Here is a 144,179-nt window from a genome sequence, read left to right as displayed (position 1 = left end):
GGGGGGGATTGATGCAGCGACAAATGAAGGCGATAAAGAGGGACTAAGAAAACGAGAGACTAAAAGACAGAGCGTGAAGAGATGTAGAGAGAGGGAAAGAGAGACACTTATGTTGGTCTGTTTTGATCTGTGGGTTCAGAGGGCCAGCGAGCAGACCGCCCTGCCTGATTACACACACAAATCTCTCGTCTTCGTGCGCATGGGGTCACTCTACCGTCTGCTCCGGGTCAGACATCATCTAATATGTCTGAGAGCACCCCCTCTCCCCACCTCACCCCTCACCTCCCCCGGAAGACTTGATTAGTCCCATTTCAGCGGAGAGAGAGAGAGAGAGGGGGGGGGGGGGGGGGGGGGTCGAGGGAGGGAAAGCTAATGCAGGGATGTCACCATCCAGGATGAATGGAGAGGGGGGGCGGCTTGACGGAGAGGATGGCAGATAATGAGGCCAAATGGAGTTTAGTGGCTTCTCTCCCAGTTTAGATTAGCTGGAGAAACACAGGGAGATGGGTGGACGTACTCTAGATGGATGTATGGCAGGGTGTCCTCTGACTCCCCCCCACAACCACCACCCCCACCCACCCACTCCCCCTTCTGCAAGTAACCTTTGAACCTTCATTATGGGGGGGGGGGGGTCCTCAATCTAGTTTACGAGCCTTGGGACGCCACGGGAAAGGCTGTACAGTTGTGGCTCTCTAATCTCTAATCGTACTCTAATTGTCCTGTAGCGTTGCCTCAAGTGGAGAGGCATCGGGCGGAAGGACATTACTTTGGGTGGGGCTGCCTGAGTTAATGGCTAGTGAGCAGAGTCCCACACTCACAGCTTATTTTCCCAGGGTATTACTGTGTCTGTTCTTGCTCTCGCTCACACACACACACACTCACATGCTTGCACGCACACACACACACACACACACACACACACACACACACACACACACACACACACTCACACTCACACACACATTCACTCACACACACACGCATACACACACGTACACACACACAAACCCACACACAGCCTGTGAACTTCTTGTAAACCCTACTCTGACACTATAGCATGATCGGCTGTCATTAGGGTGTCGTTATGTGTTCGTTGTGCCATAAACGCCTCTGTTATCTAGCTGTGTCGGACTTAATCGATTCTCAGCTCAGTACCGAGATGAGATAGGGAGAGTGCAGAAGTGCAGAATTAGAAAACACTTCGGCTCGAGTCTGCAGGGAAAACTAGGACGTTGAGCTCTACCTCGTTTACATTCATTGAGCCGTATCTTTTCTTCTTAGAATAATGACGACATCTGTCATTTCTTTCGTTGTAGGATGATGGTAAAGCAGACCGGTTGAGAGGAGAGAAGTCATGGCCCAGCCCAGGTCTCAGTCTCTACGTGAACCTCCAAACTTTGAATGCTTTGAACCAAATCTAGGGTCAGCTTACCCTCCCCCAATCCTAACGGCAAACTGACTCGCTAGTTAAGTGCCAACTTCATCCTACTTTGAACAATAGACAGGTCAGACACCGTACTCTGACCTCTAGATCCTGACTCCAGAGGGCACAAGGCCATTAAGGCCTGTAGTTTGTAATTAGTCACTCATTGGGGTGGTAACCCGGCTGGATGGGGCGTTAACGCTATGACCTCCAGCACTGGGCCTTTTTCCCCGTGCAGCAGACAGGCCAGTTAGCAACTATGGTCTCATTATTTGGTTGAAGCTCCTGTAAGCTGTGGGAAGTAAATTAGAGCAATAGAGATATAAAGTACAGTAGCTCCACTAGTTATTATTCTCCAGTAAAGTCAACTGGCTTTAAATAAATCAAATCAAATCAAATTGTATTTGTCACATACACATGGTTAGCAGATGTTAATGCGAGTGTGGCGAAATGCTTGTGCTTCTAGTTCCGACAATGCAGTAATAACCAACAAGTAATCTAGCTAACAATTCCAAAACTACTACCTTATAGACACAAGTGTATGGGGATAAAGAATATGTACATAAAGATATATGACTGAGTGATGGTACAGTCATATATCTTTAGCTCATTGGTGGTGTTTATCAGGACTACTATTAAGGTTCTCCTACGCATGTACACACACACGCAAACACGGAATATATTCTCTGCTTAATCACTGTTATCCCCCTGTGCTTGAGTTTCCTAGGAGATGGGGCCTTGGCAACACATAGCAATACATGAACAATAAGGAAAACAAAGTGGTGCTGTTTTTACAGCCATGTGTATCCAGCAAACAACTTCACATGGACTTCAGCAGTACATTTCTTGGTATCGCCCCAGACTTACTGCATGATAGCCCGACAAGCAGTGTGTGAATTACGTGAGGGGTGCTTTGGGGGAGGGGGGTTTCTCTAATTGAACCATTCTCCTATTTGTTTTAATAGCACGTTTGTACTGCTACAGTGGTAAATATGAAAATAAAAGATGACGCCAAATGAAACGAACACCCCCACCTCCCTGTCACGGTTTTAAGGCCAGTGAAAGTCGATTGGGGTTTATTTTTTAGGCCTCTCTCTCTCTCTCTCTCTCTCTCTCTCTCTCTCTCTCTCCCTGTCTCTCTGCCTCGCTCTGTCTTGAACTTTTGCTAGCGAACTTGCAACATTGTATCGACTGGGTCCAACCCACGAGCAAACCTGCAACATGATCAACTTTGGTCCCAGCAGGCTAGTGGATCTTACATAATAGTTTCACAGTTGATGAGCTCCGCACAGACAGAGCTGTCTTTGCGTCCTGTATTTCAGCCTCTTCTCAGGTGTCCCGGCTTGTCTTTTGACAACAACAAAAAAGGTACATTTGTCACCAAGATGCGTCAATTCATTCACAAGAGTGTGGTACTAATGACATATCCCGAATGTCATAAAACGTTCTCTCGGAGGATTTAAGCTATGAGTAGTGGTATTTCAAACCCCCACACTCCAATTTACTGAAAGACGTTAAACATATGGTATAGGAATTTCAATGAACAACGTGGGACTTTAAAGAGCACCACTGGAAGTGTCAAGAAGTGAACGACTTAAGCGTTCCGTTTCCTCTTCTCCCTGAAATAAACCCTAACTTCACTCCTCTCCTCCCCCACTCCTCCCCCTCTCTCCCTCATGCAGATCCACCATGTTCCCTGCTAACCTCTTGGTCCTGATGGTCCTGCTGCTACCTCAAGCCTCGTCTGGTCGCCAGGGCGGAGCCACCGAGCCAGATGGTAGTGTGTCGTCGTTGTTATCGTCATCACCAACCCCCCTGGACCCTAGCCTGGCCCAGACCATCCAGAACCTGCTGCTGAGCCGCCTGGGCCTGCAGTCCCATCCCAACCCCCGGCCAGGTGCCCCCGTCCCACAGTACATAGTGGACCTCTATCGCTTCCACTCCCAGCAGTACCACCTAGTCCAGGATCCACACTTCAGCTACCCCAGCCAGCATGTCCAGGACGCCAACACAGTGCGCAGCTTCCACCACACAGGTAACATTACACATGTGGTCTGGGCCCAATATCCCCAAAGCGTCTGAGATTAGTTTAGCCTTTAAGATCATAATGAATAAGATCATATGGATAGATCCTGGATCAGCACTCCTAATCTGAGGCTCTGTGTGGATAGTTTGCAACGCTGTTCTACCTTGTCCTGCCACTGATTGGGATCAGTTCCACAACACGTTTTTTAATGGACACTGTTCTACACATCCCATTTGTAGTTTCAGTCCGGGTTAGATGGCATTGATGGCGACAGGGCTGTGATACCCAGTCTGTTTCTGTTATGACTCCACCTTGGCAGTCAGTAGGCTCCAAAGTCAGACCCTCTATTTTCCATTTGATAACGTGGATGTTTCCATAACAGTCACAAGCTAACCAGCAACAAGTGGAGGTCCTATTCTGATGCTAGTGTGTGCAATGAAAAGCTTATCTAGCTGTTTATGGCACTGAATGTGTCTGACATTTAAAGTTAAGGGTTGACAGGTCAATTTACCTTGTATTCGACATTGTGAGATTACAATGTTTGATATAGGAAATCCTACAAGAGAGACCTCCATGGAACCGCAGAGAACATCAGTTTTGTTTTACAAATTGAACCTTCTTCTCTGAACTATCTTAACCCCTCCCTCCCTCCCTCCCTCCCCTCCCTCCCTCCCTCCCTCCCTCCCTCCCTCCCTCCCTCCCTCCCTCCCTCCCTCCCTCCCTCCCTCCCTCCCTCCCTCTCTCAGAGTCTACCAGTCCCTCACTCCCCCTTGAAAAGAGGCAGACCACCGCGAGCAACAACAGGGTCCCCATCTCCTTCAACGTGTCGTCCATCCCCCAGGATGAGCGTGTGGTGTCTGCAGAGCTTCGTTTCTTCCGGGGTGGTGGGGCCAGCCCGGGCCCTGGGGCCCACAGGGTCAGCCTGTTCCTCTCTGGAAGCCCTGGGGACTCTGAGTCTGAGCCCACTCTGCTGGAGTCACGGGTCCTCACACGGGCCCCCAACACCAAGCCAGCTGTCTCCTGGGAGGCATTCAGCCTCAGCACCGAACTCTTTCTGGGGGCCCACGCTCAGACTGGGAGCCTTTCCTTCCTCCTGGAGGTGACCCCTCTGGGTAACACCACCCTCCTCACCCCCCCTGACCATGATGCTCTACCACCTTCCACTGGGGAGGAAGGACGAAGAGTGGGACACCTGAGGGTGCGCAGATCTCTGGGACAGGACGAACACAGCTGGGCACGAGAGAGACCCCTGCTGGTTACTTACAGCCATGACGGGCGTGGGGAGGCACTAGCCGCCCATGTCCGGAGAACCTCTGGCACTGCCCAGAGGATGAGGGGGAGGAAGGGGGCCAGAGAAAGGGGCAGGAGTAGCAGCAGCAACCGGGGAAGGGACAGAAACAAGGACAGGGAGAGGGACAATGACCGGAGTGCCAGCCCTGGCTGGGGCAGTAGCTGGGACGAGGGTGGAAGAGTGAAGCGTAATGGTGGCCGCGCAGCAAAGCTGAAGCGTCTGTCCCGCACCCGCTGCCGCCGCCACCCACTCTACGTGGACTTCAAAGACGTGGGCTGGAACAAGTGGATCGTGGCGCCTAGCGGCTACGACGCCTTCTTCTGCCTGGGGGAGTGTCGCTTCCCGCTCGCCGACCACATGAACTCATCCAGCCACGCCATGGTGCAGACGCTGGTGAACTCGGTGAACGGAGCCGTGCCGCGGGCCTGCTGCGTGCCCACCGCCCTCAGCCCCATCGCCATGCTCTACCTGGACCCACAGGACCGCGTGGTGCTCAAAAACTACCAGGACATGGTGGTGGAGGGCTGTGGATGCCGGTGACGGGAAACAAAAGAGAGGGAGGGAGGAGAGAGATGGAAGGAGAGATTGATGGCGTAAAGACAGAGGGCAAGGACAGAACCCAGCCCAGCAGGACCACGTGAAACAAGAGGACCTGGATCTTGTGGCGGAGGGATGCAAATACTAGGACTAGCGGGGGGCCGGAGAGATGGATGAGGCAGGAAGAGAAGAGACGGGAATGTAGAACCCAATCCAGCAGGAACAAGTGCTTTCTAAGAAGTGCATGGTGTCGGAGGGCCACAGCTGTCGGTAGTGGAAATAAAGAGGAGTAGAAAGAGCGGAGAAGAAAGAGAGAGGGAGAGAGATGGAAAGAGAGAGAGAGAGAGAGAGAGAGGAAAAACAGAGACAGAGGAGCCCCCTTAGGACACAGTGCAGTGCTTCAGAAGTACCACACAGTGAGAGTATGAAGAGAAGACAGAGGGAACGATGGAGAGGGAGAGAAATAACGAAGCAGTCTTCCACATCCCGGTAGGGGAAGAGGATGCTGCTGACAGGAGAAGAGGGGAGAACGACAGCCAGGAGTAGAGGAGAAGAGAATCCTCCCATTAGCCCCACCTCCTCTCCTTCAATAGCACTCCACTCGCTGACAGCCCTGTGCTTGTTCAGTGCTCCCTCGCCAGCCCTCTACGTGTCTGTAACGTGTCTGTGTCTGTGTCTATCCGTGCTTAGTGTGTCGCTCACCTCCTTCCAGCATCAATCTGTAAAGGAGACGCACTCAATCAGTGGAGTGGAAGGGGACTGGCAAGAGATGAAGATATCAGTGCCAGAGTATACTATCTGTACGGTTGGACATCAATAGTGGCTTATAGTACAGAGACAGCTGTCATGTGGCCCATATGAGGAGGATGATACATATAGCCTTTGCATCAGTTGACACCATCCTCAAACTAACTCGGCTAACTTGTCTGGGCCAACGGACAGCTACTGACCTCTCATCAAGAGAGATGTTGACGGACACTCCTCGCAGACTGAATAGATATGGATTTTTCGCAGACAGACAGACATGAATCTTCCCGTCATGAGATATATATTTTTTAAACCACAACAATAATACAGAGGAATTATTATGCTATTGTTTGAATGTACTACTATCATTATTATTTAAAGATAACTTTTTGTTGTACATTTCCTTTGCAGAGATGAAGAAAATTCAGAAAACCGTTGTCATCAAAGTAATTCCATTAAATGGTAAATCTAACTTAACGAGTCACATTAGGTATTTAAATAGCAACCACATATGGTGTATTTAACCTTGAAAATATTTAAGATATCTGCTCTCTACAAAGCCACATGTACAGTACAGTAATACACCTAAAACCTGCGGCCCTTATAGTAGCTTTGGTACAGCAAGTTATGGTGGCTTTTGGTGCACTATACATACAAAAACACAGTGTTGTAATGATGCAGTCATAAGCTCAAGACATGCCACGTATCAAGGCTCTGTGTATTGTATTCTACTGAATCGTGTAACAAGAACACAATGTCATCGTCGAACACAGATGTCTTTGCTGGAGGTGTGCATGTTTTTTTTTAAAGAACGGCTAATGTTAAAGCAGTTGATTTCCAGTGCCTTTTGGACGAGGGCTTTGCAGGTGTTCTCCTGTTATGAGTTGAACATTTTGAGTATCTTTCCAGCATTTTGCTTTTCCCTCTATTTAAATGGAAGCATTTAAACAACAGTCTGTAAAATGTTTGACATTGTCTGAAAACGTGATGAAACCTGTAATAAACAGACCGAGCAGCACCTCTGTCACATGATTGGGTTTTGAAAATCAACCACATTTCCTTGTTCCTCCTCTGCTAGTGTTCTGAGGACCTATTGCTCTGAGTCTATGCACAAAGACAAGGGGAGAGCAGAGGGGGACTGTGAAATCCTTTCATTGGTCAGAATCCCTTTCAATCACAAATTGCCTCTAGATAGACATTTGAGCCAAGGAAGGAAGCCAGTGGTCCCTTGATGTACCCAGAACAAACCAGATTTGGCTGTAGGCCTCGAGTACCTATATAGTCCCAATGAGACACACATCCCTGTGATAGAAGGGCATGAGGAGAAGGCTATTCATGGGGCAGATCCACATCCCTTACTGGCAAAACCACTGCACCACCTTGTCAATTCACACCCGGCCTGTGATGCAGCCCACATGTGTTTCTGATCGCCAGATGTTACACAGAGAGCTACTGCGCCTCTGAGCTCGCAGCAGTCAGTGTGCTCGGCAACGGGTCATTCCTCACGTCGTGAATGTGGGGGTCAAACCAACTCAACAGCTTTCTCGATCCCACATTCCTGTGTGTTGAAAGGAACTACCCTCCCCTCCTCCAGATGGATCGGCTCACTGCTTGTGAAGTATTGGGAGGTGAACAGTGTGAAACCCACAGCCGCTTTGCTCCATCCCGGGGAGGGGCGACCCTCCTCCCCTCCTGTCAGAGGCTGGACGTGGTCCAGAGCTCACTGGCTGCAGCTGGAGCTGTCCAGATTCTTCTTACATATTGCCTCTCACCAGCTGTCAACAGCAGCACACTGCCAACGGGGCTCCTGTGTGTGCGCGTGCGTGCATCTGTCTGTCTGCATGCGTGCGAGAGAGCATTAATGTGTTTGTGTGTGTAGATGTGTGTTTAGGTAAGTAGTGAAAACTATCTCATAAAATACACACAGCATGAGTCAGCCATGCACTGGCAGGAGGATAACCTTTGCTCCACAGAGGGTCTGTATCCTCCCTAACCCCTCCTTTTGCCCTAACTCCCCTCTCCCCTCTAAGCCACTCTTCCCCCCAACCCATCCCTCACACATCTTCTCTCACCACCCAACCCATCCTTCACCCCCTGACCCATTCCTCATCCCACCCTCCCCTCTCCCCCCTCTCAGCCCATTCCCCTATCACCCGTCTCACCCCTAGCCAAGACTACTCACTCCCTCCCTTGCCCCCTGCCTCTACCTAACCCATCCCTCAACCCTTCCATTTTCTCTCACCCCCCATAACCCCTCCCTCACCCCAAACCTTCCTCTCTCCCAGGTGCTGGATTATGACTGTGGTTCAGGGTATCAGGTGGGTGGAGCAGGTCTGGGCAGTGGAGACAGGATATGGCCAGTTTATTTTGTCAGGTGTGTAGGCTCTGTGAGCCTGGGTAGCAATGGCCTTGACCCAGTCAACTCCGTGGAACACCTTCCCTCAGCCCTAAATCACACGCTACTGGGGGCTTCCAAACCCACCCGGCCCACAGAGACAGGGCCCCGGGGCCGCACCTCCAACCAGGTGCCTGGATGTATCTGCGATGGACCCCAGATAGACAGGGGAGTACACATTTCTCACATTACATAGCCCTCTTTCTGACATACAGAAGATAGCCACATTCAGTGAAAAGTTTGCGAGAACAGCTTTACAGGAACCGAGCCACGTTCAAGAGGCCCAGTGCAGTTCCAGCCACAAATGCCTGTTCAGATAGTACGGTTGTGATTATAACCTCGGTTATGGAACTCAAAGTCTGTGCTACGTGCAGATGGAATTTTAATTGGAATATTCAGTAGTGTTAGAGTATTAGCAGAATGCTCATGTGATCCAGGGACTAGGGATAGGCCCAGAGGTGCCTCCATGTTGGAGTGTGGAGTTCATGGAAATGAACTCCGTCTCCGTCAACATGCCAATCCAACCAGCCACACAGGCAGGGCCAAGGTAAGCCCAGAACAGAGCAGGCCCCATCCCTGGTATGCCCTACTAACTGACTGGCTTCTCCCCATTCACCCTGTAATACGGGAATAACTCCCACCACCGCCAGTTCACCTGTACAGCCCACCCACTGTCCATATCCGCCCAACCACACACACTTGCTCACACACACACACACACACACACACACACAAATTACCATGTTGGAAATTGCAACGTGCCAACCTAGGCTGGGAATCAATCCGAGCGCATTTTGTCGGCAATGCACATTTTAAAGGCAGTGTTCCCACGTTCGCGGAAAGCACATGCACGGTAAACGTTGCATATGTCAGCTCAATCTGAAATAACCTTTAAATGGCTCATTATCCAAATCCACAATTGGATTGAATCCCGGCCCTAGACTTGCCACGTTTAGGACCACAAGGCCCAAAGCATGGTTCAGCGTCAGAACCAGTGGACTGACTAGTCTGGCTACAGGATATGGTGACCTTATCAAGCAAAAAGCTCTGGGTGTAAGGGTTGTCGCCGGTGGAAGAAGAAGAGGACCAAAGCGCAGCGTGGTTAGTGTTCATCTTTTTAATAAACAATTGAACACTTCAAAAAAATACAAAACAACAACATGACAACTGAAACAGTTATATCTGGTGCAGACACAAAGACTGAAAATAACCACCCACAAAACACAAAGGAAAACAGGCTACCTAAATATGGTTCTCAATCAGGGACAACGCTAGACAGCTGCCTCTGATTGAGAACCATATCAGGCCAAACACAGAAATAGAAAATATAGAAAAACTAACATAGACTGCCCACCCCAACTCACACCCTGACCATACTAAATAAAGACAAAACAAAGGAATAAAGGTCAGAATGTGACACTGGGCTTGAGTTATATTTCAAATAGCCCAAAATATGCTTCAGACTAGTTTAAAACTCTGTAGTGGGATAACATCAGGGATGTAGGTAAGAGCAGTACATGCTCCAAAATGATGTATGTGTTCCAGGTCTTTGAGGTCATTGTGATTTCAATAAAACTCACAACAGCAGTTCAGTGTGGTCACAAACGTGCAATATATGTCTCAGCTTCAAAGGTTTCCATGTACTATAACAGACACGGTTTTCAATCATGGATCCCCCCACGTGTACAATATATGATACATATTGTCATAAGATAAAACCTCCATAGCAGCTGTGGTAAAAGCCTCCCCAGTTAGCACATTTGGTTCCTTGGAAGTTGTGGGAACGTACGTTTTTGGTTTCCCATTGGTTCTGGGAACGAAGCCATAAGTTTCCTACACGGTAAAACTGAACGTTTTTTAAATGTTCTGAGAACGGACGTGAAAATGTCAGGTTGCTGTGAGGTTCTGAGAGCATTTTACTCTGTTTCCTCAAAAGTTTTCCTGGGAGGTTTTATTAACGTTCTGAGAACAGAAATGATAGGTGATTTGAAGGTAATTAAATAACGTTATGAGAACATGTTTCAGTAAGACTTTTAATAACACTGCTAGTTTAGGTTAACTGTTTTAAACTCCAAGCAGAGATAGGACACATGGAAATATTAATTTGCTTAGGCAATAATCATGCAAACACATTTATTTTTTATTGTGGCACAGTGACATTGAGATTCAAACCTTCTGTTCTCTATCCATGTAATTAGTCCACTGCACCATCAGGATGGAGCTAGAATAACATGTTTTTTGTTTTTTTTTACGTATACAAAGCTGTTCATTTTAGTCTATTCAAACAGACCACATTTCAAAGGAAACAAGCACTCTTAAAGAGCAGGTTTGACCAATTAGTGGGCATGACCAATACACCTGAACTCACTTAGCAAGATAGAGGATTTTGTTCAAGCTGAGAACAGAATGTATACGTTTTTAAATAGGCCGTGGTTACGGATACAGAGTTTTTGCCCACGCCCGCCCCCTCCCGCACATTGGGAAACCTATTTCTGAGCATATGTTATTTTCAGCACACATTTGTTTTTCTAACGTAGCTTCTGCTCACACTCCCCCTCCCTTCAGGTGTCGCGCTTTACACTTCCGCTCTACTATAAGCATTGCGATGCTTTGTCATTAGCGTTGTGTCATTGTGACCTTCGACCTGGTATACAGTGTTGTTTTGAGAGCAGAGAGGAGCATCTTTATTTTCCCCTACTGTTCTGTACAATATTCTTCGATTATGTGTAAGTACAATAGCTTTGGTCCAGTTTTACGCAAGTACTCATTATCATTTTTGCTAGTGGTTGTAATAAATTATCCTGTAATTACACAAGTTTGCTTTTGTGTACATTTAGAACATAGGCAATCTAGCTAGCTAGCTAAAGTTCCTGCTAGCTAGTAGATTCTTGACTTCATAAATCTTAGTAAAATAACCCGTGGTGTATACTCGAGGCCATATGCAACCAAAATCAACTTTATTTCTCAGAATTTCAATTCAAAAGATAGAATGAACGTGCGCGTCAGCCATCAAAATTTGAACCGAGGCTATTTTTGAGCTTGGACGCGCCTTTTGGATGTGACGCAATGCGATTGCAACATGGGCAGAATAGTAGCTTTCATAGATTTTCAAGAAAGCATTCCCTCATTGTCTGATGGCTACACTGGGAGCCGATGGCTGCAGTGTAGCACAGCCTTTACTCACCCTCTGCCTGAACCATGATGATGATGCCTATGTCTCTACCTCATATTTCTGAACAGCTAAAATAAAAACCCTGCAGCAATTTCAACGAACCTTCCAAAACATAGACGTATATACAGTGCATTCAGAAAGTATTCAGACTCCTTCCCTTTTTCCACATTTTGTTACGTTACAGCCTTACTATAAAATGCATTAAATACATTTTTGTCCTCATCAATCTAAACACAATACCCCATAATGACAAAGCGAAAACAGGTTTATAGACATTTTTGAAGGATTGAGCTCAGGTGCATCCTGTTTCCATTGATCATCCTTGAGCTGTTTCTTCAACTTGATTAAAGTCCACCTATGGTAAATTCAATTGTTTGGACAAGATTTGGAAAGGCACACACCGGTCTATATAAGGTCCTATAGTTGATAGTGCATGTCAAACCAAAAACCAAGCAAAAACAGGATTGTGTCGAGGCACAGATCTGAGGAAGGGTACCAAAAATTTGTCTGCTACATTGAAAGTCCCCAAGAACATAGTAGCCTCCGTCATTCTTAAATGGATGAAGTTTGGAACCACCAAGACTCTTCCTAGAGCTGGCCGCCCAGCCAAACTGAGCAATCAGTGGAGAAGGGCCTTGGTCAAGGAAGTGACCAAGATCCCGATAGTTGCTCTGACAGAGCTCCTGAGTTCTTCTTTGGAGATGGGAGAACCTTCCAGAACAACAACAATCTCTGTAGCATTCCACCAATCAGGCCTTTATGGTAGAGTGGCCAGACGGAAGCCACTCCTCAGTAAATGGCACATGCCAGCCTGCTTGGAGTTGATCAAAAGGCACCTAAAGGACTCTCAGACCATGAGAAACAAGATTATCTGGTCTGATGAAACCAAGATTGAACTCTTTGGCCTGAATGCCAAGCATCACGTCTGAAGAAAACCAGGCACCATCCCTATGGTGAAGCATGGTGGTGCCAGCATCATGTTGTGGAGATGTTTTTCAGCACCAGGGACTGGGAGACTATTCAGGATCGAGGGAAAGATGAACGGAGCAAAGTACAGAGAGATCCTTGATGCAAACCTGCTTCAGAGCGCTCAGGACCTCAGACTGGGGAGAAGGTTAACCTTCCAACAGGACAACAACCCTAAGCACTGTAGGAGAAAATTCATGACTATGGGTGATTTTCCAGTATCTGGACTGTTCTCCCAGAAGTAGTGAGCAGAATCAACATAGTGTTAATTAATAGACATGTGTAAGCAGAATAAAGGCTGAGGCCAGGTTAATGAACAGAGCTGGATCAACATAGAGTTAATCACTAGACATGTAAAAACAGAAGTAAACAGAAAATGTATGCCTGTGCTGTTGTAGGCCTGAGGGAAGTCATTGCCTGGTCCTGTGACTGGCTTTAGGGCATGTAGTTGTATTGTACAGTATATGTATGTCTGTGCCATTACAGGCTTGGGGAGAGCCATTGTGTAGTCCTATGAGTATCATTACAGACACCTGTGTGTGTCTTATTTTTTGTATCATTGCTATGGATACGCCACCAATAGAATCTGTAAACAAGCAAGAATTGAGACAGAAAGATAATGGTGGCGAGAGGCCAAGAGGTGTTAATCATCTACATAGAGGGGAGTGACCATGTGTGTTATCTGAAGGTGGAACCCTATAAGGCCTGAGGTCTGTGGCAAGATAATTGAGTTGTTCCATGGAATTGCTTGGCTTTGTTACTTTTTGTAATAAAGTCTATTTGAATTCACAAGCTCCGGTATCTGAGAAATATTTGATTCAATATTTCCACGACAGCACACAGCCAAGACATTGCAGGAGTGGCTTCAGGACAAGTCTCTGAATGTCCTTGAGTGGCCAGCCAGAACCAGGACTTGAACCAGATCGAACATCTCTGGAGAGACCTGAAAATAGCTGTGCAGCGACGCTCCCCATCCAACCTGACAGAGCTTTGAGAGGAAGAATGGGAGAAACTCAATAAAATACAGATGTGCCAAGCTTGTAGCGTTATACCCAAGAAGTCTCGAGGCTGTAATCGCTGCCAAAGGTCCTTCAACAAAGTACTGAGTAAAGGGTCAGAATACTTATGTAAATGTGAGGTTTTTTTTTTTATACGTTTGCAAAATGTTCATTTATTTTTCTGCTTTGTCATTATGGGGTATTGTGTGTAGATTGATGAGGAAAAAAACTATATAATCAATTTTAGAATAAGGCTTTAACATAACAAAATGTAGAAAAGGTCAAGGGGTCTGAATGCTTACCGAATGCACTGAATTATGAAGGCTACAACCCTCTCTATCTGTCTGTTGTAACGGATATTGCAGTTGCACAAGCAGGACGCAGTTCCTACACTTTGGACACATTTTGTGTGTCTAAAAAACACTACTTGACTGTCTGACGACCTCCTGTGCAGCTTAGCCAATGTTTGCAATGATGAAAACAATTTAATTGAATCGCTAATTAGACCAAGTGTCTGTATCTTGATGCGTTCCACCTCTGGGCAGCCAAATGTTCTAGGCAGCCGATATCACGACTCAGGATATGACCCACATGCAGACACAGGAGACGGATGGTTCGGTTCTCAGAATATTTATTATAACAATGGGGCAGGCAAAAGGCCAGGTCGATCCAAGAGTCAAAGGTTTGTGATCCAAGAGTCAAAAAGGTACAGAACGGGCATCAGGGTCAGGGTCAGGGCAGCCAGAAAGGTCGGAACCGGGAACACTAGAAAACAAGAACTATAGAAACGAGAAACACGCTGTTAAGACCTGACAAAACAAGACGAACTAGCAACAGACAAACAGAACACACAAGTATAAATACACAGGGGATAACGGGGAAAAATAAGAGACACCTGGTGGAGGTTGAAGACCAGCACAAGACAGGTGAAACAGATCAGGGTGTGACAGCCCAGCCTGTATCAGGAAAAAAAGAGTCTGACAATGGGTTCGTTTTGCATCCCCCGGTGCCTTAGTTATGCGATATATACTGATATAATGGCGTGTAACTCACTAGCTAAGAAGAACATGAAATTGCTAGACTGCCTGTTTGTGTCACGCTTATGTTTGCAATACTGACAACAAAATTTGTATGGACATGCCGATAATGTATTTTGTGTAAAACATGTCAATAGTTGCATGTAGCCTACATCCCTCCGGAAAAAGACAGTTAAATCGGTTTTATGCTTACTGAGTTATTGAATGCAATAGTTTGAACAGTTTTGTGTACAACATGAAGTTTGTAGGCTACACCAGTGACCAGACAAAGTCTATCGGGGTGAGAGGAGCAGCAGTAGAGCACTCAGCACAGTAGCTATGTAGGCAGAGAAGTGGGCACTCAGCTACATAAATGTAACAATGACGCTGGGAGACGGGAAGCAAGTGCAGGTAGTGAGTTTAATAATAAACGTAACGGAGAACAAGACAGGAGTGTAGCGAACAACATTAACACTGCCTAGGGAATTAGACTTAAGAGAGTGCCAGATATAGGGGAGGTAATGAGAGAGGAAATGGAGTCCAGGTGAGCCTAATCATGAGGAGCAGGTGCGCACAATGATAGTTGCCCGGCCAGCGATGTCCAATGCTGGAGGGGATGAGTGGGAGTAGACCTGACAGTAAAAATATTATTTTGCAGAAATATCCATATTTTTTTGCCTTTTTTGCCTTAAATACAATTTTTAGAACGTTCTTTGAACGTTACTGTTTTCCTGTGTTGATTATTGAAAGTGTTCTTAATGTTCTGAGAACATGACTTTAAATAGAACCATGAGGAAACCTGTAGAAAACATTATGCTGAAGTCCTGAAATTCTCACAGAAGAATGTTGTTTCTTAATGTTCTCTGTGCGTTTTGAGAACATGACTTTAAATAGAACCATGAGGGAACCTGTAGAAAACGTTGAATTATTGAAATTCCTACAGAAGAACGTTGTTTCCTAATGTTCTCAGAACTATTTGAGAACATTCCCAAGTTCAAACCAGCTGTAGAACTTTCCTAGAACATTACCGAAATTGAAATGAAATGTAACCATGTTTGAACTTCAGGAAACGTTCTGTTAAAGGAATGAAATACCAAGAAAATAACATTATTTTGTCAAGTTCCTTCAATGTGCTGAGATGGTTCCAAAGTCAAGTAACTATCCCTCACCATTCCCAGAAAATTGTAGAAAGATTGTATGCAAAATAACCATACGATAACCATGCTCTCACCAAGCTCTTAGAAACATATGGTTCTCAGAACGTCATGTGCTAACTGAATACAGTTTGCTGAGTTGATGGTTGGTTTGGAACACATAAAACAGATTGCCAGGGTTTCGGGTTTCGAAGATGGACCCATTCTGGAAGGAACAACAAAACCTGGATGAGTGAGAGGGTCGCAGAACGAGGCAGGGGCTGCGGCATGTCAAACCTTCAGGCTGACCGGAAGCCAGCCTGTAATAAAGCTGGGAAGGCTGACCCCAATCCCCATCCTGAAGCAGACCGGAGCACCAGGGGTGCTGGGGTGGGAGTCACAGGTGATGTGATTGGTATGTGGGGGCTGGGGTCGTTTTATGGAATTGGGGGGGGGGGTGATGGTGTGTGTAAATGGAGATTATGGCGGTTTGTTTGGGGGGTGAGTTAGGACCAGCTGGTGGTTTTTGTTCGTGCTTGCATCTCTGTATCCCGTTTATTCCTGGAATCCCTATCGCAGTCTTAAATCAGAGTCCTCGCCATGGAAATTCAAGGCTGGATAACGACTTAGGGGTGAGAGAAAAACAATCCCCACCCTCCGGCCCGCCATGCTCCCGTTCCCCCTCCGTTTTGCCCTCAGTCCCCCACACCCGGATTAAAAAATGATGTTTTTACAGGTGTCTCACGATGCAGATGCTGTCCCTGCTCAACTGGAAATCACATTCGTCCATCCCCTCCATCTCGCCTCTCCATATTCTCCCCTCTGCCGACTTTTGCTTTGCTGTCAACACTGGAGTTGAGAGGAGGGAAGTGATCTTCCCTGAGTGTTGCTTTAATGAGCAACTTGTTGACAATAAAGGCAGTGTTTGGAATCCTGTCGTCACCTAAACTCCTCACCTCCTCATCCCTTCAACCCCCCACCCATCTAGACCAGACTATCGTCTCTCTATGGGACAGCCCCCTTAATAATGACTTGATCCTCTTCTAACCCTGACTCCCAGAAAGAGGGGCTTCAGACGAGCCACATTGACACCCTCCTCATCTCTTCTAACTGACTGATTCAACTATCTGCCATATTCAGCTTTCACCTTGATCTGGCCCTACAAACTGACCAAACAATGTCATAAAAATATCCATCAACAACTGCCTAGTGGGACCACATCCAAGGAGAGAGGGTGCTATGGAGAGGGAGGGAAAGGAGACAGACAGACAGAGATAGATAGAAATAGCGAGGCAGAGAAAGGGAAAGGGAAAGAGGGAGCGAGAGAGAGAGAGAGAGAGAGAGAGAGAGAGGAGCCGGTGGAGGACAGCTGTTGGTCTGTTTACTTGCAGGATGTCACTCTTCTCCAGATGTTCTGAAGCCCAGAGAGGAAAGGGAGTGTTGGGGGGAGGGGGGTGTTTGTGGATCATTGCCAGGATAGAATCATCATTCAATGCACTACGTGGCCAGGTACTGAGGGTCAACAGTAGGACTGGCCAGCCCCAGGTGCCCCGGTCTGTGGCAAACATATTTCAAATAGTCAGAGCCCAGCAACACAACAACCAAACAAAGCTTCTCTGTGCAGCTGCTCCTCTTGATGAATTCACTGCTGTGTATGTTTTTATATGCCTACATATGATAGATGTCATTGTGTTGCATATCGAATCTGTCTGCAGTACTGTACAATTAATGCGTCATAGGATACTCCACTCCCACTTACTTTTATACACTTCATTGGCCTCTTACTTCATTGATATTACTTGTGGACGTTTCTGATAGTACTTCTTTGTTTCTCCTCTTGCATGTCTGGGGTGATACAGGTTAAACCACAGGGTTGAGGTTTGCAGTCACATTAGGAGAGTACATTTCTTGAACATGTACATCCGTTGAGTCGGGGGGAGCTGTGACTATATTTCAATGTGGCTACTGTACTACACAGAATACTCTTCCTCCCTGGCAAGAGATTGAAGGAAGGATGAAAGGGAGAATTGTGGCGAGGAAAGGAGAAAAGGGGAAGGAAGGGAGAGACGGGGGGAGAGAGGGAGTCGGTAGTCAAAATTCAAAGTATGCCCTTAAACATATCCAATATTTTACTATGCGATGGCAATACGATCCCCTTGGTTCTTTACTGGGAGCAAAATTGTAACATTTTGATCGTCAGAATATGGGTAAACGAGACAAGGATAAGCTGAATAAAACAACTGCTTGAGTAAAAAAATGGAGTTCATCGAATGTGATGAATGGTCACCAGGGGTGACATAACCAAACAAGAAACACTTCTTCCTTTTTTTAAGGTGGCTTTGTGTTTTGCCAGAGTAGGGATCTTTTTTTTTATCTCCTTTTTTTCAGGCAAATCTCCCTCATTGCATTAGCACATGTGTCTAAGCCTGAGAACAAGGCCGATAACAGGCGCATGAATAACTGCAGGCGATCTCTGAGCAGTACATGGTGCTCCTGAGGAACATTAACATGGGCTTCAGCCCATCCCGAGTTAAAAAGGAAGAGAAGGATGAAAAAAGGAGGGAAGGGAGAGGGGAGGGGGAAAAGGCCTGGCATAGAGATTAGATTAGTACTTTAAAAACATCTGTGAATTCGTCCGGCCCAAGCTACCGCTTCCCGACAGATCTGGGCCCGATCGTGCATTCTCTTCCTCCGCCCGCCCACCCTCCCTCCATCCTCCCCCCTCCACCGCCCTCATCCCCCTCTGTTGTGGTTTGTCTGTTCTGTTTTTCACTGTGAGTGTGTTTGTTGCTTTTTACGACTCTCGCCCTCCTTCGGTCATTCATCTCAAAGCAGCGAATGTTAAATTGGGTACAGCTTATATAAAACAAATGTGTACAGAGCATAGAGCACACAATGGTTGGATGTGTTTAGTGCCTCTTGTCACCGTATAAGCCAGCGTTTCCCAACCTAGGGGTTGCGGGAGAAACTGGGGGGGAAAATGGGTGCTTGGTTCATAGAACCAGGGTTACGTGAGCCACTAAATTGGGTTGTAATAAGAGTGTTTCTTTCCTAGAAATTTGTCTCTCACTTTTGAATGGTTTATGCTACAAAATATTATGACCGCATTCCTGAAAAATAAGACTCCCAGGAACACTGTTTCCCTTAGAAACCCTAGAACAGAGTGTAAAGAACCAGCCAGTGATAGACTGGTGAAAGAAGAACGTGATGTTCTTTTCTACACAGAAGATCATACACAATTATTGCCTGATGATCTTCCATTAAGTTTTCCTGAATTTCAAACCGTACTTCCTCTGATTTAAATACTATTATATGATTTTAAAAGTTAGTATCGGTCGTTGTTCACATAACTTTTTTTTTATATGATGGGGTCGAGATTTTTTTTAAATATATCATAAACTGGTCACGGGACAGAAAAGTTTGGGAACCCCTGATATACGACTTTGTGTGACACTACATACTCATGGCATAGCCCAATAATGTACAATTTACTACTTCAAGCGTAGCCCTAATAATAAGTATAATTTTTTATTTTTACACAACACCAAGCCCATCACTAACCACCCCCTCCCATGAAGGGGACCGGACTTGTCGAGTGTCACATTATTACCATACAGTTCCGAAGGCTCGCCTCATGGAGTGTTACAACATCAACACTCCCACCTCTCTCCGGGGCAGTGATGGAAGTCCAGAGACCTAAGGCATGATAATGTTATGTTATGCTAAACACCCTCTCCAGCACCATCTATCCTGGTGAGAGAAGGTGGGAAGGATAACACCCCCCCCCCCCCCCCCCCCCCCCCCAACCAAGGGAAGGCGTGGGCGTGGGCCTGGTTTGGAGCGACCTACGCCATTCCTTTCCCTTTAATTACGACCTCGCTTCCGGCACCACTGAGCTGCAACTCCAAAGGTAGGAAGGGTTGGTACGGCATGAAGACAAAGCAAAACCCCTCCCTGGATGCCCAGACCCGGTCTCCACGCCAAACTAGTTATTGTAAATGCAGTGTACCGTATCCTCGCTGGCCAGTAGACTCAGTTTGCTAGCTACTGCTGTACTTGGAAATGCAGCACTCTCTCTCTCTCTCTTCCTTTCTCCTTCCTCCACGGACTGAAGACTCAACAACAAGGAGATGGATGACTGACATGTCAAGCATTGTTTCACCCCAAGATCTGGTGATGCCTGTGGATGCAGATCGACTGATCTGATGGTCCCGAGGGGCAGTTGGTAAGAGCATGGCACTTGCAATGCCAAGGTTTTGGGTTTGATTCCCACAGGGGACCAGTACTAATGAAAATGTCTACACTCACCACTGTAAGTCGCTCTGGATAAGAGTGTCTGCTAAATGACTCAAATGTAAATGTGGTGACAGAAAATGCAAATGTCATATGGTACCGCCATGTGTCAAATACAAATCTCTTTCCAACCACATTTTACTATCGGAGACATGTATGGGAAAGATCCTCTGTCAACACACCAATCACATGGTCTCTGCTTTCCGGGAACTTAGCGTGAACCACGTTCAGGTGTATAGCCGACTAGCCCCCGTGTTCTCACGTGGGTGATTCAGACTCAGAGCTCAACTGGGGAGAAAGAGAAAGAGAGGAAACCCCATTACTTCAGCGTGCGCTTCATCCAAAACGCTCACTGGCTATGGACAAAGTCTCCTTTAACAATGAGAGTTATAACAGCGTGCCATGACCAGATTGTCCTTATTTCACAGTCACCTGGCACAGAGCTCGATGAAAACATTATTACAACGGTTTCCGTTTAATATGTGACTGTATTGTGTTTCATTGCATAGGGAAAACGATTGTGGTTGATTATGGCAAGAGAACACCAAAACATCCACCCTCAATCACTTTTTCCCTCCGCTCTCCATACCAAGGAGGAAGTGACATTGTCAACATGGCGATGACTGGTTCTTAAACTACACATTTCCTGGCTGCTACTAGGGCCAGACACGATCCAAAATGTCAGCCTGACTCTGGACCGACACCAGACCAGCACTCAAAAAACGTAAGGCCCTGCAAAACTGCAATTGAGCAATTAACACCCGTTTTCATCCATCGATCCCTCCCTCCTTCCTGTTTTGGCCTGAGCAACAGCACAGTCAGATAAATCACAAATCTGTTCGTCACCAGAAGGAGAACAACAAGTCTAGACCAGGTATTCCCAAAATGGGGTACGCACAACGCTGTCGGGGGTACGCCCAAAAAAATGCGATTCACATTTTTTTAAAATATATAAAAAATTGTCTTTTGTTTTAATTTTCAACAGTCCAATTATATATTTCCGAAGGGGCTATACATTTGGGTGAGGTTTTTTTCTTGCCTAAAATAAATCCATCTAGTGTTCAGCGAAATAACAACACAATGTCAAATACAGGTAGCCTAGTCAAATAATTAACACCCAATCACATGAACCATTAACCTCTCTCGCGGGAAGTCCACTAACGGTCCATATGTGCCAAATGTAGCTGCTGCTCATTCCGTTTGCTCGAAAATTTATAAATGGTTCAAAACAAGTAAGGCCCTCGTCCTTAGAGACACATACCAGCAGTACTACACCTGCACCTGTCGACGACACAAGTTGTTCTGCTTCCACAAGCACACCCAATGCCAGCATCAGTGATTCTAAATTTGTTGTTAGACCAGCTAGCATGGATACTGACAGTTGTAAATCTGATGCGTCATTGTATGATTTTTTTTTGTATGCAAATGACCTCAAGCTTATGGACAATGTCAAATGTGATATAGCAAAGCAACTGAGTGAGTTGGGTGCGCAATTACGCAGGTACTTTCCCGAAACGGACGACACAAACAACTGGATTCGTTATCCCTTTCATTCCCTGCCTCCAGTCCACTTACCGATATCTGAACATGAGAGCCTCATCGAAATTGCAACAAGCGGTTCTGTGAAAATGTAATTTTATCAGAAGCCACTGCCAGATTTCTGGATTGGGCGGCGCTCAGAGTGTCCTGCCTTGACAAATTGCACTGTTAAGACACAGACGCCCTTTGCAAGCAAGTACCTACAGTATGTGAGAGTGGATTCTCGGCACTCATTAGCATGAAAACTAAATACAGGCACAGACTGTGTGTGGAAAATTATTTAAGACTGAGACTCTCTCCAATACAACCCAACATTGCAGAGTTACAGTTGAAGTCGGAAGTTTACATACACTTAGGTTGGAGTCATTAAAACATGTTTTTCAACCACTCCACAAATGTCTTGTTAACAAACTATAGTTTGTCATTTTTCCAACAAGTCATTTTTCCAACAATTGTTTACAGACAGATAATTTCACTTAGAATTCCCTCTATCACAATTCCAGTGGGTCAGAGGTTTACATACACTAAGTTGACTGTGCCTTTAAACAGCTTGGAAAATTCCAGAAAATGATGTCATGGTTTTAGAAGCTTCTGATGGGCTAATTGATTGAGTCAATTGGAGGTGTACCTGTGGATGTATTTCAAGGCCTACCTTCAAACTCAGTGCCTCTTTGCTTGACATCATGGGAAAATCAAAAGAAATCAGTCAAGACATCAGAAAATAATTGTAGACCTCCACAAGTCTGGTTCATCCTAGGGAGCAATTTACAAACGCCACGTTCATCTGTACAAACAATAGTACGCAAGTATAAACACCATGGGACCACGCAGCCGTCATACTGTTCAGGAAGGAGACGCGTTCTGTCTCCTAGAGATGAACGTACTTTGGTGCAAAAGGTGCAAATCAATCCCAAAACAATAGCAAGGACTTTGTGAAGATGCTGGAGGAAATAGGTACAAAGTATCTATATCCACAGTAAAACGAGCCCTATATCGACATAACCTGAAAGGCCGCTCAGCAAGGAAGAAGCCACTGCTCCAAAACCGCCATAAAATAGCCAGACTACGGTTTGCAACTGCACATGGGGACAAAGATCTTACTTTTTGGAGAAATGTCCTCTGGTCTGATGAAACAACAATAGAACTGTTTGGCCATAATGACCATTGTTAGTTATGGTTGGAGGAAAAAGGGGGAGGCTTGCAAGCCGAAGAACACCATCCCAACTGTGAAGCACAGGGGTGGCAGCATCATGTTGTGGGGATGCTTTGCTGCAGGAGGGACTGGTGCACTTCACAAAATAGATGGAATCTTGAGGGGGGAAAATGATGTGGATATATTGAAGCAACATCTCAAGACATCAGTCAGGAAGTTTAAGCTTCGTTGCAAATGGGTCTTCCAAATGGACAATGACCCCAAGCATACTTCCAAAGTTGTGGCAAAATGGCTTAAGGACAACAAAGTCAAGGTATTGGAGTGGCCATCACAAAGCCCTGACCCCATATAAAATTTGTGGGCAGAACTGAAAAAGTGTGTTCGAGCAAGGAGGCCTACAAACCTGACTCAGTTACACCAGCTCTGTCAGGAGGAATGGGCCAAAATTCACCCAACTTATTGTGGGAAGCTTGTGGAAGGCTACCTGAAACGTTTGACCCAAGTTAAACAATTTAAAGGAAATTCTAATTCTAATTGAGTGTATGTAAACTTCTGACCCAGTGGGAATGTGATGAAAGAAATAAAATCTGAAACAAATCATTCTCTCTACTATTATTGTGACATTTTCACATTCTTAAATAAAGTGGTGATCCTAACTGACCTAAGACAGAGAATTTTTACTTGGATTAAATGTCAGGAATTGTGAAAAACTGAGTTTAAATGTATTTGGCTAAGGTGTATGTAAACTTCTGACTTCAACTGTATGTGCTTCCTTCAAGCACACCCTTCTCATTAACCTGTGGTGAGTTATTCACAATTTTCGATGAACAACTAAGGTTTTATATGGTTAAATAAAGAGAAAATTATTGATTATTATTATATTATTATTTGTGCCCTAGGCCTATAAGAGCTCTTTGTCACTTCCCACAAGCTGGGTTGTAATAAAAACTCACACTCATTCATATGTTTAATACATGTATTGTATAGTGTGTGTGTGTGTGGCAGGCTTTAAATGATGCCAAAAAACAACATTTGAGAGTGAGCTGACCCTGGTGCTAGAGGGGGTATGCTAGAGGGGGTATGCGGGAAGGCAGAGGAGAGGAGGTTATGGGAGGGGAGATGAGCGGAGAGGAGAGGAGGTAAAGGGAGAAGGGAAGAGGAGGAAGCGTACAAGTAAATGTTTGGGGATGTGAAAGTACCAGTACCTCTCTTTTCTCTATGTGATGGCAGACAGGGAGGTTGAGTGAAAACAATCGACCACAGAACCAAATCAGTTCCACAGACGTCCATGTCGCCCATTTCCCTCCTCTCTCCCTTCGTCTGCCCATCGCCTGTTCTGGACCACCTCTGAGAGTCTGGGCTCTTCCTCAACAGAGATTTGTGGTCGCCTTAATGTCCGGTTTTCTTGTCTGTTTGTGGCTTTGTGGCGTCAGTGTGTAAATCTATTACAAATCTGAGACCACAGAAGATTTACGTAAGTAATAATAAATCTAAATCTCCGTTTTCATATTTTTATAACAGTATTTTTGTAGCAATGCAGCAGTAGCGTTGATGGATAAAAACATATGGAACGACCGTGATTGGCAGCACAACGGTGGTACGTGGCTGGTTCAAATCTTATTTGACCCTTTCTATTTGATTCCTGTCCGAGGAATCATACCTTACAAATTCTCGGAAATATCCAGCTGTGAAATAGACCAATATGTCTAGCATGTTAGAGGTGAGCCATAGAAGATGTTCTGGTGACAAGGGGATAGTGTCTGTAAGAAGGAAGAGGTTAGCACAACAACTTTTCCCTGACAGAATCCCAAGGCCACTAATGCTAAATTAACAGTGACCTGTATGGATGGGGACTCACTTTCTCACTTCCCTGACCCTATTCTCACTTCCTGACCCTATTCTCTAGCTGGGAATAGGGTAGGAAGAAAACGGGGATTGGGACTGGAACAGGATGGGAAGGGACACAGTGCCAGGTCTGCTTCTCAGGGAAGTGAGAACGCTGGGAACAGGAAACCCTTCAGAGCACATCACAGTCAGACGGAAATGAATATTTAAATGGAGTGTGTGTGTGTGTGTGTGTGTGTGTGTGTGTGTGTGTGTGTGTGTGTGTGTGTGTGTGTGTGTGTGTGTGTGTGTGTGTGTGTGTGTGTGTGTGTGTGGAGGGACAGGGGAGGCAGGACACTAGAGAAATCTCTACACAAGAAAAATGATTGAGGGATAGAGACATGGGGTGTGAAGGAGAGATGCAACGAGTTATGGATAGAGAGAGAAAGGGAGAGATGGAAAAAACAGATGGTGGAATAAAAGGCAAGAGCGGACGGAGGCTTAGCACAGGTGGGATGGACGGATGGGTGGCTGGATGGATTGCAGTGCTGGAAAACCTCCCACTCTTCCTCTCCCTCTTTTTCTTCTAATGACGTGGCAGTGGAGTCGAAGCCCATCTCTGTTCCTGTCAGTCCCCACACACAGGTGCTCAGTGACAGATCAAATCCTCCTTTGATTTTATATCTCCCAGGGCCCGCCCTGTATTTTCATAATGTTTAAAGAGAAAAGCGTTTTGATTGGGAAACCGGGTGGACATATGGTAGCCATCAAAGCTGGCTTAAAGCTGGGCGACGCTACTAAGTTCACATAGAAATGTGAGTTACAGATCTTTCATTCTCATTGAAACCAAGTCTAAGAAGCAGTAGATCTGTTCTATGTGCACTTTTTTATGCTTCATGTTTTTCTGTTTAGTTTTTGCATCTTTTACTTTCGGTTTTGTACGCCAGCTTCAAACAGCTGGAAAATACATTTCACAGCTGTTTAGATGGTACAATGACTCTCCACACTATACTTGCTTGTTTTGTCAGATAAACTGAAATTAGGCAAATTATTAGAATATTAGCAACCAGGAAAGGTTGGAGCGATGTCTGCATAGTGCACCTTGAAGACCTGAGAGGGCTAGCATCACTAACGCCCCTGTACCCACCCCTATGCTAACCTGCCTGACTGAGGCTTCCTCTCTCCAGACTCCCCTAAAACAAAAGAGATCCAGAAATAGGTTCCAAAGGAAAGACCAACTCTGGAGACAGAGCACGCATACAGATATTACATTCCCAGAACGAGACTGGTCCTATTTTCCTATTTTCCAGGATGGAGGAATACTAAACGAACACACAGAAGTCCTACAACAAAAGTAGTCCCAGTTTAACATGATGACTTTCAGAACTACTGTACTTCCACAGACAGACAGAGTTGAGGGAAGCAGCAGAGCATCCCCAGTAAGAGAAAACCTCTGCCAGAGACAGCAATCTTAATCAAAGCAGAGTCACACAAGAGTAGTGTAAAAAAAATGTTTAAAGAAACGGTATAGGCCAGCATAAATGTCAAACTAGTCCATCCTGGTCTATGCTGGTCAGTGCTGGTTGGATACTGGTCAAGTTGGTCTGACCAGCATGGTCTAGCTGGTTATGCTGGTTGACCAGCATGGTCTAGCTGGTTAGGCTGGCCGTCTAGCTGGGCACAGACGGTATACGGGTGACTAGTTTATGCTGGTGACCAGCTTGTGCTGGTATGCTGGTGACCAAGCTGGTCAATGCTGGTCCAGCATGGTCAAGCTGGTCAATGCTGGTCCAGCATGGTCAAGCTGGTCTGCAAAACCACACCCATCATATTTCCCATCATGCTCTATTGAAGTTCGATTTTTTTAATATATGTTCTTTGTTGTGTTTTTGCATGTACATTGATTGATTAACACATTTTATGCTACACGAAGATAAATAGTATACATTTTTCATTCTAGCTGGTACGCTGGTCACCAGTGTCCAAAACACAGCGAAGGCTGGTCATCAGCATAACCAGCCCTAACCACCAGCCTATGCTGGTCTATGCTGTTTTTTTTCCAGCAGGGAAAGCTCGGTGTATCTCATTCCTCCACTATATTTCATTTTCATTCATGCTCTGTGAGCGTCCGTGTGTTTCTCCAGTTCTGTTGAACATCCCAGTGGTGCGTTGAAAGGACTGCCCACTGGTCACACACTGGTTGAATCAACGTCGTTTCCACGTCATTTCAATTGAATAGACATTGAATCATATGGCCTGGATCTGTGTGTGTGCAGTGTGCACACATGTATAAGTGTGTTTTTTATGTGTAAGCATTCATGTGTGTATTTGTCTATTTGCATGTTAACGTTCATGTGTGTGAATATTTGTGTGTTTATGTGCAAGCGTACATGTGAGTTTATTTGTGTGTGTGTGTGTGTGTGTGTGTGTGTGTGTGCTTGCGTGCATGTGTAAACAACTATGTATTTTAGTCTGTAGTATGCGGATGTGCATGGTCTGAGTTTATTATTAACAGTTTACAGTAGACAGTTTACAGTGTGTTTGTGTACATAGAGGTCATAGATTAAGTTGCATCCCCCGGTCAGCAAGGATTTAAGTATCATTTCTGTAACTTTCTCCATCTCTGGTTGCCCCTAATTCTCTCTTTATTTGATGCCTTGGTACAAAGCGATACAATTCATTTTTCATATCTGGTATCTGGTGTACCCATGTACAATTTTGGTCAGGCTATTAGGTTTGAAGTTCGGCCCTAGTTGAAATCAAATCACAAGTCCATTTATACAGTCTCCACACACTTTACAATAAAAAAACAAGTTTAAAATACTGAGAAACAGACATAGAGACATTACATTGACACAAAAAAACACGAAGGAAAATAGACAATATGAATGTGGGGGGCAAGACAGTACAGGGGCAAATCATTGGGTGCAGTGCAGTAAAACAGTAAACATCGGGGACATTAGTTGTTTATCATGTTTAGTGGGAGGGAGGACAGCTCCACCCGGTGAAAGAAGCCATGGTAAACCAATCATTAGCAGCCAGGCTCCATTATCCCTTCGGGGACGTGGGAGAAGGGGACCAGTGGAAGGGCCCGCAGGACCAAGTGTCCTTGAGAGACACAGGCTCCACTGTGGGTTGCCATAAAGACTATCCATGGATATTGTTGTCAGTGACTCATCGGCCAAACTGTGGAAATTGTAATTGGGTCATTACCACCAATTACAGGCAAGTAGGACTCATTATCTGTTTTGTCGTAATGGTTACTACATTATTATCCCTATTGTCTGTGAATCCGTGAAATACTGTCGGTTGTAGAAAATTGTCCATGATGAAAGCCATTGCCAACGATACTCTAAAATGTGTAGAGGTTTGGTCATTTTCGGGGAGGGTTATTCCCTTTTAGCTACACCGTGGAGACCCTTGATTCCACAAGCAGCCATTCCTTGCGTGTGTGAAACAGATCAGAGATTGACTTTTGGATTTGGTTTATTTAGAAGATTGATTCCTTCCTCGGGACCCAGGGCCGACCTCCCCCAGTCCTCGCCTGACATCTCCATAAAGCAGAGGAGAGGAAAAAGGCATGAGTCAAAGTAACAACGCAATCCTCCTAGTCGCCACGTTCCAGGATTTATGACCAACCAGTGGGAGAGGCCCCCCTGACTGACTCCCATCCATGGAAGTTCTGCACTCGAGCAGGTCACGCTCCCGTTCCCTGCACTGCACCTGTGTAAGCCACAGCTACACACCTAAGGCCGGCAGGTGGCTGTTTGTGATGACAGGTGTTGTACCCAGATATGCTGACGCCATTGGCTCCTATTGTTGATGAATTTCAAAATTGGATGGTTTAAAGAAATTATGCAAAAGAGGTGGCAACAAGACAAGTCTCTCAGCTGATTTGTTGATATACTGTAAATTGAGACATTTTGTGACTAAACTTAACAAAAAGAAGAAGAAATTATATTCCAAATCAAGATCAATGACTTAAAACACAATGGAAAAAGACTTTGGAGTACCTTAAATTATAACATGGGAAGAAAACCTAATTAATCTCCATCGTTCATTGAAGATGCAGGTCCTGTTGATATTGATCATAAATTGTTATTGAAGAAACTCGCTAGTTATGGCTTTACATTGCCTGTTAACCCTCGCAAGTCTGCCGGCCCTGACGGCATCCCAAGCCGCGTCCTCAGAGCATGCTTCAAGATGTCTACTATTGTTTATGAAGAAAGCGAAGGTAACTGAACTAAATGAACTACTTCACCCCATAGCACTCACTTCTGTCATCATGAATTTCTTTGAGAGGCTAGTTAAGGATCTTATCACCTCCACCTTACCCAACACCCTAGACCCACTACAATTAGCATACCGCCCCAACAGATCCATGGATGATGCAATCGCCATAGCAGTGCACACTATCCCGTAGCTGCGGGAAGTAGGGCTGCTGAGGGGGCTGCAGCACCTCCAGATAAATAACAATAAAAAACATGTAGGGGGAAAAACTTTTGCCCACCAAATTAGTGCACTGGTCCTTTATTACTCCTGTACGAACGGAGCAGAGCAAAATAGTCATCAGCAGAGCAAGGAGAAATGCCCCACCAATTGAAGTGGATTTATCAAATGACATCAATGAGGGATAATCACCTGGTCTGTCTATGTCATGGAAAGAACAGGTGTTCCTACTGTTTTGTGCACTCAGTGTGCATATATAGGTACTGACATAGGTACAGTACACTGGATGTGCAAAACATTATGCTCTTTCCATGACATAGACTGACCAGGTGAATCCAGATGAAAGCTATGATCCCGTATTGGTGTCACTTGTTAAATCCACTTCAATCAGCGTAGATGAAGGGGAGGAGACAGGTTATAAAATGAGATGTGGAGTGTGTATGTGTGCAACTCAATATTAGGAAAGTGTTCCTAGTGTTTGGTATACTCAGTGTACAGTGCATTCTGAAAGTATTCACACCCCTTCCCCTTTTCCACATTTTGTTACGGCCTTATTCTAAAATCGATTAATTCATTGTTTTCCCTCAGGAACCTACAGACAATACCCCATAATAACAAAGTGAAAAATATTTTTTGAAATGTTTGCAAATGTATTAAAAATAAAAACTGAAATGCCTTATTTACATAAGTATTCAGACTCTTTGCTAAGAGATTCGAAATTGAGCTCAGGTTCATCCTGTTTCCATTGATCATCTCTACCTGTGGTAAATTTAATTGATTGGATTATTATTATTCGACCATGCTGGTCATTTATGAACATTTGAACATCTTGGCCATGTTCTGTTATAATCTCCACCCCGCACAGCCAGAAGAGGACTGGCCACCCCACATAGCCTGGTTCCTCTCTAGGTTTCTTCCTAGGTTTTGGCCTTTCTAGGGAGTTTTTCCTAGCCACCGTGCTTCTACACCTGCATTGCTTGCTGTTTGGGGTTTTAGGCTGGGTTTCTGTACAGCACTTTGAGATATCAGCTGATGTACGAAGGGCTATATAAATCAATTTGACTTGATTTGATTTGATTTTGGACATGATTTGGAAAGGCACACATCTGTCTATATAAGGGTCCATAGATGACCGTGCATGTCAGAGCAAAAACCAAGTCATGAGGTCGAAGGAATTGTCCGTACAGCTCAGAGACAGAATTGTGTCGAGGCACAGATCTGGGGAAGGGTACCAAAAAATGTCTGCAACACTAAAGGTCCCCAAGAACACAGTGTCCTCCATCATTCTTAAATGGAAGAAGTTTGGAAACACCAAGAGCCTTCCTAGAGCTGGCCGCCCGGCCAAACTGAGCAATCGGGGAGAAGGTCCTTGGTCAGGGAGGTGACCAAGAACCCGATGGTCACTCTGACAGAGCTCCAGAGTTCCTCTGTGTAGATGGGATAACCTTCCAGAAGGACAACCATCTCTGCAGCACTCCACCAATCAGGCCTTTATGGTAGAGTGGCCAGATGGACTCTCAGACCATGAGAAACAAGATTCTCTGGTTTGATTAAACAAGATTGAAGTCTTTGGCCTGAATGCCAAGCGTCACATCTGGAGGAAACCAGGCACCATCACTACAGTAAAGCATGGTGGTGGCAGTATCATTCCTTAGGGATGTTTTTCAGCGGCAGGGACTGGGAGACTAGTCAGAATCGAGGGAACAATGAACGTAGCAAGGTATAGAGCGATCCATCATGAAAACCTGCTCCAGAGCACTCTGGACCTCAGGCCTGAGTGCTTCCAACAGGAAAATGACCCAAAACAGACAGCCAAGGCAACACATGAGTGGCTTCAGGACAAGTCTGTGAAAGTCCTTGAGTGGCCAAGCCAGAGCCAGGACGTGAACCCGGTCGAACATCTCTGGAGAGACCTGAAAATAGCTGTGCAGAGACGCTCCTCATCCCACCTGACAGAGCTTGAGAGGATCTGCAGAGAAGAACGGGAGAAACTCCCCAAACACAGGTGTGCCAAGCTTGTAGCCCAAGAAGACTCGAGGCTGTAATCGCTGGCAAAGGCGCTTCAACAAAGTACTGAGTAAAGGGTCTGAATACTTATGTCTGAATACTTTTTTTGTTTTATGTTATTGTGTGGACCCCAGAAGAATAGCTGCTGCTTCGGGAAAAAGCTAATGGGGATCTGAATAAACCTGTTTTGGTCTGCTTGGAGGAAAATGCACGACTACTCCAATATGGTTTGCATGAGTATTCTTGTTACTCCTGACCTTTTGAACTTTCCAAATGTGAGATCAGACTTTTTCACTCTACGTCCCCTCGTCTCTTCTCCATCTTCCCTCCTCACTCGTCACACAGGTCACTGTGACCAGCTACTGTCACTAATAAATAGACCAGCTACTCTCACTAATAAATACAGAGAGCCTTCTGCCCTTATCCTGAGGATGACTGTCACAAGATGCAGACAAAACAAATGGCTGGTCCCAACCATGACATCTCAAATGATGAAAACCTAGATGGTGTGCAAATAAATTATGTTGGGATCTTCGCATAGTGTGATGGCTGGCTTCACTTTCCACACGCTCACTCACCTAACAGGAAGACCAGGCTGATCTGTAGCTTGCCACCTGTCTGTGGCAGCTAGTGAGTCCTCCCCTATCTCCCACTTGCCAAAAGAATGAGAGATTGAATAGAACCAGATCAAATCTGTCCAAGGGCAACCTATGGGAAAGTCTGAGGTTAATTTGTCTTCCCGCGGTGCAGCCATTGGCCTAATGCCATGTTTAAAGTGAATCTGAACTTTTACTCAAAACGTCCTCTCTCTCTCTCTCTTTATCTCTCTTTGTCCCTCTATCTTTCCCCTCTACCTTTTTTCTTTTAGAATTTAGGGAAGGGGGAAACGCACAGCGGATACAGTTGGTTTTCCTCAAACTGGGCAACCAGGAGATTGGCAGTGACAAAGCAAGCCATTAATGACTGCAGAGGAAATAGAGAAAGTCCAGAAATGACTTCAAAAAACAAGCTGCTTCAAGGGCTTCCAATTTGATGTTAAAATATTTACTTTTGTCCACCCGTGGGAGGTCTCGGTTTCCCGTCCTGCTCTGTCTCTGCGCGCCAGCGGTAAATGAAATCCTTGTTTGTTGCATTAATCTGCAATCCCAGACACATTAGAGCAGCCTGGTAACTGTTTTCAGTCCTCATGCAAACGCAGGGGGTCACGCACGTCATGTCAGATGGTGTTTATGTTTCGGAGACAAATCTAGTGAACTGTTCTAATGTGGGGTAATACACTGGCCTGACCATGTGGCCAGACCATGGTGATATTACCATAGCTCTGAAACTCTGTTTTAGACTCATTCATGTATATAGGCCTATTCCTTCAAAGTGAGGCATGCATCCATCACAAAGACAGAGGGATGTCCAATACTCGATATCTTGCATAGTAACAGACATTAGGCAATAATTCTCAGCACCTCTCCATTAGAGTTGTCTGTGTTGAGTTCAGTGCTTCACACTGGTAATGGTCCAGATGATGTGAGTCAATATGTTAAGCTCTAGGGGGGAGCTTGTGAAAGGCACTTCAGAAATGCATTCCATTATTAATAACCGATAGATGTAGTCCCCTGTCTCTCACTTATAAGTCGATCTGTGGACACCTTAGATCGTAATGGCTTATATTGAGCAATAGCCCTGGTTCCCATGGACACAGTAGTATATTTTTTTAGCCTGGGTGACACACTGTAGGATGTGAAATCTGAATCCACTTGAAGCTGGGATGTCCCTCCTACCATTTCATTCGCTCTTCCGACTGTCCATCAACTCCTGGCTGAACCCTACTTCACAGCCACTGTCAAAACACATGCCTTCAATCCTTACATCATAACGCAGCAGCTTCATCACTGTAGCACATTCAGAGATCGATTTACAGCCATTAATCTGAAATAATTCATAGATTTGAAACAAAAAACACTTTCTGTTTGTTATAGACGGACAATAATATGAGACGAAAGGCGAGTTCCTAGCGAGTTCAGGAAGCCAAGCTAGAGCTGTGTGACATTCACAGTGATGGGGGCAGATGCTTTGATCAAGAAAGGCCTTTACAAAATATGCAATATATTTTATAATTTTCTCTAAATACTGTATATTTTACAGCTATAAGGAAGGTGAAATCTTAGTTAGTTGTTTTATAATTTGATTATACTACATTTCAAGCATTATTCTTACAGTTTTTTTTTTTATAGGAAATTAAAAATATTTTAAATGTTTATATTTGTATCATATTTGTACTGTGTACTTGAGCTGGCAGCATCTGATTTGTGATTACACACACCATGAAAAAGGTCAATAAAGCCATGAGTGGAGTATGTGTCTGTAGTGTCCTAACGTATGAATTAATTAGGCTTCATATATCCACTTTCACCATAAAATGTTTCTTTCTTTTTCTTGGCATAAAAGCGCCCTGCTACTTACTGCCCTCTTGTGTGAGGATTGGTTAACACACAATCATTCTGCTGTCAGGGTGGTCAAAATAAAACTACTGGTATAATGTATTGTATTTCAAGATTAAGGAGAAAAGTTGGAACAAAATGCAGGAAATGTTTCACATACAGTTGTTGGTGTACCTTGACACGGTGTAAATATCTCAAGAATATGCACACCTGTCAATCAGGGTTGGATAGGTTACATTCTTCTGTAAATGTAATCCATTAGTTACTACTTACCTTTCCAAAATTGTAATTAGTAACGTAACTTCTGGATTACCCAAACTGAGTAACGTTATCTGATTCCATTAGTTACTACTTACCTTTCCAGATTGTAATCAGTAACATAACTTTTGGATTACCCAAACTCAGTAACATAATCTGATTACTTTTAGTTACTTTGGGATTACTTTCCCCCGAAGAGGCATGAGAAGACGACAAAGAAGATGCATCAAACGCATTTGTTGTGTCATCATAGCGCTCAGGTGGAACAAACTTAAACTTGCATATTTTTTTAATGCTGAGTTGAAAGGAGTCATAATGTATTTTTTCTGCATAATGAAGAACCCTACACTGGGCACACCACGTCATTTCAGTGTGGATAACTGGGTACCATTTGGTTGAGACATTGATCAATGACATTACAACCTATGTTCACCCACTCAAAAAGCAGCTAAAAGTTAGTTGAATTTCCAATGTGTTATCACTCTGCTTTCAACCATCTAAAAGCACAACCAAATTCCAATGGAAAAACCAATGTCTGATTTTTGGTTAATGCCTTTCAAGATGTTAGGCAGATTATTATATCAATTGTCGAGATTTCCACAAACCTGTTACAACCTATGCATTGCATGCTATCATGAACATGCACTCTTTATATGATTTACATACTGTAAGAATGCATTTTTAGTTTCAGTAACCTGAATGTGACCTCGATGTGTTACTCATTTTAAGGTTAGATGTTACATTAGTTTGTTTAAAGGTACAAATTCAACCTATTTTTATACAAGATTTGTCTATTTTACACAAGGTTTGTTATCACGATAACATAATGCTGTGTTTGAAATGTCACTCTCAAAACAACAGTTGATGACTTTTTTCAAATCCAATGTATTTTCTATGTGGATTCCACAGCACAATACACTGACCAATTACATTAAAACAATGCTGATTCAAACAGTTTGTGCCCAGTGGGTTAGAGGTCTTCATGGGTCCACCCGAACCTGAACACCCAAGACCTGAACCGTAGTAGTGGTGCGTGGGTAAAATTACTGGGGAAGCCAAGCCAGAGATAAAAGCCATATTAAAACCTAAGGGTTGTGATAATTGATTTGTTATGCCTTGACACAGTGATATATAGGCCTAAGGCTGAGACAATAAGAAGATCGTGGAAGAATAGATTTAACCACACCTTTGTTTCATCACAAATACGGATAGCAACCTCTGTCCTCTTGTCAAGTCCACAAAGCATTTTGCATGTAACAAACAATTACATGACCTACAGCGTGGTCAAGCAAGTTAACGTTTCTGACATTTTCGGACCACTAAACAACTATTGATTTAGAACCACGGAGAGTTAACACATGTCGGAAAGACAACAACAAGAGCTGCCTCCACTATTCCGACACCATTTCATCTTCAACATCATCCAATCACCTCTGCTTAGTCTAATACAGTGACAAGTAAAAGATGCCAAAAACAATTTAGTCCAATCAACGCAAGCTAAATATGATGTGGCTATCCATGGTTCTGTTTGTGTGTGTGTGTGTGTGTGTGTGCGCGCCGTTCATGCATGTAGAAAAACATGTTAACTCACCCTACTTGTAGAGAAATGGGAAAGCCATCCTAATTCATGTTGACAAAACGGTCATACAGTACATGCTTTTATTTTTGTTGTTGTCCTAGGCTGCCTGGCTAAAATGTTTGCTCGCTAGCCTAACTTCCTTTCATGGACAAAATTAACTAACATTAGCCTTCTACATCTAGCTACATATCTAGCTTCCATCCTCTCAGCCCAGGGTCACAACAATGTATGAATGTATGGATAGATCAGAATCATCGTTATAATCATTGACCAGTACAGAAAAATAAGTAAACCTACAAGTCCAAATCCCTATCTCCATCCATGACTAATTTAGGAAAGTGCCAATTGTGGCTAGCTAGCTAGCTACCGGAGGACAACAACACAAAGAGATGCAACAATTTAAGTTGTTTCTGTCAATGATCCAAACTGGTTTCCCTTGACACTTTGTTTTGGTGCACCAGGACCATTCACCATTGAGCTCACTCAGTTTAGCTAAATGCTGATAGGCTATTATTTGAACCTTTTTTTAAATCAAGGGAGCCAAAATGTTCGCTGGCTTCCCTTGCATTAAATGCTATGGGCGGCAACGATGTCATACTCTTTTTGACCAGACTGCATCAGATAGATGGCCTACACATACAGAGACAGAGGAGCGCTGTTTCGTACGCTTTCTCCGGTTAAAGACATCCAGCCTCTTGCGATTTGTAGGAAAATTATGAAACACAGAGAGACAAAAGATAAATATGTATATACAGTACCAGTCAAAAGTTTGGACACACCTACTCATTTGAAGGGTTTTCATTTATTTTTACTACTTTCTACATTGTAGAATAATAGTGAAGACATCAAAACTATGAAATAACACATATAGGATCATGTAGTAACCAAAAAAGTGTTAAACAAATAAATATATTTCAGATTTTAGATTCTTCAAAGTAGCCACCCTTTGCCTCGATGACAGCTTTGCACACTCTTGGCATTCTCTCAAACAGATTCATGAGGAATGCTTTTCCAACAATCTTGAAGGAGTTTCCACTTATATTGAGCACTTGGTGGCTGCTTCCTTCACTCTGCAGTCCAACTCATCCCAAACCATCTCAGTTGGGTTGAGGTTGGATGATTGTCGAGGCCAGGTCATCTGAGGCAGCACTCCATCACTCTCCTTCTTGGTCAAATAGCCCTTCCACAGCCTGGAGGTGTGTTTTGGGTCATTGTCCTGACCCAATAAGCACCAACCAGATGGGATGGCTTATCGCTGCAGAATGCTGTGGTAGCCATGCTAGTTAAGTGTGCCTTAAATTCTAAATAAATCACTTACAGTGTCACCAGCAAAGCACCCCCCCACACACCATCACACCTCCTCTTCCATCCTTCAAGGTAGGAACCACACATGCTGGGGATCATCCGTTTACCTACTCTGCGTCTCACAAAGACACGGCGGTTGGAACCAAAACTCTCAAATTTGGACTCATCAGACCAATGGACAGACTTCCACTGGTGTAATGTCCATTGCTTGTGTTTCTTGGACCAAGCAACTCTATTATTCTTATTGGTGTCCTTTAGTAGTGGTTTCTTTGCAGCAGTTTTACCATGAAGGACTGCTTCACGCAGTCTCCTCTAAACAGTTGATTTTGAGATGTCTGTTACTTGAACTCTGTGAAGCATTTATTTGGGCTGCAATATGAGGTGCAGTGAACTCTAATGAACTTATCCTGTGCAGCAGAGGTAACTCTGGGTCTTCCTTTCCTGTGGTGGTCCTCATGAGAGCTAGTTTCATCATAGCGATTGATGGTGTTTGCAACTGCACTTGAAGAAATGTGCAAAGTTCTTGAAATGTTCTGTATTGACTGACCTTCATGTCTTAAAGTAATGATGGACTGTCGTTTCTCTTTGTGAATTTGAACTGTTCTTGCCATAATATGAACTTGGTATTTTACCATATAGGGCTATCTTCTGTGTACCACCCTTACCTTGTCACAACACAACTGATTGGTTCAAACGAACTACGGAGGAAAGAAATTCCATGAATTAACTTTTAACAAGGCACACCTGTTAATTGAAATGCATTCCAGGTGATTACCTCATGAAGCTGATTGAGAGAATGCCAAGAATGTGCAAAGCTGTCATCAAGGAAAAGGGTGGCTACTAACATCTGAAATATATTTTGATTTGTTTTACACTTTTTTGGTTACTACATGGCAGCTTCAGCAAGTTCCATTACTTTGTTTGTACAGATCCTCATGTTGAGAGCATAGCAGGAGGTATACACAGTCTTGTGGCCTTAGAGCGTGCTTATGTTATTTGTTATATGTGTTATCTAAAATGTAGAAAATAGTAAAGAAAATCTCTTGAATGAGTAGGTGTTTCCAAACTTTTGAATGGTACTGTATATGTTTTCTTTTTACTTGCTACATTTTTTTGTGGAAGCTTTGTCTCCCCTGGCTTCCCTTGGGATCTATGAATACATGCCAATGCTGACCCGGTAACTGAGCGGGTCCTGGTCCAAAAATCTAACTTTTACATCAGGGTTGGGTCTTGTTTGATTGTCATTGGGTTTAGGGTCTATGTAACTACAGCTGATAGACCTGATTGTCGTCGGGTCCATTCGGAGTTCGGGTCTGATTGTTCTATGGTCAGTTTGACTCTGGGGCCATCTTCTTTTAATGATAGGTCCTTTTGAGTCTGGGTCTGATTGTCCTTGTGTCCATTCGGGTACGGGTCCAACTTTTAAGACCTGATAAGACCTCCACAATGGGTGGCTTAGGTTACATGCTTAGGTTCCGTGATTGCCATGGCACCGTGAGGTCGCCTAGGCAGAGAGCTCTGCAAAATATTTGACATATTTTCATTATTCGTTTATATTATGTATGTTTTTAATACCAAACATTTGAGGGTTGAACTGAAATATCTGGATGGTAAATGGAGTTTAAGTCATGTTTATTTGCTAGCTAGCTGGCCAATGGTATTTGAATGACACATCATTTCACCAGCTTTTTGTTCCACCTGTCCCGGCTCTGCGGGATGTGGACTGCAGTGTGAGAGGCTTGACTCATTGGAGACTGTTCCAGACTACTTTCAAGGTGTGGTGGTCTTTTCTGGCACTTTTACAGTCGCCGAAGCATCACCCAGCCTACCTGGTAATCCAGCCTACCTACAGTATGGAGGACGAGGAAACTACATGCCTGATGAAGAGTGCCAGGCCTGTCTACCCAGCTAACAATTCTAGGGAGACAGAACGTTTTTGTAATGTTACCCATAATGTTCCACAGATGTTTGAATGTCTAGTTTTTTTGTCTGTTAGGGGGACATTCTATATATTTTCGTAAAAACCTCCCAAAAACCTTTTTAGCATGTTTTGGTGTTAGAGTTAACATTCCCTAAATGTCAAAAATAACTTAACCAGAACATGGTTGCCATGTTCTCAGAATATCCACGACAGGTTTCACTGGAAAGTTGAAAGAACATTCCTGTGTCCAGTTTTCTGAGGGTTTGGTATTTTGCTATTTTATTAAAATCCCCCTTAGCTGTTGCGAAAGCAGCAGCTACTCTTCCTGGGGCCCACACAAAACATGAAACATGACATATTACAGAACATTAATAGACAAGAAAAGCTCAAGGACAGAATACATTTAAAAATGGCACACACAGCCTACATATCAATATGTACTGTACACACAAAACATTGAGGTCAAATTGGAGAGAGATGTTGTGCCGCGAGGTGTTGCTTTATCTGTTTTTTGAAACCAGGTTTGCGGCTCATTTGAGCAATATGAGATGGAAGGAAGTTCCATGCAATATTGGCTCTATATATTACTGTACACTTTCTTTAATTTGTTCTAGATTTGGGGACTGTGAAAAGACCCCTGGTGGCATGTCTGGTGGGGTAAGTATCTGTGTCAGAGCTGTTTGTAAGTTGACTATGTAAACTATTTGGAATTTTCAACACATGAATGTTTCTCATTAAAAGAAGTGATGCAGTCAGTGTCTCCTCAACTCTTAGCCAAGACAGACTGGCATGCATAAGTTTTTTGTGTGTATGGAACATTTTGGGGATATTTTATTTCAGCTCATGAAACCAACACTTTTTTTTGTTCCATGTGTATTTATATTCCCTAACTCTGACATGGCTCATTCTGATATTTCTTAATGTATTTGCTTCCATTCAGACAAGAGCATTAGTGAGGTCAGGCACTGATGTTGGGTGGTTAGGCCTGGCTCACAGTCGGCGTTCCAATTCATCCCAAAGATGTTAGATGGGGTTGAGGTCAGGGCTCTGTGCATGCCAGTCAAGTTCTTCCACACCGATCTCAACAAAACATTTCTGTATGGACCTCAATTTGTGCACGGGTGCATTTTCATGCTGAAACAGGAAAGGGCCCTCCCCAAACTGTTGCCACAAAGATGAAAGCACAGAATCGTCTAAAATGTCATTGTCTGCTGTAGCATTAAGATTTCCCTTTACTGGAACTAAGGGGCCTATTCCGAACCATGAAATACATCCCCAGACCATTATTCCTCTTTCACCAAACTTTACAGTTGGCACTATGCATTGGGGCAGGTAGTGTTTTCCTGGCATCTGCCAAACCAAGACTGAGCACGCCCCCATTCTCATCAACGGAACTGTAGTGGAGAAGGTTGAGAGCTTCAAGGTCCTGTGTGTCGACATCACCAACAAACTATCACGGTCCAAACACACCAAGACAGTGGTGAAGAGGGCAAGACAACGCCTATTCCACCTCAGGAGACTTAAAAGATTTGGCATGGGTCCTCAGATCCTCAAAAAGTTCTACAGCTGCACCATCGAGAGCATCCTGTGGTTGCATCACTGGTATGGCAACTGCTCGGCCTCCAACCGCAAGGCACAACAGAGGGTAGTGCATACGGCCCAGTCATCACTGGGGCCAATCTTCCTGCCATCCAGGACCTCTATACTAAGCGGTGTTAGAGGAAGGCCCAGCAAATTTCCAAGGACTCCAGCCACCCTAGTCATAGACTGTTCTCTCTGCTACTGCATGGCAAGCGGTACCGGAGTACCAAGTCTAGGTCAAAAGGCTTCTTAACAGCTTCTACCCCTCAAGCCATAAGACTCTTGAACAGTTTCTCAAATGGCTACCCGGATTATTTGTATTGTCCCCACCCCACCCCACATTTGTACACTGCTGCTACTCTCTGTTTATTATCCATGCATAGTCACTTTACCTCTACCTTCATGTACTTATTACCTCAATTACCTCGACTAACCGGTGTTCCCTCACGTTGACTCTGTACCGGAACCCACTGTATATAGCCTCACTACTGTTATTTTATTGTTGCTCCTTAATTATTTGTTAGATTTCTATTTTTCTTTTTTTCTTAGAACTGCATTGTTGGTTAAGGGCTTGTAAGTCAGCATTTCACTGTAAGGTGAAATGTTGTATGTTGTATTCGGCACATGCGACATATAACATTTGGTTTGATCTGATTTGGTGAAGCGTGATTCATCACTACAGAGAATGCGTTTCCACTGCTCGAGAGTCCAATGGCGGCGAGCTTTACAGCACTCCAGCCAACGCTTTGGTATTGCGTATGGTGATTTTAGGATTGTGTGCTGTTGCTTGGCCATGGAAACCTATTTCACGAAGCTCCCAACGAACAGTTATTGTGCTGGCGTTGTTTCAAATCTGGTATTTTTTCCATAATTGGTCTTTTGACCAATCAGATTAGCTCTGAAAAAGATCTAATATGAAAAGATCTTATGTGATTGGTCAAAATATCAATTAATAGAAAAAAATGCAGAACTGAGCTGCCTGTGTAATCACAGATGTGTGGATTTTAAGAAGACAGTGTAGAGATGCTCAGCTATTTAAAATGATTAAGTACTAATAATGTACAAGGTAGTGGAAATCTGGTCATAATTCATTGTCAAGGCGCAGCGTGGTGTGCGTACATTCTAATTTATTAAAATAATGAACATTGAACAAACGAACAAAACGAGCGAACCGTGAAGCTAATATGAATAGTGCAGACAGGCAACTAAACATAGAACAAGAACCCACAAACACCAAAGGGAAATGGCTACCGAAATATGATCCCCAATCAGAGACAACGATAAACAGCTGCCTCTGATTGGGAACCATATCAGGCCACCATAAACATAAACATACAAATACCTAGACAATACAAAACCCCCTAGACAATACAAAAACTAGTGTATCCACCCTAGCTTGACAGTACCCCCCCCCCAAAGGTGCGGACTCCCGGCCGCAAACCTGAACCTATAGGGGAGGGTCTGGGTGGGCATCTACCCTTGGTGGAGGCTCTGGTTCTGGATGCCCCCCCCTTTACGCTGATCCCTCCGTAGAATCCCTCCTGATCCCTCCACGGTCTGTAGAACCAGACCGTGGATCATCGCCGGAGGTCCCGGACTGGGGATAGTCGCCGGAGGCCCCGGACTGGGGATAGTCGCCGGAGGCCCCGGACTGGGGATAGTCGCCGGAGGCCCCGGACTGGGGATAGTCGCCGGAGGCCCCGGACTGGAGATCGTCACCGGAGGCTCCGGACTGGGTATTGTCGCCTGAGGCTCTGGACTGGGGATCGCCGTTGGAGGTTCCGGACTGTGGCCCGTCGTTGGAGGTTCCGGACTATGAAACGTCGTCGGAAGCTCCGGACTGGGAACTGTCGCTGAAAGCTCTGGACTGGGAACTGTCGCCGAAAGCTCTGGACTGTGGAGGCGCGCTGGAGACCTGATGCGTGGTGCCGGTACTGGTGGTACCGGGCTGAAGACACGCATCTCAGAGCTAGTGCGGGGAGGAGCTACAGGACGTACGGACTGTGGAGGCGCACCGGAAGCCTGATGCGTGGTGTTGGCACTGATGGTACCGGGCTGGTGACACACACCTCAGGGCGAATGCGGGGAGCAGGCACAGGACGTACTGGACTGTGGAGGCGCACTGGAGATCTGGAGCATAGAGCTGGCACAATGCGTCCTGGCTGGATGCTCACTTGAGCCCGGCAAGTGCGGAGCGCTGGCACAGGACGCACTGGGCTGTGCAGACGCACAGGAGACACAGTGCGCACTTGCCGGCACAGGATATCCTGGTCCAGGGAGGTGTACTGGAGATCAGGCGCACTGAGCCGGCACCATCCGTCCTGGCTGGATGCCCATTCTAGCCCGGCAAATGCGAGGAGCTGGAATAGAGCGCACCGGGCTATGAATGCGAACTGGAAACAGACAGGCAACTAAACATAGAACAGGAACCCACAAACACCAAAGGGAAATGGCTACCTAAATATGATCCCCTAGTCACACCCTGAGTGTGTGACTAGGGTGGATACGCTAGTTTTTTCTAGGGGGTTTTGTATTGTCCAGGGGTTTTGTATTGTCTATGGTTTTTGTATGTCTAGGGGTTTTGTAGGTCTAGGTATTTGTATGTTTATGGTGGCCTGATATGGTTCCCAATCAGAGGCAGCTGTTAATTGTTGTCTCTGATTGGGGATCATATTTAGGTAGCCATTTCCATTTGGTGTTTGTGGGTTCTTGTTCTATGTTTAGTTGCCTGTCTGCACTATTCATATTAGCTTCACGTTACGTTTGTTTTGTGTGACTAGGGTGGAAAATATAAAGAAAACAGATATCTCAGGGTGTGACATTCATGCTCAAGGGGTAATCCTACAGATTTCCATCTTTCAATGAGAAACTGATTTTAATTTGATCAGTTAGGGGTATTGTACCTTGTTGCCATATAACAACATTAACATATATTGCTTAGAATGTCTGAGTAATGTGAGTACCCTAGCAGGTCTCAAACCCAGGCCACTAGCACCAATAACAGATGCCCTAACCACTGTCCCAATAAGGGATATCTGTAGGGAATGTGCTTATCAGGCCAGCATAGTAAGGGCCTGTCCTGAAGCAAACACCAACCCCTTTTCCCTAGGCACTTGTGTAGATCTGAAACAACTGGATAGGTGTAAGCAACAGGGTGAATGCGCATTGAAGTAAATCTCAGCTGTTAAAAGTACTCAATACAAATGTTTTATTGATCATGGTGATTCAGGATTAACATTAAAACAGGGTGAAATGCCCCACCAACATTAGACCACCATACAGAAAGCCTTAACATTGCTATAATAAGTAAATCACATCAATGATGAGAGAATAGTCAGATGAACTGCTAACTGATGCAGACATGGTGGCGTAGCAAAAATATTGGAATGCTGTGAACCTACGAAGTTGTGAGTTCAAATCCCAGGTGAAGACATACTGAATAATAATTACTGTATAAATGAACATTTCCAGTCATTCTTATCCAGAGTCATTTAGGTTTAAGAGCCTTGCTCAAGGGCATATTGACAGAATTTTCACCTAGTCAGCTCAGGGATTTGAACCAACAATCTTTCGGTGACTGGCCCAACACTCTTAACTGCTGGGCTACCTGCCACCCACAATGCAATCATGTATGTTAAGTAAGTCAATTGAAAACACTATGTTAAAAGTGCTGCGTTTGTCCCTAACCTTGGCAACAGACTGAGCACTATGAATGAATCAGGGTCTTGATGGGCTCTGCAACAGTAAGAAGGTGTGATGTGTAATGAAAACATCAGGTGACTAGTGTTCTGAGAACATTGGCAACCATGTCCTGCGTATGTGTAACAGTATAATTTTAAACCGTCCCCTCGCCCAATAACGGGCGCGAACTAGGGACCTTCTGCACACATCAACAACTGACACCTACGAAGCGTCGTTACCCATCGCTCCACAAAAGCCGCGGCCCTTGCAGAGCAAGGGGAACTACTACTTCAAGGTCTCAGAGCAAGTGACGTCACTGATTGAAACGCTATTTAGCGCCCACGCTAACTAAGCTAGCCGTTTCACATCCGTTACATATGTTTGGTGGGAAGTTAATGGAATATTCTCCTAACCCTCAGAAAATGTTATTGTCAGACAGCACATCAGCACACAAATATTTGTAGCATATATTGTGACAGTAAATATCTATGATTCAACTGATTATGTTTTTATGCGAAAGTACTTACATCAAATTACCAGCAAGGGGCATAATAATTTTTGCATTTTATAACGCTGCAAATAGAAATAGAATATAGGCACTAGAAGTGTTCTGTGTCAAACGTATTAGCGATCCTACGACCGTTCTATGTATTCAATTTCTATTTGCAGCGTCCTGCGACGTAACGTGTCCTGAACATGCCCCCCCCCCCCCCCCCCCCCCCCGGTCGTCACTAGTTACCCCAGCCACAGAGTAATACAACCTGTCTATTTCTACAATTTGTCTTCTTAAAATCTGATGTTAAACCTAACCCTAACCACACACCTTATGCCTATCCTTAAATTAGAACCAACAATATAATTTTGGTTTCAATGTTTTTGACATAACTTTGTGGCTGGGGTAACTAGTGGAAACACCATGCCCCTGGATATGCGATGACGTATGGACAACAAATAGTTGTTGGACTCGAGTAAGCTAACGTTACGTTAGCTAGCACAAGGACGAGGAGAGAAAACAGCGTCTTTGCATTCAAGTGCTTCTCGGGGAACGTCAATAAGCGGCATGTCTTTGTTTTAAAATAACAACCAAAAAGGAGATTATTGTTCAACAGTTAAATCATTTGGGTACGAGGACGAAACATGCTCCGGACTATGACGCTTGTTTTTCTCCTTGCCTAGTCGAGGATTGTGATGCGAGGTGCTCTGGTGAGACCACGAACGACATTCGGAAATTATTTTTCTTGAACTAGAATGATTGACTCAAAAACAAAGCATTTGGGGTTACCGAAAGGTGCATACAACTACACCGGTCTAGATGTCATTGTCGGGCAACTACTTTAGCTAGCTTCATGCACATGAAATAGTATTTTGCTAACGTAATGGAGGCACCGTGGGTACAGTTTTAGCTAGCTGGTCACCCAAAATATAGCTATAACGTTAGCTAGCTTCCACATCCACTTTTAGAGTGTGCTGACCAACAAAATACAGAATACTGTAACATAAAACGGCTATCCATGCACTTTGTCGATATCTATCGTGGTTACCTAGCGTTAAATTAGCTAGCCAAACAAGTATAAACTAGATTGAGACTAGCAGCAGAATACATTGTTTCTCGGTTAGGAGGATTTGTCACGGTCGTTTGACACGAGGTGTTGCCTTTATCTCTTGATAATTTCACAACAATTTACCGTTCCTGGACATGTGATATGGTCAATTTATCAAAGGTTTTCTGAAATTACAATTTCAGGCTATAAATATCCTGAACTGCAGGCACGCATCACGTGTCAAACCAGTCAAATTTGCTTGCTTGAAAGTTGTCAATAATGTGCGAAATTATCTCTTGAAATAGTTCTGTGTGTGGGCACAAATAGCTGTTTTGTCAATCAATTACGTTAACACTCAAAAGGCACTTATATTGTCATTGACAAAGTTGTAAGCATTCTTGATGAAAACATTTATTTGACAAATTATGTTAGCTATTGGAGGATCAAAGACCAACATTCAAAGGTTAGACTGACATCTACTCAAAGGCATCACTTTAAATATCTTGTGTCAAGTACAGAGTTCTCGAATCCAGTCAATTGCCAACACTGTCTTCCTGGAAATGAAAATATGAATGTCGAGGAGCAAGCTCTGGATTTGTGCAATGTCAAAATGAAGAATAATGTTGGTGACAATACTACCAATAACTCGGAAGAGATCATTCCCCGGCTTTCGGAACTGATGGATGGAGATTTGTGTAAACAAGGCATTGGCAACGAAGCCGCCAACACGTCCTCTCTAGCCAAGCTCACAGAAAACCCGCGAAGGGAGGACAACCACCGGTCAAAAGAGACACTAGAAATCGACGAAGTGAATGGGAATAAGAACAACAGCGTCCCAGATACCTCTGCAATAGTCAGTTCTGACTTTGACGTTTATCATGACGACCAACGCCAAGATGAGAGTATCAAGGATACAACGCCATTGTCCCTCATGTTTGCTATTGAGGAAGGGGATGATGGTGGGGATATGGACATTGGTGTGGATTTGAGTCTGGATGAAAGTGGCATGTTGGAGTCAGAACCTACAGACCAGGGACCATCCCTAGCAGAGGAGGCATCCTCAAGCAGTACCAATCCAGATTCATCGACTCCAGACGCTGTCACCGACAAGGAACCTGAGAAACCCTCAGAACAGGAGGACTCGCCACCTGTCACTGCCCCAGGAGAGGTCATCTCTCCAGCCCTGGATGAGGGGGATGATAAACACAAAAATGGCAAGAGGGTGACTTTTCCTTCAGATGAGGATATTGTCTCTGGAGCAGTGGAGCCCAAGGACCCTTGGAGACATGGTAATTTCTAACACTGTTTTCTAAGCTATATCTGCTTATGTTACTCATATATGTTTAGGCCTTGTATGTGTGGCGTCCTAAGCCTTGCTGTGACCTCAAGCTGGGGATGCCATACAGTGCAGACTGGTGCTCTTGAACTCTGACTGGCAAAGAGGGACACTGTCACGGTGTACCTTTCTGTTGTCCCTGGCCTAATAGAGGGTTTTGACGCTCACTAGACTTTGCACTTTTAGTGTTGGATTGTAGGGTTGGCGTGATACTCTGAAACATGAAGCAGATATAATTTATTGATGAAAACAGTCTTAATGTTAATAACAAACAGCATTATGTCGTCACCTAGAGTTACATTTGTTTATTTTGCAAGCTATAGCACCCACAGTTTGACAAAGTAGGTGTTTATAGGGCCATGGAGTTCAGTCTAATTTGGTGTTTTCTTCTGCCTTCCATAGCAACCATTAGACCCCAATCTGCAGTCACACACCATTGTCAATTTCATCCCCAGGCAATACATTTCAATTTGAGTCATTTAGTAGACGCTCTTGTCCAGAGCAACTTACGGTACTGAGTACCTAGGGCCTATACAATACCTAGGATTTATATAAATCTATCAGACTCCCTTGTCAAAATGAAGAATTTAATCATCTTACACAGATGGCTTGACATATGAGAATACAAGGTGGGTAATGGTTCCACATGGGCTTCTCCACCAGCTCAAAATGAAGTGAGTTCCCTTAGACGTCTCTGTGTGTCTTCTTCATGAGTCAGACCAGGCACTCCTTAAATACATGCCGTTTTAGTAGTGGGCACTGTTTATTTAGGGAAAACGCCTCAGTATTAGCCTGTGTTGTATGTGGCTTGTAGTGATATTCCTTACATCTGCTATGTGGATAGAGGTGTATTAATTCTGAATGGACAATTTGTCTTTCTGTTTTGCATACAGAACAAGTCAAGTGTTTGTATGCCTGTGGGCTTATTTTTATAAGGATGCTGCAGTTTCTCTTGATTGAGCATTTCCTGTAGGCACCCCAAGCACTTGCAGACCAGGTTCTTTAATGTAGGAGGGTCAGGTGTGGGTGGGGAGATTTCAGGGGATGCAAAAAAAGCAGCAAGGTTGACATACATTTTCAATCTCAATGTTCAATTGACTTGAAATGATCTGGTTAGCTTCATAGTACTTTAACACCAAAACAAACCTACTCCCACCAAAAACAAACCTACTCAGACAGTTGTGTCCAATGAGGGTCAAGTGGGTGACCTTTACCATGTCACTAACTGAACACAGTTCAGTTTGTTTTACATGAGTTCCCAGATAGGAATAGAAATACCCTAATTTGTGCAATTAGATTTCACATCAAAACAGGAATTATCTCGATGGGTATACGCATGGGAAAAATCCATGGCGACGTCTCCCCCCCGTTACATCACGGCAGCTCCTGAGGTTACGGACATGGTCGCCAAGAAGTTATCGGTTTCAAAGGTCCAGTGGCCGGAGAGGGAGGGTGCCAGGGACATCACATGATTCAAGATAACATTCTGCCATCTAGGGTAGATGCATGACTGATATCTTGATTAGTGTGTGCATTCCTATATTTCTGTCAATACAATACCATCAGTCATGTCAGTTACACCGCCAACAGTAAATAGGACAAAATGGTGGTAGGGCTGGGCGACATGGACAAAATATCACACCACGATGTCTTTGACATTTATGATGGTATTTATGTTTTTTAATAATAGTTGTAAATATGCTTTATGCGTAGTTCATGACCCTAGGTGGGCCTTTCTCCATTTATAGGGTTCAAGCCTACTCCAAGCAAAAATAATTTATCAATTTCTGCACTTCCTGCACTTTAATGATCATTTCCACGCTGTGCCACGAAGTATGATATGGGCAAACAATATAGGCCTAGTTAATTGGTGAACTATTGGAATCATGGAAATATAATAATTATTCTGATTCTATAGTGTTAGGTTCTAAATAAGCAGAGTAACACTCACGGACGACGAGTAAAGCTCAGACCAAGTTTATTCACCCACTGGACCATGCAGCTGCATAAGATATATTTACATATTTACACAAGCACTGGTATTTAAACTCCTCCTATGCGGAGTCTCCTCACAAATCTGGACAGCCAATACATATCTGTTGCTAGACAGGACTTTAGCGATGCCTGTTCTTTCTCACTTCATCTGACCTGACCTCTGCCTAAATTCCTCACTCTTCCCAAACTCACGGCTGTCCTGTTGACTTGTACCAGACTGTGGCCCTTCTCCTTTCCATAGGATGTCTAACAATAACATGCTCTGACAATGTAAGTGTTCTGCATTTCCGTCTCCCACAGTAACATGAATAAGGATATTTCAAGTTTAGAAGTGAGAACCCATCAATAGTTAGAATATAGTGGTCAGCATCTTGAATTAAACCCGGGAGGAATTATTGACAGGGTAAGAACGAATGTCTTGGTCAGTGTTTCCATGTGACCCTAATTAATGTTACATGACATGTTTTCTTACTTTGTGTAGCTAGCTAACATTCATGCTTTGCCTATTCCTCTCTAAGATAAGATACCGTTGTACAACCATGCTTATCTAGGCCCACACCAGCGCTGGTACCAGACAGTATTAGTTAGCTGCGTTTGCTCTGACTCTTGGAACATTTAGCAATCTAGCAAGCCAGCTAACTAGTGATTAGCAGTAGTGGCTATCACTATTTTTAGCAACACCTTGCAAAGAAAAGACAAATGAGCAGATAGTTTGCAGACCATAAGATACACAAACGTAATAGTGTATAGCAGTGGTTCCCAAACTTTTTATCGTCCTGTACCCCTTCAAACATTCAACCTCCAGCTAGCACCAGGGTCAGCGCACTCTCAAATGTTGTTTTTTTACAATATTTATTAAACACTAGAATGAGTGTGAGTATTTTTTTTCTATGGAAAGTTCCTCCGTAATTGCGCACCCAGCTCACTCGGATGCTTCACTATATCACATTTTACATTGTCCGTAAGCTTGAGTTCATTTGCACACAACAAATAATACATTGATGGAAAGACCTGTGTATTGTCCTTGTTAATGCAGGCAGAGAAGAGCTCCAACTTCTTAATCATAGCCCAAATTTTGTCCCGCATATTGAATATAGTTGCAGAGAGTCCCTGTAATCCTAGATTCTGATCATTCAGGCGAGAAAAAACATTACCCAGATAGGCCAGTCGTGTGAGAAACTCGTTATCATGCAAACAGTCGGACAAGTGAAAATGATGGTCAGTAAAGAGAACTTTAAGCTTGTCTCTCACTTTAAAAAAAAAAGTGTCAATTAAAAAAAAAGTGTCTATTTTGCCCCTTGATAACCAGCGCACTTTTCTGTATGTTGTAAAAGTGTTACATGGTCGCTGCCCATATTATTGCATAATGCAGAAAATACACAAGTTCAGTTTTCTTGCTTTAACAAAGTTAACAAAATGTCTTTCAAGCCGCCAGGCATTCCCTTGGCAGCAAGAGCCTCTCGGTAGATGCTGCAGTATACCCAAGTGGCGTCGGGAGCAACTGCTTGCACGTGTGTTACCATTCCACTATGTCTCCCTGTCATGGCTTTTGCTCCGTCAGTACAGATACCAACGCATCTTGACCACCAAAGTCCATTTGATGTCACAAAGCTGTCCAGTACTTTAAAAATATATTATATATATCCTTGTTTGCAGAAGAGGATGTCTTCCTTAATTGACTCCACATAAATGTAACGGACATATACCAGGAGTTGTGCCAGGCCCCGCCATGTCTGTTGACTCATCCAGCTGTAACAAATATAATTCACTGGCTTGTATGCGAAGCAGTAATTGTTTCAAAACATTTCCTGCCATGTCACTGATGCGTCGTGAAACAGTGTTGTTTGATGAAGGCATTGCCTCTAGCTTTTTTGACCTTTTCCCCCAGCATTGTCCCAGCCTTATCTGCAGCAGCAGGAAGAATGAACTCCTCCACAATAATATGGAGCTTGCCTGTCCTAGCCACTCGGTAGCTCACCATATAAGACGCTTCTAGCCCCTTCTTATTAATGGTATGTTGCTTTTATACATGTCTTACTACTCAAAAGTTGTATTAATTCTCGCTCAAAAAAACTCCTGTGGCTTATTTTTCAAATGGGCATGTTTCCTTTCAAAATGTTGTGAGAGAGTAACGGTCAATGTGATTGGATGTTTATTGTTTGACTAGGCTACCTTACCTGTATTTGACATTGTGTTGTTATTTTGCCTAACACTAAATGGTTTAATTTTATTTTTGGCAGTGAAACGAGGCTAAAAAATCTCACTCAAATGTATAGCCCCGTTGGAAAATCTAAATGGACGGTTTGAAAATGTGAATCACAGTTTTATTTGGTGTACCCGCGACGGCATTGCCTACCCAGCTTGGGAATAGCCGGTGTATAGAACCCTTGTGGAAAGTAGCACGCCACCAACATTGTTGCATGTTTATTTTTTAATGTAACTTTTTTTTTAAAACTAGGCAAGTCGGTTAAGAACAAATTCTTATTTACAATGACGGCCAAACCCTGACAACGCTGGGCCAATTGTGTGCCGCCCTGTGGGACTCCAAATCACGGCCGGCCAATCACAGCCTGGATTCAAACCAGGGTGTTTGTAGTCACACCTCTAGCACTGAGACGCAGTGCCTTAGACGGCTGTGCCACTCGGGAGCCCGTCGGTCTGACCATGCAGAGGGAACGGCAAGAAAGTGCTCGTTACTCCGTTGTCGAGCAACTGCTCTATCCTCGAGTGACAGAGGGCTTGGTGTGGTTAGTGGCATGCAACAGAGGGGGAGAGGTGACTGAAGTAGCAAATAGCGTAAACTATAGAAACTGACATTACACGCCAGAGCTGTGTATCACATTTAACAAACCAAACATTGAAATACCGTTATAGAAGGTAAAGTAAATACTCAAAGCTGTCAGTGCATCAATACCTGTATAGAGTCAAATACGGTATACCACCCAGCCCTAAGTGGTAGATATCTCGGGCCAATGTTAAATGAGTTTTAATCATGATGATAACCCGTCTATCGTAAGTGCTGCAGAAGACTGAGCGATGTTGTCTACTGATGTGTTACTCCCTCAACACGTTCATAATTTCCATTTTCACCATCTGAAACATCCAGATCTAGACATCCCAGGAAGTTTGAGGCATGGGCCTAGTATTCATAACAAGCGTGCAGTGTCCTCGATCCCCATCCAGTATCCTTGTCTGCCTTTCGTCTTTCCTTCCTCTTCTTTGATATTGCATGAAGGAATAGGCCTAGCCTAGATCTCTCTGTCTCTGTGCGTTTCTTGGTTCAGCTGTCTTTCCCAGGGTCATGTTCACTCATGGTGAAGTGTGTCTTGAGCGGGTGTGATGGGCAGTGACTGATCCAACCGTGGCCCAGGAAATGAAACGTATCTCCACCCCCCCCGAGCCTCTTCATGGTTCATTTGGACTCGATCATCGTCACCATGGCTCCGGCCTGGAGACTTCCTTGTCTCACAGGTCTAGGATCAGCTCTTCACTGCCCAAACCTCATCTAAGCAGTCAGGAGGAACAAACTTGGCCTCAAGTGCTTAGTGCTGCTCTCTCCACCTGGAGCAGACCCAGAGACGGGATGCTTCTCCATTTTATTCACACTGTGCTAGACTAGAGGTAGGCATAAGATGAATTCACTAGGTGTGAAATTTTAACATCAAAATCAATCAAATCAATCAAACTGTAGGCTCTTATTTCCATAGTGGTTTAGGCCTGTTTGTAGTAGTAGCTACAAGTCATGAAATTGTATAGCCTTTCTTTGTTGTCTCACATGCTGACATGTTCAGAATGGTCATAGTTTATGTGGCTTCTAGGATACAAGATGCCTTACGAGATGGTGTCTGTTTAGTTTCTGCGGCGCTTGTGGATAGATGTAGGTAGATGTCACGATGTAGTTTGCCATTGAAATTAGAGGTCGACCAATTAATCGGAATGGCTGATTGATTAGGGCCGATTTCAAGTTTTCATAACAATCGGAAATTGGTATTTTTGGGTGCCGATTTAAAAAATAAAATAAAAAATACTATTTAACTAGGCAAGTCAGTTAAGAACACATTCTTATTTTCAATGACGGCCTAGGAACGGTGGGTTAACTGCAGTGGTGGGCCGTCAGGGCCAGCAAAGCCTTCTCTGCTGGCCTAAACATCATCAGAATATACTTTTAAAAAATATATATTTTCCCACAAATATATATAAAATTATTCCCCAGAGAGTACTCTTCATTTCATAGCTTTCCTCTTGGTTGCACTGCTTCCAGCCCCAGGTTGAGATTTGGAGGGCTGGTCTTTATGTTAGATCTTTTATCCAATCATATTCAGCCATCATGTGTTGCCAGGGGTCTAAAATCTGCCCTCAGGCCTTCAGAATCAACAGTGCGGGCGCTTGTAGCTTAAAGTGTTACACAGGAGCCAGCTAGCAGGCGTAGTGCGTGCACGTCTTTTGATTGGATTACCAATATTGAGAGGCAGGTCTATGCAGAACTTTAGAACTAGGAATCTGAATTTGATAAACAAATACATTTGCGTACTACTAAGCTGTTTTTTCAACCCACAATGGCGGAAGGACGAGAAGATATCGATTTGGTCGAGGATATAATTATAACGCCATTCTCAAGACAAACTTTTCAAGAAAAGTTAGACATTGTAAGGAGAGGTCGCCCGACGCCGACGCTACAAAGCCTGTCACAGGCGGGAAAGGGGTTCGTTTGCCACTTTCAAAGTTCCAACTACGAGCGCTATCAATGGCTCACAGGCTCCGAGAAGCACTGCAATCTGTACTGCTGGGAATGCCTATTATTACAATTGAGCGAGAGAGGCGCAGGTTCAGTCAAATCTACGATGACACAGCGCACATCTCAAGTTCACCCAGCGCACGCAGAGGCCCTCGCACATACTACCAACAACTCCACAGCAATATTCTGGACAACATTCTTTGCCAGATACGAAACAGGTTTCAAGACCACGAAAAATGCATGTTTCGCTCCCTCCTGGACCCCCAGCACTTTCAGACCTACCGGGGGAGTTTTCCCGCAAACAGCCTTCTCCAGCTTACCAGAGAGTCACGGAACACTGTTCGACCTATCCAAGCTAAAAACAGAACTGACTGTAATGTATGCTATGACTGATTTTGAAGGGAAAAGTCCCTCTGATCTCCTTGATTTCCTTAAGCAGACATATCTGAATGAGGACATGGGGCAACTTTACACATTGGCATGTGTGACAGTGACTATCCCTGTGTCCACGGCTTCTGTCGAGCAGTCATTCTCGGCCTTAAAGCGAATGAAAACGTATTCCAGAAATGCTACTGGACAGACTCGGCTTTCAGCTTTAGCCTCCATGTCGATAGAAAAGGACTTATTGGTGGAACTAAAATGCACAGATAGACTGTACAACAGAGTCATTGAAGTCTTCTTGAGGAAAGAAAGGAGGATGGATTTTGTGTTCAAATAGTCAGTCTTTGGTGAGTAGGCATACAATGCAGTTTATTTTTTATTAAATGTGTATATGTTTCCCATTTTATTTCGTTAATATTAAATAGGCTATTTGCCATTTTATTTTGTTAATATATAGGCTATTTAATATTAACAAAATAAAATGGCAAAAGCCTATGTTTCAAATTATTTGTTTTCTTTCTTTTATTTTCAGTGAATAGTTGTCTTTATCATCACGGTGAAACTGCTTTGGGTGCGACGCAACGCCTGGTTATACTGCGTATCTGTCTAAATGTATAGTGTCCAGAGCCATGGCATCATACTGAGAGGTGGATTAATTCGTGTGGGACTGTGTAGGACCTCACTGAAGGCCCAGACCCACGGCACGCCACTGGTTAACTGCCTTGTTCAGGGGCAGAACGGGGCAGATTTTTTTTTTTCAGGGACAGATTTTCACCTTGTCAGCTCGGGGGATCCAATCTTGCAACCTTACAGTTAACTAGTCCAATGCTCTAACCACCTGCCTCTCATTGTACTCCACAAGGAGCCTGTCTGTTACGCGAATGCAGTAGAAGCCAGGGTAAGTTGCTAGCTAGCATTAAACTTATCTTATAAAAAACAATCAATCATAATCACTAGTTATAACTACACATGGTTGATGATATTACTCGTTTATCTACCATGTCCTGCGTTGCATCGATGCAATGCAGGGGGATGATTTAACAAAAGCGCATTTGCGATAAAAGCACAATCGTTGGACGACTGTGCCTAACCATAAACACCAATGCCTTCCTTAAAATCATATTAACCTCTTGAAGCTAGGGGGCACTATTTTTATGTTTGGAAAAACATAAAACTGTCAAAATATTGTCTGTGAGTATAACAGAACTGATATTGCAGGCGAAACCCTGAGGAAAATCCAATCAGGAAGTGCCTCTTATTTTGAAACCCTTCTGTTCCTATGCATGCCTATCCTCCATTTAAAGGGATATCAACCAGATTCCTTTTTCTCTGGCTTCCCTAAGGTGTCAACAGTCTTTAGACCTAGTTTCAGGCTTTTATTTTGAAAAATGAGCGTGAAAGATCACATTGCGTAAGTGGATAGGTGGGGGCTCTCAGAGGGAGTTTTGCTCTACAGAGTAAAGCCGCCATTGTTCCTCCCGCTGTTATTGAAAAACCTACACACTCGGTTGATATATTATCGAATATATATTTTAAAAACTACCTGAGGGATGATTATAAAAAACGTTTGACATGTTTCTGTGGACATTATGAAGACTATTTGGAATTTCCGTCTGCGTTGTCGTGACCGCTCTTTCCTGTGGATTTCTGAACATAATGCGACAAACAAACGTCGGTATTTTGGGTATAAAAATGATCTTTATGGAACAAAAGGAACATTTGTTGTGTAACTGGGAGTCTTGTGAGTGCAAACATCCGAAGATCATCAAAGGTAAACGGTTAATTTGATTGCTTTTCTGATTTTCATGACCAAGCTTCCTGATGCTAAGTGTACATAATGCTATGCTAGGCTATCGATAAACTTACACAAACGCTTGGATTGCTTTCGCTGTAAAGCATCATTTCAAAATCTGAGATGACCGGTGGATTAACAAAAGGCTAGCTGTGTTTTGCAATATTGCACTTGTGATTTAATGAATATGAATATTTTTTAGTAAAATTATTTGACTGTTGCGCTATGCTATTCAGCGGTTGCTGACAAATGATCCAGCGACAGGGATGGGTAACGTCAAGAAGTTAATGACCAAAGGCTCGTTATTCTGTGTGTTATTATGTTATAATTAAGTCTATGATGTATTATTATTTTTATTTTTTTACCTTTTATTTAACTAGGTAAGTCAGTTAAGAACAAATTCTTATTTTCAATGAGGAAAATAAGAATAAGGAAAAATAAGGAACAGTGGGTTAACTGCCTGTTCAGGGGCAGAAGACAGATTTGTACCTTGTCAGCTCGGGGGTTTGAACTTGCAACCTTCTGGTTACTAGTCCTATAAATACTATAACTACAACCTAAAACCTCTTACCTTGGAATATTGAAGTCTCATGTTAAAAGGAACCACCAACTTTCATATCTTCTCATGTTCTGAGCAAGGAACTCAAACGTTAGCTTTCTTAAATGGCACATATTGCACTTTTACTTCCCCAACACTTAGTTTTTGCATTATTTAAACCAAATTGAACATGTTTCATTATTTATTTGAGGCTAAATTGATTTTTATTGATGCATTATATTAAGTTAAAATAAGTGTTCATTCGGTATTGTTGTAATTGTCATTATTACAAAAAAAATAAAAAATCGGCCGATTTAATTGGAATCGGCTTTAAAAAAAAAAAATCATAATCGGTCAACCTCTAATTGAAATACACATCCACTGGGTGTTGTAGAGACTAGCCTCGATAATATTGAAGGGGATTTTTTAATCTGAACAAATTGATAGATGAAACTATTCCCTGCATAGTGTCACCCTGCAGTGAGATTGTACAAGGAGTCCTAGCCTCTTTTGTCCTGGAGCACTTCCCCAGTCCTGGCTGGGGATTGAATGTTGCATAATTTCCTCCAGATTCCTGAACTTCCCATCATGACTCTTAGCAGCTTTGCTTCCTCTCCTCCCTCCTTATTCCCCCTCCCTTTCCCTCTCTCATCCTTCCCCTTTCCCTCTCTCGTCCATCCTTTCTCCTTCTCTCGGGCATTCGTGGGAAAACCATGTGCTGACCCCTTACATCAGTGGTTCGTTCCCAACCTTTTTTGTTTACTGTACCACCAACTGAGTTTAGCTCTGCCCGGAGTACCCCTGACGTACCCCCTCAAGTGCATTAACATTTTTACTAGTAAGCCTACGGTCTCATTAGTCTTCTCAACTACCCCTGTGGTTAGGCCAAGTACCCCCAGGAATCCTAGTAACCCTGGTTGGGAACCAGTGCCTTACGTTATGCTAGAAGCATGTGGGCTATTGTTGGTTCTTCCATTGACGTATCATACAAATGAGATTAGTTTATATTTGTAAATATTCTGATTCTGTTAGCTACACTGTGTTTTGTTATAAGTGAAAGCAATTTTCCCCTGAAGAAAATAATAAATCGAATGCTGGATCTCATGTCAAAACAAAGAAGGCCCACTTGGAAATTGGCACCAGTAATGAACTGACCCTTGAAGTCTGATTATCCTCTTTAGTGACGTTAGGCTATGTGATGTGCCTCTGGACCAGAGTTGGACCTGACAGGCCTAAAAACTTTGTTGTTGAGCCTGGGCCAACGCTTTTACTTGGCTGCAGTTTGTAGTGTGTTTTGTGTACTGTTTGTACTGTCTGTCCTGCTCTGCCCCTGCAGCTTGAGGTCATGACATGAACCCTGCCCTTTTAACTGTGTATGTCTGAACTTCAGTCATGGATATTGGGACTGTAGCCAGTGTGCTCAGAGGCCACCATTTTGACCAGCGTGTTTACATGGGGTAGCTGCTCTCCTCCACTTATGAAAACAACGTACCTCTAGGTAGAGGTCGACCGATTAATCGGAATGGCTGATTTAATTAGGGCCGATTTCAAGTTTTCATAACAATCGGAAATCAGTATTTTTGGACACCCGATTTGGCCCCCCAAAAATTACACCTTTATTTAACTAGGCAAGTCCGTTAAGAACACATTCTTATTTTCAATGATGGCCTAGGAACGGTGGGTTAACTGCCTTGTTCAGGGGCAGAATGACAGATTTTTACCTTGTCAGCTCTGGGATTCAATCTTGCAACTCTACAGTTAACTAGTCCAACGCTCTAACCACCTGCCTCTCATTGCACTCCACGAGGAGCCTGCCTGCCTGTTATGCGAATGCAGTAAGAAGCCAAGGTAAGTTGCTAGCTAGCATTAAACTTATCTTATAAAAAACAATCGATCAATCATAATCACTAGTTAACTACACATGGTATTACTAGTTTATCTAGCGTGTCCTGCGTTGCATATAATTTATTATATATGCAACGCAGGGGGATGATTTAACAAAAGCGGATTTGTGAAAAAAGAACAATCGTTGAACGACTGTACCTAACCATAAACACCAATGCCTTTCTTAAAATCAATACACAGAAGTATATATTTTTAAACCTGCATATTTATCTAAAAGAAATCCAGGTTAGCAGGCAATATTAACCAGGTGAAATTGTGTCACTTCTCTTGCGTTTATTGCACACAGAGTCAGGGTATATGCAACAGTTTGGGCCGCCTGGCTCGTTGCGAACTAATTTGCCAGAATTTTACGTAATTATGACATAACATTGAAAGTTGTACAATGTAACAGGAATATTTAGACTTAGGGTTGCCACCCGTTAGATAAAATACAGAACGGTTCCGTAGTTCACTGAAATAATAAACATTGTGTTTTCGAAATGATAGTTTCCGGATTCGACCATATTAATGACCAAAGGCTCGTACTTCTGTGTGTTATTATGTTATAATTAAGTCTATGATTTGATATTTGATAGAGCAGTCTGACTGAACGGTGGTGGGCAGCAGCAGGCTCGTAAGCATTCATTCAAACAGCACTTTCGTGCGTTTTGCCAGCAGCTCTTCCCTGTGCTTCAAGCATTGAGCTGTTTATGACTTCAAGCCTATCAACTCCCGAGATTAGGCTGGTGTAACAGATGTGAAATGGCTAGCTAGTTAGCGGGGTGCGCTCTAATAGCGTTTCAATTGGTGACGTCACTCGCTCTGAGACTTGGAGTAGTTGTTCGAGGGTGGCTTTTGTGGAGCGATGGGTAACGATGCTTCGAGCGTGGCTGTTGTTGATGTGTTCCTGGTAAATAAAAAAAATCGGCCAATTAATTAATCGTTATCGTCTTTTTTGGTCCTCCAATAATCGGTATCGGCGTTGAAAAATCATAATCGGTCGACCTCTACCTCTAGGAGTTTGCCGTGTTTAAGCTGACAACCTTGTTATTGTCCCAAAAACTGTATTCTTCAGCCACCTCCGTTCAGCCACCTCCATTATTTTTACCTATTACATTTTTTTGTTGTTGCCTGAGGAGGACTAGCTTCCCACCTAAAACACTTATCACCCTTCTTATCTGTTTTAAACAGTGCTGGCCGGCGCTCGTCACAAAATGCCTGCTCACTTATAAATAGACAAGGTCCTGTGGCGAGCCAGTTCAGTTGTACTGTTTTAAGCCCATGATATCACAATCCCTCTGTGCCTGACAATGCCTCAGCTACAGCGTTGAGGCTCAGTGGCATCACAATTACCGTGAAGCCGTCTTTTAAATTGAAATGTCGCTTGTTGTCACCACAATTAATAACAGATCAACAAGTCACTAAGATGGAAGAAAAGGTTTCTCTTGCCGCCTCAGGAGGAGATGGCTCTTTATGACCTGTTATAATGACACATGTTAATTCACTTATAACGGATGTTATGAACTTTAAATTGATGTCAAATGCAACAGTTTGCCTGCGTCTGAAGGTGAAATCGCCCCATATGGGCACTTTCTCACTCGGGCAGTGAGAAAAACAGAAGTTTGTCCATTTCCCTAACATTAGTCTCTCCGTTAAGTGCCCTCTGTTAATTATTGACCAGCAGGCTAGCTCTGAATTAGCACGGAATCGTTTCATAATCACATTCCATGGAGCACTTGATTCCCTGCTATTGCTAGATTCACATCGCTACCAAATCCAGGACTGCTGACTTCTCAGGCCCCCCTCCAACTTTCTCCCTCCTGAGGCGTCATTGTGGTTGTGTTGGTTTCTTCTAGACAGCCTGGCCTGGACATTCTGTTCTTGTTTCTCACAGTCATGTGTCCCTGAGTGAGTGAGTGGGGCCAGACGTGGTCCAGGGGGAAAAGCAGCACTCAGAGATGGTCAGTCAGCTGCTGGCCTTGGATCAGCCCAAGGATGTCAGCCCAGGTGTGTGGGTGGGGGGGGGGGGGGGGGGTGTTAGAAGCTCATCTTCCTTATTGTTAAGATTGGATTAAAATAACCTAAACAAAATTATGTGTGTGTTGGGTGGGTTCCTACCCCGTATACCGGGGTATTTGGAAATAGCCACAATGTTTTTTTCAATACACGCGATACCGTTAGCTATTTAATACATTTTTATATTTGTTGCTTCTTTTTAAGTAAATACCTTCAGTTTACTTGTGCAATACGATGAAGCAGATCGTGTTCATTTCACCTGTCACATTATTTTACGTTATGAAGCTTACCGTATTTTGTAAATAGCACAATGGGGTAAAGTGGGAGCATGTGAGTCCAGCTGTTTATTGAAGGGTTGCGTTTTATATTGATTCAATTGAGTGATCAGGGACATGCAACTATAGTTTTCCTTCACAGAAAATGCATTATCGTAACACATTCGCCAGAAAATAGCTTCGTTTTCATCAGATGACAGCAGAAGTGCAATGAGTTTACAATGGAAAAACAAATATATTTTCCGCAGACCACGCGTAACCACGCCAGCACCGGATCTTCCACATCCGGCTTCTTCACTTGCAGCATTTTCTGAGACCAGCCACCCAGACAGCTGATGAAACTGGGTTTGCACAACCAAATAATTTTTGCAGAAACAGTCTCAGGAAAGCTCATCTGTGTGCTCGTCACCCTCACCAGGGTCTTGACCTGACTGCCGTTCGGTGTCGTAACCGCCTTCAGTGGGCAAAAGCTCACCTTTTGTGAGCCACGGGCGAACGGTTTGTTGTGAGCAGACTGCCCCATAGTGGCTGTGGGGTTACTGTATAGGCAGTCATAAGCTACGGCCAACGAACACAATTGCATTTCATCAATGGTCATTTGAATGCACGGAGATACCATGACGAGATCCTAAGGCCCATTGTCGTGCCACCATCACCTCATGTTTCAGCATAATAATGCACGGCCCCATGTCGCAAGGACCTGTACACAATTCCTGGAAGCTGAAAATGTCCCAATTTTTCCATGGCCTGCATACTCACCAGATGTCACCCATTGTGCATGTTTGGGATGCTCTGGATCGACGCGTATGACACTGTTTCAGTTCCCGCCGCTATCCAGCAACTTTGCACAGCTGTTGAAGAGGAGTGGGACAACATTCCACAGGCCACAATCAACAGCCTGATCAACTCTATGGGAAGGAGATGTGTCTCGCTGCATGAGGCAAATGGGGGTCACACCAGATACTAACTGGTTTTCTTGTCCACGCCCTTACCTTTTTTAAGGTTATCTGTGAACAGATGCATATCTGTATTCCCAGTCATGTGAAATCCACAGGGGCATAGTGCATAATTAATTTATTTAAATTGACAGATTTCTTTATATGAACTGTAACTCAATAAAATCTTAGAAATTGTTGCCTGTTGCAGCTTTTATATTTTTGTTCAGTGTACAGTTCCTATTGTTTGCCTTAAAAGTTAATATTGCATTTTACTGGAGAAATGTATGCTGGCTACACCAAGAAAAGTAGCTACACCGTCAGCTGTCTGCTGATGGAATGCCGTTAGTGAATTCTCATCCGAATGGAGAGGTGCAACTGAAGCACAGAGTTTGTCTGATGTCTAGCAGAAATTACAATAAGAAGCATTTTAGATCTGCATAAGATATTTCTTATGAGTTTTGTCTTTAAAAATAATGATAATAATTTTGCTGCGTGAAAAAAACTGTAGAATTCCGCATTAACGTGACCCCTAAAGTTAACTTGATAGTTTTATAAGTAAGTGGCAGAATTTAATAAGGTGACGGGGCATTGTGCTATCTTTCTGCAGTGTTTGAGAAGTCAATTCCCTTTTGCATTATTGCGTTATTTGTATCTTGATTTCCTCGTCTTCGAGCAGAGCAGACGGGCCCTTTGCCCAATCGACTCCAGACTCCACACAGACACAGCGTGTACACATGCTGCTCCAGAGCCAGTTCCTCCGTCATAAAGCATGAGTCAAAACTTTGTTCATTTGCACAATGTGTCTTGTTCACATTCACTTGTAAATGTCCTAACTCACCAAAAATGACATTCGGTAGCTCCTGCGTTTGGAAAGTATTCAGCCCCTTTTTCCACATTTTGTTACGTTACAGCCTTATTTTTTAAGCGGATTTTAAAATAAAAAAATCCTCATCAATCTACTCGCAGTACCCCATAATGACAGGTTTTTAGACATTTTTGCAAATTTATAAAAAAATCATCTGAAATACCTTATCTAAATAAGTATTCAGACCCTTTGCTATGAGACTTGAAATGAAGCTCAGGTGCATCTGGTTTCCATTGATCTTCCTTGATGTTTCTACAACTTGATTGTAGTCCATCTGTGGTAAATTCAATTGATTGGACATGATTTGTAAAGGCACACACCTGCCTATATAAGGTCCCACAGTTGACGGTGGATGTCAGAGCAAAAACCAAGCCGTAAGGTCGAAGGAATTGTCCGTAGAGCTCCAAGACAGGATTGTGTTGAGGAACTGATCTCGGGAAGGGTACCAAAACATGTCTGCAGCATTGAATGTCTACCTAGAGCTGGCCGCCCGGCCAAACTGAGCAATTGGGGGAGAGAGGCTTTGGTCAGGGAGATGACCAAGAATCTGATGGTTACTCTGAAAGAGCTCCAGAGTTCCTCTGTGGAGATGGGAGAACCTTTCAGAAGGTCTGAGGGAAACCTGGCACCATCCCTACGGTGAAGCATGGTGGTGGCAGCATCATGCTGTGGGGATGTTTTTCAGTGGCAGGGACTGGGTGACTAGTCAGGATTGAGGGAAATATGAACGGAGCAAAGTACAGAGAGATCCTTGATGAGAACCTGCTCAGGACCTCAGACTGGGGAGGAGATTCACCTTCCAACAGGACAACCACCCTAAGCACACAGCCAAGACAACGCAGTAGTGGCTTCGGGACAAGTCTCTTAAAGTCCTTGAGTGGCCCAGCCAGAGCGCGGACTTGAACCCAATCGAACATCTCTGGAGAGACCTGAAAATAGCTATGCAGCGACGCTCCCCATCCAACCTGACAGAGCTTGAGAGGATCTGCAGAGAAGAATGGGAGAATACAGGTGTGCTAAGCTTGTAGCATCATACCCAAGAAGACTCGAGGCTGTAATTGCTGCCAAAGGTGCTTCAACAAAGTACTGAGTAAAGAGTCTGTGATATTTCAGTTTTTTTATACATTTGCAAACAATTCAAAATGTCATTATTTGGTATTGTGTGTAGATTGAGGGGGGAAAAACAATACATTTTCGAATAAGGCTGCAATGTACATTTTTGGGGGATAAGGTCAAGGGGTCTGAATGCTTTCCGAATGCACTGTATGTATAGCTTCATGAGTTTGATTACCTGTCTTTGTAGTTAGTTTTTAGTTTTCACCCGTTAGCATATTTCGCTAGCAGCCTCATGGATTTTCGCTCTTACTTGCGTTCATTTTGTTAGCATTCTTGTAGTAGACGTCTAATGGGCTTTTTCCCTGTTTTTATGGCGCCCCCTTCTGTACTAAACGCCCCCGCTAATATCGTAAACCCTACGATGAGAGGACAATATGAAAATCTGGATAAACCCAACCCTAGTTTCTATTATGTAAAATTTACTTAACTACCTCAACAGGTGTTTCAGATGGATTCAGGTATCCATCCACCTATTTTTCCTCCTATGTGGAGCTGTAGGGGGCTCCCTGCTTTGTGAGATGTTTTTTGTCCACCCTGACCCTCCCCCAGCTGTAGGGCTGACCCCATTTAGTCGGTTGTTTGGCTGTTGGCCGACAAAGATTTTTTTTAGACGAGCAGTTGCAACTATATATATTTTGTAATGCACACGAGACCTCTCTCCTCTCTCTATCCTGTCTGGACTAATCCATTGCGACGACACACCACTATCACCAGTAGTACATTTACCGTTAATTCCTATAATTTCTAATCTACAGTGTTTGTTTGATTACAGTCATTTCTGTTAATGCATTCAATATTATTATTAGTCTTTTATTGTTCTCATTGTTTGAGGACCGCACAACGTAAATTGACGAGTTGTCAATTTATTCGTTGTCTTTTGTTTGTAGCCTCCTGTCAATCTTGAGTAAGGACGACAACTGATTATGCATAGAAGTAAGCCTAGGCTACCTGGCCTGCGCGCAAATATAGGCCAATAAATGTGCCCATTTGGGGATCTTGATAGTATTTCTGATTGAGAAGCTCCACGGTGGTGGTGAGTTAAGACAAAGTATGTTTTTCTTCACCTCAAACAGCAAGTAAACAAGTCTGTTTTTACATCATTGAGAATGGCAATAGTTCCTCAACATGGCCTATTTAAAAAATATTTCCAGCTCTCTTTTGATAACCACTAGGCGTAAAAGGGGGAATAAATGTCATGCTCTTATTCGGTGGAAACGTAATGAAATAGGCCTACCTGATTTACGTCTTATCCCTTGCGGAAATAGCCTACAGCTATGTCTGTCCAGAGCTCACTGGCATGGGAAACTGAGGGCTCAGAATATTTCATACATTGTTTGCTAGCACAAGTTTGCCAGGCCCAAGTAAATAGTTGATAGTGTTTCGGGTTCTTTGCAGACAGGCCATGCGTAGCCAATGTGATTTCTAGGATATATTTATTTTTATCAGGATATTTTCTACCTGTAGGCGGTAGTGTTTTGTATTTGTTGGCTTTTATGTAGGCTGTTTTTACATAGTTGCCAATGGCTATAGATGTTAGTTTTAGAATTTTGATTAACCTTAATGATTTTGAGATACGAAGACTTAATTATAAATTAAATGAAACTGTTCCACGAAAATGTACACATGAAAATCAGAACTGGCATGCAGATCAGTAGAAATGGTAAGATAAATTGGCACTCCAAATGGAAAAGGTTGCCGACCCCTAGCTTAACGGCAGAATCTGGAGGAGGATCGGGAACAGGTTATTTTTATTCTTCTGGTTAGGCTATCTTTATCTCTTGCTCACTCTTGTGTCTTTAAAAAATACATTTAAAAAATACATGTTTAAAAATGTTAAACAATAGATTGGTCGAAAAAACAGACGACTCTAGGTCGAACAAGATTTTGTTTAGTCGGGAACAGGCCTATCCAGCAGGCATCCATCCAGGCCACTGTCAATAGAGCTCTGCCTCGTAGCATAGGCCTTTCTCTCTTTCATGGACCATGCGTTCCTTGCCCCCTGTGACCAGTCAGCTGTCATGTGTGAATGACGCTGCTGCCACCCTGTGCAGCATGGTGGTGTGAAATGGCAGGGATGGGGACGGGGGAGCAGGGCGCTATTTAAGACTCTCAACACTCAGTTGTTAAGTAGGCTGTCAGGTCCAGTCCCGGCTCCGCTCGTCCAGAGGGCTCCCCTCATTCCACACAGTCAATGGCCTGTGACTGCTGACTGATTGCTTCACCAGGCCCAGTCCTCCTGTCGCTTCCCTCTGAACCCTACGCCCAGTCCTGGGGACCTCTCAACCCTTCAAAATGGCTGCTTTGCCATTTCTACTCCTCCTTGTCCCCTCAATGCGGGAGCCGATCGATACAGGTCACAGAATGAAATGGAGTGTCTATTGAAGAACCTGTGATGTTGCATGCCGCAGTGTTGCATGGATTTTCTTTGAGTGACAAGTGCAGTTCCTCATCAGGTGTGCATGGCTCTACACTTCCTCTCCTAGTCTCCTTTTCGTCTTTTGTCAACCTTGATCATTAAAGACCACCATGCCGGTTGGTATGGCGTAGCATGTCTGTGTCACCATGTCATCAACACCCTGAGTCACAGTCAGTGACCCTTCAGCCACAAATGATTAGCTCAGCTGACTTTCACTTTCCATCGTGCACTGACTATCAGTCATTCCATGATTTGTCTACCACGCTAATTTGTGTCGGTCATTGCAGAACGGTAATATTAATTGACATCCGAGATCAAAGTTATTTTTCAGAAGAGATGATTTACCACAGAACATCAAAAGTAATATGCTGTTATCGTCAAAGCAGCATTCAGTTGTTCCCCCTCGCTTTCTTTTCTCCTCCTCCCTCCCATTTGATTGAAAACAACGCTATCCTCTGAAGTCTCAGTCCTACATGCGGTCCGCAGATGACTCGGATGCTCTTGCTAGTGCAGACTGTGTTCATCTGTGGTAGCTTGGCTGAGTCAGGGACACCTGGACCCAGTCCTAGTCCCTTCACAGACACCGTGCCCAGCATAGAATGAGTAGAAGGGACATGGCTCTAAAAATCTACAGGGAATTTCACTGTCTGCTCAATAGAAAAGCATTGCTCCACGTGTAGAACACTGAGAATCAGCCCAATTCTTACAGGTGTTTGATCAACTAACATTCAAACATTGACACGGCCGGTCCACCTACCACAGAACATTGCTTTGAATCTACCAAATTTAATTCTATGGCACCCAGAGACTGTCCCTCTCAGCACTGATAAGTGTCTCCACACTCCCCTCTACGCTCCTCCCAGCCGCTGTGGTGAAAGGGGGAAAACGCAGAGGAGGAAGGACGGGAAGGGGTGATTGACACACAGGGAGAAATTTTGGTCAGACTGCACTTGGATTCATTTAGGATGCAGCTAGCTTGCGCAGTAAACCCTTCTGAATGAGTAGTCGCGTAGACGTATTCCAGAAATGCCATTTTCCCCTCTGTAAAAATATTCAGTGGGGAGCTTTAGGCTGTATCTATAGAGGTAAAAGGAGGCATTACTGTCAGCTTAAAGGTCAAATTTGTTTACAGCCTGATTTAGATGACCGCTACAGTGCCATCTGAAAGCATTCACACCCTTGATTTTTTTTAAAAGCCGGAATTAAAATAGATTTAAATTGAGGTTTTGTGTCAGTGGTCTACTCACACTACCCCCATAATTTCAAAGTGGAAATATTTTTTTAATGAAATGTTTACAAATTAATTAAAAATGAAAAGTTTAAATGTCTTCAGTCAAAGTATTCAGCCCTTTGTTATGGCAAGCCTAAATATGTTCAGGAGTCAAAATTAGCTTATGTCACATAAGTTGCATGGATTGTTGAATAACTACCTCATCACTGTACCCCACACATACAATTATCTGTAAGGTCCCTCAGTCGAGCAGGGAATTTCAAACACCGATTCAACCACAATACAAAGCGTTGTGTTTGGGGAAAATCCAACACATCACTGAGTGCCACTCTTCATATTGTCAAGCATAGTGGTGGCTGCGTCATAATATGGGTATGCTTGTCATTGGCAAAGACTAGGGAAAACCTGGTTGTCTGCTTTCCAACAGACACTCGGAGACAAATTCACCTTTCAGCAAGACCGTAACCTAAAACGCCACTGGAGTTGTTCCTGAGTGGCCGAGTAACAGTTTTGACTTAAATCGTCTTGAAAATCAATGGCAAGACTTGAAAATGGCTGTCCAGCAATGATCACCAATCAACTTAAGAGCTTTCATAGAATAATGTACAAATATTGTACAATCCAGGTGTGCAAAGCTCATGGAGGATTACCCAGAAACACTCACAGCTGTAATCCCTGCAAAAGGTGATTCTAACGTGTTGACTAGGGTGTATTTCATGTTCAGTAAATTTGCCAAAAATAAATGAAAACATGTTTACACTTTGTATTTATGCAGTATTGTGTGTAGATGGGTGAGAAATAATTTTTTATTTATTTATTTTGAATTCCGGCTGTAACACAATGTGGAATAAGTCAAGGGATATGAATACTTTCCGAAGGAACTAGGTTTACTGCAGAATATAAAATGACCACATAGACTGGCCCAGAGCCATGTACAGCGCATTTTGATAGTATTCAGACCCCTTGACCTTTTCAACATTTTTGTTACGTTACAGCCTTATTCTAAAATTGATGCGAAAAAAGTTTATTTAATCCATTTTAGAATTTGGCGGTAACGTAACAAAATGTCAAAAGTCAAGTGGTCTGAATAGTTTCCGAATGCACTGTATTCGGAAACTTCCCTGCTGGCCCTTCCCTGCTGCCCTACCAGGACCAGAAACACAATAGGGACGACGACTTCTCTGTTCAGGCCCCAGGAGAAGCGAGCGGGTTCTGCCTGTTTCACCAGATCTCACTTTAATGGCCTAATTGTTTGTCCTCTTCATATGTCAAGGATTATCCCTAGCTAAGGTGTGTGCGCGTCAGTGGATTGGCCTACTCATAAGGTAGCCCTTATAGGGCCTCCCGGGTGGCGCAGTGGTTAAGGGAGTGCCAGCTGCAGTGCCAGCTGTGCCCCTGGGTTCGCGCCCAGGCCGGGACCGGGAGGTCCGTGGGGCGACGCACAATTGGCCTAGCGTCGTCCGGGTTAGGGAGGGCTTGGTCAGTAGGGATGTCCTTGTCTCATCGCGCACCAGCGACTCCTGTGGCGGGCCGGGCGCAGTGCGCGCTAGCCAAGGTTGCCAGGTGCACGGTGTAGCCTCAGACACATTGGTGCGGCTGGCTTCCGGGTTGGATGCGCGCTGTGTTAATTAAGAAGCAGTGCGGCTGGTTGGGTTGTGTATCGTCTCTCCCAAGCCCGTACGGGAGTTGTAGCGATGAGACAAGATAGTAGCTACTACAACAATTGGATACCATGAAATTGGGGAGAAAAAAGGGATAAAAATTCAACAACAAAAAAACACACAAAAAAGGTAGCCCTTACAATATGATCGGATGGTTATGATTTGATTAGGATCCCCAGTAGCCAACGCCAATGGCGACGGCTTGTCTTACTGGGGTCCGACAAATAAACAGACAAAAATACTTTTCATCCATTTCAAACATGAACAGACATTTTAAATATAACATTTCATTTAAAGACAAATGTTGAGGTAGGTGGTGTTTGACCACTTGGGGTTTTACGTCAGTACAACATGACAAGCTATGTCCCATATTCGACACAGTATATTTGACTTTCAGCTTGACTTTTTGCTGTGTGCTTAATGTCTTCTCTTCAGTTGTGTTCAGAGGCCCGTTTTCCTGTGCTTGTTGAGGCCTAATCGTAAAGTAAAAGAAGAATGTTATGAGACTACTCTCCCTTTTGGCCTGTGCTTTCGTTCTAGTTCTCCCAACCTGGCTAGTTAGTGCAAAGGCAGTGGTGGAAAAAGTACCCAATTTTGTCATACTTGAGTAAAAGCTTAAGATACCTTTTTAATAGATACGGACTTAAGTGAAAGTAACCCAGTAAACTACTACTTGAGTAAAAGACTAAAAGTATTTGGTTTTAAATGTAAGTATCAAAAGTAAATATTATTGCTAAAATATACTTAAGTGTAAATAATTTCATTGTCCTTATATTAAGCAAACCAGACAGCATCATTTTCTTGTTTCAAAAAAGTATTTATGGATAGCCAGGGGCCCGCTCCAACATGGACATTGTTTACATCGTTTTCATTTACAAATGAAACGTGTTTAGGGAGTTTACCAGATCAGAGGCTATAGGGATGACCAGGGATGTTCTTTTGATAATTGTATAAATTAGACCATGTTATTGTCCTGCTAAGCATTTCAAAATGTACTGAGCACTTTTGTGTGTCAGGGAAAATGTATGGTGTAAACAGTACATACTTTTCTTTAGGAATGTAGTAAAGTCAAAGTCAAAGATATAAATAGTAAATTACAGATACCTCCAAAAACTACTTAAGTAGTACTTTCAAGTATTTTTACTGAATTGCTTTCCACCACGGTGCGACGGGATCAGGGCCAAGTGTCGAACGCTTTCTAGGCTAATTCTATGCCGCACCCTCGGTAGAAATGCCGCCTTCTACCCTCTTTCTCAGTGCCCTGCCTGTATTCCCTCCATTCTTCACCCCTGCCTCACTTCCACATCTGCTTACCCTCTGTTTTCCTCCTTCCCCCTGTTTTTCTCCCCCTGAATTCTGTGTATTGACTCGGGATGAAGACTTAACTAATCAAGATACTTTTGTGTGTATATATAGTGTATGTGGACACCCCTTCAAATGAGTGGATTCTGCTATTTCAGCCACGCCCGTTGCTGACCGGTGTATAAAATCGAGCACACAGCCATGCTATCTCCAGAGACGAGCATTGGCAGTAGAATGGCCTTACTGAAGAGCTCAGGGACTTTCAACGTGGCACAGTCATAGGATGCCACCTTTTCACCAAGTCCGTTTGTCAAATTTCTGTCCTGCTACAGCTGCCCAGTGTAAGTGCTGTTATTGTGAAGTGGAAACATGTAGGAGAAACAACAGCTCAGCTGCGAAGTGGTAGGCCACACAAGCTCACAGAACGGGACCACTGAAGCTCATAGCGTGCTTAAAACGTCTGTCCTCGGTTGCAACACTCACTACTGAGTTGTAGTGATTGCCTCTGGGAGCAACGTCAGCCCAATAACTGTCTGTCAGGAGCTTCATGAAATGGGTTTCCATGGCAAACAGCCTAAAATCATAATGCGCAATTCCAAATGTCTGATAGAGGGGTGTAAAGCTTGCCGCCATTGGACTCTGAATCTGGGTTTGGCGGATTCCAGGATAACGCTACCTGCCCGAATGCATAGTGCCAACTGTAAAGTTTGGTGTAGGAGGAATAATGGTCGGGGGCTGTTTTTTATGCTTGAGGCTATAGGCCCCTTATTTCCAGTGAAGGGAAATCTTAACGCTACAGCATACAATGACATTCTAAATGATTCTGTGCGTCCAACTTTGTGGCAACAGTTTTGGGAATGACTTTTTCCTGTTTCAGCATGACAATGCCCCCATGCACAAAGCGAGGTCCATACAGAAATGGTTTGTTGAGATCGGTGTGGAAGAACTGACATCAACCCCATTTGAACGCCTTTGGGATGAATTGGAACGCTGACTGCGAGCCAAACCTAATCGCCCAACATCAGTGTCCTACCTCACTAATGCTCTTGTGGCTGAATGGAAGCAAGTCCCTGCAGCAATGTTCCAACATCTAGTGGAAAGCCTTCCCAGAAGAGTAGAGGCTCTTATAGGGGGGGGGGGGGCTCCTTGTTAATACCCATGATGTTGGAATGAGATGTTCGACGAGCAGATGTCCACTTACTTTTGGTCATGTAGTGTTTTTTTGTTTTTTTCAAGATTATTCTTCCATTTTGAGTTTTTTTCGTGTAGATAAAAAATACATCCGTTTTAATCCAAATTCGTAACACGAGCTTCATAAACACAACCAAATTATTATTTTTGCAATAGCATATATGAAATTATTTAGACTGTTTTGAATGTTGACGTCCAAAATATGTCAATGGCTTGAAGGGGTCCCTCAAGGCCTTTCTCGTGTTAATTTACGTGTTGTAGGCCTATTGATTAGAATCAGCAAGCTAAGCTCACGAGCTGGGAGAGGAGGTTTGGCAGCAAAACTTGACGGTTTTATGAAGGCTGGCCAATACCTACAGTAGTGTTGTAATCGCATAGCAGCCCCAGAGACTGACTGTACAGGTTCTCTCATATCTTTTGTTCACGCCTCGCCTGGCCACCTCACCACCGAGGTGAATTCTGTCATTTAAAAAAAAAAACATGTATCCCAATCAGGGGCCGTCTGTTGATGAACAACGTTAGCTTGAGCTCATAAAATATGGTTCAATGGCTCAAATACCTGCATTTGTGGTGAACATTATAGGCTACATTATTCCTGATGGCATACATTTAAATAAGCCTAACTGCGTAACAAAGAAGAAAAATGAATAAGAATGCAAATGTCCTACTTTTTTTTGACAAATAATTTATTTTTCACAACAGCGCCAACAAATCCCACAGGTATTTTCTTTTATGGCCTTTGTGCAAACAGGTTATTAATGCCGGCTATAGGTAATCCTGTTTGGGTTGTGCCTGCTGCCTGCACATTTTTTTGTCTTTAAGGAGGGGTAAAATGGTGTATTTGGCACAGTTTGGCTTGTCCTCAGAGCTCAGACAGACAGCATCTCCCTTTTCAAGCTGTATGTTGGTTTTAGAAGTCTTGTTTAGCTCCAGGAATTGTGCAATACAGCTCACCCCCACCTTCTCCATACAGTCGGGTTTGTGCTGTAGGATTGGAGGATAGTACCGTCCTAATTGGAAATCAACTGTGTTTGACAGACATCGTTGACTGCAATGAATGGAAGCAAGTCCCCGCAGCAATGTTCCAACATCATCTAGTGGTGATGTTAGAACATATCATTTTTTAAAAGTTTTTTATTTTTTATTTTTTACACGATTGTTTAACCTATTTAAACTAGACTGGAACTGCCAGAGTTGGGCAGCAGGCAGCGCACAACAGGGCAGCTCACAGCTGGGCGACATGCCAAATGGCCTACCTATTTATTTTTCAATAAATATGTAGGTAGACTTAGTCTACTATTTTAATGCAATAAGTAGGCCTACAATATAGATTGTAGACAGCGGAGAGTGCCAAAATATGCATTTTCCCTTCTTGTCGCCATTTTATTTGATTGTTGACTTGTTGGTCGAAGCATATCTTTCATGATCAACATTCAAATGAATTTGGACGACCGTAAAAGAGTTTTATATCTCAGAAAGTTGTGTTTGTGAATAGGCCAAATAAAAACATGATATGGTAATAATGAGTGAAAACCAACAATTGCAAGATAGAAAAATCGAATGGAAGTTTAAACAAACGTGACAAGTTTCTGGCCTCCACCTGACCAATGTTTTAGGAAAATCCTTGCAAACCAAACAGCCAGAATTATAAGACTAGACTACTGTCAATAAAATGTGCAGTTAACGTTACTTGTACAAGTTAAACAGATGTGGATTTATTGTGGAAGTGTTTTATTCATATCCTTCAATTATGCAACCGGCATTACATAAGCTCTCACAGCAGCGCTTATGGGAACAAAAAATAAATGTTGCCTATTAAAAATACAAAATAAAACATTTTAAGCTACAAAATAAATAAAGTTAACAAAATATGTATGACAAACTTATTTTCACTAATTTATTTGGTTAAGACACAACAGAATATTCTAGCCTGGCTACATTTATTTTGAATAAGACGCATCTGTGAATAGAGGCTTTGAAAATGAAACCGAAAGTGCAATAAAGAACCATTTGGACTGTTTTTCTTGTCATTTTATATTAACCTACCTAAAGGTTTCTGGCAAGGAACACAAGAATGTTCACCTTTTTCTGTCTTTAATAGACTGCGGAGTGGGGTAACAATATTACCTGCTGTGAGGTCTACTGAAAACAAGTTCAGACGGAACGCTTTTCCCACAGATGTAGATGGTATTTGAGGGCGACGCTGGCCAAGAGCGGAGAGCGACTCTCATTCCCTCACTACCCTGCCAGTGGGTCATCATCTCCTACGATTCCATTTTAGTGTAACTTTGCTTAGCTCTCCCAAGAGACTGCCCAGTTACGTCTTCTATGGTTGACATGCACGCTCGATCTCAGTTGAAATTGTTCTTAATCACCACTGAAAGGGACTCGTATCACACTGTCGGCTTACAACGTTTGGTACCAAATCATCGTTCAAATTTATCGTTACCACATATCACCATATGATTGGTTTATTTATCTATTTGCCCACAAGAAAATACAATATTGGATAGACGATTTCCACATTGTAGTCTAATTATTTAGATTTTAATCGGTGGTTTCAGTGACAGGCTGCATTACAGATTGTTTACTGCGTTGCTAGGCAAGGACGATCTACCCCCCCCCCCCCCCACCAACGATGTTTGGACAGGTAGATGGGGTGACGTGTCATTCCAGGCATCAACCAACCCTATTGTGCTGCTGAAAGGTGAATTAGTGCTCCATGCTGTTTGCAGTAAAACTCTCAGATTACTGGGGGATGGGAGCAGCCCAGAATTTATGACCCTGTAGCTTTTATAGCACATCTTTACCTGCTGCTATTTACCTTGAGCAGTTTCCGGCCAGGGAAGCTGTGTGGTACACAGAGTGGCCCTGGCTCCTCAACAGAACACACTCTCCCACTCCTACTCCAGTGCCTTACTTGCTGAGAACTAGTTTTCTAGAGGACTGAGAATAGGTAACGAAGTGATGGTGTGTGTGTGTGTGAGGCGTGCTCTGAGAACCAGGGGAGTTTCTCCACCTCTGGGCTGTTGGAATGTGCTACCTTCCTGCGACTCACGTCTCTTTCCCCCCTCTGGAAAGAGTGTACACTCACTCCTGCTCGACGACAACCCTGCAAGCTAGGCCTAATGCTTTCCCAAGGACACGTTGTACACCTAAGCATGCACGCACACACACACACACAGAGCGTTGACAGGAGCTGACATGAGCCTCAGGGCTGTTGCAACAGGAGCCACAGGTAGAGCTGAACTGAAAGGGTTTGTGTGCAGGGTGTAATTGGGGTTAACAATTGAACATTAAAAAAAGCAGGTAGCAGTATTAAGTCTACATGAAAATGTTCACTGTCCTGACCATTTGGAGGATGTGTGATATGTCTTTGAATCTGCTGTAACAATGTTGGACACACACACACACGAGGAGGCTACACTTTGTAGAAGGAAAGCAAGCGATATGTTCTATGGTGAAGTTGAGTGTTTTGGGTGTGTTCTGTTTAAGGAATGGTCTTAATGTGAGGGAGAGGGATGGTGAAGGTGATTTCACAATCAGCTTCTGGATATTTGTTTTTGAAGGGAGATGCTCGATCTCCGTCAGTTTGAGGAGATCTCATAAGAGACACTGTATTGTGTTTTGGAGACGGGCGACTATTGAGCCAGGTGATTCTAATACAATACAGCCCCTCCTGGATCAACAGGTGTGTACACACACAGAGGTAGACAAGGCAAGCACACGCGCGTAGCCTACACTCTTTCTTTCTCACTCTGTCACACACACACAACGCACACACACTCACTCACCCTCTTTTCAGACGCATTTTGTTTTGACTGCTTTTTAAAGCCTTATCCCTCTGTCGTCTGCTCCGCCGTATCCAGATCAGTCCTGATATAGCACAGCCTGGGCCTAACAGTTGATGCCCTGAGCCTTTTTCTCAGTGTGTGAGTGAGTGGTAGGTGTGTTGCATAAGCAGCGCAGCTCTGGCTCTGTCTGTGTGCTTTCCAGGGCCCTTTTAGAGCAGCCTGCCAGGCTGTTGTTCATTCAGTCTGCGTCTGATGGCAGGCAGAGCAGAGCCTCATGATGCTGATCACTGGTTGGGCCTGTCTGGCCTGCAGGAGAGCTTTAGTTCTGCTTCTATCTGAAATGGACTATCTATTTTGAATGCATGCGTTCGAGGGAAAGCTTAACAACTGCACTACTAGGTGTCGAGAAACGTGCACACACACATAGTTGAAGTCGGCCGTTTACTTACACTTAAGTTGGGGTCATTAACTCGTTTTTCAACTACTCCACAAATTTCTTGTTAACAACCTGTAGTTTTGGCAAGTCGTTTAGGATATCTACTTTGCATGACACAAGTCATTTTTTCCAACAATTGTTTACAGATTATTTCACTTATAATTCACTGTATCACATTTCCAGTGTGTCAGAAGTTTACATACACAAGTTGACTGTGCCTTTAAACAGCTTGGAAAATTCCAGAAAATTGTCATGGCTTTATAAGCTTTTGATAGGCTAATTGACATAATTTGAGTCAATTGGAGGTGTACCTGTGGATATATTTCAAGGCCTACCTTCAAACTCAGTGCCTCTTTGCTTAACATCATGAAAAAATCAAAAGAAATCAGCCAAGACCTCAGAAAAAAATATTGTAGACCTCCAGAAGGTTCATCCTTGGGAGCAATTTCCAAATGCCGGAAGGTACCATGTTCATCTGTACAAACAATAGTAATCAAGTATAAACACCATGGCACCATGCAGCCGTCATATCGTTCAGATGTGTTCTGTCTGCTAGAGATGAATGTACTTTGGTGCGAAAAGTGCAAATCAATCCCAGAACAACAGCAAGGAGGCCTACAAACTTGACTCAGTTACACCAGCTCTGTCAGGAGGAATGGGCCAAACAATTTAAAGGCAATGCTACCAAATACTAATTGAGTGTATGTAAACTTCTGACCCAGTGGGAATGTGATGAAATAAATAAAAGTTAAAATAAATAATTCTCTCTACTATTATTCTGACATTTCACATTCTTAAAATATAGTGGTGATCCTAACTGACCTAAGACAGGACATTTTTACAAGGATTTAAATGTCAGGAATTGTGAAACTGAGTTTAAATTTATTTGGCTAAAGTGTATGTGAACTTCCGACTTCATCTGTGTGTGTGCGTGCGTATGTGTATATATATATATAAACACACACACATGCACACTTACCCCAGTGCCTGTGTTTCTATCTCTGTAACACACAGCGTTGATGTCTGATGGTGCTCCCTGGTCATGAGTTATTTGGGCTGTGATTTTGAGAATATGGAGACACGCCGAATAACATGTTTGCACACATCCGTGCTCTCTAAGCCTAACTGTGGGATGTCCCCTGGAGACTCATTGCTGTTGTTCGAGTGTCACTTGACCATGGAGGGGTTAGAATGACTGATAAAATCCTCAGGTTTCTTCAAAGCCACTAAGGACAAAGGGTTATCTGTGTGATGTGGATGCGTTTCAGAGGGCTTTGATGGGTGAAGATCCCAAGCTACAAAAATACCACGGCACCGCCCTGAATGTCTATGGTTGAACCATACTGTAAGGAGTCGAACCGCACGGAGTCTCTGTGCATTGAATTTCTTTCTTCAACGTTCACCGTCTTCAACAATCCTTAGCCTGGTCCCAGATCTGTTTGTGCTTTTGCGTGATCCATTGTCATTTGGCAAGCTGAACATGACAATTCCATTAGGAGTTGGCAGGAGAGCTAAACAAACTGGCACCTAGGCTAAGAGGATGACCGTCCTGCCACTCGGGAGCGGGACTAGAATGACAATGCGGGATTCAGATGAAGGGTGGGGAAGGAGAGCGGGAGGAAGGCAAGAGAGGGGACATTTTGTCTCACCTTAGCGTAAGTAGCCAAACTGCTGATGGCAGGACAAAATATCAGACCTTTGTCTTGTGTGCGCACACAGACTCGCAGCATATGCATATACTTGAGAGAGACACACACACCTGTCTCTTTGTCTGCACATCTCTCATTAGTCTATCTGAGCTGAAACAACGGGGCTGAATCTGCACCTCAGTCATCTGAGCAGTTAGCCCTGAGAGCGAGGGTCTAGGGTTTCAGTGGGTCTCTCACACACACATACGCGTGCGCGCTGGACTCTGTAGAAAGCTGCAGGACAGAGGCACCTCGGAGGGTCTCCACGGTGTGCCCCTCTCTCCACTGATGAGCCAGATGCAGTCTGAATACCTACCAGCCATTTATAGCGAGGGGATCCGGTTGGCTTCGTTTCCTGTCCATTAGCTAAGCAGATTGCAAATCCCATATACTTACTGTGTCTCAAAATACCACATGCTCTCCTTGTGTATGACTCACTCAGCCACCAAGGGAGATGTTTTTTTTAATGTGTGATATCGCTGAACGTTTTTGACAGATTTTCACTCGCCAGTTGCATGTGTGTTTTTGTATTTTTTATATAGAGGTGAGAAGGTAGCCAGGTGAATGTGAAAATGTTATGTCACCATGTTGTCAATCGTGCTGTGCTATAATGTCTGTGACGCAAACTGATGTCGTCAACAGGCCACCTTTTGAGTATCGACGTGTGTGTGTGTGTAATCATGTTGTCACCTTGTTGGTCTATCTCTCTCTTGTTTTTCAGCCCAGAATGTGACGGTGGATGAGATTCTCTCTGCCTACAGACAGGCCTGCGTGAAACTCAACTGTAAACCCATCCCCAAAGTGCTTAAACAGATGCAGGTAAACTTGAATGAAATACACTTACACACACACACACACACACACACACACAGAGATATAGAGCTCATATCCAAAGAAGAAACCCACTCAGGTTAGCCCGAACAAAATGTAGGCTTTTAATAGTTTGTGGATCCACAGTAACACACACACACACACACACACACTGACACATTCTCCATGCCACTATTTCAGTAGCCTAATAACAGCACTGAAACACTAGACTTAATTCATGCTTTCTTAGCTTTTAGTCTTGTCGTGGAGCTGGATTAAGCCTGTATCTGGACTTTTAAATCCCCAACACCATCACCACCTCATCAAAATCTGGTACCAGTGGAACCCTCTCTCACTCTGGCACCCAATCAAACACCACCTGACCTCAAACCACCCTGCTGGGGCAGCTCACTCACACCCACCGTGCGGATTGTCATGGAGCTAGCTGGGCTTTGCTGACAGCAGCAGGGGGATTTATGTGCTGTGTCTGTCTGGTTTGTTGATGTTTGTTGTTTTCCGTTTGCTCGGTCTTGTGCTCTAATCCCTAATAAAAAGTAGCTCCTGGGGTCTGATAGGGAATGCCTCGACTCCGTTTTCTTTTTTTAAATACCGGTGCTGTGTGTGTGTGTGTGTGTGTGTGTGTGTGTCCACACATTAACGCAAGAGTGGGCATTGTTTGTTTTTCTTTCAGTTGAAAGCCTGTTATGTAGACACTTTGTCTTGGCAACAGGTATGAATGGAGAAACCCGTGAAAGGCCTTTTTCACCTCAAGTGTCTGGGCAGAACAAGGGGAGGGCTCATGGCTGTTTGTACTGGGCTTATCGCTGTCGTTCTACGGTCCAGTAGTCTTCCTTTCCGTTCGCGTGAGAGGTCGACCAATGCCGCATTGATACCATGATGTTTGCTTGTGAAGAACGAGAGAGACAATGGACAAAAATGCAATCACAGATGGAATGGAAGGGCAGATGGAAATGAAGAGCCAGACCGAGGCACAGCCATAAGTAGCATAAGAGAGGGTGTGTGTGTGTGTGTGTGTGTCTCCTACTGTAAGTTGCCACGGTTTCCTGTCCAGCGACCACACACTCCAGCATGTCTCTGTCTGCTGTGCCGTGTCATTGGAAAGTTTGAGTGTTTGCGGAAGTGCTTGGTTAAATAAAGGTTCAATTTATTTATATATTTAAAAAAAAATATATTTACTCTTCAAGACCCACCCCAGAACTCTTTCTGCCCATCCACCTTCCCTTAACACACTCGCGCATACACTCACACATACACACAGACATTCTCAAACACACACCTTTGCACAGTACACACACGCATAAGCAGCCTACTGTTAACATTCTATCTGGTCAATAGCCTTCTGTTGGTGGTCAATACACACCCTGTTGCTTGCGTACAGAAGTATGGGCGTGTTTTTATTTTTTTAAATACCCACTGTAGCTTCCTGAAGTCTCCTGAGCAGGTTTGTCTTTCTCTGTTGTGTGTCTCGTCTTAGGAAGACAATGGGCGTCAGGGTGTGTGCGTGTGGGATGGCGGTTTAAATCCGCAGTTGTGTGAGGATGAGCTCATAGGGAAGAGTCAGAGGGTGAGTGACAGAAGGGGCCGGCAGCGGTATGGCGAGTGCAGCTACACGTGATCAAGTGTTGTCGTATTTGTCACATGCGCCGAATACAGCAGGTGTAGACCTTACCGTGAAATGCTTACTGACAAGCCCTTATCACTGTTGAATGTTTGTGGTTCGCAAACACACACACACACACACACACACACACACACGTACTGTGCAAACACACATGTTCTCGGTGGAAGAATTGCCTCCCTTTCCTTCTCTCTCAACCCCTTGTACTGTCTGTCGCCTGTCTACCCCTCCTGCACCTCTCTACCTCGCGCATTCCTCGCAAGAAAAACCTTGCTCAATCGGCCTCCTCTCTCTCTCTCTGTGTGTGTGTGTGTGTGTGACGGAGGCTCAGGGAATCTCCCGTCACCCCACTCAGGCGGCGTTTAGTCATTGGTGAGAGAGAGGGTGACATTGTGCACACTTGTGGAAAGACTCATCACTGTGCTAAGCTGGCCTTCTGCTCGTGCCTTAAATAAAGCCCGGGTAACTTTCCACTGTGGGGTTAGCAGCCAGTGAATACACCGTCGTCAGTGTGTTGGCTGCTGGTCTGCTCTGATCCACGGCCCGGTTTTTCTGCTTAGTCATCCTTGAAAGAAACGGCTGTATAAACATACCCGCCCCCCCAAAAAATGGCTGCCAAGAAAGATGTGTTTTGTTTTTTTCCCCCCCTTTTTAAATACACTTTTTATTTAGTGTGTACTGTGCACGTGGTGTCCGGCCAGGGGCCTACAGGTTACCTACATTAAGTGTGTGTGTGTGTGTGTGTTTAAGGGGCTCTAGCCTATTTCAGCATGTGTGTGTGGAATACCTGAGCCTCAGTAGCCCCAACCAGAGCCCCTGGGCTTAGACGCTTGGCAGCACTGTGTCACATTTCTGTCTCCGCTGCTCCCCGTCGGCACGAGGACATTCAATCTCCCCCTCTGTCACACACGCACAACTATAGATGTGTACGCACATGTGCACACACGCTCAAGAATACGCACACTCATAAGGCCACAGATGTTCACTTTAGCGTGCTCGTGACTCATTCAGGTGTATAGGACTACTCATTATTCAGGGACAGACATACCTGCGGCCACACAGTCCTATTGTATCCTATTGTGGAGGCCTGTGCAGTGCCGTATCGTGTTCCCTTTCCGTAGTTTCTCGCTCGCCCCTCTCAGAGAGACACACACGCGCACACACACAATCACCCCAGGTAGAAGAGTGGAGGACCTGCCAATCCCAGAACGCCACGGAGGGTCACACACCATCAGCCCCAGAAATTCGCTCACTCAGATGAATGTATCTGTACCTGAATGGGTGACACACACACACACACACTATGCAGTACCTCAGTGGGTCTTACACGCACTCTCACATACCTGAATAGGTCTGTCTTTCCTTTCACACTGTCACATTCACATGCATCTGCTGTAGGCTTCTGGCAACATGGTATATTGTGCTAATGGCTGTGTATTCTTCATGGCAAGTGACTAAACCAGCTGTAGTTTAAAGTACAATGACTTTTTAATTTTCTCCAGAAGGGTGTGTTTGCCTGGGCTGAAGTGTCTGTCAGTATCGCCTGCAGACAGTCAAAACCACCTGAAGGCTATAGGGCCAGGGGACTATTTACTTTGGTCTGTTTTTCTGCTGTCTGTAGTTTCTCACACTCTGTCTGGCTGGCTGGGCTGTATTCAGGTCCTAGCAGAGCTTCAGAGCCTTGATCCATTCTTAGCTATCTATCGCTGCTGATCTTGGACAGACTTAGCTGTATTTCTCATCTGCAATTTTTAAGTATTGACCGTAACCTACGAACGGATGGCCCTAATGTTGCTCTTGGTTGTGTAGATCACATACCCTGAAAATACACTTCGGTGTACTTTGCTTTTGATATGAGGAATTAAGTCTGTTTAGCTACTGTTATCAGCGGTGACTATCTGACAAGCAGCCCCCCCCCCCCCCCCCCCCCTTTGAATGCAGCGGCGTTATGACACTAACTGTGAATAGAATAGAATTGGTTGCTGTGGAGTGAGGACACTTGCGTCACGTAAACAGACTTGTGGGTCGTATAGAGATGTGATTGAGGGCAATACCCGCCACGGGCCTCTAACACACTGTAATCACAATGTGTCCAGCTCAGGTTTCATGGACCTGCTACATTTTAGATGGCACTATTTCCCTTTGATTTCGTGCATCTTATTGGCACAAAATGGTTGTCGTGCGTGCGTGTGTGTGTGTGTGTGTGTGTGTGTGTGTGTGTAACAACACACACACTGAGTTTGAACGGGAAGAGTCGACCTTTACCTATGTAGGGATCTGGGACGTTCAACAGATAAAATTCTGGATATTATTATTGGCCATCCTACTATGACACTGGTTCAGATAAGAGAAGAAATGCTTTGTCTGCTGTTTTCCTGTCTGTTCAGGCAGGTCTTGGCTTGATGTTGTACTCTGCTGACGCAAGAGCGGGCGCACACACACACACACACACACACACTTTAATCCCCATTGAGCAATCGTGTCCTGCCGACCTGTTCTTTGTATCAACGGTTTAGGTCTGTGTACACAGGAGTTGTTTTTTTTCTCCCTTTACGTGGGTTCATATTGGTCCCCTTTTTATGTGATGAAAGTCAAAGTCTGTCTCTATGGTGACATTGTCCTACTGTGTTGTCTCTCTGAGTGATTGGCTTTGTGTGTCTTACTGAGGGTTGTTCTGTTTCCCTGTGTTTTCTTAGGAGCTGAAAGACCTAACTCACCGAAATGAATGCTTGGACCTTAAAGGTAAGCGTATACTGAATACACACGCACCGCGTACAACAGACACGCGCGCACACAGGTCTGTCTTCAAGGCGTGACCTCTTGTGTCCCTCCAGGTGAGAAGCTGGACTATAAGGCGTGTGAGTCCTTGGAGGAGGTGTTCAAGCGGGTCCAGTTTAAAGTGGTGGATCTGGAGCAGACCAACCTGGATGAAGATGTACGTTTATCCACACCTCTCACTCTCCTTCCCCCTCTTCTCCCTTCCTGGTTTTCCCCTCTCATCTTCCCTTTAAACGTTTTTTACCCTCTTTCCTCTCTTCAACTCCTTTTCCTCGCTCTCATTATTTCCCTCCTCTTATTTCCCTGTCCTCTCCTTCCCCCTGTCTGTTTCCTGTCCCGCTCTCCTCTGGCAGGATGTGCAGTGTCTCCCAGGGTCGCGCGATTACTCTAAGAGCTCTGTGAATGTAAACACCATTAGATGGGGTTGGGTTGAGACACGGACAGACAGGCGGTCAGACGCAGACAGACCAGGCGGTCAGAACCGGAGCTCTGCTGTAGGCCAGAGGGACACAAACCGACGCTGCCTAGTCTGACCACTTCTTATTTCCTCAAACACACATTTTGTAGGCTTGGCTCCATGTGCTACTCAGTCAAGTGCTGTAAATGCACACACTTTTTGTCCATGCTTGCACAGACTATACTGTAGACCTATACGTGAGTGCACATTCATGCACGCGGAGAGGACGGTGCATGCCCCCATTTGCTATCCACATAAGCATGTTCATGCATGCAAAGATACACGACAGTACTAAACAAATACATTGTGGTATGAATGCAGGCGCACCCCCCCCCCCCCTCTCCCACACACTCACTGACTGCCCTGGAAATGTCACTGAACTGACTTGCTGAGCTCCCTCACACTCGCTCGTTAAAGACATTCTTTTTTTAGGGGCTCTTTTAGTGGCTCTCTCACAGAGTTTCTCCCCCCACCGCAGGTCATTATAGGGGAGAGACGGTCAAGTTTAGATGGGGACAGTGGGTTTGTCGGGCTGGCTGTCACTGGCCTGGATGTGGATGGCCCTACCTGGGCGACAGAGGGAACAGGAGCGAAGGAGTGGGTGAATGAGAGGCAGTGGTTGAGACAGAGCCATGGATCAGCCCAGTCTCTCTGTAGTGGGTTGTGTTACCCTTTTCCAGCTGCCTCACTTCATCAGGCTCTCTGTTAATGTGACTTACTGTAGCTACACCAGCCAGCCAGGGGCATCCGTCAGGACTTATTTGTTCAGTTTCTTTACTTTTGGACGGTCGTGGTTCTGGTCGGATAGAACCTGAGGTAACATCGTCTTAGCTCGACTGTTTTGTCTACTTATTTCATTCGAAGACCACGTTTTGTTTGATTTGCGTGAATTAATTCCAAAGGCACGGTATTATTTGCATGAATGATTCCACAGTTTCTAATGATTTCTGGAGGGTTGAGGAAAGGTTCCCTGTGCAGATTGTGCTGTCCTGGCCCCAGTCATGTGCTGATTCCTAGACTGAGGTCGGCATGCAGATTCTGCAGCCAGCCAGATACTTTCCCACCGGGCTCATGACTTGACTATTTCTGCTGTTTCAAGCAAATGGGGCCTCTGCCTGTGTGTGTAGATTCCCTTCTACTCACAATGATCGCCTGCTCATGAGTATGCTGGGTGTATGTTTCCTGGTTAAAATTCCCAGGCCTTTTGGAGTGTTGATGTCTGAGTAGTAGTGTCAGCTTCTACCATATAGGCCTATTTCTCTATTTTCCTTTGGTCCGTCTCTCGCACCAACCAACCAGTGGTCTCACCCTTGAGGCGGTTGGCCGTTTCCATAGTAGCGGAGGTTGTGCACAACACTGTCGGCCCTTCCTCCCATTTAAAACGTATGGCAACACTAGTAGGGAATATTTATCTTTCATGATCTTATCTTAGTAGTTGGGATGTAAGGCCAGTGTAAAGTGTGGCCTAACATTTGATCCTCCTCTGTCTCTCCTCTCTTCCTCCCAGGGTGCGTCCGCTCTCTTTGACATGATTGAGTACTATGAGTCGGCCACACACCTCAACATTTCCTTCAACAAGCACATCGGCACCCGCGGCTGGCAGGCCGCAGCCCACATGATGAGAAAGGTGAGAGGTCTTGACCTCTGGGCAGGGGGGTGGGGGGGGTTGTCGAGCGATGAATTAATGGCAAAATAGTACAGGAAGGCACCATTTTATTGTCCAATATTTAGACTTTTGGGGATTAAGGGTCAGGTGTTTAAATTGTGCAGTATTTAGCCATCATAATATGCTTGTGATGGGCGTTTTTTTAAAGGACAATGAGTAGAATCCAGCAGCATGTTTAGGGTATTGAATGCATTTTGATCGACTGGATTTGCAACGTAGTTTCATTAACACTAAACCCATGTGGGTTTAGAAAGACATCTCCTCTGGGTATGTGTGAGGATGAGACATGCCTGCGGTCTCCACTGAAGCACCCCCTGGGGCTGCAATCGGGCGCTCAGGCATGCAGGAGGTTTAGTGTACGTACACAAGTGTGCTTTTTGGCTTGTGTGTTTGTGTAGCAGATGGGGATATGTGAAACTCAGTCCTCAGCCCCTTGCGCAGTTAAAAGGCTTTTTTCAATAGCGTGACGGGTAGAGACGCTTCAGGAGGGAGGTCATGTGTTTGCAAGGCAGAGGTCCTGAGTTGCGAGGCCTCTTTGAGCCACATCACAGGGAAGCAGTACTCTCCAAGCAAGCCGCTTGACGTCCTTTGCGTTTGCAGTGGTACTATACATTCCTGGTTGTGTGTACAGGTGTGTCTGGATATGGCTATGCATCATCTCTAGGCTGGGCGTAGCACGTATTTGTTAGAGAATAATGTCTCTTTCCAGTGACAGCAAGGTGTAATGCTCTTAACTGGCGCTGTGACGTGAGTCATCACTATCAGAGCTCCGATTACAGATTACGGGAAGTTCCTGGATTATGGAAGAGAGGTCAGGTCACAGTTAAACCCAGTGGGGGGGGGGAGGGGTGTTCCCATTCCCAGGGATGCTGGGAGGATTATCCAATATATTTTCCAAAGACATCCTCTGTACAAGTCTGTTTGTGAGCACATAGGTGTTCAGATATAATAATTTGGTGGGCACTTATAATTGTCCTATTTCACAAATGTGTATTATGTGCAAATTTGAAATTTTTTTTTTTTTTTTTTGCATATCCCAACTCTCTCTGAGACACCCTTGGAGAATGGGGTCGTGGCCGGGGTCACGGCCAGCGCCCCCTGGAGGGCACATTGACATATTTTTTCCCACCATGTCATCTCGGGGAGTCGAACTAGCAACCTTTTGTTTACTGGCCCAATGCGCAAACCGCTAGACTACCTGCCGTCCATATTAGCCACAGCTGACAGTACGTGGGCTGCAGATCGCAGGCCTCCCGAAGGCACAAGCAAAACTGTGTCTGCCGTTATGGTTATTTATAAAATACATTTAACTAGAAATTTGATTTAAACATTACTGCATGTGTTTTCTGTCCCCAGACGAGCTCTCTGCAGTACCTGGACGCCCGCAACACACCCCTGCTGGATCACTCTGCCCCGTTTGTGGCGCGGGCGCTCCGCATCAGCGGCAGTCTTGCTGTGCTGCACCTAGAGAACGCTGGGCTCTCTGGACGACCACTGATGCTGCTGGGTAACGCTGCGGGAAGATGGGAGGCAGAGCGTCATCACTGTGTTAACCGAGAAGTTTTTGCCTCCATTTCCTCATCCTTCACTCATTTGCCTCTCCTTCCCTCTCTCATCTCTCCCTCTCTCCAGCCACGGCTCTGAAGATGAACATGAACCTACGGGAGCTGTACTTGGCTGATAACAAGCTGAACGGCCTGCAGGACTCTGCACAGCTGGGCAACCTGCTCAAGTTCAACTGCAACATCCAGATACTGGACCTCCGCAACAACCACATACTGGACTCTGGTAGGGATACAGCTCACTGCTATCATCTCGCTCTCTCTCTCACCTTCTCTATCACGTCATGACAACCTCATAAACCAGTGTTGAGTTTTCCGTCTTGCAGTCCAAAATACAAAATTAGTGCCTCTCCGTCTCTTGTTTCCTTGTAACAAATCATCTGGACACGTTTTAAAGAACGGAAGAACCGCATTCTCTAACCACAAATGTCATTTGAATCACAAACTAACACCAACCTCAGCCATTACCCCTAACCTCTTTCTCTCTACCTCTCCCTCTGTGTGGTGCGCAGGTCTGGCCTACGTCTGTGAAGGCCTGAAGGAACAGAGGAAAGGCCTGGTCACTCTGGTGCTCTGGAACAACCAGCTAACACACAACGGCATGGGCTACCTCGCAGCTGCACTGGTAAACACACACGCCACAAAATGAGATGCAGCCATGGGGTTGAGGAAACTGTGGTTTGCGTGTTCTCCCTGGACTCTGCTGATTTAAGCAGTCCTGTGTTTTTGTGTCTGGAGCCTGCCTCACATCTCTCCCACAGAAACTATGTATAAAACAGACAATGAATCCCTATGGGTTCCCTGTGGAACCATAGACATGCGTTGGCAGTTACATTGGACACCATTCTGTACATGAGGTTCATAATACTGCAAGTTGTACAGTTAATTGAACTCGCTCGGAAGAATCCCACTCGTATGGCTAATGTGACTGATGTCGAGTCAAGTTTTACTTCCAGTGATATCAGCAGCTGTGCAATGTAACTCCTTGGTGTGCCCTTTCCCTCCCACTGCTATCTCCCCCTTCCCAGCCTGTCTCGGCTCGTCCTATCAGGACAGAGAAGCTGGGTACAGGCCATTATCACTGATCCGGTTGCCAGGAGAACTGGGCCTAGCTTTGAAGGCCCAGTGCAGTCAACATTCCAAGATCGAAACGGCTGCACTGGGCCTGTCTTTTAGCACTGGGCCTTTTTTAGTTAAGCGTGGTGGTGACGTCTATATCCGGGCCTGTCGGTCAGTGGGAGGGTGGCTCATGCACATAGTAGTGGTGCTCCCAACAGTCCTTTTATCCTTCACATAGAGAATGATACTGTTTTGACCGCGTGGAGGACTTAGTCAGCAGGCCTGAGGGAAAGTGTTTTTAGGGCTGGGTGGATGATATTCTGAATATACTGTATATCACCCAACTAGAATGAAGCCTAGTCGGTGGACAGGTTTGGTACGACTGATACTTCCTTGTCATATCAAAATACAGAAATGAAATCGCAGCAGCTGCTCTTTAAGAACTGAGGAACCTAGAATGATGTCCCTTTTTAGATGTCCCTTTGTCGGGATGTTGAGGGGTGTTTGGAATACTGAGGCCTTCTGGGAATGTTGGCACATAGACACGAGATTCCGGGTCTTCAGAGAGGCCTGTCGGCTAGCGTTCCCATCACGGACTGGATCTAGTGGTGCAGAACACACGCTCTGGACATTCATCTAACGCTCATGCATCTAACGCTCATGCACGAGATCCCATGACTGCCTCCGCTACATTCTCATAATGGGATAGACATGTACATATAGGCACCACGTACAATACATTTGTTTTTACTAATATATATTATATATATATATTATATTTTTATATATATATATATATATGTGAATATATTTTATATAATATATATATATATATATATATATATATTAATATATTTTATATAATATATATTCATATATATATATATATATATATATATATATATATATATATATATATATATATATATATATATGTATTAATATTAATATGTATTATCTTCATTATATATATGTATATTAGTATCAGTTAAAATTTGGACACCTACTCATTCCGGGGTTTTTCTTTTATTTTGAAAATTTTCTACATTGTAGAATAATAGTGAAGACATCAAAACTATGAAATAACACATGGAATCATGTAGTAACCAAAGAAGTGTTTAAAAAAAATCTAAATATATTTTATGTAACCACCCTTTGCCTTGATGACAGCTTTGCACACTCTTGGCATTCTCTCAACCAGCTTCATGAGTTAGTCACCTGGAATGCATTTCAATTAACAGGTATGCCTTGTTAAACGTAAATTAGTGGAATTTCTTTCCTCAATGTGTTTGAGCCAATCAGTTGTCTTGTGACAAGGTAGTGGTGGTATACAGAAGATAGCCCTATTTGGTAAAAGACTAAGTCCATATTATGTCAAGAAAAGCTCAAAAAGCAAAGAGAAATGACAGTCCATCATTATTTTAAGACATGAAGGTCAGTCAATCCGGAATATGTCAAGAACTTCAAGTGTAGCCACAAAAAGCATCAAGCGCTCTCATGAGGACCACTACAGGAAAGGAAGACTCAGACTGACTTCTACTGCAGAGGATACGTTTATTAGAGTTACCAGCCTTAGAAATTGCAGCCCATATAAATGTATCACAGGGTTCAAGAAACAGACGCATCTCAACATCAACTGTTCAGAGGAGGCTGCTTGAATCAGGCCTTCATGGTTGAATTACTGCAAAGAAACCACTACTAAAGGACACCAATAAGAAGAAGAGACTTGCTTGGGCCAAGAAACACGAGCAATGGACATTAGACCGGTGGAAATCTGTCCTTTTGTCTGATGAATCCAAATTTGAGCATTTTGGTTCCAACCGCCGTGTCTTTGTGAGACGCAGAGAGTAGTTGAACGTTCCCACTGTGAAGCATAGAGGAGATGGTGTGGGGGTGCTTTGCTGGTGACACTGTCTGATTTATTTACAGCATTCTGCAGCGATACGCCATCCTGTCTGGTTTGGGCTTAGTGGGACTATCATTTGTTTTTCAACAGGACAATGACCCAACACACCTCCAGGCTGTATAAGGGCTATTTGACCAAGATGGAGAGTGATGGAGTGCTGCCTCAGATGACCTGGCCTCCGCAGTCACCTGACCTCAACCCAATTGAGATGGTTTGGGATGAGTTGGGGAGTGAAGGAAAAGCAGCCAACAAGTGCTCAGCATATGTGGGAACTCCTTCAAGAATGTTGGAAAATAATTGCAGGTGAAGCTGGTTGAGAGAATGCCAAAGCTGTGTGCAAAGCTGTCAAGGCAAAGGGTGGCTACTTTGAAGAATCTAACATTTAAAATATATTTTTATTTGTTTAGCACTTTTTGTGGTTATTCCGTGATTCCGTAATGTTGATGTCTTCACTACTACTATATGAATGAGTAGGTGTCCAAACTTTTGACTGGTACTATATATATAAACACACACACATACAATGCCTTCGGAAAGTATTCAGACCCGTCAACTTTTTCCACATTTTATTCTGAAATTAAATTGTTTTTTCCCCCCTCATCAATCTACACGCAATACCCCATAATGACAAAAGGAAAACAGATTTGGTGAAATATTTGCTAATTCATGAAAAATATTAAACTGAAATATTACATTTACGTAAGTATTCAGACCCTTTACTCAGTACTTTGTTAAAGCACTGTTGGAAGCTATTACAGCATCGAGACTTGGGCATGACGCTACAAGCTTGGCACACCTGTATTTGGGGGGTTTCTCCCATTCTTCTCTGCAGATACTCTCAAGCTATGTCGGGTTGGATGGGGAGCGTTGCTGCACAGATATTTTCAGGTGTTTTCAAAGATGTTTGATCAGGTTAAGTTCGGGCTCTGGCTGGGCCACTCAAGGACATTCAGAGACTTGTCCCAAAGCCACTCACTCCTGTGTTGTCTTGGCTGTGTGCTTAGGGTCGTTGTCCTGTTTGAAGGTGAACCTTCGCCCCAGTCTGATGTCCCGAGCGGTTTGGAGCAGGTTTTCATCAAGGAGCTCCGTTCATCTTTCCCTCGGTCCTAGTAGTCTTCCAGTCCCTGCCCCTGAAAAACATTCCCAAAGCATGATGTTGTCACCACCATGCTTCACCGTGGGGATGTTGCCAGGTTTCCTCCAGACGTGACGCTTGGCATTCAGGCAAAAGAGTTTGCTCTTGATTTCATCAGACCAGAGAATCTTGTTTCTCATGGTCTGAGAGTCCTTAAGGTGCCTTTTGGCAAACTCCAAGCGGGCTGTCGTGTGCCTTTTACTGAGGAGTGGATTCCGTCTGGCCACTCTACCATAAAGGCCCGATTGGTGAGTGCTGCATAGATGGGAGACTCTTCCAAAAGGACAACCATCTCCACAGAGGAACTCTGGAGCCATGTCAGAGTGACCATTGGGTTCTTGGTCACCTCCCTGACCAAGGCTGTTCTCCCGTGATTGCTCAGTTTGGATGGTCGGGTCTTGGTGGTTCCAAACTTCTTCCATTTAAGAAAGATGAAGGCCACTGTGTTCTTGGGGACCTTCAATGCTGCAAAATGTATTTTGTGGTACCCTTCCCCAGATCTGTGCCTCGACACAATCCTGTCTCGGAGCTCTACGGACAATTCCTTCAACCTCATGACTTGGTTTTTGCTCTGAAATGCACTGTCAACTGAGGGGCCTTATATAGACAGATGTGTGCCTTTCCAAATCATGTCCAATCAATTGAATTTACCACAGGTGGACTCCAAGTTGTATAAACATCTCAAGGATGATCAATGGAAACAGGATGCACCGGAGCTCAATTTCGAGTCTCATAGCAAAGGGTCTGAATACTTAAGTAAATAAGGTATTTCTGTTCATTTTTTTTTATACATTTGCAAAAAAATAGCTTTATCATTATAGGGTATTGTGTGTAGATATTTGTTTTTATTCAATACATTTTAAAAAATTGGCTGTAACGTAACAAAGTGTGGAAACAGGAAGGGTTTTGAATTCTTTCCGACTGCGCTGTGTACACATACATTTTCAAGGGAATGGATACAGCCCTCTGTTAGTAGTGTGTTGTACTTTGCATCATACGTCACAGTATATTTGCTGCCCCCTATCCTATGCTATGTGTAAAATCTGTTCCTCTCTCTCTCCCTCTTTAGCCATGTACCCAGAGTTTGGAGACCCTAAATCTGGGCCATAACTCTGTGGGGAACGAGGGGGTCCACAAGCTGAAGGACAGTCTGATTGCCAACCGCTCGGTGCTCCGGCTGGGCCTGGCGTCCACCAAGCTGTCTTGCGAGGGTGTGTGTGTGTCCTTATTTAGCTATTTACAGCTATGTAAAATAAAAACCTATGTCTATGTAAACAGAGCTGTTAGTGTGTGAAAGGGCATTGAGCTGAGCCCTGTACCACCACCTCTCCCCCTGTACCACCACCTCTCCCCCTGTACCACCACCTCTCCCCCTGTACCACCACCTCTCCCCCTGTACCACCACCTCTCCCCCTGTACTGTATGTCAGGTGCCGTGGCGGTGGCTGAGTTCATCGCCGAGAGCCCCCGGCTGCTGCGTCTGGACCTGAGGGAGAACGAGATCAAGACGGGGGGCCTCATGGCCCTCTCCCTGGCCCTCAAAGTCAACACCTCCCTCCTACGCCTCGACCTGGACCGAGAGCCCAAGAAAGAGACTGTGAGAGAGAGAGGGGGGAAATGGGGAAAGGGAGATGTACAGAGAGAAGTGGGGACTGTATGCAAGTTGTCCTTTGTAATACATTGTCAAGATGAGTTGTGTTGTCCAAGAGGGAAAAAATTGTCAAATTAATTTGTAGGGAAGGGGGGGGAGTAGGGTTGGAGTAGACAGGGAACATCAATATAGAAAGCCCTGATCTCACCTAGTTCTCATTCCTGTTTTCCTTCTGCCTCCCAGGTGAAGAGTTTCATCGATACACAGCGTTCCCTGTTGGCTGAGATCCAGAACGGCTGCAAGCGGAACTTCATCCTAGCCAAGGAGAAGGAGGAGACCGAGCAGCAGATGCATTCGGCCTCCATGGCCGAGATCGCCACCGAGGACAGAACCATAGAGGAGGATGGAGCTGATTCCGGCGAGCTTGTTGATAACGATGGGAAAGACAGTGAGTGTGCGGGAGGAGAGGAAGGAGTGAAAGACACTGAGCGCCTGACTGAAAGCCAATTGGCAGCGAGCTCTGAGGGAGTGGTGTTGCCTTTGCTTTTGGAGTCCGACTCGGACACGGACGAAGAAGAGGATGAAGAGGTGGTTCTCTCTAAAGCTCCCTCCGTCTCCCCCGCCCCCAAACACACTGGTCCTTCACTCCGGGCCGCGACAACTCAGCACCCCCTCAATGCCTCACAGACACCCCCCGTCCCCTCTGCCTCACCAGCTACGGGGTCTATCATTTCAGGGATCACCGTCACAGAGTCCACGGGGGCCCCCGGTACGCCCCCCTCTCCGGGCCGCTGTATCTCTGTGTCGAGCCCCGGGAGGGGCCACAAGATCTTCATGGTGACCAGAGTAGAGAGCCCATCTGACCAACAGCAGTTCCAGGTCCTGGGGAAGATTGGCCTGACCAAGCCCCAGGTCTCCAAAGAGTCAGTGGTGTCACTAGTGAAGGAAACCACACAGCAACCACATCCTGGTTCACAACCCCCACAGGAGGAGGTGAGAACACAACCCCAGGCCACGCCCACACCACTGACACAGGAGCTGGTCCAGAGTTCAGACGACCCACAGACAGTCAACCCTAAACCGATGGAGCAGAGTCCTGTTGCGCCAGAGCAACCCCCTTCAGAGGAGACCGTAGTAGAGACTCCTAATAACCCGTCGGAGACGCTAGAACTACCATCCAACCTCCTAACCCAGCCCGCTGAGGAGGAAGTGGAGGACGTTCTAGACAGTTCTCAACCTGTACTGGCGGAGCAGAGCCCATTAACAGCAGCCCAGACATCACACTCACCCTCCCTTCCTACAGAAATAGCAGCAGCAACACTAGCATCACCCCAACAGACAGAGCAGATGGTAGAGACAACTACAGAGCCCCGGCTAGAACAGTCTGCTGTTGAGCAGCAGTCCACTGAAGCTGCGCTGGAAGGAGAGGAGGGGGAGGAGGTGGTTGTGGAAAAGGAGGAGAGTCAGGACCCAGTAGAAGAGACACTTTGTGAACAGGCGGAGTCTCAAACCGACACAGAGGAGGAAGATGACATGCAGTCAGAACGGCTTCCACAGCAGGACCAGAGTCCGGAACAGACTCGTGACACAGTTCAGCAACCGTTAGCGCCACAACTGTTAGCACCTCAGCTAGCTACACAGACGAACACGAAGCCCCTGGGGAGTCTGCTTCTAACAGCACCGCTCCAGTCACAGCCTGAAACAGTGCAGCCAGACTCTGAGCTTCTGCCCCCACAACAGGAACCGGCAGAGACACTTCCACGGGCACAGCGACAGGTGGCGCCAGAGAGTCCGCCGGAGCAGGGAGCAACGGAGAGTGTAGCAGAAACTGAACAAGAACTGTATCTGTGGGAGGAACAGCAGCAACTAGCACAACAGGCACTTCCTGTGCAGGTGGAACTGCAACAACAAGAGGAACTACAGAAGCAGCAGCTTCAACCAGAGGGGCAATCACATACCACTCTTCCCGCTGAGCCCTCACCTGTTCCAGCCGAGACAGACACTTCCCTGGAGGTGGAGGGCCGTAGCTCCCCTCGAAAGGGAGAGGAGTCCCCAGACGAGAGCTCCACGGACGAGGGGGAGAGCGTGGAGGAGGTGGTGGGCTCGGCCCTTCCCAACGGCCTGAAGCCAGAGTTCGCCCTTCACCTGCTGGACCCCGAGGGCCCCAAGCCTGGGCCTGGCAGCTGTGTGATGGAGCACGGTGAGTCACAGGCTCTGAGGGAACACCCTGACTGTAGTGGGACAACGGGTGTGACCAACACATGCATACGGTATACACGTGGTACACTCGCAGACACGCACACAGTCTGACAGAACGTGTTTGTGTGTATTTTGCAGTGAGTGTCACAGCAGAGCTGAGCTGTGGTCAGGACCTGGAGGAGCTGTTGCTGGAGGCCAGCCTGGAGACTGGGAGAGACGCACCATAGCTGTGTCATGGTACACCCACACTTACTAAATCTCCTGGATCTCTTTACAATGTACAGTCCACACACGCTAGACACATTTGTGGTAACACACCCCAAAAATAGATTGGCCGATCTATAATGCAATGTGTGCTCTAATGTCGGTCTTATCTGTTTGTTCTGCAGTGGTTCTGTAGGAGAGAGGAACACTTGACTCGTCTCTGTCTCGGTGACTCGGCTTGTTGCTCCTCCGATTTTGTTGTCGTTACCACGAACTCCTCACCACCCCCTCTCTATGAAAACAGAGGACCAGTTGTCATCTAAGTAAAAAGAAAAAAAGACCCAAAACAATAATCATTGAGCTTCGTCACAGCATATAAGGAATTCACTTCAACTGAAACGCGCGCACACTGTATTGTAAAGAAAGTTTAACAAAATAAACAAGAATGGACACTAAGAAAATCACACTAACCTTTTGCCTGTCACTACATTCCGTCAATCAGGAAACCATGCTCATGCTTGGGGGGGAGAAAGAGAGAGAGAGGGACGGAGGGGGTTTATCACTGCGCTAACCAAAGACACAGGACACACTCTGCTCACCCCCAGCTCCACCCCGACGTGTGTTCTTCATAGTGTCGTGGGTTTGCACACTGACACAAAACCATACTATTGCCCTCTGCTGGACGAAAGTGTGTGCACAGCTGTGTGGGACTCAGACAAGAGGACCCACTGGCTTTGTGTGTCATTCTCTGACAATGACAGTGGGGCACAGATGGTTTTATAACCAAGGAATGTGTGTGTTACAGTTTTATCTGCCCCCCACCACCACCTCGTAAGGGATCTCTGCCAAAGTGATCGCTTTCTTTTCTGTTCCTTCCCCTCCGTTGGCTTTGGCCCCCTCAGGAATCGTCCCCTCCAGTGTCTCTCCAACAACGCCCTGAGAACACCCAAACCATCTGTCATCTGCCAAAAGCACACGGTCTCAGTCACAAATTATGTTGGGTTTCCTTTAAGAATCAGATAGCGGAGTTACTCCAATCTAAAGCTTTCTGGAAACCTCTGTAAATGTTGGAAACAAAATGTCTGCCTTGACGGAGTAATGCCGTTCATTACGGAGGAAGTCTACCCTTTTTTCTCTTCTCTTTTTTTCTCTCTCGACTGGACAGTTATCAGACGTTCTTTTCCAGATGGATTTTTTTTTTTTTGGTCTCCGACCAGAGTGATTTAAATGTAGTGTGACACTCAATAGGAGTATAAATAAAAAGCAGGTCTGACCGTCTCTCTCCTTCAAGTTCTCCCTCTTTCTTTGTATTTTGCGGGTACAACACTGTGCCATCTCATTTCCCAACTCAACACAGGATAAATGTTGCCTTCGACTCGACTAGGTTTAATTCCATCTCTTTTTGTTTTGCTGCTTGGAGAAATCAGTCGTTTTTGTATTTATTTTATAGTTGTATGAGCCTTTTCTTTGTGTGATTTATTTTCCTCCCCTTCTCTTCCTCATTTTATTAGTTATTTTCCGTGGGGTTTGCTTTTAAAGATTTCCCCATTTTGGTGTATATTTCAGATTCAAATTAGAGCAATTATTACGTTTAGGTTTTTTGGGGGGAGGGGGGGGGTAGATAAGAGTATGCTGGGTGGCGGGATCAACGGATATGGCAATAAGGAGGGGGGGAGAGTGCAGTTATGAAAATGAACGTTTTCCTAAGGAGGAGCTACGTGAGGGATGGTTTACTGAGAGACTTCCTGTGCTGACTGAGAGACTTCCTGTGTTGAAACTTGACATCTTAAACACCACTGTGCTAAGGCCACCTGGGAGCGCTGGGGATATTGGTGTTTTCCTTGTAGGCCAGGAGGACATTGATATGAACACAAACAGGTGGGTAAAAGTTTTGAGTGAACACAGGGGTACCTCTGTCTTATAACATCTTGGGACATATGTGAGCCTGAATGCCCACCACTGTGAACCTATGGGCCAGGTACCAATGGCCCTATTCAACCGGTATCTAGAAGGTTCCAGGGTAAGGCAAAAAAAAAAGGTGCTTTCTTACAGTGCAAGAAGAAGACAGGTTTGTCTCAGCTGCGGGATCCTCTGTATATAGGTTTTGGTTGAATAGAGCCCCTTGTCTCAATCCCACTGTTCTGCCTCCCCTGGTCAACCAGGTTGTTTCTCAGCCCGGGTAATCATGTCTGTGCTGCCCCTGCTGTTTGTAATGCTTTCATTTTTAGTCATTTTTAATTATTTGTTAAATTAATCGAAATGTGCTGGTAATCACATATGTATGGCAAATCACTTTTTGTTCCTCTCTCAAATAAATGCATGTACTGACTAATGAAGTGACGGAGTGTTTCACTGGAAATACTCTCTTTGGGAACGGCATTTGGATGTTCTGCGTGGAAATTATTTGGAATTTTCTGAAAATATTTAATTTGACGGACCATCATATTTAGGAAAAAGTACTGTAGGTCTGAAAGTCTGTTCTACAATGCTATTCTGCTGGTTAGTACCATCCCATCAACAAGCAAGTTAAATGCTGCTAGTGTTTCCATGTTTCTCTTCTTTTTTCTTTTGTATGTTTAAGCAAATTAGCCAATGGCCATATTCCAGTTATTCAGATGTAGAGAAGAAGAATTTATTGGTCAAGGTGACATGGACCTAAAATGGCTTTCTATACGAGGAAGGAAATGGTATGGCTTTAACTGACAATGTCACAGCACATCAGTTTTAGAGACTCAAGTTTTTTTTAAAGGTCTTTGTAGGAGGCCTTTGGTAGTGTTTCATAAGCCTGCTCCAAGAGTGTTCTAACCCACATTTTAACAAGTTCTGGAGCTTTGAGACATTAGAACCGGACTAGAGAGAGGAAGGAAGGCAGGGATGGATGGAGTGAGAGACTGCCTATGCAAAATGACTATCACCTTTGTTGGTATCAGGTTGGCGTGATGATCTCTGGTGTGTCAGAGATATGGAATAAGAATACTGTGTATCTCAATGGGTGTTGTCCTGTTGTCTTTCGTTCGGATGGGATGTGACCTGGTCTGAGTTGTATTAGGCAAGGTGATACTGCTTTGTATTGAAGGAATTAAGAGGCTTAATGTAAGAGGGTACCATGTTACCTGTCCGAGATCTAAAAGACAAAAGTAGTAATCCACTTCACACAGAATCCACGGACACAATGTGGAACTACAAATAACAATAGTGGAAATCTGATTCGCATACCAGGTCCAAGGCCCAGTACAAGAGCTGACCGATAGCTTGGCCAGACTAGTGACCCCTCTTTCAAGAGAGGTATTGAGAGAACAGGATCTGTTTGATGCTTGCCATTGTTTTATCTAATTTCAATGTATTCTATGGATTTCTATCATATATTTTCTCCTTTTTTTTGCCAATAGGACATGTGTACTGATATAGAGATGGTTCTTTAAAAAAAAACATTGAGACCACTCGGATCAGCGATCGCGTCCTACTATGACATGGCATACTTGAAGTATGAAGTGGCATCTTGGCCAAGCATTCAGTACTATTCTGGTATGGATGTTGTTATTCCCTACTATGTCAAGACTCAAAAAGGTCTGTCTTTTCTCCAGATTTCTTGGGACGGCATGGCTCAATCTGAACTTTCCAAAAATGTGACCAAACTTTAAGATGGGACGTTGAGGGGTGAGGCGGTTCACCGCCCCCCTCAGAGACAGGCTCATGGGGCGTGGGGGATTGTGTGTGTGTGTGTGGGGGGGTAATTCTGTTTGTTTTTTCATTACTAATCTGGTTCTGAAGGAATTCCAGCCAATACTAATCCAACCCCCCAGCTGCTTATATGAAGAAAGATCATGAGAAAGAGGAGAGGGGGCTAGAGAAAGCCTTAAACATAAACTTCATAAGTGAAACTCAGCATCTCCAAAGCTCCCTGAATTGCAGAGGGTAAAAATACATTTAAGGACCATTCTCTTTCTGTACAGTAGACACGTGTGATCTGGATTGGATAGAGAGACTAAGGGCAGGACCTTCTGGAATCAATTTAACTCAACACCCATGCGAACATTAACATGTAATAGCTCTTTTTCCTTCATGTTTCTTCCCTTCCCTACTGTATCTATGCAAGTATTTATTTGGTTCTACTTTTCCCCAGCCCAAACTGCCACCCATGAAAAGGCTTAAATCCACAAGGAAAGCAACACTGAAAACGAATTAAAAGTGACCTTCAGTTCTAAGTCTGCTTTTCTCAGCTTCCTCGTTCACCTTTTACTTTCAGTAAATTTAGAAGTAGTGCAGTGGGTTTCTGCTCTCAGTACACCTCACCTGAAATACATTAGTGTTGTCTTTAGAGTACAGGCAGACTTATGAGGTAGAATCATATAAGCAATGATATTGTGCAATATTGTGACCTGTGGTGTTTTTGTAGATTCACCTACATCTCATAATGTGTTCTTCTTAACTATCTATGAAGGTACAATGTCTTGTTTTTGTTTATTTGGGTTCAAGTTTTACTGCATTTATGGATTTTGTGTATAATCTTGGTTGAAATAAAGGGTTTCTTAATTTCTCATGTCTCTTGGTTTCATGTTTGCTGCTTATCTTATACACGTCTCCAAACTATGGGGGACCGAGCCTCCATGCTGCCTTGCCCCTCGCCTATGGAATGCTCTCCCTGACCATCCGAGAGCCACTCCATCCATGAGAACTTAAAAGGGCCTTAAAACCTACTTCTACAGACTGTCATTTGCATAGCCTAGATTGCTGGCCCACTGTTGTTGTTATTGTATATTGCATCTATATTTATTTTCCCTGATTAGAATTTCTGTAATGAAAAGCGCTATACGTATTTCAATGTATTCATTATATGTTCTGTATATGCCCCAGTTGTTGTGTTGATGAATAGTGTAGCATTTGTAAGACCAAAACCCAATTGACCACCAGCACAGTGTCGACCGTGTCTCTCAGCTGTGTTTAGTACAATTGTTGTGGTTGACGCTGCTGTAGTTTTCTGTCCCAGCACACTAAGTGAAACCGGAGGTCGGACAGAGGAGTGCCATAACAATAAGTCAACAATCTGGTGTCTGGTTGATCAACTAAAGTGGTTGTCTTGGAAAGTTAAGGGTCAGCAGTGTTAGCTATTAAACTATTTGAGTGTCAGTGGACAGGCCAAACTCATTCAGTCTCGTGTGTCCCTTCTGGCAAATGTTTCCCTTTGGCAACCAGTGGTGTAAAGTACTTAAGTAGTACTTTAAAGTATTTTTTTACTTAAGTAGTTTTTTGGGGGGGAGGGGTATCTGTACTTAACTATTTATATTTTTGACAACTTTTACTTCACTACATTCCTGAAGAAAATAATAGATACAGCACAGTTTGTTTGTAAATTATGTTGGTGTGCCCCTGGCTATGCTTAAATAAATAACAAGAAAATGGTGTCGTCTGGTTTGCTTAATATAAGGAATTTGAAGTGATTTACACTTATATTTTGATACTTTAGTATATTTGAGCAATTACGTTTACTTTTGATATTTAAGTATATTTAAAACCAAATACTTTTAAACTTAGTCATGTATTTTACTGCGTGACTTTTACTTGTCATTTTCTATTAAAGTATCTTAACCTTTACTTAAGTGTGACAATTGGGTACATTTTCCACCACTCCAGACAACATAACCAAACATCACTGTCATATCTGTGATGACATGCAGAGTAAGCACAAGACGTTGAAAAGAGGGTAGAGGGAAATTATGCACATCCACAGATGTCCCATAGAATCGACAGGTGCTGGGAAGGCTATGTGGAGTATTATAGGTTTATTATAGGTTATTAGATGATTATTATAGGTTTATAGATGAACAAATACTCCACGTTGTTCATATTATATATTATGCTATGTCTTGTATTATGTAATATTTAGCAAGTTGTCAGTCAGCCAACCTCTGGACACAGATTCAGTTTGTGTTTTTGCAAAGATTGGATTGAGTGTGACTGCAATGCTGAAAGAGCAGCTGTAACCTGAGAAGGTATGTGAGGGATAACATGCTACCTAATTACCTGCTGCTCTGGCTGTTGCCACGCATACCTTATTCTCTTTTATTAAAGGGTCATAAAATTTGTAGGATCCAACTATTCAACCTTTATAAGGAGTTTCTTTTCTAAGGACAGTGGCAAGTGATCAAGTGTTTCCTCGCCAGGCCTTTCCCTGGGCCTGAGGAATGTGCAGGCGTGTTGGTCTAAGAGTGAAAGGGACTTTTCTGTGGTGTCAACCCTCATCTAGCCTGTTGGCTCACTGGACTGCACCAAGCTCCTGGCAGGGAGGAGCTGTCTGAGACGGGGCCCTGGCACCGCTGCATCTACACTGGCATGGATGGAAGGGCTGTGAGTTCGCACCCAGTTCGGGTTGGAATTCTCACTCTGTTACAGAGGGATAGGTTTGTGTTTTTCAGTACGTGGTGCTCATGTGGGTTAATATGTATCCAGTATCCAGGGGCACTCATGGGATGGTGAGTTGATCTTCTCAATCTAAGGGTTCTCCTTTGTTTGTAATAGCATAATATGTCCAGGGCACGACTAAGCCTCCTATTTGTGTATCATGGGATGATGGCATGTCAGCATGACCATCACAAGACAAACCTGGACAATCCTGTATGAAGTTCATAGGCTGAGACCTAGGAAAGTCCCTAGCTTGCTGAATGTAAGATGTAATCTAACATGTATTTTGAATATTGTATGCTATTCATATGCTTCTCTTGCTGACCGGTTGTCAATAAATCTTGAGTTGGACTCGGGCTCCCGAGTGGCGCAGCAGTCTCAGGCACTGCATCTCAGTGCTAGAGGCATCACTGCAGACACCCTGGTTCGATTCCAGGCTGTATCACAACCGGCCGTGATTGGGAGTCCCATAGGGCGGCGCACAATTGGCCCAGCATCGTCCGGTGTAGGCTGTCATTGTAAATAAGAATTTGAACGAGCTGTCTGTCGTTCTGTCCCTGAACAGGCAGGTATAACCCACTGTTCCTAGGCTGTCATTGAAAATAAGAATTTGTTCTTAACTGACTTGCCTGGTTAAATAAAGGTTAAACAAAAAAAAATGTGAAGTGTCTATTGTTTATTCTCTGTCTCATCACAACTTGCCATTTGGGTGGCCACAAGAATCCGCTCAGGTCTTGGAGACCAAGATGTGGTCGCTCAAGCATGACAATGAGTTTTTGTCAAGTATGACAATGAGTTTTTATGATGAATATGACATTATTAGGAACTTTCCCCCTGACATTATGACACAGCTTTATTCTTATTAATACTATATATACTGAACAAAAATATAAACGCAACATGTAAAGTGTTGGTCCCATGTTTCATGAGCTCAAATATAAGATCCCAGAAATGTTCCATGTGCACAAAAAAAGCTTATTTCTCTCAAATTCTGTGCACAAATTTGTTTACATCCCTGTTAGTGAGCATTTCTCCTTTGCCAAGATAATCCATCCACCTGACAGGTGTGGCATATCAAGAAGCTGATTTAACAGCATGATCATTACACAGGTGCGCCTTGTGCTGTAGACAATAAAAGTTCACTCTAAAATGTGCAGTTTTGTCACAGAACGCAATGCCACAGACGGCTCAAGTTTTGAGGGAGTGTGCAATTGGCATGCTGACTACAGGAATGTCCACCGGAGCTGTTGCCAGAGAATGTAATGTTCATTTCTTTACCATAAGCCGCCTGCAACATTGTTTTAGACAATTTGGCATTACGTTTAACCGGCCTCACAACCATAGACCATGTGTAACCACGCCAGTTCAGGACCTCCACGTCCGGCTTGTTCACCTGCAGGAATGTCTGTGACCAGCCACCCGGACAGCTGATGAAACTGAGGAGTATTTCTCTGTGAAAAAGCCCTTTTGTGGGGAAAAAATCATTCTGATTGGCTGGGCCTGGCTGCCCTGTGGGTGGGCCTGGCTCCCAAGTGGGAGGGCCTAACCATGGCCAGTCATGTGAAATCCATAGATTAGGGCCGAATTAATTAATTTAAATTGACTGATCTCCTTATATGAACTGTAACTAAACAAAATCGTTGAAATTGTTGCATGTTGCGTTTATATTTTTGTTCACTATAGTATAACCTTTGCTCAGGTTTAAATTACTTTCACTCAGCATGACCTTTTCTTGATGTGTGGGTAGTAACGGGTTAAATGGGTGGGTGGGCTTTCCTCTTAACCCACACAAGGGAACGGGACAGCAGATTGGGGATAATGAAGGATGATGAGAGCGAATCCCCTCACATGACAACGATTATAACCTGGGAGTTTGGTGGGCGTGGGAGAGAGGAGAGAGAGAGAGGAGAGAAAGAGGAGAGAGAGAGATGAGAGAGGAGAGGAGAGGAGAGAGAGAGCAGAGCACACAAGGAAACATTTTAATTTGGCACGCAGAAGCGCGAATGTGGACGTATTACCTCGCCACCATTTACCAGGTGATTATTTGACGCTTGTGATCTACCGCGCGTCAAAGGTAAAGAAACTCTAAAACAATAATATAAATATTAATTCACACTATTTAAAAGTGATAGTGGCAAACCATTTGTCAGGGATTTTTTTGTCGTCAGACTAGCCTAATTTGAATTGCTCTGATTTAGAAGCACATCATTGCATTAGGCTACCACCGGTAATTGTTTTTCACTTTTTGATTTATGTACTTCAGTCAGAGCACGTGTGTGTGTGTGTGTGTGTGTGTGTGTGTGTGTGTGTGTGTGTGTGTGTGTGTGTGTGTGTGTGTGTGTGTGTGTGTGTGTGTGTGTGTGTGTGTGTGTGTGTGTGTGTGTGTGTGTGTGTGTGTGTGCTCCAAGCAGGTTATTCATGCTGTGAAACTAATTCCTGTATGACTTTTTAGGATCAGCTAGGCTAGAGTGTTATTGAGTTTGGTTTGGACCATTGCAAGGTAACACATTCCACTGAACAAGAGACGTGCTAAAGCTCCTTTGAAACATTTCAAATCAAATTTGTCAATTTATAGCACAGGGCAAATTAGCTAGAACTAAAGGTTACAGGATTTGCCTGGTATGTAACTTTGTTTCTAACAGTACAGTCTTAGATAAAAGGGTGCTATCTAGACCCTAAATGCGTTATTCGGCTGTCCCCATTGGAGAAATGGAGAACCCTTTTTGGTTCTGGGTGGAAAGCTTTTCACAGAGGAAGCCAAAAAGGGATCTCCAATGGGTACAGCTGAAGAACCCTTTAGGAACCCATTTTTTAAAGAGTGTATGTTGTACTTTGGGTAACCAAATAACCTTTGCAGCAGTGAACATTGATAGAAAATGCTATACAATTATTACATTAACTTGCATCTGATGGGCTGCTCCATCAATATTGAGCACGAAATGTTACTTTTTGTCATGTGTCTGTATCCTCTGACAGGTGAGATGGCAAGCAGGTTGGGGCTCCCCCACGGCAGTTCCCTGCACAGATGTATGCTGGTCCTGACATTCCTGCTCCTGCTGTGTGAGATTGTTGTCAGCCGCCTCTGTGACTCCCTAATCACCATGGTGGACGTCTTCCACACCCTCTTCATCCTCATGCACATGGCTCTTCCTCTTGCTCAACCCACCCTGGGCAGAGGCCCCCCAAAACCGCCACCTGCCTCTCCTCTCTCCACCTCCATCACCTCCACCCCCACTCAGTCATCTGTCAAATCTCCCCCATATGCCTTAACCATCTCCAGTGTCTCCCCCATCCCTTCCAGCTCAGCTTCCTGTCCCTCTCCTCCCCTCTCAACCCCTGTCCTCACCACCACTTCCCAGTTTCCCTCCAAACCTCTCACCCCTACAACCACCCATTGTTTCTCCCCTGACCACTCTGAGTCCAACCAGCTAACCTCTTATCCCCATCCCACCCTGTCTGTTCCAGCCAACCCTTTTCCCCGACGCCTCCCCCCTCAGGCCTCCCTGTGTGGCCTGTCCTACAGCGAAGCGAGGGTCCAGCCCCTGGGGGCTCTGATCTCAGCTCTCCTGCTGGCTGCCCTGTGTGTCTCTGTCTCTCTGGATATCCTCAGCCACACCCTGCAGCCACACCCTATACAGAGCCCTCTTTTGGCCACGGTGATGGGGGCTGTCAGCCTGCTCTACAACCTCCTGGTGCTGGGGCTCAGCTGGGGAAGCTGGCTTGGGACCAAGACTAGAGCTGCTTGGGAGGGGGAGGAGAGATCTGTCCTTGGTGTGAATGGAAAAGGCACAGAGCATTCTTTGCTTTTATTATTAATGTCAGTGTGGGAGGGAATTGTGTGCAAGTTCTGCATTATTCTAGCAGGTTAACTTAAATATAAGCAATGAACGTCTGTTTGTTTTTCATTCCAACACACCACAGTCAAGGCCGAGGTCCAGACCAAAGACAGCACTGGAGTGGGTGGAGAGAATGACCTCAGTAACCTCACTACATCTCTGGATGGTGCCTTCCAAGATGGAACACTTGTACTCTGTAACCCTGGAACCTCCAGTGTCCTGAACCCTGACAGTGACTCTCAGCACCCACCCCAGACATCCCTACTCCATACCGTGGCCCCTCAAGGTCCCCTTTCAGACCACTGCCATGGAGCACACACACACCCTGCATACTCACACACACTCCCTGCAGGCTGCAGAACTGCAGAGACACCAAACAACTTCCCAAATCCATTGGCCAGTGGCTGTCATCCAAGGTACCCCAAATCTGAGGTGTCTAAGTGTGTGGGACACAGAGGTGAGAAATGTTATCTTTCCTGTCTTTGACCTTCACAGTACATTTTGGTATTTGGTAGATGAGTAATTTCTATGCTTGGGGAGGATGTTGCATTTTGTGGTCTTAGCCGCCCTAGTCTGGAATTTAACAGCAAATCAAAAGGAGGACTAGGGTGTAGATCAACTTTAATTTTGCAGATAGATTTTGGGTTCTATCAATTTAATTGTTTGCATCATTTCTAATCCCCTTTTATTATGGTTTTATTTAACCCTACACTCCTCCCCTGATTGGAGTAAACTAACACGCAACAATACTTGTACTGCTACTTACAGCTATTTTCACTCATGTACGGTACATGTAGTTAAAGGATTATACATACTTGTATGTCCCTAATTTCCTGGATTTTCAATCACAGCGGCCAATCCACCATTAATTCTGATTTGAACTCCAACCCACTGGTGTCCACGGATGAACCCATCTTTCCAACTATATTACCATTTTGCTATTTCCTTTTGCGATACATCCCTCTATTTTACTGCGACGTCTTACGAGGCTTCTGAACCTTACCGATATTGCCCTATAAAATAAATACTTTACCGAAGACTACAATGGTATTACCCATTGACTGATTGTAATTTTTCAGATCCCCCCCCTTTTTGTAGCAAGTATAAAATATCTTAAGATTGCAGTGAACGGATGAATGTGTGTCAATTGTTGTTTTACATATCAGTTCATAGATCCGATGCCAAGGTACTGGGACATCAAAGACCTGTTCCCAACTGACTTTCATTTGATGGCATTGCTGTCAAATGTTTTGACCTTAGAGACATGGTCCAGAACTTTGGCTAAGTATTTTTTAGTAATAGGCTGGGAGTATCAATGTGTAGTTCACACATGCATAATCTATGAGCAGAATGACTGTTTTACCTCAATTAGCCACAAAATCCCTAGTTTGAAAGCATCTTTTTTTCTGGAAGCTGTGCTGCACCATTCTCCCCCCACCTGGGCCAACCCCCCACTAATTCGAGTTCAACCAATGAGCTTTTGCCATATGAGTGACAGCTAGCAAGATGCACATGATGCACACGCACAGCAGCACGACAGAGGGAGCAATGACGTGGTGCACATATTCGTGAACACTACTTTCAGAACTACTGGGTACTGGGTATACAAAAGTGAAATCTTTTTAAGTGAAACTGAGACATTTTTCAAATGTTCTATACTAATAATCTTAAGCCATTTAATGAGTGGCAGACAGACTAACTATTTCAGTTTTGTCTAGTTCTTCCTGCCTTACCCCCTTTTTATCCTGTCTCCTCAGATAATCAGACAGACCCCACCACTGTCTCAGCCCTAAAGTCAGAAAGCCCCACAAGGCTCAGGGTTCAACTTCCCGCCTTTCTCCCATCCCTCATCACCCTCACCCAGGCACTGCTGGGCTCCATCCTGGCCCTCACCAATGGGCTTACCCTGCTACTCCTGGGCCCAGACTGTCTGCATGGCTCTGGGGCCTGTGGCCCCTTCATCTACCTGGACCCTGGCTTCTCCATGGTGGCTGTGGTGGTGCTGCTGGCCACCGCTCTGCCCCAGGTGTGCCGTTACGGTTGGCTGCTGCTCCAGGCCGTCCCGCCCCAGGTGTGTGTGTCTGATCTGGGCCGGCGAATCGCCAGTGTGCCAGGGGTGCAGGCGGTGCACGACCTCCACGTGTGGCAGCTGACAGAGAGCTGCCTGGTGGCGTCTGTACATGTCCACTGCCACGCTGGGTTCCAGATACACAGGTTTTTATCTGTTTTTATAGTACAAAACAATGAATGTTGATGTTGGGAAGATGGTGTTGGAAGGTCCGTAATACAGTTACCTCAATATGCATCTATTCCCACAGGTGTGGTGATCTGATGTCGGGGGTCACCAAGGTGTTACAGAGTGTAGGTGTGAGCTGCTGTACCGTACAACCAGAGTTCCTCCTCTCCACTCCCTCAGCCAACGGCAACATGGACAACAACAACACCAACCGCACCATCATCCATAGGGAGATTCCCCCACTGCCCTCACACCTGGCCTGCAGCCTGGCCTGTGGGAAGGGCTGTGTTGGGAGGATGTGCTGTGCTCCTCTGGAGGAAGGGTCTACAGAGCCACTGGCACCCCCTGCTGGGGAAACTGAGGAGCCTCACGTGCTGATCATAGAGAACGCCTTTCTTTGAGGGAAGGACCTTTGCCCTAGGATGTATCTCAGTAATGAAGAGTGGGCTCCTTGCCTTCTTTGCTTCATATTCATGTGATGTGAGATGTAGAGGACTGAAGGGGAGTAAACCACTTTGGGAAATTAAGATGCAGCCTGGGGAATAATATATTATTATTGTCAGAATATTCTGAAAGACTTCGTCCCCATGTCATTGAGGTAATTTTAGAGAGCTAGATAGCCTAATGTAAGAATTAGGCTCTCAGGTAAAGAGTAGAAATCACAGTAGTCATTATGCTTGTGTGTGTGTCTTGTTTTGGGATGGGATATTGAACATCATTCCTATGGGTGCTCAGAAAGTGCCTGTATGTTTACTGTATATAATGTATAATCTATGCATGTAGTACATCATTATGCCGGTATTGTAGTTCATTGTATTAACACGGTGCCATACCAAAGACACAGTGGGTTGTAAGCCAAGTCACTCACCCTATGAAGAATTTATTCAATAATGCCACTTCAAACATATTTTCACTTCCATTATTGCGCATTGATGACATAGTTCTGTCTTGTCATTCACATTTTGTTTACATTGAACGTTTAGGTGCTGTCAAACGATCACAGGAATGAATCGAGTTAATGGCATCAGAATTTTTTGGGAGTATTTTCACCTTAAACAACAGAAGTCACGGAAACATACAGCTAGCTATTAATGCTTCCAATGTTTAAGTAGGCCTTTTAAGTGCTTTTAAGTACTCCCTCTTATCAATGTTCTAGAAGTTTAACACTTTCTCACACACAGACACACACACACAGCTTTAAGTGCTGTTAGTTTTTTTTTTTATCGCTTTGAATATGTAATGAGTACATTGGTATAATCACCGTAACACAACATCATTATATCTTTTCAATGTAGTCGTTTTAACTACCAGCTAATCCAATAGCAAACAATGCAAAGTACATGTTTCAAATCGCCCTTAGAAGTGCTGAAAGTAATATTCTATAGTACTGTAAAATACAGTAGATTACACCGTTTTCACATTAGGTAATACACTTACGTTACCCAACGAAATTGACAGAAACTCTTTAATTTCCGTAATACAGTATCTATCCAATGTGTGATCAATGAAGACATCCTCTACAATCATTCATGCAAAAGAAAAGATTAAAAATATAATACCAACATAGGTGTACTATCTGTAAGATATTAAATTAAATGAATGAAAATAAAACATAACGTTTAGCACACATTCATTTGCATCAAGCCTGTCTTGAGCATTTAGCCATAAATTATCATCCACAGTGAATGTCCTCATTCTTCATGCACCGTGGGAAAAACCTTTTGGCATGGAGAATCCAAGCTTGACATTGGTCTGTATTGATGTCGCATGCCTCATCCATGGCTAATACTAACATAGGGTGTAATCATTAGTCCAACAGTTGCAAACAAGAGTTTCTATTGGACAAATTCAGGTTTGTTTAACACCGTTTTGTTTGCTTCCCTTCAAGAAATGTAATTCAAAAGAATCAGACGAATGAATACACCCTTGATCACGTGTAAACGCAGTTCACGCTCTCCTCTTCGTACCTTTTCCCTTTGCTTGTGGACTTCAATGTACAACACATCAGCTATATGTGATCAGGCAAAAAAAACTTTCCAAGCCAAACCATATCATAACCACTATACACAGCCTACATCATTGTCACCATATTTGCTAAAGTAACATCATAGTCAACATAGCTAATAGAACTAAAGTGTTAGGTAACCCGCTACAATCATGCAGTAACGTTACAGTGTACAGTCAGTATGCAGTTTAGCACTTACACTGGCAGGCCCTGGTGGCAATACAGTTATCAAACCAAAAGCTTACCTTGAGTTGGAAGAGTTCCAGTGTTGTGTTGGAAAGTCAGCAGGCTAGCTAACATAGCATCCTTCTGTTTGAGCAAGGTGTTTGAGTAGGCTAAACTAGCTAGCTGCATTTGCTAGCTGAGTACTGTAAGTGCTGTGACCGACCACCTTGATTCATTTTTATGTAGGAAAATTTGAAATTGTGTTTTTTTTACATTGGATTAAAGCAGAGACACAGAACTACAGAATTGTGAATCATACACTGCATTTGAGGAACAATTGGAAAGTAATTGTACTTTGAAAATTGATAAACTTGTAACCTCACTTTTGAGAAAATGGCCTTTGTATGTTTTGGTACCTACTTGAGAGCTATTCTTTGTCTACACCCATTCAGCATTGTTCACGCCCTCTTAAGCTTTAGCCCAACCCATCTCTTTAAGGGGTGATCTGAGCGTTCTGCTCTAAGAACAGCAGTCAAGTACCCAAGCTAACTGGTTAACGTTGGCTAGCTACTTCTAGACACAAATGAGAGAACAGCTCACTGACCAGTTTACTCACCCTAGCAGAGCTGGTTCGTAAATTTGTCAGTTATTCTGCGCTCTGACACACTCAGACGAGAGTGCTCTGACATCAGAGTAGATAACGAGAGCTAATTTACCAGCTATGTCTATCAACAGTTGTCGCAGTGACATTCTATTGAAATGGTTACTTGCATAGTGGAGTCTTGTTAAGAAATGTGCTAGCTAGCTAAACAATGAACCATAATCCCAACTCATGACGTTACTACCCTGCATGAATCTGCAGGTAGCTAACCAACCAGGTTCAATGTTAGCTAAATAACATTAGGCTATAACTAGAAAAGCAAATGGCTCTGAGATACGAATAATAAGATCATACACATAACTTTCTGTCAAAATTAGAAATGTGTCATATCTGAAAATGTAGCTAGCTAGACTAGACCTTATATATCATGGATGGATGCTTCTCCCTGTCACGGATGCCATGGTTGCCTTGAGTTTGAAGATGTAATCCAGAGACAGGTGTTTTCTCCATCTCCTTAGCTATCGTACTCTAATTCCACTGATTTCAAAACTGTCCTCCAGAAAAGTGGAGAGCAACACTTATGCAGTTCTACTACGAGATATATATATATTTTTAAAGCTGAATTAGACAAGATTACCCACACATACTGACCAGCTCAAATAGACAGAAGCGTGCTTTGTGGCAGACCAATCCAAACTCATCTTTCGACATGTCGACTCATTATCTCAGCTAAACATGGATAGCGGGAAGGATGCTGCCTTTTTCTGTGGCTAAACCAATTAGGCTCATAATTTAACAATTTTATTCATATTTACATACAAGTTTGTTATTAAGGCACATTAAAGTTCACATGTTTCAGAAGGCATTTCTGCCCAAAAAAATGCATTTTGATTTAAAAAAAACTGTTTATGTTCAAATGGCTCTCCTGTGGAGTAGTGACCCCGACATATGCCTAGTTTCCTGAAACAAGTCATAATTACGAATTCTCTCTCTCTATGACTCTTTTGATTGTCCTTCATTTTGTAAGAAATGTATTTGTTAAAAACTGTTAAACTATTGTCTTTCTCTCTTTGTGTCAGCTACTCACCGCATGTTATGCACTGCAATGCTAGCTAGCTGTAGTTTATGCATTCAGTACTAGATTAATAATCTGATCCTTTGATTCGGTGGACATGTCAGTTCATGCTGCAAGAGCTCTGATAGGTTGGAAGACGTTCTCTGGAAATTGTCATAACTACTGTGTAAGACTTTGGAAGGGGGTGAGAACCACGAGCCTCCTAGGTTTTGTACTGAAGTCAATGCACCCAGAGGAGGACGGAAGCTAGCTTTCCTCCGGCTATACCATGGTGCTACCCTATAGAGTGCTGTTGATGCTACTGTAGACCTTCATTGCAAAATAGTGTGTTTTCTTAAATTATTTGGTGACATGATTATATTTAGAATAGTATAAAGGATAACTTTTGAAATGTTAAAATGTTTTCATTTTTATGAAACTCACTGAGGAGGATGGTTCTCCTCCTCCTCTGAGGAGGAGTCTCCACTGGGAAGAATACTGTAACATGTTGTGTGAATTTACATGCATTACAATATGCAATTGACTGTACATGTAATAGTAAAGCATAGTGCATATCCTGCAGACTTTCCGGTTTTCTTGGCAAAATGTTCTCATGATCGAATTGACAGTTGATCTTTCAGATTGGGCTGAACTAATCTGCAGCCTCTGCCATGGTAAGGCCTCTGTTTACCACATGGTCAATGACAGTGGCCCATTAGACACAACAGTTCCCTGCCATCTGCCTCCCTCTCTCTGATGTCCACCTCTTTGACAGGACCCATGCCCACCTCTTTGATGGGGCCCATGCCCACCTCTTTGATGGGGCCCATGCCCACCTCTTTGACCTCTTTGATGGGGCCCATGCCCACCTCTTTGACAAGGCCCATGCCCACCTCTTTGACAAGGCCCATGCCCACCTCTTTGACCTCTTTGATGGGGCCCATGCCCACCTCTCTGACAGCCCCATGTCCGCAAACTCTTTGATTTCTTCCTCTCCCTTGCTGTCTATCCTGCTCCATGTTGAAATCAATTAGCAATAACGAGTAATCATTATGTATGGTTATCATGTATCATACATGTCATTTAGATGTTTATACTTTACAGTAGTCATTATGTATGGTTATCATGTATCATACATGTCATTTAGATGTTTATACTTTACAAACACACATTCTATTTCTGTAGTTCTCAAAAGCCATATATAGTAGACAAACCAGTTTAAAGTCTATAGGTTTACAAAACGGTTAAGTGGTTAACCATCAAGTGCCGTGATGATCAAATGTATTTAAACATGAGAAGAGAATCATATGAAAAGTATTGTGAGCATTGCATTGTGAAAGGAATATACTTTGTATGAAAGTTATTTCTAGATGAAACACTGATTAGGTTTGGTGAAAAAAGTTACCCTGTGATTTTGTGTTGGTGTACTTATTCAATCGTAAATATGCTTAAAGTTTTTAGTTTTTTTAATGCTCTGTTTTGAGTTTTGTACTAAGAGTTGTGAAATTGTACCACATACTTGTGAAAATAGTACTAAAGCGATAACAACAATGTTTCTTAATTCCCAGTTCCGAGTTCCCAGTAGGTTTGAACGCGGCATAAGATGCTCCAACGCGACATACTCATCTCATTGGTGGTGGTGAGATAAGAGATAGTATGTCAGACTAAATTGCAATTGACTATCATAGCCCCACATTAAAAAGTCTGTGATGGTGAGATGAGAAGACAATCAGAAATAATGTTAAAATGTTTTTCAATTGACTGCCATAGCCCCAAATAAAAGAGTAAAAATTGGTTGTTAATTAGGCTACATCATTTCTTTCACATTGTTGGGGTCACAAGATTTTTCAGATATCAAAATTGGGTGTTGGCCAAAACAGTTTGGGAACCCCTGTTTAGTATATACAAATATACATGCATGATCCTGAAATATCATATGGATTGCTTTTATAAAGTTGTGTGCCTATCTTCACCAAAGGCGCTGGAATAAAATAATTTTAACCAAAGACATTCTGCTTCCTTTGTGCACAAAACATGTCTGAAATGAATGAACCCACAAATGAGAAAACCAATGTCATGTTCTTCCTATGTTAGAGACACTGATTACATAGCCTAATGTATTTTTTAAATTTATTTTATAAGTCAGTTAAGAACAAAAGTTAAGGACAAATTCTTATTTACAATGACGTCCTACCCCGGCCAAACATGGACGACACTTGGCCAATTGTGCGGCGCCTTATGGAACTCCCAATCACAGCCGGATGTGATACAGCCTGGATTCAAACCAGGGACTGTAGTGACACCTCTAACACTGAGATGCAGTGCCCTAGACTGCTGCAACCACTTGTGCATTTTGTCAAAATGTCTCTTTATGATGGGCAATTCTACCTTCAGTGTCCTGCCAACCATATACAGTAATAGGCCTACATTTACAGTATTTTTCCATAAGATACCTCACTACAGAGATAATAAAGTAAGATAATTAGGTGGGTGGTTACATTGGTCCTATTTTACACATGAGACACACTTGGGGAGTTGGGTCAGAGCCAGGGATCAGACATTATTTGACGGTGACCCTGGATTCAGACTATAGAAACTCCACCCCTTTTGTTATCAACCAGCCAATAAAATCTGAGCTATTTTGCATTATTTCGAAAAATCCTCCTTTAACAACAAACTTCGTTTAATATTTGTATTTCTTTCATTATAGAGTCAGCAAAACGCTTGTTATTTTCAATTGAGCAAATCCTTACATTTCCTTATACTAAACAGTATGGTTGCTTTCGACACAAAATTTCGAAACCGAGACTGAAACACTTATGTAGACTGTCAGGTATAAATTGTCACTGGAAACTCCCTTTTAAATGCCCGGATGAGCCTCGGTGGTCCGAGGTGCAGGCTTCAAACCTGTAGCTGCTTAGCGGCAGAGTGGTTCAATTCCACCTTTCGGGCGTGATTTCTGACCGCGAAATTGGGTTGTCTTTGACCCCACTTATAACATCATCGCAGTTCGCTAATAGAGAATTCTACTCAACAACAAAAATCCATTCCTTGTAGAGCTCTTGAAATTAAATGGCTACAGTTGTTTCGTTGGAAGGTTTTATTTCAACATAGTCATACAGTTTGGTATTGATGAAAGGTAGCCTAGCTGTCACATTAGAGCTTTCGGCCAGTTACTGAACGGCCGTGGGTTCGAATCCTCGACCCTTGATCAAAGCACTTGACTGCTTCTGCTAAATGACTAAAAGGAGATGAAAAGATGACCCGTCAATCAAAAGTCAGGTGCTGCGCGCGCCGCGGCCCATATGGTTTGCATCCTTCAACGAGCCAGACCGGATGTACATAATGACTGGCAAGCCCGGTAAACCAATCACCACTTCAACGTATTTTTTCTTAACCAATCGATGTTCTTGTTAGAGTGAGTTGGCGGAATCATCTTTTACGGAAATGTGTGCATGTCCTTGATTATGAAGTAACGTGGAGAGGAATAAGCTTCATCTGATGGTGTAATTTGTCGCTTATCCAATTAAAAGGTAAATTGCTATTTGAGCTGAGTAGAAACTAGTATTTGGCAACAATTTTGGAATTATATTATAAATGTCTTCATTGCTGTCCTATCTAGCTAGCTAGCAACGTGTGGTATTGTTCGCCGTTGACTGCCGGACAATCCAGCAGCAACATAGATAGCTAAATTAGCTAGCTACACCGACCTTACCTTGATGTTGTCTAACAACGAGTTTAACACAAGCACATTTAAATGCAACGATATTCCTTTAACGAAATAAGAAAGGACCTGTAAATAAGACTAATCTTTGCCGTATGATATTTTTATGTTTCCCTAACTAGGCGTGTGTCAACACCAGCTCAGTGACCATGCCTCTCCACAAGTACCCCCCAAAAATCTGGGAAGCCATGAAACTGAAGCAGGGGATCTATGCCCGCCTCCCCAAACACTACCTCCGCTCTCTGGAGGAGACCACGCAGCCCACCCCGGTCCACTGGAAGGCCCTGGGAATCAAGTACAGGGCCAACCCCAAAACAGGGCACAAGGAGCGGGTACAAGACGTCCCCATCCCCATCTACTACCCCCCAGAGTCCCAGGATGGCCTATGGGGAGGTGAGGGATGGATATCAGGCTTCAGATATGCCAACAATGACAAAGTGAGTACTATGCAGGGCATTAATTAACATTTGTTTTGTTCCCTGTATTCACATACATGCTCAGATATAGAATAAAGTGTGTATCATAACAATGTCTCTTTCTTCAGCTCTCCACCAGGCTGGAAAGAGTCTGGAAGCCACAGCTGTTCACCAGAGAGTTGTACAGTGAGATCCTCAACCACAAGTTCACCATCACCGTAACGGCTCGCGCACTAGACCTCATTGATGCTGCCTACGGCTTTGACTACTACATCCTGAGGGTGAGAGAGAGGAGGCTGCATGTTGTCATCTTTAGCTATTGTGTGTGAATATATGTAAATTCCCCAACGTGCAGTGTTTTGAGAAGATAACACTTAACATGGGTTTCATCATCCAGTGACTTGATTTGATTCTCTTCCAGACACCAAAGGAGGACCTGAACTCCAAGCTAGGAATGGACCTGAGGCGGGCCATGCTCCTGAGGCTGGCCTTTAAAGACACCCAGCTCTACCCAGAGGACCCTGCCAAGAGGGAGAACATCTACACCAAGTACAAAGTGGGTTCGTTATGTTTTGGACCATGACAGTTTGAAGTATCAACATACTTTTTTTTGTTTTGACTGTTCATCAAGTTGCTATAGGAGATGATGCAGGAGTTCATAAAGTCAGTTTGTAGTTAAAAGATCTCATTACATTATCTCTCCCTCTCATTCTGTCCTCGCCCCTCTTCCCTTGCCCCCAGCAGCAGTTTGAGATCCCTGCAGAGGAGGCTGAGTGGGTTGGCCTGAGTGTGGATGAGGCTGTGGAGAAACAGAGACAACTGGAGCACAAGGTAACTGCATCGTTTCAGTCAATAAGAACAGGTGTCACTCAGTAATCACCCTGCCAGGGTAAACATACACGGTCGATATCGACACATTTTTAGATTGTATCTACTCTGTCCCATACTCTCTCTCACTGGACTCTGTTTTGTGTCCCAGGAGCCGGAGCCTCTGTTCAAGAGCTGTGTGGAGAACCTGGTGAAGGAGCTGGCCATCCAGAAACTCTCTGAACCACAGCTGGTGGAGAAGAAGTAAGGGTCATTTTCTGAGGAGCACTAAGGTCACTTCCTGTTGACAGTGACACTTCGTCCCATTGAAAGACACTTATTTATTCAGGTTCTATTTTTCAGCAGCACATTTGGACATATCTCCATCTGGGTTGTTACGATGTAAATATTCCCCATTCCTGTTTTATAGTGAGACTTTCCTTGATCAGTGATATCTCATTTGTCTGAGGAATAAAATATTCACATTTCTTGATTTGGTTTTATTGACAATATGATGCCTAATCTAGACTGTCATACTCCAGTTTATCCTCTAGATGGAAGTGTTTTTCAGTATCAGAATTTAAGAATGATAGAAGACAGCCAGGAGCCTCTTTTATCAAAGGTGCTTGCGCACAGAAAAATACTCTAAACCGTGCTTGTGGCAGTTTTCCCGTATTGATAAATGTTGAACTTAATGGGGAAGTGTGCGTATCGCAGGTACAGTTCATACCATATGCAGAAGATTCACATTTTCTAGTGGTTGACCAATTGTATTGCAAGCAAATATTGTTCTTTTTGGAGGAAGTGGAGGTGTTTGATTCATGTGTATTGTAATAATGGTAGGCTAATAAAAACATGTACGTATAATTGTAAAACGGATACATCAGGAGATCAGATAGCAGCAGGAATCCTAATATGTTTATTTTGCTTCTTTTTTTTTTTTATAGGCCTAAATTATTGTCATGTTGCAGGATGTGTCTCTCCTTTTCAACCATGACTGGTTTATTCCTGCTACACAACGAATAGGTAGTTCCACGAAAAGGGTGCCTTTTTGCATCTCTTTGATATTTTAAGTGGAAATTGTGCACCAATATTGCATTTTAAAAGCCTGTTATTAAATGAAGTGCCCTTTTAATATAGACCGAATAAAAGCTTGCTAGTGTCCCACCGTCAATCCCTCCATTCCTCCGTCATTGTAAAGCCCTAGATATTTTGTTGCTTTGGCAAATTAATTTCTGAAGATAATTATTTAGTTATTAATTTACGTCTCTCCCTCATTTTAAGGTCAACCCTGTTGCGTTAACTGAACTCACTTTTTAATATGATGAAACTATTCTTTTAAAATATTTATTTGAAAATAAACATTGAATATTTATTAGTCAAATCATAGTGTAAAAGCAGGTGAGCTGGTTCTTGTCTTTTTGGCAATTTTGTGTTGGAAAAGTGAGCGGGTCGAGCATACAACGTTTTTGTGAAGCTTGGATTCAATTGCCACTCCCTGTTGCACACAAGGTTCCAAATCATCAACCATGTTACTTTATTTGGCACCTAGTAATGTTTTTATATTTAACCACTTGCGTGTTCCAGGTGGAGTTGTAATCCTCATTCACAAGAGCACAAATATACACTGAACAAAAATAGGAATGCAACATGTAAAGTGTTGGTCCCATGTTTCATGAGCTGAAATTAAAGAGCCCTGAAATTTTCCATATGAACAAAAAGCTTATTTCTCAATGTTGTGCTCAAATTTGTTTACATCCTTTTTAGTGAGCATTTCTCCTTTGCCAAAATAATCCATCCACCTGACAAGTGAGGCATAACAAAAAGCTGATTAAACAGCATTACACAGGTGTACCTTGTGCTGGGGTCAATAAAATGCCACTAAAATGTGCAGTTTTATCACACAACACAATGCCCCAGATGTTTCAAGTTTTGAGGGAGTGTGCAATTGGCATGCTGACTGCAGGAATGTCCACCAGAGCTGTTGACAGATAATTGAAAAAATGGAATATTCATTTCTTTACCATAAGCCATTTTAGAGAATTTGGCAGTACGTCCAACCGGCTTCACGACCGCAGACCGCTCGTAAGCACTCCAGCCCTGGAGCTCCCTATCTGGCTTCTTCACCTGTGGGATCGTCTGAGACCAGTCACCCGGACAGCTGATGAAACTGTGGGTTTGCACAAGCAAATCATTTCTGCACAAACTATCAAAAAGTATCTCAGGAAATTTCATTTGTGTGCTCATCGTCCTCACCAGGGTCTTGACCTGACTGCAGTTCAGCGTCGTAGACAACTTCAGTGGGCAAATTCTCACCTTCGATCACCACTGGCACACTGGAGAAGAATCCCAGTTTCAACTGTACCGGCAGACAGCATGTATGGCGTTGTGTGGGAGAGCGGTTTGCTGAGGTCAACGTTGTGAACAGAGTGCCCCATGGTGGGGTTATGGTATGGGCAGGCATAAGCTACGGACAACGAACACAATTGTATTTTATCCATGGCAATTTGAATGCACAGAGATACTGTGATGAGATCCTTAGGCCTGTTGTCGTGCCATTTATCCGCCGCCATCACCTCATGTTTCAGCATGAGATCCATGTTGCAAGGATCTGTACACAATTCCTGGAAGCTGAAAATGTACCAGTTCTTCCATGGACTGCATACTTACCTGACATTTCACCCATTGAGCATGTTTGGGATGTTCTGGATCAGCGTGTTCCAGTTCCCACCAATATCCAGCAACTTCGCACAGCCATTGAAGAGGAGTGGGACAACATTCCACAATCAAAAGCCTGATCAACTCTATGCCCTTACCTTTTGTCAAGGTATCTGTGACCAACAGTAGCATATCTGTATTCCCAGTCATGTGAATAGGTTAGAGCCTAATGACTTTATTTGACTGATTTCCTTATATGAACTGTAAGTCAGTAAAATCTTTGAAATTGTGGCACGTTGCGTTTATATTTTTGTTCAGTGTAGTATGGCTCTAATTTATCTATAAAAACATGCATATGCAGTAGAGGTCTTAACTGATAAACCTGTACCGAATACCTGAGACCCGAACCGGGACATGAGCGGGCCCGGATCCAGAATTGAAGTAATGTCACACGTCTGGATCGGATCTGATGTGATCGTCATGGGCCGTAAGTAAGTGTAATTTTAACTGATTTGTCCAGAAGGGCCGGTAAAGATTTTCTCAAACTCTTGTTAAGTTAGATGGGGAGCGGTGGTGAACAGCAATTTTCAAGTCTTTCCATTTTGAATTCAGGTTGTAAGGCAACAAAATGCAGAAATAAGTCAAGAGGTATGAATACTTTCTGAAGGCCCTGTATGTTCCATGCCACAGTTTGATAAATCCCAATCATTTGTTGCGCACGCAAATCCTACAATCTCCACCTATGCCAGATTTTAGTACGAAATGTACTCACGGCTGATAAATGAGGCCCCATGTCATTAATCTAAACACAACAGGCAATAAATAGCCTACAGTAATTGAGTCTTAAACAAATAAGCTCATTTTTCTCATTACAATTTGTATATAACAATTTGTGTTTTGTCCCACTCTCTGTCTGTGCTTTTTGGGAGATTACGAGGACCATAAGGCAAGATGGACTTCGTCTTATTTACACCACACACCCCTTAACTCACTTAAATGGCAGATAGACCACATACACCCTTGTCTATGAATTCCCTTATATGGAACCAATGATATTATTGAAAAATAAGCTGCTTGGGTCTTCAGTAAACACAGTTTATTTTGTGGCTTTCGCTTTCGACTCCTTCAGTGTGCCTGCACAGGTCCGCTGTAACGGTTTCCATTACAAAATGGTGTGTGGTTAAGACACTTGTAGGGCGGGGAGTCCCTGTTAGTTGGGGGACTCCCGTGGGTGGAGTTACCTAGCAACAAAGTAGGAGTTCGCAACAATTATCTGTCTACAGGTTCATCCTTACCTTATAAGGATAGGCGATGTTGTATGCCAAAGACTTAAATTACCCTTACTGTAAATCTAATGTATGATAGCACTCGTTTTCCCCATAGGCCCATACTTTTTAAAAAACCTGTCTTTATGCCATTACACAGGCAGAGTCTATGATGGGAATGCACAGCATGCAAACTAAGCAATAAACAGTGAAATATACTATGTGTGGAGCATCGTTCAGGGAATCATCGTTCAGGGAATCATCGTTCAGTGTCTTTAGTTATTTGATTTGATTGTAGAGATAGTGAATGGAATGACAGTGTAGTATACTATAGATTTGAATATGGACATGTGACTTGAGAGCTTCTCAACTACTTTGAACTTGACGAGATGTGAGAATTGAGTGCTTTGTTCCATTCCCTTATGATTATATGCATACGCTACTGTTCAAAACTACTATTCTACTTATAGCTAGTTTGTTCTGTGAAGGGAGTATTGTACGAGATCTTCAGTTTCTTGGCAATTTCTCGCATGGAATAGCCTTCATTTCTCAGAACAAGAATAGACTGGCGAGTTTCAGAAGAAAGTTCTTTGTTTGTCCGTTTTTAGCCTGTAATCAAACCCACAAATACTGATGCTCCAGATTCTCAACTAGTCTAAAGAAGGCCAGTTTTATTGCTACTTTAATGAGATCATCTGTGCTAACATAATTGTAAAAGGGTTTTCTAATGATCAATTAGCCTTTTAAAATGATAAACTTGGATTAGCTAACACAATGTGGCTTTGGAACACAGGAGTGATGGTTGCTGATAACGGGCCTCTGTACACCTATGTAGATATTCCATAAAAAATCTGCCGTTTCCAGCTACAATAGTAATTTACTACATTAACAATGTCTACACTGTATTTCTGATCAATTTAATGTTATTTTAATGGACAAAAAAAAAAGTGCTTTTCTTTCAAAAACAAGGACATTTCTAAGTGACCTCAAACTTTTTCATTATGTGTTTCCATTATGTCATTGACTGACAATTGGGTCGGTGGGTCGGTTTATAGATTTCTAGTTTTACTTGATAGACCTAAAATAAATTGTAAGCAAACAGTCAACAGGTGATGACATACATTGAGTATACTAAACACTAAGGACACCTGCTCTTTCCATGACATAGACTGACCAGGTGAATCCAGGTGAAAGCTATGATCACTTGTTAAATCCACGTCAATCGGTGTAGATGAAGGGGAGACAGGTTAAAAAAGGATTTTTAAGCTTTGAGACAATTGAGACATGGATTGTGTATGTGTGCCATTCAGAGGGTGAATCGGGAAGACAAAACATTTAAGTGCCTTTGAACGGGTATGGTAGTAGGTTCCAGGCGCACTGGTTTGTGTCAAGAACTGCAACACTGCTCACACTCAACACTTTCATGCATGTATCAAGAATGGTCTACCACCCAAAGGACATCCAGGCAACTTGACACAACTGTGGGAAGCATTGGAGTGTAAATGGGCCAGCATTACTGTGGATTGCTTTCGACACCTTGCAGAGTCCACTCCCCGATAAGTTGAGGCTGTTCTGAAGGAAAATAAAATCTATATTAGGAAGGTGTTCCTAATGTTTGGTTAACATGTTCTAGAGGGACTGTTCATTATGAAGGTTGAGTCATTTTGCATTCACACTTTTCCCCTATTGTAACCATTGTGGTTCAGGGGGAGACAACACTATCAGCTAAATTCAGAAGATAGCATCTTGTTTGCTAATTTTTTCCACACAACGATCAGCCAGTCAGCCTACCAGGCCAAAATCCCCCTGAATCCCCCAGAGAAACAGCTATGTAGGCCATCTCTAAACCACAACAACACCATAGACTGCATTTATACAGCCAGCCCAATTCTGATATTTTGCCACTAATTGGTCTTTTGAACAATCAGATTGTTAATTTGGCAATAATTGGGCAACCTGTGTAAATGCAGCCTTTGTGACTGGTTGTGTTCATGTGGCCCATGATCAATTACAGCTGCTAAGTCCCATTGTGTAGGGCCATCAACATTCAGTGATCCCAAACCAAGGTTGGGTAAGGTACCTATAAATGTAATCTGTTTGACCAGTTACCTGTCCAAAATTGTAATCAGTTACGTCACTTTTGGATTACCTAAACTCAGCAACGTAATCTGATTACTTTCAGTTACTTTTGGATTACTTTCCCTTTAAGAGGCATTAGAAGAAGACAAAAAGGACCCATCATAGTGGTCTTTGACTTGTGGTCAGACTTGCTCAGGTGGAACAAAGTTGGGCCTTTTTTCAATGTTGAATTGAATGTCATTGAGAAAAAAAGAAAGGCGTCCATGTATTTTTTTCGCAAACATCCTATCGGAATGTAGAAGTCATCCATGAAGTAGTCTAGTTTTTTAAAAGTATATGTAATCTGATTACAATATTTTTTCTGATAACCTGACAGATTACAGTTAGTTGTTTGTAATCAGATTACATTTAATGGATCACATGCAATCAGTTTCTCCCCAACCCTGTCTGAAACTAATAGGAGGCAGTAGAGAGTCTGCTAAAATGGAGTGCAAAGGAAACTGTCAAGTTTTACCACTTCCAGGCTTAATCATGGCTCATCCTTATAGCAAACTCCACTCCTATAATTCTGTTATACGGTAATTACGTTTCATCCTTCAACATGATTTAATCATTCCACATTTAGGACAATCTAGTTTAAATTAATTCTATAATATTCTACAAAAATATTGAATAACATGTCACAAAGATTCAAATTGTCTCACACACACAGGTTACATTTTAACACCAGAAAAGGTGGAGAGAGGAAAGGTTAAACGTCGACTTTGTTATGTCACACATTCTCATTTGCATTCAAACACATTTGCAGGACATACAGTAAGTGATGTGTGAGTAAGACGAGGAGATATGGGGATTGTTGTATGGCCACACAGGACATTTCAACTACCTCAATCAGCATTTTTATAGATGGGAACTTTCAATATCCAAGCCCCTAACTAGCTGCCAATGCTTTGTACTCGCTCACTCACTTCCCACCATTGTCCTTATATTACAGGGAATAACCACACTGAGAGGGTAGCTGCAGGTGACTCTCTACAAGGTAACCTCATGTCTATGCTTTCTTATGACTAACCAAAATACTTGAAAAGCTCTTCAGCATGAATCTGTAGAAATTTTACGTTACAAAATCCCAAAGTTAATTTCTGGCCAAGTATGCAAATTCTCCTAAAGCTGCTGAGCTAGTTTTAAAGTGAATTCAGGCCAAAGCAGGATAAACTTGAGCATGTACAGTAGGCCTAAAGAAATAAAAACCATTCATGTGAGTGTGTATACTTTAGTCAAGTATGAAATGTACTATAGTCAAGTTTGAAATGTGTATTGATTTTACCTCTAGTAATACTCATCAGGGTGTGACTAACTGTGTGTACATGCGGGAATGAAACTTTTGGCTGTGAGCCCAGTGTGGGGTTTCCCTGTGGCTTCATGCCACGCTTTTTCCAGTGTTGGTCAACAGTGAAAAGCACATTTTGAGATACACCTGCTCAGACTGGGCCTGTACGTCTACAGGAGGAGCAAATAGACCATTTAACTGGGATATCCAGCTTCTATGTTATTATTGAGCTTATTAAACAAATGTATGTCGTCATATTGTTCCCCGTGGACCTGTAAAGAGAGATCCATTGAGGCTTGTGCCGTTCAGCAGATAAGGGCGGTGTGAATTGTGCCTCTCTTTCACTGGGTTGCGTTCAGTAGGCATAAAAAAAGCTTCTCTCCTGTAAAAACATTTGAAGACGTTGTTACTGTTTGTGCCTAATAAACAGAACCTGGGTGAAAGCTTGAACTGCTGCCAAGAATGGGATTTTACAGTGGACTTAGAACTTCCCATAATGGTCCTCTGACTCAGCAAAAAACTGAACACGGGGGATTAAACTATGACGGTTTAATAAATACATCCAAATAGAAATGCTTCAAGATAAACCAGAACAAGTTTCAGCGGTACAACACACAAGCTGTATGGGAGAATGAGTCATTGTTGACTCAGTGAAGCGCCTCATCAAAGCGCTTCCCAAGAAACTGATGAGCTAACATAAGATCATTTCTGCTTTTTCATTGGGTAAAACACCCAGTTACAAACAATTCAAATAATATATTTCTGTGTATTACAATAATTGTCAAGTCACAACAGTCAAGTCAGGTCCCATGTACACGACTGGGCAGGTTGTGTGGGTGAGGTTAGGGGAAGTCACGTTGTTTTTGGAGTAAATGTGAGTGAGGCATTAGGAATGTGAGGGGGATGGACTCTGACCGGGCAAGAAAAGCTGGCTGCTAAAAATAGGATTGCATTAAAAGCAGCCGAGCCTGAACACAACAACGGACCCAGGAGGGGACACACTCGTTCTCCCACAGCCGTTGTGTCTTTCATTCAGTCCCCTCTCTTTTTCACTCTCCTTTCTGTTATTGGACAGTTTGCTTTTTACATTTAGTAAAAACCTAACATGTCAATTATATTAAATATGAAATAGCCTATACAACCAACAACAAAACGCACTTGAAGTGACCAGAGTTTAAGATGAAGACTTGCAATCATTTTATTTTTGAAATACTAATGACAACAATCAAAACGCTAGTGTGAAGGGAGGAGTCTGGCATACAGTATACAAAGAAGCTGTGGATCTGTTAAGAATCTGAACATACACTGAACATGTTTAACTGAATAGGACTTACAGCAACACGACAGAGGTAGACACTAGGAAGGACAGCGCATTGGACTATGGTCGTTTCTACTGTACATGAATATTGGTTATTACAACGAACAGAGTCAACAGGTGAGCCAGAGGTTAAAACTGATGTCAACGTTCAAAAAACGACAGATAACAGACAATGACTGACTACACAATAAAGAATATATCACATATGGAAAGTGAAAAATAAACAGCCTTTGATAGATGGTCCCTTTTACTTAACAATTTCTCCACAGAGGGGTCGTTTTCAGGTTGTCTTGCACCGACAGTTAAATGCTTAGGGCTCGATTCAATCTGTCGTGCTGAAGATCCACAGTACAGCACAACATACATTTAAAGGCAATGATGGCACATTCGCAGAGACTGCATTCATGGTAAACGGTGCATATGTCGGCTCAATTGGAAATGACCTTTCATGTTCAATCACGCTATAGCGCTGAACATCCGCGATATGGATTGAATCGAGCCCTTAGTTATGCTTTCCTTTAGTTGAATCCTCAATTCAGGGATTTCCTGCAGGTCCTTGTCGAAGTCTGCCTCAACCACAATATATACACAGACAGAGCCTGACAAGGAAAACTGACAAGGCAGACAAGAGTTGAGTTTAATTGTCCATTTTGTATTTGGTCAGAGTACTGGATGGTCCTCTAATCACCACAGGTAGTATTGACAATGGGTAGGTAGGAACCATTTTTAACATCCATGGCTAGCCTATTGGAAGGGCAATTCGCCTCCACCAGTATCACTCTGGTCCCCCCGGAGGCGCTAAAGCTACATGCTAAAGCTACATGTCATCTGTGAGTGCTGTGCTGATCACGGCTATTAGCCTTAGGCTAACGTTAGCAGCATGGTGAAGGCAACACATTACACTCAAAGGCTTGGGTCTGGACAGACTTTTTGAAATGTATTCTTTTAGGGTCTGGTAGTGGTCGTGTGTGGGAAGGAGAGACAGGGGTCTGGATTATAGCCTCGTCCAGCAAGGCCTTTGGGGGAAAGGGGTAACCACACCATTAGGGTACAAGGTGCCTCAGCTACTGCTATTGCCAGTGTGTGTCCAAACTCTCATACCGTACTATGTTTGGGTGAGAGGACTGTCACAGGGTACAGAGTTAGGTCCCTACACACCCTAAACTTCTAGTTTGAGGAGCAACACAACAACAACAAAAACTTAAAGTTCAGGGGTTACCACATTCATTCTTATGGGGGTATGTTTTGCTCTCATAGGTCCCCCTCTGTCTTCACCTGGACCAAATCACACCCCTCGTTATCACACTGACCCTGAGGGGCGGAGCCGGGGAGTGACAGTGGGAAGGGCTGCATCACAGAGGCCTGATTCTCGTTGACTAGCTGGTTGAACTGCTGGTCGTTATAGTAGCCCAAGTCCTGCCCAGACTCACACTGGTTGGGGTTAAAGTTCATGTTCATGCCACCTGGGACAAAGAGGGAGTTGACCCCCTGGCCAAAGCCAAGGAGGGCAGGGTCATGGAACAGAGGCTCCAGAAGTAGAGAGAGAACACTGATGTCCTCTGGGCTTATGCACTCGTTCAAGAAGCTGTCCTCCTGGGTGTCACTGTAGTGGATCTCCCCCATGGTGGAGGCCCCAGACTGGGTAGGAGGATGCAACTCCTCTGGGACCAGCCAGTTATCTGCTGGGGTGAAGGTGAATGGCTCGGGTGGCTGCGATTCTGCTGCAGCCACATTCTGTGCTGTGGGCGGTAGAAAGGACTTGTGTTAGAACACCTTACTGACACTCAGCTGTGCAGTCATTTGTTTTTGTGAGGCTGCTGTGTAAGCAGCCTTCATTGGTCTCTCTTTCACTTTCCTTTTTACTTTCTGTCCTGAAATAGGTTGCAGAAATTGAAGCTGGAAAGAGAGAGAGAGAGCCGAGGCCAATCCTCACCTGCCACACAGGATCTCTCTGTGAAGCTGATGTCCGTCTTTATCTTTCTCTTCCGCTTCACCTCATAGGGATCTGAACACGGCATCAAAACAGAACAGAAGAAGAAAATAAATCACCTAACATGTTATAACACAGCATTTATGATATCATATATAACATCAGAAGTTATATCAACCTGTGTTGTTGGGCTGGTAGGTAAACGTGACGGGGTCACTGTCCATGTGGTCAGAGAGACGGCGCAGGAAGACTTTTACTTCCACTTCCTCCCCCACGTCCTGTTCCCGGTAGGACGGGGTCTTGAACACGATAGCGATCTGCCGGTGGACGTCCGTCTGGGCAAACTCCGCCTTGGCCTCCCAAGACCCCCTCTTGAAGATGATCTCTATGTCGTCTGAGCGGGCAACACGCACGCACACGCACACACACACACACACACACACACACACACACACACACACACACACACACACACACACACACACACACACACACACACACACACACACCAATCAGCTTGTATCGTTCTCCAAGCTGTTTGACTTCAACAGTGTATTTCCTGAGATGTGTCATCACACGTCATGTGTCACTTCCATTTAGTTGTTTTAACAGGAGTTTACTTCCCCATTGTATATTACAACTTGGGAGTCTGGCTGCATCTCACCTTTCTGGACTTTGTCGCAGAGCATGTAGATCTCAGTCTTGCCGGTGCATGGCCCTTTAACAATGTTCAGACGGTTGATCCTCAACTCAGATGTGGTGGTCGCCTCTGTGAACACGCACACATACGCACACTGAACACCTGCTGGATCGTTCAGGAAGTACATTTACATAGCTGTGGTCTTACAGTGCTGTGTCGCATCCCGTTAGAGGACTATGTAAAGGCAGTCATGTGTAGGTGGTTGTGTCAGTGTCAGGAGGATGTTTGGGAGGGGATCTTACTCTTGTCATAGACGGGGTTGGACACTATGGGGTTCAGAAAGTCCCTCTTTCCATCCACCCACTCCAGCTCACACTGGAAACACAGCCGCACCACGTTCATGTCCATGTCCTCGATGCTTTTAGAGTGGCCCGCTGGGAGGACAATACAACTTTATTGTACAATAATATTGGATGTGTATAATTGGATACATTCTGTGTGTGCTTGCGATGTGCTTAATGTGCGTGTCAGGGCTCTACTCACTTTTAAAGGGGTCGATCTTCTGATTCCGTCTCTTCTCTAGAGAGGCATCCAGCTCCTTCCGCCTGACACACTGGATGCCCAGGTTAGCGAAACTGCAAGGTGCACACAAAACATGGTTGGTTACCAACCCTTAAAAACAGACATGTTTACACTAACCCAGTGTACTTTCCTAGCAAAGCACCCCAAAAACGGTGAAGGAGGAATGAGAAAGGAGGAGGATATGGGCCTCTGGTGGACAAAGGGAGAAACTTAAGAAAAGAGAGTGATGAATAGAGGAGAGAAAGAGAGGGGTACCTGTGACGTCGGTTGCTGTGGGGGTTAAAGCAGACGACACAGATTCCGGTACCATCCGCACAGTCTTTACCCACAAGGCAGTGGGGGTGTGGGCGGTACGGGTAGTCTTTGGTCACCAGGGAAACAGTGACCATCACTTTTTTTATGTTCTGAATGGGACCCTGAAGCTGAAAGAGGGAGGGGGAAGAGTGTGAAGAAGAGAAAGAAATGGGGAGAGGGACAAAGAAAGAGGAGGAGGAGAGAGATACTGTATGCATCAATCAAAGCGAGATATGCATCAATCAAACCGTCTTTCTTCCTCCGACACAAGTGAGAGCATGATTAAAACTGAGTAAATGTAAGGTGAACAACCAAAACGGATTCAGTGCCTCTCCCTTTCAAATGTCAAGCGTCAAACTTCGCACTTGTCTGATAGTGTTAATCTTAGAGAGATGCGGTCTGAATTGTAGTATGTGGGTGGGGATCAACAGTGTTTAAATCAGACAAAGATGTGGATTTGTGGGGTACTTTCTATTTCAGTTACAATCAATTCCTCCCCCTCTCCCTCTGCCCCTGATCCTTACACTTGAAAGGCTCTAGGTGTTGAGGGCAGCCAAACCAACAAGGGGGGAATTCTGGGATAGATGGTACATTCCGTTAACCCTTCCACTTCCCACACAGACCTACACATCCAGTGCAGGTTAGGGATGACATTGGGAACACAATTTGCAGTAAACAAATATAAGGACTAGGTTCTATTCTAATGAGACGTTATAGCAAGGTTCTGACTGAGTGGTCACGAAGATGTAACTTATCACAAGAGTAAGGGTGTTAACTGCAACTGCTAAATTGTTGTTGTTAATTAAAATACAGCCAAATACAATATGGATCTATTGGGTACCTCTATAGCAGGCAGGGTCTTGTTGGAGTCCCCACTGGAGGCCCCTAGGATGCTCCCGGCCGAGCGGCCCTCACACTCATAGCGGAACCTCATGCCTCTCTCTTTGGGCTGCTCCACCACAGCCAGGGTGGGCCTCTCCAGGATCTGCTCCAGCAGATCAGTGTCTGTCTGGGCCTGTCGAGAGGGACCCGCTGGCCCCCTGGAAGTCCCTGAACCAGAGGATCCCCGTCCTCGTCGGTTTGAGCCCGAATGAGAGACCCCACGAGTGGGGTGAGGTGCTGCCATATCTATGGTGGTAGAGGGGTGCTGGGGCTGAGGGAAGAAGCAGGGTGCCTGCGGAGAGACATAATTTAAAGACAATGGCCATGTTTAAAAATTCTTGTAAAGAACACAGCCCGACAACAAACAGTTAACTTTGTATCCAAAACATCATCATGAGGGTAGTGAGAATAAAACGGTTGAAGGCGTTTTCAAAGATAACCTGCATTGTTATCATTTATCTACATACTCCCTCTCAGTACACCACTTTCTATGTCCTCATTTGACACATTATGTTGCCATGCCCCCCTCTCAACCGTTAAACTAGAGAGCATCTCTCTTCCGTTTTTGGTAAACCCCTCTATACTTCCGTCCTCTCAGGCGACTGTTTTTCATCCTTCATGCCTCCCTCTCTCTTGCTCTCTCTCTCGGTCTGCCCATTTCTCCTGGTTTCTCTTATACGTCAAAGTGGTATACTTATATCAGTAAAAAAACGGCCTGTGGTCATTATAGACAGAAGCAATCTCTCTCACACACACTTTGCCCTTAACTCTCCAAGTTCAACCACATACCTTCTAATTAACAGCCCGTTTCAAGAATCCCTAGAGACCAGCAACAGGAAAAGCGATTCGCCAAAAACAAACCGGAACAAAGAAAAACAAGCTGACCGACTTAAGGGATCGCCTTAAACTCTTTGTTATTACAAGCCGTCCTACAACTCAAGTCTGTCTAAAGTAAACAAACCACCAGAAGTGGATAAGGCTGTATGAACAAAAATAGGTGTGTGTGAGATCAATGTGCTCCACTTCAAAGTAGCGTCTACAGGCGGTTTGTGTGTGTGTGTGTAAGAGTGATATTATAGGCATGCCTTAAAGCCTCTACACAAAAGCAGCTTGGATCGAGCCAATCGAGCCAGGAGCAGCATGCTCAGGAAACAGGAAGTTGACATAATCTACAGCAGATCGACCAATTAGAAAAGCAGAAAAGCCTCAGAATGTGAACTTCCACCCTGAAAGGGTTGGCCCCCGGAAGGAAGGGAACTCAAAAACGAAAGTTGGAATCAGATGACACTCTTTCTCTCCTTTTCTGCCACCTCCCCCACGAGAGGAAACAACATGCAGACGGGGGTGTGTCAACTCAGCTAACAGTCTATTCCAAGGCACCACTTTGACACACAAACACACACAGACCACAATTGTCTCACTGTGAGTTCCAGACTCTTTGAGAACAGCAACCCAAGGCATAACAACACGCCTTAGACGTCAAGCACCAGTGAATCGAGGCACCACGCTATGTGCCGTTGTGCACATTCCTTATCCATGGAAACTGTCAGTAGTTGAGTTTCACTTAGCCCCGAGGTGTGTCTGTCTGCCTTGGAAAAAGCGATAGCACACATCCCTGATAAGACTATACTTCAGATCAACCCATTAGCTGTTTTCTTGACTTTATCTCCCAGCTATTACAACAAACTGAGATACCAAACATTAACAGTGTGAACTGATGCGACCATAAAGAGTACCTGAGAGGCTGCAGAAACAAATCAAATCACTACAAGTCGACCTCTCGGTTTTCCTATTGAACTCTATGAATCAATGGCCTAACAAAAACGACAATTTATTGTACATATTTTCCTTCAAGGGTGGCTAAATATATTTTTGCATTAGATCCCGAAAGGCTTGGTACTCACCCTGGAGGTCGTGCCCCTTGGCACCAGTACTGGGGGCGTTGAGGAGGGTGTCTGCCTGGGCATGACCCTGTGGTTCTGGGCCTGGAGGTCAGAGTCTACAGGGGGATGAGGAGGTCCAGGGAGGCAGAAACCAGACTGGACATGACAGGGAAACCCCCGGTCTGCAGAGATCACCTCCTGAATGATGTCTAAAAAGTAGAGGGAGTGGGATGAGAAGCCTGCAAAGGGAGCTGGTGTGTAGGCCATCTGAGTGTGATCTATGTCTGTATGTGTGCAGTAGCAGCTACATTAAACCACGAGCATGATGCATAGGCCAAAAAGGCCCTATGTATGTAGACTATAGGCCTACTAGATATATATATTTTTTTTAAGTATTTCAAACTGTACATTAATAATAAATAGCCTACTCACCCAAGTCGATTGCTGGTGTACAAAGCAGGAGAAGAAAAGTGAGTTAACTCATTAATAATTACTTTGTGACAATGTTATACTATAGGTGTAACAGGCCAGACTAACTACATGTATGACAATGACTGTAATAGTATAACAGGTATTACATTATATGTATTACAATGTAATAATATATGTTTAACAGGTAGCCTAAGACTCGTGCCCAAGACTAGTGTGATATCTCAGAAGTGGGTGTTGGCCCCTCTACTCAACTGTCAGTCACGCTTGGGAAGACAGAATGACAACACAAACTGCCAATTGAATAGCATGGCAGTGTGCCGTGTAAACTGTAGGTTCACTTGTCTGGGCCCCTGCAGTCAGTCCCCTTTTTGACACAGACCCATGACAATGCGTTTCCTTTACACTATTCTGTATATCTGTATAAAATATGTATGAAAATTATACTACTGTCCATGCCAATGTGAATGTCGTGGGACAACACACATCAGACACCGTAGATGCATAACTCCGATTTAGTTTACGTAAAAGAAAAGTCACTTACTTGAAGTGCCATTTTGAACACTCATGTTTCTCATGGCACGTTACGACGTTTGTCCTGGAGGTGGAAAGCTTGTTCGAGTAGTTTAAAAAACCCAGACACAAACACAATTCTGTCCTATTTCCACAGACCAATCATTTCGTGGCAACCGTAGGCTACAGCGATCCAAAAATCGCTCTCCGATTTGCTTCAATTGGCCTTTCGTTTTTAAGAAGCATACGACGTCTGGGTGGAAATCCCCTTACATCACCAGTTGGGGAAACCCCCCAGGGGCAGTGTTGTGCTGGCTGTAGCCATGTACAAACGTCAAATACCATGTACAAACGTCAAATAACGGCTCATTCCATCACCTATATTTAGCAAACTACTGTAGCACAATAGCCGCCAGTGCAATGTCTCGAGTGGGATTATTGTTTTTATCTAATAAATTTGCAAACATTTCTAAAAACCTGTTTTAAGCTTTGACATATGGCTGCTACTAAAGGGGTAGACAGTTCAATAGTAATATCCTCTAAAACGCTCCGGTGACAAACAAACTCTGCTGCCCTGTTTCCAATCGTCCACATGGCTGGGAGAACCTATTCAAGTAAGTAAGTAAATACATTTCGAAAATAACTATGTATTATCAGCTAATTTGCTACAGTGCAGGCTAACTCAAATGAGCTAGCCAGTCGGTTAGCTACCTAGCCATATACTATCTATACACATACTGTATAGATAGCTAGCTAAGTGAATGAAATATCACCATCTATCTACCTAACGTCATATTAGCTAGCTATCTTGATGTATTTATCGCTGTAAAAAAAACAAACTCAAAATGCATTCGTAGGTAGCTAGCTAACAGCCATGGAGGACGGTGAAAGGATAGCAGCCCCAACTGTCAGTGAAAGTAATAGGCTATTCTGAATAGGACATGTACTTTTGTGTAGTTCCTGTCCCTAGAAGTGAGGATGGATATAATAGCAACATAATATTCAGTGTGGTGTAATTTGACTACAATGAAGTTTGTTTCTTGTGAGGTTTTCTGTCCTCGGGTAAAGAGAGCTATGAAAGCCTGTCTACATATGACGAGGTCCCAAATGAAGAGCAGTGGTTCTCAGTCCTGGGGACTCAAAGCGGTGCACATTTTTGTTTTTGCCTTAGCACTGCACAGCTGATTCAAATGATCAACTCATCATCAAGCTTCAAATGGTATTCATGTATTCGTTTGTGATGCTATCCTTGATATGATCCTGTTATTGTTATATGCTACACATGCATATACAGTGCCTTGCGAAAGTATTCGGCCCCCTTGAACTTTGCGACCTTTTGCCACATTTCAGGCTTCAAACATAAAGATATAAAACTGTATTTTTTTGTGAAGAATCAACAACAAGTGGGACACAATCATTATCATGATTTGGTATCAGGAATATTATACTTTAGTAATCCACAATGACCTGGTGATGTAAAAGTCTAATAATGACATTATCTTCCATATTCCTACAGATACCTTGTAACTGGAGATTCCTTCAAAACGATTGCCTACAGTTAATGTGTAGGGCACAGCAAGGTTGGGTGACTAGGGCCATCTGGGACTGCCTGCTGGAGGAATTCAGGTGTGTGAATGAGCAATTCAGGTGTGTGAAGGCTACCTGTGTCCTGCATAACTTCATGAGGATAGACACAAGGACCAGGAGGGGATCTGCAGCTCCCTGCCGTGTGCCAGAGGAAAAGTCTGCTGCTCTGCAGGATGTTTTAAGGATGGGGTCCAACAATGCAGCAAGAGAGGCAATCTGTGTGCGGGAGATCTTCACCTCCTACTTCTTTCGAAGAGGGTGCTGTTCCCTGGCAACACCATAGACTACACTATGCACAACCAAAGGCTCTTTTAAGAGCCATTCACATTGCAATAAGAGTATTCTTCCATTTACTTAGCTATGTCAACTGCAGTTATTCAATTCCCAGTTTCTCTCCCTTTGATTTCTACTTCTCAGGTGAGGGTGCTGTTTAGGTAAGGGTGTGATGTTTGTACAAAAACAAAACAGGCTATTTTAAATCACCCATATTGAAAAAATTTAGAACAATTAGACACCCTATAACCCACACCTACACACTCATGTATCAATCTGATTGATGGATTATGTTGTGCAGTAAGAAGGCTCAGGTGTATAACTGTGGCTCCTTCCACCTTCAAAGAATAGGCAAGAGTGCCAACTATGGAGAATAATAAGACACTTAATTATTTCTATAACTACGCTATATTGTTTGTTCTTGTGTTTCCGTTCATGTGTTTCAGCATAAAGTACTCTCCAGCCACTTAGTGTGGTGTGGACACCAGGTGAGGCCACACACACAGATTCCTGTTGAAGACTGTCACTTGAACTACCTTATTTTCTCAATAAATAGTCTCTCTCCTTCACTTCATCCCTCTCTCCTCTTCTCCCTAAATCCTCTAGGTTATATCAGCTGTGTCGGTAAACACCTCCCGCATCTGAACTGGCTACATAGAGGGCACTTGGTCAGGTCAACAGGAAGTATTATTAAAGAGATGTTTTACATTGAGATACAGATAGAGATGTAGTTGTCCCAGAGTTAATGATCCCAGGTCAGTTTATATTATACAGGAAGTATTATTAAAGAGATGTTTTACATTGAGATACAGATAGATGTAGTTGTCCCAGAGTTAATGATCCCAGGTCAGTTTATATTATACAGGAAGTATTATTAAAGAGATGTTTTACATTGAGATACAGATAGAGATGTAGTTGTCCCAGAGTTAATGATCCAAGGTCAGTTTTGCATTTAACCTGATGATTATGAAGACTAACAATGTTAGTATAAAAAATAAAAACAAGGATTAAACATGCTCTCTCTCTTGTCTGCAGATATGTTTTGATGTGAGAGAGGATGCCAACTCCCAGTCCCATCATCACCACCTCATCCGCTCTTAAGATAACCTTCGGGCCGACTAGAGACACTTATGCAATTGTGATGAACTGAGAGAATATTTGGGTAGCAATGATTCATTAATCTTACCTCTTTCCCTTTGTCTTTTACACCTCTCACCACCTCTTTCTTCCTCTGTTTTATAATGTACAACAGATGTACATTGAAGTACAGATTGAACTTGCATTTATAATATTACAAATATATTTATGCATGTATTTATAACACTTGGATAATCAACTTCTTTCAATATAGTGTCACATTCTCTACTGGTTGAAATTAAATCTCTCATTTGATGAAATACTACACCTATCCTGTGTTCATCAGATCAATGCAGATGAAGGGCATTAGATATCGAGATGAACCGGTTTTAGAGTATTTACATGATGCATAGGAAGTGTAGTGTACTGTTTCTTAAATTATATTTCTGTATGAATTATATATGAATTACAAATCAGCATTTAACTAGTTAAATCCTGTTTCTAGTCTATTAGTTACAATGTGTAACCATTGATGCCCCAGGACCAAGATTGGTAAACACTGTTGAAGTGTATAATTGTAATACATACATGCAGACACAGTGTCATTCAAAGACTGGAATTTGATACTCCTGGTATTGGATATGACTGGATAATGATCTAAAAGGCAGAGTACGTGATCAGTGAATATATTAAATGTACAGGCTACAATGTGGGGATCTCATGCTTGGTAATAACTACATGTATATACGACTTTCATCCTTGGTACAAAAATATATTATATTCTACTCAATCCATAGGCTTCATTAATGTAATTTAGAGTGTTTTGAAGTTGATACAACTGGCTATGATAGCTGAGGATCATAGCTAGGTTCTGAACTAATATGTATACCAAATGTTTGGGTCCATACACAGATCGGCTAGTTGGCTAGCTACACATCCATAGGCATACAGTTATTTTTATAATCCAGTGCACAATAAGAAAGAACATACAGTTGAAGTTGGAAGTTTACATACACTTAGGTTGGAGTCATTAAAACTCATTTTTCAACCACTACACAAAGTTCTTGTTAATCTATAGTTTTGGCAATTCTGTCAGGGCATCTACTTTGTGCATGACAAGTAATTTTTCCAACAATTGTTTATAGACAGATTATTTCACTCATAATTCACTGTATCACAATTCCAGTGGGTCAGACGTTTACATACACTAAATTGACTGTGCCTTTAAACAGCTTGGAAAATTCTAGAAAATTATGTCATGGCTTTTGAAGCTTCTGATAGGCTAGTTGACATAATGTGAGTCAATTGGGGTGTACCTGTGGATGTATTTCAAGGCCTACCTTCAAACTCAGTGTCTCATTGCTTGATATCATGGGAAAATCAAAAGAAATCAGCCAAGACCTCAGAAAAAAATTGTAGACCTCCACAAGTCTGGTTCACCCTTGGGAGCAATTTCCAAACGCCTGAAGGTACCACATTCATCTGTACAAACAATTGTATGCAAGTATAAACACCATGGGACCACGCAGCCGTCATACCGCTCAGGAAGGAGACGCGTTCTGTCTCCTAGAGATGAACGTACTTTGGTGTGAAAAGTGCAAATCAATCCCAGAACAACAGCAAAGGACCTTGTGAAGATGCTGGAGGAAACAGGTACAAAAGTATCTATATCCACAGTAAAACGAGTCCTATGTCGACATCACCTGAAATGCCGCTCAGCAAGGAAGAAGCCACTGCTCCAAAACCGCCATAAAAAAGCCAGACTACAGTTTGCAACTGCACATGGGGTCAAAGATCATACTTTTTGGAGAAATGTCCTCTGGTGTGATGAAACAAAAATAGAACTGTTTGATCATAATGACCATCGTTATGTTTGGAGGAAAAAGGAGGAGGCTTGCAAGCCGAAGAACACCATCTCAGCTGTGAAGCACGGGGGTGGCAGAATCATGTTGTTGGGGTGCTTTGCTGCAGGAGGGTCTGGTGCACTTCACAAAATAGATGGCAACATGAGGAAGAAGAATTATGTGGATATATTGAAGCAACATCTCAAGACATCAGTCAGGAAGTTAAAGCTTGGTCGCAAATGGGTCTTCCAAATGGACAATGACCCCAAGCATACTTCCAAAGTTGTGGCAAATGGCTTAAGGACAACAAAGTCAAGTCAACAAAGTGATTTGTCGTTTGCCTGCCCCCCTGTTTTTGTAATAAACTTATGTTACTTTGAAACTGCCTGCAAGTGGGTCTTCTCCTGAGCCTTGCCAGTATCATTATTATAGGGCTGTGAAACCCATAGCTGTATGGCTTCAGTCTGGCAACCCTCAGAAAATTTGACATAGCCTTGTATAAAATGCATTAAGAAAGAAATGGTGTAATGTACACAAACAATTGTAACCTTGTATTAAATGCATTATGAAGAAAATGGTGTAATGTAGGCTCCACAAAATGCGTTATGAATAAAATTGTGTACTGTTGCCTACACAAAAAAAGGGCCATTCTGACTACATGCATCAGTATCCCAAAGTATTAAGTGAAAACAAGCATAGAAAACAATATTGGTGTTAATTTTTTTTAAACAACGACGTAAGGCTATATTATAATTATTTCGGTGACAAACTGGTTGATGAAGAATATTGGGTTGTTAATACACACACATATATATAGCAAAAAAAGCACCATTGCCCATCAAGCATTGCTCTAATAACTTCAAAAGTTTGTTCCAAAGTCTGCCTCCCAAAAATGTATTTTCCGATGAATTAATTCACACAGAAATGTATATTCCTTAAAATTATGTCGAACAAAATGTGTCTTTTCACACGAATTAAGCGACACAAAAACACACAAAAATGCATAAAATCTGCTGAAATGCTAATTCATATTTGCACGAATTGAGTGTGAGATTGTGTTGCCTCACACAGTTGCCACCCGCCTCCGCCGTGTTATTCAACAATAGTTTAAATCAATATAGCTAACTGTTTTCTAGAAATCTGGGTTTTTTCCCGGGTTCAGTCTCATTTAAATTCTGTGATGTCGGACCAGGCCAGGGCTCGGGCTTCAGCTCACCGGGCTTGAGTAGGATAGGGATCTAATTTTCAGTTCTGAGGAGAACTCTAAACTGCATTTGGGTCTCAGGTCTCGTGTGCAGTCCGGCAGTGTCAATTATGCGTGTGCTTAGAAATTATGGAGACTTTGTGTGAAGTAAATACGCTAGGCTAAAGGCTTCCATGCAACAACCTGTTTGGATAACTTGGCATTTTATTTTTGACAATCTGCTGCCCCGTATGTTTTGTCTTTTGTGTAATTGCATTAATGCGACATTGCCACCATTCGCAGTTTGCATCAGGGGCGTAGACATGGATGGGCCTGGGTGGACAGAGGCCCACCCACTGGGGAACTAGGCCCTCAGGCCCACCCAATCAGATTAAAATGGTTTAAGCATTGTTGTGGAAAAAAAAAATTAAGTGTGATTTTGAGTGTGAAAATCTGAAAAATTAAAATCTCATTAAAACCCCCATAGGAAAAAAGGATTTTTCACACAGGGTTTCCTTAGCTGGGTGGGTCATTTGAGTATTGAGTATAAATTAGAGTATACACTTCTCCAGACACCACTACACCACTGCATAGGGCCGATGGAAAGAAAGTAGTCACACACAGCATGATGTTAAAGGATAAGCAGTCCATAATCTGACATAACATGCCAGTAGGACCCAATCATAAGAATACAAAAACACTACCATTAAGCATTTCCCATATCGAAATGTACAACTATTACTTACAATTGCAAAAAATATTTCACGTTTAGCACACAAAGTAACCGGTGACCTGCAGTTTAAAGAGGAACTGACAGCATTTTAAATACTTTGCAGGTATAAAACAAACAGACAATCATAATATCAGTAAAAATATCAAATTCCAAGTTTATGCTACAAAACCAACTTTAAAAAGGTTTTAAAAATAGGTTATATATTTGACTCAACGTTCCATGATGTACACTAAGGCATTGTTGTGTTAGGTTCTTATTTTTCAGAATAAATAACTCACGGACTCTAGAGAAGCTTTAACCAAGTTTAATTCTGCCCGAAGGGTCTGTACAGCTGTAATTCAGACATCCAAACATTTCTCTCCATCACTGATATATATATCTCACTTAAGACACTCCTCCTTCTCTCCAATCCTTACATCTTATGGTGCCACAGGAAGAGGGTAGTAAACCTTTATTACTCCCTTCAGGGGATCTGACCTCACCTCCTGACCTCAACCCCTCCTTCGCCTAGTCCACAGATGTCCATCTATAGCAATCCTTTGAGCTCCTCCCTTCCACCCAGCACATTCCACAGCCACTCAGTATTTTTACAGATCTCACTCCTTAATATACTATGCGTCTGATCTATCATGTCTTTAATATCTCAATGTTCAAAATTTCGAATCCAACAGTTGACAGAATAGATGGATGCAGTTCAATGCATTATTAATATAATTCACCAATACATTTCTTGGTAGTCCAAAAAATATTGCTATCGCGTTGTAAAATCACAGCTGGCCTGGTACATTATTTTATGCCTCCATTCGGGATGAACTGTTTCAGTTTCAATGACTCAATAATCTGGACAAATGTAACTAAGGCTGGGAATGTCAATACAAACTAGCAAGGGCAATAATCACAAATCAATCATAACGTGGCTAATAGACTAGCGTATCTATTTATGTAGAAAGCTAAAAACACGGAGCTTAACGTTAGCTAGCTATATAGCCAGCTAGCTAGCTGCTAGGAGGATGTCATGTCATGCCATTGGAGGAGTGCGTGAGTGACTGACATTTTCCCCTCATATCATTTTCGGTGGCTACACACAGCTAGAGATGCACGTGTCATTTGGTTAGCTAACAAGAACTTGAATGACTGTTATACAGTTAGCATATCTCTTGCGTTTGCAAATTCACTCTAGCTATCTAAATTACTTTGATTTCAGAGCAGTCTCTTTTGAGTGTGCCAGAGCGCAGAACAACTGATGCATTTACGAACGCAACACCTACTGAATATGGCCGGTGTCAGTAAACGTAGGCAAAACAAGTAATAGTTTTTTTATTTAACCTTTACTTAAACAGGTCAAACCCATTGAGGCTAAAAACCTATTTGTGAGGGCGACCTTGCAAGAAGGCAAAACAGGGAAATGGCAAGGTGTCCATAAAACACAGAAAAATAAGGAATACACACAAAATACAAAGTGTCACAAGATAAAGATACAATTGAAGATTAGAAACAACTGCAGTCTTCACAAACAGTGTTGTCGATCAGAGTCTTAAAAACAGACTAACTCCCTTAACTTTAAAATCTTCTGAAGCATGTTCCAAGATGACGGGGCATTATGGGGAAAATATGTTTTCCCCATTTCAGTTCTAGCCTTAGGAACAGACAAGGACAGCAGCGATTGTGATTGAAGACTATATTGAGTGACTGATCTGGTCAGTAAAGAACAGCGATACAAATGCTTTGTACTCAAAAGTGTACCAGAGCTTTAGCCTCCTGGTGGAGAGAGAGTTCCATTGCACCATAGCATACAAATCACAGTGATGGGTAAGTGATCTAGCGTTTGAAATGCATCTTAAAGCACCATAATACACTGTGTCCAGAGTTTAAGGTACTTGCAGAGGCATATAGACAATATCACCATAATCCAGCACTGATATAAAAAAAAGTGCCTTGAACAATAACTTTTCTGACTAACTTTGAAAAGCAAGATTTGTTCCTGAAATAGAGACACAATTTCAACTTCAGTTTCTTGGTCAAGTTATTATACCCTAACCAAAAACCGTGGATAGATGGCGGCACTCACGCAAAACTGAAAGCGCGAAGCACAGCACTCAACCATGGAAAGATGTCGGGGAATATGGCAGAGTATAAAAAGTGTAGTTATTCCCTCCGGAAGGCAATCAAACAAGCAAAATGTCGGTATAGGGACAAAGTGGAGTTTCAATTCAAGGGCTCAGACACGAGACATGTCTCTTCCCCTTCATCTACGCTGATTGAAAATTATTTAAAAAATGACATCACCTGGGTTTACCTAGTCAATCTATCATAGAAAGAGCAGGTTTTCAATGTTTTGTACACAATGTATGAGGGATAACATAAAGCAGTGTTTCCCAAACTTGGCCCTTGATTTTTGCCCTTGCACTTCACAGCTGATTCAAATATTCAACTAATCCTCAAGCTTCGATTATTTGATAACTGTGTAAATCTCTGTGGTACTCTAATTAAGACACAACATTTTCATTAACCTAGCACCATTAAAACACAACCTGTAAAGTGTTGGTCCCATGTTCCGGGAGCTGAAATAAAAGATCCCAGAAATGTTCTATACGCACAAAAAGCGTATTTTGTTCAATTGTTTTAAACAAATGTGTTTACATTCACATTTCAGTAATTTACAGTGGAGTGCATTAATATTTTTTTATGTACCTGCTCAGCCCACAACCCTTGCACTGAGCTACATGGGACCACATCCCTAAATCCCCATTAGTGAGCATATCTCTTTTGCCAATATAGTCCATCCACCTGACAGGTGTGGCATATCAAGAAGCTGATTAAACAGCATTATCATTACACAGGTGCACTTTGTGCTGGGGACAATAAAAGGCCACTCTAAAATGTGCAGTTGTCACACACCACAATGCCAGAGATGTTTCAAGTTTTGATGGAGCGTGGAATTGGCATGCTGACTGCAGGGATGTCCACCAGAGCTGTTGCCAGATAATTGAATGTTCATTTCTCTACCATAAGCCGCCAACAAACGTCGTTTTAGAGAGTTTGGCAGTAAGTCCAACCAGCCTCACAACGACAGACCACGTGTATGGCGCCATATGGGCGAGCAGTTTGCTAATGTCAACGTTGTGAACAGAGTGCCCCATGGTGGCAGTGTTGTTATGGTATGGGCAGGCATAAGCTACGGACAACAAACGCAATTGCATTTTATCGATGGTAATTTGAATGCAGAGATACCGTGAAGAGATCCTGAGGCCCATTGTCATGCTATTCATCCGGCCCCATCACCTCATGTTTCAGCATAATAAGGCAGCACGGCCCCATGTTGTAAGGATCTGTACACAATTCCCTGGGAAGCTGAAAATGTCCCAGTAGTTCCATGGCCTGCATACTCACCAGACATGTCACCCATTGAGCACATGTAGGATGCTCTGGATCGAGATGTACGACAGCGTGCTCCAGTTCCGGACAATATCCAGCAACTTTGCACAGCCGTTCAAGAGGAGTGGGACAACTTTCCACAGGCCACAATCAACAGCCTGATCAACTCTATGCAAAGGAGATGTGTCACACTGCATGAGGTAAATGGTGGTCACACCAGATACTGACTGCTTTTCTGATCCACGCCCCCTACTTTTTTTATGACGGTATCTGTGACCAACAGATGCATATCTGTATTCCCTGTATTGTGAAATCCTAACGAAAGATCTAAATAATTTAATGTAATTAACTGATGCAATGTAACATATTTGAAATGGTTGTTTATATTTTTGTTCAGTAGACATTGTTTAAATAGTAAAACAAGCCTATTTTGGGTTCTGACGATGTACGACATTTGAACTATTTTTTAATAAACAATATGTAGATATAATTCATTCCAAAAATGGATGCACCAATTACAGATTGCAACAAATCATGTAGTCAGTCTTTTGTGATAATATTACAGAAAACCCCTACCCAGACAGACAAAATATAACTTATCCTGAGATATGGCTCACTAGAGATCATAAAGATGCTAGTTTTAAGCTTATCGTCAGATAACATAACAGATTTCTGTACAATAGCCTATGTCAAAACCCAGAATTCATTTTCTGTTGAGATGGTTCGCCTTCTCTTTCTTCTAGGCTGGATAAAGGTTGAGCACCTGGAAAGGATGGAATGAAGAGGGGAGGAATGATCGCTGAGATCAGAGATGAAACTTATGGTGTCGGAGAAAGGATTTTTCACCCAGATGTAAGTGTTGCCCGGCACTAGTTCAGGGGAGCTGCAGTGGTCGGGTAATGTGAGGTAGTGAGGGGAAGCCATGGCGCTGACATGGCCATGCGAGGCAAGCAAAGACAAGGCGTTTACCATCCCGATGGACCGCTCGTTCATCTTCACGGACACACTCTCCACTGTCCCCAGCAGACCTGGACAAACACACACACACTTTCAGATCAGCGTTGTGAAGCCAATGTACATCAGTGTCAAAATGAGAGTAGATTCAAGGGCTTCCCACTGTTCCTACTAAAGATCAAAGTAGTGAGTAATGTTTCCTGTCATCTTCTGCTTCAAACTGGAGGCCTTACCTCTGCTGTGACACAGGACTTCAGTCTTCAGATCCCCCAGTGGTAGAAGTCTGGGTCCTGAGGATAATGAACAACAGTTTAATCAAATGGACAGAGACATCAGAAGAAGACTCCTCCTTTATCTTATATGAACTAGATATAGAATTCAATATTCATATCACTTGTCTGACTTGTAGGTTGGTCTTTCAGAGACCTTTCAGAGATAAACAGACGCAACTCAAGCTGTGGCATAAATCACAGATCGATTGTATCCTGTTCCCACTGACCTGGAATCACATTCTTGGTGGTGGTGTGTGGTTCAGGCCTTGGGTGCAGGACCCCGGCGCAGCAAGACCACAGGGAGGCATTGGGGTAGCGGTGCCCACAGCAGGTGAACCCTGGCTGGGTAGGATAGAGCAGGTCTAGCCCTGGGGCAGAACAGCAGGTCTGGGTGGAGCCGGCCTCCATCAGGACACTCCCACAGCACTGGGTATTTTCTGTGAGCCTGCCCTGAACCTGCAGGTCGTACAGAGTCCCTGCACAGCACTTCATCTGGCCGCTGCTGGGGTTGTACACCTTCCCTCCACAGCAGGACATGTTTCCCAACCTGTTGTGTCTGTGCAGAGAAAAAACATTTGACCTCCCAATAGAAAGAGTGCTGTCATGTTGGGTGAACTCAGAGCCATATTGTACAGATTATTTATAATTTAATGGATTTTACCAATTATACTTTGATGAATATAGCACTCAAGGAAATGCAATCTGGAGAGTCTAGCAGCAATAAGAATGATTCGTTTTAGCCCATTGATTGCTTGTTTCATGGCCAAAGTATTGAGTAATGGCATCGGTATAAATTCAGACTGCCATGCAACTTCCTGAGGACCTAACTAGGAGGTCGTGACCCACAGTTTGAATGACAGGGTTAGAGCCTTTAACATTGGAGCATTGTTTGTTAATTATGTGTTCGACCACGTTTCCACAGACTTTAGATCAGCTTGTGAAGCCGCTGAAGAGTGTAAAAACATGCAGTACCAGCCAAAAGTGTGGACACACCTACTCATTCCAGGGTTTTTCTTTATTTTTTTATGTTTTCTACATTGTAGAACAATAGTGAAGACATGAAAACTATGAAATAACACATATGGAATCATTTAGTAACCAAAAAAAGTGTTAAACAAATCAAAATATATCTCTCATGAGGACCGCCACAGGAATGGAAAGTAGCCAACCTTTGCCTTAATGCCAGCTTTGCACACTCTTGGCATTCTCTCAACCAGCTTTACCTGGAATGCTTTTCCAACAGCCTTGGAGTTCCCACATATGTTGAGCACTTGTTGGCTGCTTTTCCTTCACTCTGCGGTCCAACTCATCCCAAACTCTCAATTGGGTTGAGTTCAGGTGATTGTGGAGGCCAGGTCATCTGATGCAGCACTCCATCACTCTCCTTCTTGGTCAGATAGCCCTTACACAGCCTGGAGGTGTGTTGGGTTATTGTCCTGTTGAAATACAAATGATAGTCCCACTAAGCACAAACCAGATGGGATGGCTTATCGCTACAGAATGCTGTGGTTGCCATGCTGGTTAAGTGTGGCTTGAATTTTAAATAAATCACTGACAGTGTCACCAGCACAGCCCCCCCCCCCCCCCCCCCCCCCTACATACACCATCACACCTCCTCCTCCATGCTTCACTGTAGGAACCACACATGCGGAGATCGTCCATTCACCTACTCTGCGTCTCACAAAGACAAGGTGGTTGGAACCAAATATATAAAATATGGACTCATCAGACCAAAGGACAGATTTCCACAAGTCTAATGTCCATTGCTCGTGTTTCTTGGCCCAAGCAAGTCTCTTCTTCTTATTGGTGTCCTTTAGTAGTGGTTTCCTTGCAGCAATTCAACCATTTATTGAGAAATGTATTTAAAAAAAATGTATTTTACCCTTATTTTACCAGGTAAGTTGACTGAGATCACATTCTCATTTACAGCAATGACCTGGGGAATAGTTACAGGGAGGGGAAAGGAGGGG

General features: G+C 43.7%; 5 protein-coding genes and 1 non-coding gene across 11 annotated transcripts in view; 5 read left to right on the top strand and 1 right to left on the bottom strand.

Annotated features, from left to right (window-relative positions):
- LOC139386294 (bone morphogenetic protein 2-like) overlaps positions 1–7,042 on the top strand; it is a 10,997-nt gene extending 3,955 nt beyond the window's left edge. Inside the window, exons 2-3 of the mRNA XM_071131793.1 lie at positions 3,106–3,458; positions 4,196–7,042. Coding sequence (XP_070987894.1) covers positions 3,113–3,458; positions 4,196–5,280 — 1,431 coding nt within the window. The 5' untranslated portion in view covers positions 3,106–3,112 and the 3' untranslated portion in view covers positions 5,281–7,042. The remainder of the gene's footprint in view (positions 1–3,105; positions 3,459–4,195) is intronic.
- Positions 7,043–44,673: 37,631 nt separating this feature from the next.
- LOC139386379 (protein phosphatase 1 regulatory subunit 37-like) lies at positions 44,674–98,402 on the top strand. 4 transcript variants are annotated; one of them, XM_071131923.1, is made up of 14 exons: positions 44,687–44,932; positions 45,789–46,559; positions 77,582–77,679; positions 82,006–82,051; positions 82,144–82,244; positions 84,052–84,171; positions 85,567–85,717; positions 85,843–85,998; positions 86,285–86,397; positions 90,942–91,083; positions 91,302–91,468; positions 91,706–93,662; positions 93,800–93,898; positions 94,051–98,402. In XM_071131923.1, exons 2-13 carry the CDS (start codon positions 45,839–45,841, stop codon positions 93,886–93,888), a joined length of 3,861 nt encoding a protein of 1,286 aa, XP_070988024.1. In that variant the 5' UTR covers positions 44,687–44,932; positions 45,789–45,838; the 3' UTR covers positions 93,889–93,898; positions 94,051–98,402. The 4 variants fall into 4 exon arrangements, with proteins under 4 accessions (XP_070988023.1, XP_070988022.1, XP_070988025.1 ...); XM_071131922.1 differs by having other exon boundaries at positions 44,674–46,559; XM_071131921.1 differs by lacking the exons at positions 93,800–93,898; positions 94,051–98,402 and having other exon boundaries at positions 44,682–46,559; positions 91,706–93,772.
- Positions 98,403–103,245: 4,843 nt separating this feature from the next.
- Positions 103,246–106,737, top strand: LOC139385522 (uncharacterized). Its single transcript, XM_071130647.1, has 5 exons — positions 103,246–103,543; positions 103,730–104,050; positions 104,186–104,557; positions 105,858–106,314; positions 106,419–106,737. Exons 1-5 carry the CDS (start codon positions 103,246–103,248, stop codon positions 106,735–106,737), a joined length of 1,767 nt encoding a protein of 588 aa, XP_070986748.1.
- A 6,290-nt stretch (positions 106,738–113,027) lies between these two features.
- Positions 113,028–113,114, top strand: trnastop-uca (transfer RNA opal suppressor (anticodon UCA)). Its single transcript has one exon. It is a non-coding gene; the product is annotated as a tRNA-Sec (tRNA).
- Positions 113,115–113,581: 467 nt separating this feature from the next.
- On the top strand, positions 113,582–115,596 carry LOC139386175 (large ribosomal subunit protein bL28m-like). Its single transcript, XM_071131645.1, has 6 exons — positions 113,582–113,694; positions 114,008–114,322; positions 114,430–114,582; positions 114,723–114,857; positions 115,046–115,132; positions 115,281–115,596. Exons 2-6 carry the CDS (start codon positions 114,035–114,037, stop codon positions 115,374–115,376), a joined length of 759 nt encoding a protein of 252 aa, XP_070987746.1. The 5' UTR covers positions 113,582–113,694; positions 114,008–114,034; the 3' UTR covers positions 115,377–115,596.
- Positions 115,597–123,613: 8,017 nt separating this feature from the next.
- Positions 123,614–131,108, bottom strand: LOC139386103 (transcription factor RelB-like). 3 transcript variants are annotated; one of them, XM_071131528.1, is made up of 11 exons: positions 130,943–131,108; positions 130,402–130,413; positions 129,991–130,178; positions 128,046–128,378; positions 127,166–127,332; positions 126,872–126,963; positions 126,631–126,762; positions 126,353–126,457; positions 125,867–126,082; positions 125,692–125,763; positions 123,614–125,497 (listed from the first exon to the last, which is right to left on the bottom strand). In XM_071131528.1, the coding sequence occupies exons 1-11, from the start codon at positions 130,974–130,976 to the stop codon at positions 125,010–125,012; spliced, it is 1,839 nt and encodes a 612-aa protein (XP_070987629.1). In that variant the 5' UTR covers positions 130,977–131,108; the 3' UTR covers positions 123,614–125,009. The 3 variants fall into 3 exon arrangements, with proteins under 3 accessions (XP_070987629.1, XP_070987630.1, XP_070987631.1); XM_071131529.1 differs by lacking the exon at positions 130,402–130,413; XM_071131530.1 differs by lacking the exons at positions 129,991–130,178; positions 130,402–130,413; positions 130,943–131,108 and adding an exon at positions 128,876–129,228.
- Between the last annotated feature and the right edge of the window lie 13,071 nt (positions 131,109–144,179).

The sequence above is a fragment of the Oncorhynchus clarkii genome, chromosome 27 (assembly GCF_045791955.1).
Source record: "Oncorhynchus clarkii lewisi isolate Uvic-CL-2024 chromosome 27, UVic_Ocla_1.0, whole genome shotgun sequence".
Taxonomy (NCBI): Eukaryota; Metazoa; Chordata; class Actinopteri; order Salmoniformes; family Salmonidae; genus Oncorhynchus; species Oncorhynchus clarkii.
This window is presented reverse-complemented; position numbering and strand designations above follow the sequence as displayed.

Coding starts and splice junctions, on each gene's coding strand:
- LOC139386379 (XM_071131921.1), top strand. CDS start 45,839: ATGAATGTCGAGGAGCAAGCTCTGGATTTGTGCAATGTCAAAATGAAG. Junction 85,718..85,842: donor ACGACCACTGATGCTGCTGG/GTAACGCTGCGG, acceptor CCCTCTCTCCAG/CCACGGCTCTGAAGATGAAC. Junction 86,398..90,941: donor GCTACCTCGCAGCTGCACTG/GTAAACACACAC, acceptor CTCCCTCTTTAG/CCATGTACCCAGAGTTTGGA.
- LOC139385522 (XM_071130647.1), top strand. CDS start 103,246: ATGGCAAGCAGGTTGGGGCTCCCCCACGGCAGTTCCCTGCACAGATGT. Junction 103,544..103,729: donor ATATGCCTTAACCATCTCCA/GTGTCTCCCCCA, acceptor TGTCTGTTCCAG/CCAACCCTTTTCCCCGACGC. Junction 106,315..106,418: donor GCTGGGTTCCAGATACACAG/GTTTTTATCTGT, acceptor CTATTCCCACAG/GTGTGGTGATCTGATGTCGG.
- LOC139386175 (XM_071131645.1), top strand. CDS start 114,035: ATGCCTCTCCACAAGTACCCCCCAAAAATCTGGGAAGCCATGAAACTG. Junction 114,583..114,722: donor TTGACTACTACATCCTGAGG/GTGAGAGAGAGG, acceptor ATTCTCTTCCAG/ACACCAAAGGAGGACCTGAA. Junction 114,858..115,045: donor ACATCTACACCAAGTACAAA/GTGGGTTCGTTA, acceptor TGCCCCCAGCAG/CAGTTTGAGATCCCTGCAGA.
- LOC139386103 (XM_071131528.1), bottom strand. CDS start 130,976: ATGAGAAACATGAGTGTTCAAAATGGCACTTCAA. Junction 126,964..127,165: donor CACAGCAACCGACGTCACAG/GTACCCCTCTCT, acceptor TGCACCTTGCAG/TTTCGCTAACCTGGGCATCC. Junction 125,498..125,691: donor AGAGAGATCCTGTGTGGCAG/GTGAGGATTGGC, acceptor TACCGCCCACAG/CACAGAATGTGGCTGCAGCA.